At 44.2% G+C, this 144179-nt stretch overlaps 1 protein-coding gene and 2 long non-coding RNA genes across 10 annotated transcripts; all 3 read right to left on the bottom strand.

Moving 5' to 3' along the window:
* Positions 1–57682: 57682 nt before the first annotated feature.
* LOC123649873 lies at positions 57683–62941 on the bottom strand. The gene is made up of 2 exons (XR_006739167.1): positions 62364–62941; positions 57683–58146 (listed from the first exon to the last, which is right to left on the bottom strand). It is a non-coding gene; the product is annotated as an uncharacterized LOC123649873 (long non-coding RNA).
* A 7-nt stretch (positions 62942–62948) lies between these two features.
* On the bottom strand, positions 62949–67509 carry LOC123649872. Of its 2 annotated transcripts, none has more exons than XR_006739166.1 (3): positions 67417–67509; positions 64452–64819; positions 62949–64105 (listed from the first exon to the last, which is right to left on the bottom strand). It is a non-coding gene; the product is annotated as an uncharacterized LOC123649872 (long non-coding RNA). The 2 variants fall into 2 exon arrangements; XR_006739165.1 differs by having other exon boundaries at positions 64452–64537.
* A 5465-nt stretch (positions 67510–72974) lies between these two features.
* GPAM (glycerol-3-phosphate acyltransferase, mitochondrial) lies at positions 72975–132270 on the bottom strand. 7 transcript variants are annotated; one of them, XM_045568142.1, is made up of 23 exons: positions 112021–112093; positions 110738–110786; positions 104473–104572; positions 103057–103187; positions 101647–101769; positions 98499–98572; positions 96009–96122; positions 94934–95080; positions 94217–94313; positions 93500–93636; positions 90693–90792; positions 90174–90386; positions 88253–88366; positions 87010–87095; positions 86162–86277; positions 84134–84204; positions 83062–83326; positions 82379–82521; positions 81115–81192; positions 80356–80496; positions 78811–79000; positions 77676–77734; positions 72975–76773 (listed from the first exon to the last, which is right to left on the bottom strand). In XM_045568142.1, the coding sequence occupies exons 4-23, from the start codon at positions 103156–103158 to the stop codon at positions 76657–76659; spliced, it is 2487 nt and encodes an 828-aa protein (XP_045424098.1). In that variant the 5' UTR covers positions 103159–103187; positions 104473–104572; positions 110738–110786; positions 112021–112093; the 3' UTR covers positions 72975–76656. The 7 variants fall into 7 exon arrangements, with proteins under 7 accessions (XP_045424098.1, XP_045424096.1, XP_045424099.1 ...); XM_045568140.1 differs by lacking the exons at positions 110738–110786; positions 112021–112093 and adding an exon at positions 131939–132270; XM_045568143.1 differs by lacking the exons at positions 110738–110786; positions 112021–112093 and adding an exon at positions 131131–131282.
* Positions 132271–144179: the final 11909 nt, after the last annotated feature.

Raw genomic sequence — 144179 nt, 5'->3', positions numbered from 1 at the left:
TAGGGAGTGGGGGGGAGTCAGACAAGAGTTTCCAGAGGACATGGCTGAGCCAGGCCTGGAACACGCTCAGGCTTTCTCCTAGTAGAAGCGGCTGTTCCAGGCTAGCACGCAGGGCCTGCATCCAGGGAAGGGTGTGGCCCGGCATCACTGCAGCACAACAGATGGGCTAGACAGGTGGGCTTGAGCCAATTCCTAGACAGCAGGGGACCTGAGTGTCAGGTACTGGGTGGCATGAAGGACGCGAGGAGAGCAGCGTCGCAGCCACCTCCATCGCTCCCACTGCCTTCACCTGTATCATGTCACTGAGCCCTCACAGCAGCCCTCTGAGTGGATACTCTCTGTGTCCCCATTTCAAAGAAGAAAAACCTGAAACAAATTGTCTAAGTCACTTGCCTGAGGTCACACAACTAACGAGAGGCCAGGGTACAGTTTGAACTCACATCTCTGTAGCTCAAAGCCAAAGTTCTTAACCACGTGCCCATCCGGTGGCACGGGAGCAAGTCCACCAGCCAGGAGTGCAGGACGGGCTGGGCAGGAGACGCCAGGGTGAGGAGGCACATGGATTCGCTGCAGGGGTGCTCCAGGTGGGACTTAGGGCTTGAGCGAGAGCAGGAAAGAGCAGGACCAGGAGCCAGGCTGCAGCTGGGGTTGACAGAACCCAGGGCTGGGCCGGATATCCTGAGAGGGAAGCAGCAGAGGAAGGGAAAAGGGAGGGCCAGGCCTGCCCAGGAGCCAGTGGGAAAGCGTGGCTTGAAGGAGAAGAGTAGGCCATCCAGGAAGGGAAGTAGGGCAGTACCTACAGGTGAGTCTCTGTAATTGTCCCTTCTCCCCCATGGCGAGATTAACAATGGAAAGAGCACAGGCTCTGGGGTCCAAAGATTCTGGCTTGAACTTGAGTCTTGCCATCCACCAGCTATGTGACTCCAGGATCCTCACTCTTACCATCCTCTACAAACCAGGGTGGTGGCCCCACTCCCTACAGGACTTTTCCAAGGATGAAATAAAATGATGCATAAAAAGCACTAGCCCAGGGTCTGATTTTCATAAGTTCCCATGAAATATTCATTCCTTCCCCTCTTCCTCCTTAAATTAAGAAATCAGAATGTTTCAGTGAAGTAGAGGTGGCTACATGTTATTTTAAAAGCTGACAGCAAAGTTCCTCTTAGGGAAAACACTGTTATTTAGAAAAACATCTCGAATGATATTCTGGTTGTGAAAAGACAGGTTCTAGGCATGATATGGAAGACAGAGGAGACACAGAAATAAGTAGATCAGCAGGGTAAGATAAATTTTGTTTCGCATTCCAGAATGAAGGATATGGTAGGGGGCGTGTCCGGGACAGGTAGAAATTGACAGACACGACCTGGCAAAGGAGGGCACGGCAACATGGACAGAGGCCAGAGCCCGGGGAGAGAAGAGAGCCAGCAAGATGCTCGTGACAGCAAGAAAGGCCAAGGGAGCTGCACACGGGCCAGCAAAGCCCACTGGATGATTCCAGCTGTCTGGCAGAACTACTGTCAGTCCTCCTCAGTAAACGTCGGCTACATCAGCTGTCTTCACTTGGGGATGCTTTAAGAAGATTCTTAAAGAGTTTGTGGCACCTTTGGGTGAACATGGAATATAATGGAAAGACCAGACCTGGAAGGTGAACCCAGGTCAGGATCAAGACTTGCTCAGTGACGACAGTCAATTGGAGACAGAGGTGAGAAAGAAAATGTCAGCCTCCAGGTGTTCATGAAAATATTAAGACAGGAACTGGACTCCCACTGTATGTGACACCAGGAGCGCAAGCCTTTTGTTATTTGTTTTTAAATATTAAAGTAGAGGATGACCCCATAAGCCCTCAGGATGTAGATTCCTAGACAGCTAATACCTGAATTAGTTATGTAACCCAGATATCAACTGCAGCTCCTTGACCCTCAACAGTCAGGCTGAACTTGGCTAGAGCTCTACTTCCTTAAGTGTGAGAATCCAAATAGCACCACCAGCCACTCTCTGGGAATTCCCGGTCTCATTTCCGCATGGTGCCTCCATCCCTGTCCCTCTGCCGGCACCTCGCCTCTCCCTTCCACTCTCCATCAATTCCCACAAAAATGCCCACTTGAGCCAAGCACCTGTGAATCTAATAACTGTATTGCATAGTTGTCTGCCAAATGTTCCCTGTACTCAGTCTGCTGTGTACACACCCCCTCCACAGCCTCGGCCCTGAGATTGTGGCCGGCCCTCCCTGGGGAGCAGACCCCCAGGCCAGTCTGACTTACCCGGGCCGCCCACTCACGGCCTCAGTTATATGGGTTGCAGGGTTTTAATCCTTTTACTTGCAGAGTGTCTCAAAATTCAGTGCAATTTAAAGCAAACATTAAGTCTTTGGGGACACCCTGTATAAAATTTGTTTTAAGAATACGGTTTTATTGGACTTTTTTTTAGCTTGACACAGAGGTTAGATCCCACAGTAGAAAAGTAGAAAGTGCTAATAAGAAGTGGAATAACGAGAACAGTTTGCGTGGTTCCAAAAATTTCCTTCCAAGCCCATTTCAAATCCATCTGAGATTTCTCAGGGATGCTACCACACTTGTGTGTGTGCACTGTCTGTCTCTCTCTCACATACACACACACACACACACATACCAGCCAGCTCTGCCTGAGTCCCAGGACAGCCAGGGCTCCTGGAGGTGCATCACTCGGACCAATGGCACCAGCCTGAGCCCTGGTTTACTGGTGAGCAGCGATGACATTCAGGGCAAAGGCAAGACAAGAGAAGCAGAGGAAGCCAGGGTAACATCTCCACGTCTGCTTCTCAAGCTCAAGGTCATCTTCATCCCCTACATTCTGAGCTGATATGTGCTTGGCCAGCCCTTGTCCTGGCCCTCAAGGGCCCATATCCGTTGGCTATTGAGTCAGAAGGGCTGGAAGGGAACCTGCTGTCCTCCTCTTCCCAATTCTTCCCAAGCTGCTAGAATCTACAATCTGCCTCTGCCTCTTTCTGACCGTGCAGTCTTGGGCAAGCTTTGCTTTCTGGGCATGTTTGCTCATCTATAAAAGCCAGGGGTTGGTAGGAGACACTTGAGGGTCATCCCAGCTTTAACACCCTAGGACAATGACCTCAATGTTTACAGAACCGAAAACCGAGACTTCTTCGCTTCCAGGTGGGAGGATGCACTTCTCTTACGACTACAGCTATTCATTCATCTGGCTAGAAAGCTCTCGTATGAAGAAGGCATTAAATTCCTCTTTTATCAAATATTTTCAGTGTATGCACATGCAAGTGTGCATCCACATACACACACCTTCTTTTTAGGACTCAGTTTTATATTTAAAATATGTATACATTTAACGTTCTTAAGGTTTTGTCTTCTTCTTATGTATGTGAAATTCCTCAACCTCTGACAGAACAGCCCACACTTATGTAGCACTTCCTACTGGCCTGGCAGGTGTTGTCTGAAGTGCTTTTCATATATTAACTCAGCTATGCTCACAACAGCCCTACAAGGAGGCATCTCCACAAATGTACTCTGATAGCAGATTTGACAGGCAACCGTGATGGACAGAGATGCCCTGAGTCTGTTTTATCTCCCATATCCTGGGATTTATCTTCCATGTCTCTGGTCTTACCTGTCTGGTATGTTTCTTCTCTGGAAAAGGGAGGGAGAGTTGGGGAGCCTGGGGCTCTGCATTCTTGCAGCCTGCTGCTTCCCACCCTGACACCTGCATCTGCCCCAAACGGCCATCTCCTCAAGGTAGCATCGGGCTGTCGCATCCTCTTCCCACGCAATTGCAAAAGTACCTTCCTCTGACTCAATTTGTCCTCTGTGTGCATATAATTCAGTTACAAAGGGTGAGACCAGGGCTGAGGTGACTGCAAACAGAAAACTGGACCTCACGGGCTATACTAGAAAAAACATGCGGAGTTCGCGGCTGACATCAGAAGCAAAGGCTGGAAGAGACCGAAGCAATAAAACTGCCATTTAAAATCCCCACGGACTTCTCTAACAATGGCTCTTTCCACTCCTTTTCTTTATAAGCTTATTAAATATTTTATCTGTTTCCACTGCCTTCAATTCTTTTCATCTCATCTCTTCCATCTTACAAAACTTTCCTCAGGAAAGGGGTGTGTCTTCATTGCTTTTCTCAGAATGAATAAATCCTTCCCATCTGGGTCACTCATTCTCATCATTGTTAGAAGCATTTCTTAAGTGGCTAGCTCTTCGCAACCAGGGTTAAGAGGATTCCAGAACTGAGACTGCTGCCACCTGCAGCCTTCTGGCATTTACAGGTAGGATTAAATATTTATGTGTGTGTGTATGTGTGTGGGTATCCCTATCAATTTGTTAGGAAGACACAGTTACGCTCATTCCAGAGAGAAAGCAGAAGACATCTCATCTAGGAAGCTTTTTTCAAACTCCTCTCTCATTTTCCCCAGAAGATTTCTTCTCTGTTATACAAGCCCCATTAGACCAATTATTTTATGGTAAATGTGTATTTGCATGTCTGTCTCTCCTCTAGCTGCTGTTTTTCATAGCAGGGACTATTTCCAAGATACATCTTTGAATTCCTAGGCCCCACCATAGTTCTTGGCACTAGAATGTACTCAGCTTTGGAGTGAATGAATGAATGTCTATTCTTGACATAATCCTGAAAAGACATGTCATGTCAACAAGACTGTCTGAACTGATTCTGCCCTTCCAGCTGACACTAACGTGCCCGATCCTCTGTCTCCCAGATACAGGGAGATTTCTTTTTCTTCTCAGATCATGTTTTTTGTGCTGTGTCTTCATTTTTCATCGCAATTGTCAATGGTGTCTTTGCCATAGTGCACGTCTTGCTGATGGATGAAGTTATCAGCTGCCTGCACAGCGTAGCTTTAGAGATGGCACAAAGCTGTGCTTTCACCAAAGTATTGCCCCCTGCCCACCCTCAACCTGCCCGGACACCAAAATACCTCTCCAACCAAGCTGGAGCTGACATAAAAATTTCCACCATAACAGTTCCAGAGGGTCATTATTTTAATATTTGGATAGCAAGGTCAGAGGTCACTTGCATGAAAGAGTCACCCCTGCTTAGCATGGATTAAACGGGGGAATGGTTCATAGCCCCTTGGCAAACAGAGAAGCACTGTAGACGAACAATGAGCCCAAAGTGCCTTGTGCAGGGAGTAATGGCAATGGGGACACCTCTTGGAAGTGAACCTGGCCCAGGTGCATTTGGTCAGATCATGGGACCCAAATTATGCCTTGCAAAACTGCTCTCTGTGCCTAAGGCTCCCTGCCTGCAGAATTAGAGTTTTGCCGTGTCCTTGTTCCTCATGGCTCCTAACCCCCGCCTGGAACAATCTTTGCTGAATTGATTTTAAAGACATCAAAGTCTCTGTTGTTCCTCCTCCCATTTGTAATGAACGAGATTTCTTTATTCTGTGCATGATCAAGGAGAGCTTCCGGCTTTGCATCCCCAAGGTGAGGCAAATCTCACCTAAACAATGTTCAGCAGAGGTGCAAGCTCATTAGGAGTAGAAAGCAGGGACGCTTGTTTATCCTCTCTGTCCCATCTTTTATCCTTTCCCATCCTCCTTTTTTTCATTTCCACGTTTGCTCAGATTTTTAATATTTGTTTCTTAGCGTTCCTTTATTTGCCTCCAGAGTTTGAAATCAAATCTGCCTGCCGTACACGCAGCACACAGCTACCTCATGCTCTGATGTATGCAGCAAATCAAATCACAGTCACTTCAAAAATGGTCTGCCTGCCTTCTCAGAATAGGACACAGAATCTTCCTGCATTGGAAAAAAAAAAAAAAACATTTCAATTGGAAGCAAATGCTGTGCCTAAGGATCAAAATGATTTCACATGGCAAAAAGCAGCCTTCCTTTCTTCACATGCAAGTTACAGATTATTAGATGTCCAGGTGTCAAATGCCCAACTCAAGTCCTTTCTCTGCTTTCAAGGGCAGTCGATATGGGCCAAGTTCCTTCATGTTACGGATCACATTTCCTCTCCTGGGGCCCTCCTCCACATTCAGCCAGGCCCCTTCACAAAGATGGACATCTTGCATTCACTGTGTCAGACACATAAGACACACCCTATATTTTTAATGAACTGACATATTTATTTCTCAAAGTGCCCAAGAAGGTAAACGTTGTTCCCAATTTACAGATGAGAAAACTAAGTCGTTTATATCTCCCATGCTTCCAAGGTCCTGCAGGAAGCTAGGGGCAGAACCAGGTCTTGAACCCAGGCTTTGCATCAGTTATTTTTTCTTTCCATCGCTCCATGCCAGAGGTTTGATATCTGGGACTTTCCCTGAAGGTCGTGGCTGGTTCCCTGTGTTGGCATACTATCTCCTTAGTAGCAGGTGACACAAACAGAAAGTAGGATGTTGGGTCAGTTCTGACACGTTATTTCCCTTAGGAACATCAAACCTTAAGAATCCAGTTATTCATCGAGTGCCTAAGAAGGGCCAGGTATTGTTCCAGGCCCTGGGCATCCATCAAACAGAGAGACAAATTCCCTCCCTTTAATGGCGCTTCCATCCTAAGAAGCAAGTGAGGGATCAACCCCCTTTTCTGGTGGACCTGGTGGAGGAGAAGGTATGTAATGTCAAGACGAAACAGCACACCTATAATAGTTTTATTCATTTAATATACACTACCATATATAGTAATGTCTATGTGCTCCATGCTGTTATAAGCACTTTACAAATAATAATAGTCCATTTAATTATCCTATCAGGCAGATGTTGCTGTTATCTTCATCTTAGAAATGAGAGAACTGAGGAATTACAGAGAGGTGAAGCAACTTGCCTCAGTGGTGCAGCTTTAAGGGGCAGGGGCATGTGTCTACCCCAGGTGGTCTAGCTCTAGAAGCCAGGCTGCCTGCACAGACTTGGGGGCGACCAGAAAGCATACGGCACACCATGGCCTGAGAGTGACACTCCTGACAATCGTCGTGGTTACTACACTCACGGTTGGAATGTCTAGAGCACTCTACATCATCTGATGTGATGGGGAGCTGCGGCCATGGGTGACGCTTCACTGATGGAAAAGTTGCCCGTGCCTGTGGCCAACAGCTCATCTTCCTTAGTGCTCGCTAAGTGGCAGGTGCTATGCCAAGAACTCTCCAATGTAATAGTTACAACCGCCACCCTGTGAAGTAGACCAGTGTTATCCTTACTTGAAAGCTGGGGGCACTGAGATTTAGGGAGCTGGGGCAGAGACTGCCAGTTGCCCTCTCATCCTCCCACCCAACACACACACACACACCCAGATATGTTTTCTTCTTCTCTCAGAACATTTGTTCTCCTGGCCTCCCTTGCAACACTCATGACCATGTGAGTAGATTCTAAATGATGACAGAACTGATGATGTGACTTCCAGGTCATAAAATAAAGAAAGTGCACCCTTTTCCTCCTCTTCTCCTCTGCCTGTGGCTGAAATATGAACACAGAAGCTGTTGTCTTTAACCATGCAGATGAAGTCAGGGTTGACAGAGGAACGAGATGGAATGATCCTATTCTCCCATGCTGTCAAGCCCCCATACCAACTCTGGGCTCCCTACCTAGACTGTTATTCAAGGGATAATTATAACATCCACCTTGTTTGAGTTTGGGAACTCTAGTCCTAGCAGCCTACCTTGTGTTTCCAAAACTGTGCCCAATGTCACTCAGCTATGAGCAGTAAAGTGAGGATTTAGGCCATCTCGTATTTACCTTGACCTATTACTAGAAACCTTTCTGTCCCTTAACATTACATCACACTGAACAGTCAATCACAACAGCAGGGTCAAAGTCACAGCCATGGCATGAGTAATATCTTAGATGGCAGGGGCACACAGACTGCATGCTATGGTATCCTTCCTTTCTAGCTCAACTGCACTCACTCCTTCCATCCTTGCCTGCGTTGTGCCCTGCCTGTACCACCATGCCATGCTAGGGAAGAAGCAGCTCTCTAAGCTGAGCCGCATCTACGTAATGTCACTAGCAACTAAGAAGGGGTAAACACCTTGAAAAGTCTTGATTTCAAGCACCACTGCTACAATAAAAGCTTTCTGAAAGAACTTGAAATATCCCCAACTTTTGGTGAGACATTTTACATATATCTTCGTGACCTTTGCAGGCTTTGACTTTGAGTTCAAAAATCCCTTCTCGGTAACATGCATACAATACAAAATATAAATGCAATCATGTGCTGTATAACGATGCTTTGGTCAATGATGGATTGCATATGCGATGGGGGTCCCATAAGATTATGCTAGAGCTGAAAAACTATCACGTAGAGACATCACAGATGTCATGACCTCATAGCACAATCACTTTATGTTTTAATAAATATAACATAGCCTAAGTGTGCAGTGTTTATAAAGTCTACAGTAGTGTACGGTAATGTCCTAGGCCTTCACATTCACTCACCACTCACTCACTGACTCTTACACAAAGCAACTTCCAGCTCTGCAAGCCCCGTTTATGGTAAGCACCATATATAGGTATACCATTTTTTATTTTTTATACTGTATTTTTTTACTATACCTTCTCTATGTTTAGTTATGTTTAGATACACAAACACCACTGTGCTACAAATGTCTACAATATTCAGTACAATAACATGCTGTACAGATTTGTAGCCTAGAATCAATCTGCTATACCATATAGCCTAAGTGTGTACTACACACCACCTAGGTTTGTGTAAGTTCACTCTACAATGTTTACCACAATGACAAAATCACCTAGTAATACATTTCTCAGAATGTGTCCCCATCACTAAGCAATGCATGAATGACTATAACAGAATGCATGTAGCCACTGAAAAACATTATTCAAATGTTAACTTAAAAATTAAAGAAGAAAAAAGACCAATAAATGAATAAAATGCTTGGGATATGATGTGAAGAATACAAAGGGACACCGTGGCAATGGCATGGAAAACCCAATAGAACAGAATTCACATTAAGAATGAAGATTTAATTTCTGCTAAACATTGTCAAACATGTTAAATACAAATAAAGCTACAAACTAGAAAACATTCAAATTAATAGTAATACTTTAATGTGTAAATGCAAAGGGGTTTTATAGTTGTCTAGGAGCTATTAAAGCGTTTATACAAAATTTTATGTTTGCACATATTGAAGTAATTTTACAATAAAAGTAATTAAGTTAGCATTAGAAGTCATCAAGTTTGAGAAACCTGATATTTTAGGTAAACTCTGCAATGCAGCAGCTGCGAACAATTCCCAGGAAAGGTTTAAGCCCATTCTCAGCATCGCCTAGCAATTGTCTATATTGTACATCCTTACCTTGGCCTTGGAACATCGATAACCTCCCTCCGAGATATTAGGCAGATACACATCTGCCTCATTTCTAAGTAGGAGTGTTAAAGTCCCTGCTGCTGGATTACTTTCCCAAACTTGCTCATTCTAAATAATTTGCCATGAGAATCAACATCCTCTTTCATCCTTTTCAGTTAGGTATAAAATTGTTTCCTCAGATAATTAACATGTGGGATATCAAGGAAACTAACTGATGACTCTAAAACATCAGTTTACCACGTTAAATCAATCTTCCTACTGGAAGCAAGCCATTGCCATTAGTTTGGGACTCGTTTTTGCTGGCATTTGGTTACTAAGCTTGAATGTATTAGGCCAATTAAACGGATTCAAGGACACAATCCTACCAATCCTACAAATGGATGGTAATCAAATTTAAGTCACAGATCGGTTTTCTTGGCCTGGTACAAATAAGAAATAAGGCAGAGCAAGTACTGAAAATGATACAGAAGTGGCTAGAATCTCAGGTGAATCTGCAAGAGGCCTCTTGGGAGAATTTCTCTCTCGTGTATACCAAAGGCAAGCCCTCAAACCACACAACTCAACTTTCTAGATTTTCTTCATCTAACAGATCCAGCCATCCCTACTCTCCTCTGTCTACCCCTCTCAGCATCCCCACTTGCTTTTAAGAGAGCCTCCCCATGGCTGGCATTGCCCATGAGGGCTGATGCCAGCAAACCACCCCATCCGTAGCATCTTCCCACTGAGGCCACACCACCCCCCTCGGCTTACCTCACCAGTCCCAAAACCCCCATTCCTCCATCCTCCCCTAAACTGTACACCCCATGCAGTTCACCACCCTATACCAGCACAGTAGGTGGTTGTTAAATGCTGGCTGAGTTAATGCATGATCCCTCCACCTTGGAACCTGCTGCCAAAAGCGCCATCTCATGGCAGAACAGGGAACTATCTTTATGTCAGTGCGGGACCAAGGAAGGCAGAGTCCCTCCTGCCACTGTGCACAGACAGGTTGGCCTCTCCGTGGAAAGACTGCTTTAAACGACATTAAACTTGATAGTGCTATGCTTCAACTATATTAGGCACTAAATGTTTTTGTGGGCTCTATCTGGAATCTAACTGCTGTTTACAACATTCATTCCATGCTGAAATATGTTTTAAAAGGTGATCAGGTGAATATGTTAGTTTCCTGAGGCTGCCATAACAAAGTGCCACAAACCGCGTGGCTTAGATAAACAGAAATTTATTCTCTCATCATCATGGAGCCAAAATTCTGCAACTGAGGTGTCACACACCTCCACAGACACGAGGGGAGAATCTTTCTGTGCCTCTTCCAGGTCCTGGTGGCTCCTGACATTTCTTGGCTTACGGAAGTGTAATGCCAGCCTCTGCCCCTGTCTTCACATGACCTTCTTCTCTTTGTGTCTCTGCGTCCAAATTTCTTACAAAGACAAGTCGCTGCATCTAGAGCCCATGCTAATCCAATCCGACCTCATCTTAACTTGATGACATTTGCAAACACTCTTTGCCAAATAGGGTCACATTCACAGGTACTGGAGTTTAGAACTTGAACATATGTGCGGGGAGGAGGCAACAATTGAACCCACCACAATGTAATAGTACTAAAATCCTAGTTTAGTTACATTGAGTATTAAATTAACTGTTGTGGGCTAGGCTGGGAACCTAGCTACTGTTCCTAACACTGAAACTTGGAACACATTTTACCATTAATGTAAACCTGCTATCTGACTTTTAAAATATAACATGTCAAATAATTAAGGATATATAGGAAAAGATTCAACAGAGTATTGTTTCTAATAGTAAAATAAAGGAAAGATATCCAAACACCCAATAATATAAGGTTGGTTATACTATAGTTATATAATAAAATACTATGCAACCAATAAAATAATACGATAAAATGTATTTGATATGAGAATATGTTTGTGATATATTTCCCATAAAAAATCATATACATATGTATCTATGTTTTAAAACATACATATATACAAAGAAATATATAGCTATATAATCTTTCTATATATGTGTATATGTATGTGCATATATGTATCTATATATACACTGCCCTTACTACACTTCTAGTACAGACAGTATACAATTTGCAAGCATATTTCAATATATATTCTATAAAATTAGATATGTAATATTTTCTTGTTATAAAAGCAATATATGTTCATTACAAAGAAACAAGCAAAAACAGATAGGCAAAATATTAAAAATTTTAAGTGACCATGATTTTAACTGCCCAGAGAAAACAACTATAAGCACTTGCACTATATAATATATGCACAGAAAACTAGAAAATGGCCTGGAAAAACATACCCCAAACCAAGACACACCAGTTTATCTACTGGTACAGGAAGCCAGAGCATTAGCCATGGAGTTGCCCCAGAGACTCAGCTGTACTCAAGTCCCTAGGACTGGGAGATGTTCAGCAATTTAACTTAAAGCACGATGGGTATATTGAAACAAATGTAGGTTTATAAGACATGGAATTCGTTCCTAAGGGAATAAACTCATTCAGTAAGAATGAAAAGTTGGAGAATCACACACTAATGTCATAATGTGGGTAGAAGAATCATGAGTATTTTACATTTCCTTCTTTGGGCTCCTTTATGTTTGCTGATTTTTTTTTTTCATGAAATGAGTCACTACTGAAATTACAGAGGAAATAATATAATAATAACTATCAAGAAAGTAAAATAAATTACCCTTCCTCTCCCTCCCACCCATTTACAGATTGGGACTAGCTGACAATGGAGACTGTTACCAGCCCGGATTCATCGTGAACCTTATCCTAACCCCCCACAGCCCAGCTGCCGCCCCCAGGCACGATTTCTTGTACCTGTGTGTCTCCCTAAAGGTGAGTCTCCCTGGAAGGGCTGGGATGACCTCTGAGTCTCATCTGCCCAGATGCCATCAGCCTTGGCACATAGAATCCCATTAGACTGTGGCAGGAAATACAATACAACAGTGCCGTTCACCACATATAGCGTCACTTTAACTGCATTTTGGCTCCAAGTGATTGGCCAAGCTCCCAAGAAGGAAACAACACTTTATTGAATGTGCACTGTATGTTCTTTTCCTTTCTCATTTAATTCTCTTGACAACCCTGAGTGCGCTCGTTCCATTGTTCAGATGGGGAAATGGGAGCTCAGAGAGGTTAAGAAACTTGTCCACGGTCCCACAGCTAAAGTGCGGCAGGGACAAGATTCGCATGCAGGTGTGTCTGACTTCAGAGCTCTGTGGCCTCTTTGCTGCCTCCACTGGAGAAGTTTGTTCTAAAGATGAATATTTTCCAACCTGTATCTCCTTTCTCACATTTTTCCTCTCCCTCCCTCCCTCTCGCTCTCCTCCCCCCTTCTCTCCCTCTCTCCTATTCATTCTAAAAAGCAGTTTGATTTTCCCTTTTTTCCTAAGATGTTCTTTGCTAACATCTTTTAGTCAAGTGTGGCAGAGAATTCCTACCTCCATGCAGTGACGAGCCAACTCTAACCCTTGGCTTTCTGATTTCTAATTAATGCTCCCTGTCCATATAAAGACAGGACAAAAATAATGGACACCCATCTGCAAAGCACGGCCCTAAGACCTCAGCAGTTCAGCCCAGATAATCACCCCACTGTTGGGGGCTTTTCTGCACAACACTGACAAATTAACTTGCTTTTTAATTTTCAAATCCCATTTTATTCCGGCTTATTATTTTTCCTTTGCTTCCTTCCATTTCCAGAATTGGCCTCCCACCCATTTAATTGCTTTTAAAAAATGTTCATTTTTTATCTGCCCTGTTACCATCCCCTGAAGATAGCAACTAATAATTGCACTCTTTAGTCACATGAAATTTGCTATTTAAAATAAGCTTCTAATCGGACAGGGTCCTCAGAACATTATGACTAATCTACAGTAGATGTAATAGCCAAGACAGCAATGCTCTCATTTCTAAATGCTGTTTCATTAATAGGATTCATATCTTGAGTCTGTAATATTCTCAGCTCTACTTTACAGGCTGAACAAATACCATTCAAAATCATATGAAGGCAAATGGCAGCTTTGAAAATTAGAGTCTGTTGGAAATGGGAGACCCTCTTCAGGCAGCCCCAAGGTCCTGATGTGTGACATTTCACTTCTGAATGCACTTCAGAAGGTACCGGTTTGTGGTTTGAGGAAAAGCCCATGGGGTGTTTGTTTGTTCTTGCAGAAAAAAATAAAGCCAACCTCTTCTTCCTAACTTGATGCAGTGTGGGAATAGCAGAAAAATCAATATCAAGCCTGAAAAATAGCTCTTGTTTAAATAGAAAGCAAGATTTTTGTTCTAGCTATTTCTCAAATTAAAAAAAAAAAAATGAGAGGCAAAAGAGAAAAAACTACAAACGGGGAGGGTAGGAGGAGGGGAGATGGCCAGGAATCAGCCTGTATTTCCGAGGTAGAGAAAATCAATGCCAGCATCGGGGACACTGGCCCCACCCCTGGAAGTCACCTGTGGCCTTCATACTCTTCTCCCCTCCAGATGATGCTGTGGAGATGCCAACTCCACGAGCAGCTCAGTACACCTCTTCCAGGAGGGTACTAGAGCCGAGGTGTGCTGCAGCCACCTTGAACTGGCTCCCAAGAGCCTACTGTTAAATTTTTAGACATTCTGGGAATTGGTTGATATCACATTGGTAGCTTGAAATCAGCCATGGTGGGAGTATTTCCACCAAAGAAAGAAGAAAGTGCAAAAAATCAGGAATATCCCCACCCCCCACCCAGAGCCGGTTGTTAAACGCTCCCCAGCACACCACAGCTTTTCTCTGAGTCTTCCTCTGGGCTTCCCTTGGGAGTACATTCAAATGCAAAAAAAAAAAAGCAGTCTCCATTTTCCAGAAACTTTCCACTAATTGAGACACAAGACTATATAAACATCAGGGCCACATCTAAATGCTTCTGGAAGGGTCAGGATGAAGCAGACCCACTCAGAAAACTATCCCTGGACCCAGACATCTTAGCTCCCTCAGCCTTTGGAACACACTCTGCCCTGAGACACAAGGTGCTGACTCTCAACAGAGGCAGCATGTCCTGAGGTCCTGAGACGTGGCCCTCACCCACAGGCGGATCTCTCTCGGGCTCTGTGCCCCAGAGGCCTGGTGTTCCTGCCATGTCCCGCTCTCCTCTGCGTCCCTGGCGAGGCAGGCTCTTGCCTCCTCGGAGCACCGCATAAGCTGGCTCAGACCCACTCACGACACACCCAGAGGGGCAGCCCCAACCAAGTGAACAGCATACTCAATGCCTAGCACAGTGCCGGGTACACAATAGGCGCACACTACATACTTATTAAATGAATAAATGAATTCAATAAGCAAATCTCTACCAATTTACTCATTGCTGGCATCAGAGAATCTTTGTTAGGGTAGGCAATTTAAGACATTCAGGACAAGCCCTCAAGAAACCTGGTTGCTAGAGCAGCCCGAGCGCTTCCGACACAGAATGGGCACTCCACAAACTAGTCATAGCTTCTTCCCCTTCTCGAGTCTGGGCCAAACAGCTCATAATTCCACTAGACCCAGTCAAATATCTCTCTATGCATAGGAACAGGACATGTGCTGGTTTCCAAATGTTTCCCTGGAGGCTGGCTTAGGATAGGCTGACACGGGAAACTATTTTTTATTCCATTTCAAATAAAGCTGCACCAGTGAACAAATCATAAGGGTCTTCCTTTCTAAGCTTAAAGAGAAATTAAATTGAGGGTCAAATGCTAGATCCCCAGCTGACTGCTTCTCGTACCAGTCAGGATGCCTTCAGCTACAGATAACAGCCCAAATCGCCATTGCTAAAACAATAAAGGGATGTGCTAGCTCCCGTAATAGAGGTCAAGTGGGAGGCTGCCACAGAGGTGGCTACTGTAGCAAATGAGACCACCAGCAAGATCCCTGATCTCCTTCTACAGAATTTTCTGTTGGAGTGAATTTCAGACCTGTTCTCAAGATGACTCTGTGGTTTCATGCACCTGTGTGCGTATGATAACACCCGGCACAAGAAGAGTGACCACTTCTTCGTTATGCATCTCTTTTGAAGAGCAAAGAAACTTCCCCAAAAGTCTCCCAGCAAAATTCTGCTTATGTTACAGTGACCAGAACTGAGTCACAATGCCCATCCTTAAATGAATAATTGTCAAGAGAATGGGACCATTATGGGCTTAGACCCATCCAGATTTGTCCAAGTAACTTAGGGGAGGATGGGGCAAAACGGGAGCTCTGCCAGCATGGAATGTGGGAACAATGGGTGTGAGGCAGATGACCTGTGCCATCTGGGGGACCCTCCCCACTCCTGCGGACTCCCCACAACATACACACACATACACACATGCACACACATGCACACCCACACCCACACTGCTGCAGCACAAAGATCTGAATTATGTGATAGGCTGACCCCACAGCCTTCTGTTACCGACAAAGTAGAGGTGAAAGTAGCATTTGTCGAATACCTACTATGTGCTGACCAGTGTGCTAAAGCAACTTACAAACCTGATTCTCATGATAATGAGACAGGTTTTCATGCCCATTTATGGATGAAGAAACTAAGTCACACAGTGGCCAAAGCCGGCAACCAGTGAATGGCAGGACTGAATTGAAACTAATTTGGTTGACTCCAAATATCATAATCTCTCCACTCCACCGGGCTACCTTATGAATGAGCAACTATTACTGAGGAACATATTTTCCTTGGACTAAATTCTCTAGACAGGGTAAGTGCTCAGCTCCTAGGCTCACTCGCCCTAGGCTCTCTCTGAGTCCCACCAATAAGTTGAGCTATTTTTATGGTAAAGGATAAAGAGCCACATCTTGCTTCTGCACTTTATTCTCTGGTTGCTATTTTAGAATATTTTTTATCCATGCCATTTTTAATATATTCTTCTGTCTTGCTAATGATAGGAAACTTGCTGCTGCATGGTTCCATAAAACATTATCTCATTTTCTCTTTTGCCTCTCACTGTAAAGTACTTTGTAGCATTAAAAGTGATGCATGAAAAAATTAATTTCATTAAATTAATGGAGAGTGTCATGACTCCTCAGTTATGACTTGAATGCATTTGTAGGGGGGACTGACTGTGTACACATCAAAGCTTGTCTTTTATTTTGCCATTTTTCCTCCCATGTGCACCCCTACCAACTTCCCTAGGAAGGAAGAAATAATTCTAAATAGCATGCTTTCAAAAGACATTGTCACCAATGACCTGGAAAATCCCTAATGCAAAACATGATGCTATATGGCCAATAGAAAGAAATCGCAGGGCCAGTTCAGTTATCTCCGCCATCTTCCTAAGAGATACAAATGCTGTAGCTGAATAAATCATGTTGTAATTCACAGCAATTCACAAGACTGATCAGCTCTCTCCCAGTGCTTCAGTTTATGCAACAAAATATTTTCTAAAGTTTTGTTAACCATTCTGAGTGCTTCTTCCCCTTTCCTTACAAAGTCTACTCATTTTTCAAGCTCTTTCCCAAGTGTCACCTTTCACAAGTCGTCTTGCTTGACTCAAGTTCACAGAACTCTCCTAGCTCTGAGATCATTTTTGCAGTGGCTCACCAAATATTTACTAAGCAATGAGATGGGCACAGCTCTGATGTAGACACTGGAGATACGATGGTAAAAAAGACAGCCCGGTCCCTCCCCTCCTAGAGCATATTATATCTGTACCGCACATTTTACCCACCCAACTGAGAGGAAAACTGAGGCTCAGCAAATTGGGAACCTTATCCCCAGGTCAGCTTGTTCATAGGTGGCAGAACCAGGATTTGAACCTATGTCTGTGATGCTGGCGTTCCATTATGCCACATAACCTCAATCTCTACCTACTTCTTCACTTGCAAAATGAGAAAAGTAATCCCTACTAGAGCTTTCTCATCTGTTATGATTATCAAAGGAGATTGTTGAAGGTAAGGGATGCTAATAACTCATCTCTCCTGCCTGCTGGGTTCTAACTGTCAGAGATGAATATCAAAAGCTAAAGGAGATCAATGGGTAACTTTGTTAATCATCATCTGATAAGTAGAGTCCCCTAGTAAAAAGGCAGTGCAGAATGTTGCTTGGGCCCAAGACCAAAAGGGGACCTTCTTGCTACAGATATCCCTCCCCAAATCTAGACCAGGTATCTGCCTTTGGTAGAGTAAAGTCTGCAAATATATTCTGAGTACATATTGAAGGCCAGATCAGCCCGCCTCTAACACCTCAGCAGAGTAAGAACCCAGGAGAATCAGAGACGGGCCTTTGTTCCCTTTCAACACAGTAACCACACACACTGCAGGCAAAATACAGTCCAAAGGAATCAAGCTGTAGCAATCGATTGGGTGCTCATCCTGCCTTCAGGAAAGCCAGTAGGAAGTGGAGAAAGTGTCCCCTCCAACATTTTCCCATCACTTGGAAGGAAACAGAAACCCCTCCAGCAGGATCATGAGGAGGGAAAAAAACATAGTGGACCACAATAAAGATTTTATAATAAAGACATAGAGCACCACACAAATGTAAGTTGTCACTTTCATAATATCCTTTCATTACTATGCCTACTGTACTCTACACTTTTACATTATATTGGCAGACAATTAGTTATTTTTATATCTGACTCTCCTATCAGACTGAATTCCTTCATAGAAAAAGATCATTTTAAAATTTGTCCTTAAATACCTATGTTTAATACCTGTCTACCACATTAGTAAGCATGAAATAAACATTTCTTCAATCAATAAATAAATGGATTTAATTGGTATACAAGCACCAAGATGCCATGGAATGGATCTCCCGATTACAGAACATAGTCATATCTATACCATTTTGCATTTTTTATCTTCTCTGTTTACCTGTCTGCTAACATGTTGAACTAGATCCTCACTGGATTTTTTAAATCATTTTTTAAAGCATTGAAAATTCCCTATCAGTGCAATAGGTTTATGCTTCACAAAATTAGGTTCATAAATTTATCATTCATTTAAGTATACTCTTATTTGAAAAAGAAAAAGACAGCATACAATATAGAAAAATAAAAATCTATTTAAAAATAAGTAAGGAAAATGAGGCAAAGCCACTGGTAATTTTTTACCTTTCTTACAATGTTCCCTTTAGAAAGTGCTCATCTTTCTACCTTAGTGTCCTAAGATGACATGGTGAACAACTTCTCAAGAAAAACATTTCACAATTTGTTCATAAACAACCCCAACTTTCCAAAATAAGCCCAGACAATGTTAACAGAGGCTGGTAGTTAGCAAGGTAACATGATTCAGCCTTGATAGCTATTAGCAAGTCTAGCAGACTTTGCAGGGATTCTCTGAAGACACCAGACAGAGATGCACTTAAAAAATAAATCGACTTTTGGTCTGAAACCATTTTGAAAAAAAAATGAGGCAGGCAGAGCCAGAGGTCAAGGCTGAAGCAGGTCAATAAAGCACTGCTCCCTTGCAGATACCCTCTTCCCTCAAGGGGCACTTCCTGCTCCATACTCCCAGGGAAGAACCATTCTCTTGGCAGTTGATAATGGCCTAAGAGAATCTCTGTTCTTTTGTTTACAAGCCCAGAATTGGAACTCGTGGTGATGCTACTTAGATCACACCCCAGTGGGCAATCCCAGTTGAGAAACCCAGAAACACGAGAGAAGCTAGATGAGGCATTTGACTCAAAGACAGGCCTGAGCGTGTAGGTGGCTGGCATGCGCTGCAGATTGCTTTCATAGTAAATGAATCAGGGGGCAAAACAAACCAAATCAAAATGGAATTTTCTCAACTTTTTTTGTAACTTTCCAAGGGTTGACTGAGGACAAGGTATCATTCGGGCACAGAAAAATCTAGGGAAAAGTTTGGCTTCTGCTTGATCACACCAGGGTTTCCTTGGAAAATAAGAGAAGGCACTCCAACTGCAGCCAAGACGATGAAGTCAGCACACATAGGAGGCTCAGATCTGTGAAACTGCCCTTTGAAATGTTGAGCAACATCTTTCTGTTTGGGTTAGCAAGGGGGACAAAATTATACTTGGTATAGTATGTTCTCCGAACACTCTACCTTATCCAGCTGCAATACTTCCTTACGACAATCAGGCAGCCTCTAAAGCAGAGGTCCATTCAACTAATTGGATCAGTGGCTTTAACCAAAACAAATAACTCAAGCACTGAAATGGAAAATATACTGAATCTGGAGCCAAAAGTCCTGGGTTCCAGTCCCAGGTTCCCCACTTACTAATATTGCAACTCTTGGCATGTCACTTAATATCTTAGAATCCCAGTTTACTCATCTTTTAAATCAGTTAAACCTTTCTACCTATCTCTAAAACCACTGCAAAGATCAAATGAGATGGTATATGGCAGTGGTTCTAGCTGGAGCTATTTTGCCTCCTAGGGGATATTTGGCAATGTCTGGATGCATTTTTGGTGGTCACAACTGGTGGGTAGGGAGGGTGGGGAGGCTGCTAAACATCTACAATGCACAGAACAGCTCCCAACTGCAAAGAATTATTAAGTCCCAAATGTCAGTAAGTGTCACAACTAAAAAACCCTGATGTATGTTAAGTGCTATAAAAATATGATGATTTTATTGATTAGGATCACTATTACATAGGCCAGACATGGTGGTTTGTGTCTATAATCCCAGCATCTTGGGAGGCTAAGGCAGCAGGAGTATTGCTTGAGGCCAAGAGGTTGAGGTTGCAGTGAGCTATGATTGTGCCACTGCAGTCTAGCTTGGGTGATAGAGCAAGACCCTGTCTCTTAAAAAAAAAAAAAAAAAAAGAAAAGTGGATTAAATAGCGAAAGATTTGTTTTTTATCACATAATAAGAAGTTAGGATGTAGGCAGGCCAATATCCATGCAGCTGCTGAAGAGAGTTGTCAAAGATTCCAGTTACTTTATTTCTATATTCTTGCTTCATTATCTTAGCATGTGGCTTTTCCCGGACGGTTACAAAATGGCTATTGTACCTCAAACCACTGCATCCACATTCAAGTCAGGGATCGAACTGAAAGGATCTGTGCTTTACTGGAAAATCAGCAAGAACCAGCAGCTGGTGCCTCATTGACCAGAATTATATCACATGGCCACCCTTAGGTGCAAGGGAGTCTGGGTAAGTTTTTTAGCTGGGTGCATTGCATCTATTTCAGGTAGGTGACTAAAAATGTCAGCCACAGAAATCACAATCTCCATCTTCATCATTGCAATGGAGAAGCAGGATAATGAGGTGGTTAAACAAATAGAACCTGGTCAGGAAGATGTGGATTCATATTCCTAGTTCCTCCATTTCCTAGTGGTGTACTAGCAAGTTGCTTAATTTCCAAGCCCTAGTTGCCTCACCTGGAAAATAGAGGTAACAAAATGCCTGCATCAATAAAGTGCTCCAAAGATTCAATGATATAAAAATGTAAAGTGTTTTCATTCATTGAATGCTGAGCATTGAATAAATGGTATATATCGTCATTGTCATCATCATTATCATTTAAACACAGTGATTGGCTAACTCTGAGACAGCAAATCACTGTCTAATTTCCTAGGCCTCTCTATACTTTGATCTCAGGGACCCACCCTTGTATTCCCTCTGAATTATGGAGTCCCAGTCTGCAGGTGATAAAATGAATTTGAGGGCGGAGGCAATCCTTCAGTTCTTTATTCACAGAAATCAATACATAAATGATATCATCATTGCAGAGGTCAGACTTGGCAACCTGCCTGATATAACAGTCTGAACTATTGAATGTACTTTCTGTGTTTGCAAAAATATCAGTGCAGGAATATTGTTAGGGGGAATCACATTATCTAATGGTTTATCTAAGTAAAACAGCTTCATGCCTTATTGTTAGCATGTTAGTAACTCAACCCATTTACTAACTTATTGTTCATAGGAGCATTTGGATTGATTAACATTTACAATTTATTTGGAACTGCTCTTAACTAGCTGGAAGTAATTATCAAAAATTTCACAAACCAACCCCAGGCTGGGTCATCACAGTGAACTTGCAAGCTTCAGAAGACTCAAGTTTGAAAAGTGTGCAAAGAGGAGGCAGTATGCCTTCAATTCCTCAAACAAATGCTAGAAAAGCAATCTGTCCAAAATATGACTCCTTCTCTCAAGAACCTACAATAACTCCCTATTGCTCATAAGATCAAGCAACAGCTTCTCTGCCTGGCTCCATACACCCTGGTTTACCCCATCCACTATGAATACTCACAAAAGCTAGGGCCAAGTCACCAGAGCTCGGATTCCTTTTATTCTTTTGTGTTCTTGTGATCGTGTCCTGCAATTAAGGGCCATCTTCTGTGTACTGACGCCCCAGCTGAGCCCCCTGTGTCATTCTCATTACCCCACTCCCAGCATGCCCTCCCATCACTCCGATCCCTTTCCCCTCTCCTCTGCACAGCCATGGTGGTTCCCGCCTCCGTGTCTTTACCTCTAGAGCTGCCCCCACCTTGAAAGTCCTTCTCTCTCATTCTTTAATTCCTACCAATTCATCAAGATCCAGGAAAGGGACCACTTGGCTTCATGGATAACCCCCATTATTTCATTTCCCTCCTGTTAATAATCTCTTTCTTCTCTGAACTCTCACAGCACCAGTGGCTGTAATACATGATTTAGCACTTGATTACTTTCTGTCATAGGGTTGTCTAATTCTTCAGCACACATGTTCTGCCTGAGATTGGATTGTAAAGCCTTCAAGGGCAGGGCCCAGATAGTCTACATCTTTGCTATGTACCGGACAGAGGGGCATGGTCTACATCGCAGGCATGCAAATATTTCCTCACCCAGAACTCACCAAGCTGAGGAAATCAACAAGTATTCACTGTATACCCGCTGGCAGCCAGGCACTCTTCCCTGACCATTTCAGCCTCTGTGTTTACATAAAAACATCACAGGTGAAAATCTAAATGAGCCTAAGGTTAGGAAAATTTGGAAAATGTTAGTGCTCATGAATACTGATCAAGGGTTGCTCATTAACTGGGTTTAGGGAGGTCTCCCTTACAATCACCACGCTCTAATAACCATTGGCATTCAATTGTGCTCATCCAATAGTAACTAAGCTGCAGGAGGTTTTGAGCTGAGAAGTAAAATATGGTGTAGAGTGGTGGGATTTTGAGTTTTTTTGGTTTGTTTCTTTTTTTTCTTTTTTTAAGACAGAGTCTCACTCTGTTGCCCCAGGTAGAGTGCAATGGCATTATCATAACTCACTGCAACCTCAAACTCAATCCTCCTGTCTCGCCTCCCAAGTAGCTGGGACTACAGGCATGTGCCACCACGCCCAGCTAATTTTTTCTATTTTTGGTAGAGACAAGGTCTCCTCTTGCTCAGGCTGGTCTTGAATTCCTGGCCTCAAGCAATCCTCCTGCCTCAGCCTTCCAGAGTGCTAGAAGAGAGTAGTGGTTTTAAAACCAAGCCTCCCACAGTTCTTAGGTCTTTCCAAGGCAATTTGGCAGCTGCCTGCCAGACAAAAGGGACACTAGCAGGTGTCAGTCAGATCCTCTCCCCTCGGTTCACCCAGGGCAGCGTGCTTCGACAGCTTTATGTATTGGGCTTTGCTTGAGCAAAAGGTTCTGTTACTGAATGTTTTTTACAAAGAAAAGAAAATGACTGTAGACAGAGGACTGCTTGGAATCAGAAGACAAGGTATTTTCCATTCTCAGCCAATTATTACCTTTGGGAAATTAGACCCACAGTGTAATTTTTCTAAAATTTAGTTTTCTCCACTTCAGGTGTGAAGTGTGGCTTACACCAAACACACCGGGTTGCTGTGAGGACCAAATAAGGCAGCACAGCACTGAGCAGCCCTGGAAATGCCTTGCTGAGTATGTGGCTAAAAAATTCAAGGCAGGACATTTCCATGCTGGGCACTGGGAACACGAAGGAGTATAAAGAAGGATTCCTTGACATTAAGGGACTCTCCAGGTCCTGAGAATGACACAGATGGATGAAGATGGTTATTGTTATAATCTATCTCATCCAAAGGAATAAAATTAGATTTCTATCTATATCTACTACTACATCAAACAAAAAAAATGCTGGACTTATTCTCCAGTTTGGAGGATGTGTTTGGGACAGCCTAACTTAAAACTGAGATGCCGTAAAAGGACTTTTCATCAAGAAATACGATGCAATGTATTAAATAGCTGTGGAAAGGGAAATACCCTAAATAAAAGTTGCGTGGGTGATGACCCCAAATTGCAGACAGTGATCTACGATCAAGCTACTTCTCACAAGAGCAACTCTGTGTGCCAAATCAGGTTGCGTTCTATCAGGAATTGGCAATTTAATGATGGTTAATGCTTCTTAAGTGAGGCTAGGTATGTGAGCTAATTATTACGATTCTTACAGTGATAACTGAGCACCACCTACCTCTCATTCTCACAACACCCTTCCAGGCTAGTATTATTGTCCTTATTGTACAAATCGGGATCTGAGAGCTAATTGCTCGAAATGACAACTTGGGAGGTGGCCCAGCTGGGATTGGATCCCCAGACTGTCTGACTCCAAAGCCCACGGTCTTGGCACACAGTCGGCCTCGCTTCTGGGAGAGGGAGGGACTGGAACATGAGACCGCACAATCCTGCCCCAGACAAGCCCTGGGCACCAGAGCATCACCAACGAGATCTAGGGTTCGAGGCCTCAGAGTCCAGACCTGGTACTCAATAGAGTTAATTATTGTGTGTAAGGCAAGACTGATAAAACAAAAAGTGCCTCTCTTGGGAAAGCACGCCAGGGGTCGATCCATGAAGTCTTGAATGAGCTCAAGTCATTTTCTACAATAAGTAGGAAATGGATGTCTTCTAGGAGGAAAGGTTTGCCATCTCTGTAAAGCTCAACCTACCCGCCTCCTGCCAACACAGTCTTCTCTCCTTTCCTTCCAGAAGGAACCACCACCCTGAATTGAACACTAATCATTCCCTTGCTTTCCTTTTGAAATTTCACCACTTGGCAAAGTTTGTGCAAAAAAAAAAAAAAGAAAGAAAAAGCATGGTCCGGAAAGAGGCTTAAGAAGAGCGGCTGTAGCAGCCACAGTTAAAATACATATAAAATAATCAACCAGCCCCACCGAGGATCGGCAATCCTCTTCTAGCAAGTTCCTTCTGATTTTTTAGGGACTTAATGAACTTCTCCTTCTAGGGAAATACAAACAGAGGATACCTTTCTCCCAGGGTTATTTGTTTACATTTTATATTTAAAAGATGTTTCCATGTTTACATATTCATCATTCTTTCCCTAATACACCAGAAACATTTCTACCAATTCAAAATTCTTCATGTCTTCATGATTTGAAGACAAAACAGAATCCAGAAATGCATTCTTTTCCTCGCCTCGGTCCCTCCCTTCTTCGTCCACCAGGAGCTCAGCCCCGCTCTCCTCTGCCCAGAGAGTCCTCTCCCCCGAGGTCCTGCCTGCTCTTCCATGATCTTCGTTTCTTTACTCACATCCATGGCTGGCTTATTCTCTCTCCAGAGCCTCTGCTTTGTTCATTGCCGTGGACTCAGAAATCAGACAGCTCCTTTTCTTCTACTGAACTACTATTCCTTCTCTTCTCCTGCCCTAAATGTTCATAATGTTTTATCCGGAAGTTTGACTCATGTAAAATACTATCCACGATACCTGCGTGCAACCCCCTTCCATTTTCCTCCTCTGCAGTCTCAATTTTCTTTTTCTAGTAGCCACATTGCTCTAACCTATAAAATTTCATTTTATGGGTCTAAACTTCTTTTGACATTCCATAATTTCTCATGGTCACCAGAGGCACTGGCTCAATTTCCAAATGCATAGAGGAACAAACAAGTTCCATGATAAATCACAATTTACAGGATCAGTAAATCAAAGGGTGGTTGTTCTCTGTGGGAAATGTTATGTCAAGTTTCCTTTAAAACATTAGAACAAGTGCCTTCAGCAACTGGTAGAGTCATACACTCGGTCGGTGAGTCCCAGGCTAGGGCAGTCTCACCACGCGTGCACACACATGCGCGGGTGCCCACATGCACCCCCATAATCTCTCATAATTATTTTTCTTTCACAGCTAGTAATAAAGAAAATAATAATAGCTAAATTTAATCAAGAGCTTCCAAGGCGTCACTCATTGTGTTAAGTGCCTGCCATGCATGTCTCATTGAATCCTCATGTCTTATTAACACCATTTCACAGACTACGAATTTGAGCTTGGAGAGGCTTAATAATGTGAATGTGTCACCCAGCTGGTTGTTGAAATTCCACTGAGTGTGATTATTTGCTGCACACCTGTCTCCCCCACCAGATGATAAACTCTACGGGGGAAAGAATAATGTCTGTTGGACTCCTTGTGCCTGGAACACAGTGGGTGCTCAATAAAAGCTTGTTACGTGGATGAAATCAAGAACTATTTTGTTGGTGACAATCCTGGTGATGGCTCCACTAATGTCTTTCAAACAAGACTCACATTGTCATAGCAGACAGGCAAAGAGAACTGCTAAAATGATGATGGAGGGAGATTCCAGAATGATAGAACACACACATACAACATGTGTGTGTACGTGTGTGTACACATATGTGTACATAGATTTGTGCATATACATATATGAGCTGTCAGTTGTGACTCTGTGTGTTCACAATAAGAGAAACACTGGTCTCAAACTTTTTTTTTTTGAGACAGAGTCTTATTCATTTGGCCTGGGTAGAGTGCAGTGGTGTCATCACAGCTCACCAAAAACTCAAACTCCTGGGCTCAGGTGATCCTCCTGCCCCAGCCTCCTGAGTAGCTGGGACTACAGGCACAGGCCACCATGCCTGCCTAATTTTTTCTATTTTTGGTAAAGATAGGGTCTTGCTCTTGTTCAGGCTAACACTGGATTTTGAATTAAAAAGATATATTGCAAAATGGAGTAGAGAGGACATGGCTATCTTCTACAGTAGGAAGTCAATGGATAATATCTATGTCTAACACTGAAAAATCAAAATTCAAAATACACATGCAAAGTACTTAGAAATACGAAAGTAAATGGCAGAGAAACAGTGGAGGACTAAAGATAGTTAATTGCCTCTGGAATGAGGATCAGAGGTGAAGCAAAGTGTGATACTTTGCTTCCCGTCATAAATTTTACAGAGAAGTTTGAATGAGCTAATCTGCAGTTCCCTGAGTTTCTAATTGGATTTTAGGACATCTATTTTGTAAAATGAGTTACATTTGAATTCCAAAAGTCTTATGAATCCTTCTTGCTAGAATATAACCCCTTGTCTCATCCGTAATGGGAGAAACTGCTCGTTCTTCCGCATCGTGGCCAAGGCCGGGATTACACAGCCCCTCGCTGTGGGAGGCTGACCGGGCTCTGCACAGTGACGTGCATGTCAGCTTTCAGGATTCCTATTTGAGCTGAGGTTTGCAGTAGGTTTGTCTCAAAAGCAAGTAAAGCAGGTTTGTGAGGTGCTTAGTGAAGCAGACCTGGAAAAATTGAGAGTTAAACCACTTATTTAAAAACATCCTTTGCCATCTCCGTCAGCCCCCCATTCTCAAAGGGACCTTGTGGAATTTCCTTGACCATCACTAACTAGGAAGCATTTTCAGGACCAAAATAGGTCATGTCCTGGCTAATCCTATTTTAAATGGAAATTCTCTGTGGTGCACTGTTTAATGACGGAAAACAGAAACAATTGCATCTTGAAGCAGTGGGCCCTTGGCTCGGAGACATTAGAAATAACCTGTCTGGCCTTCCTAGTTGACAGCCTCACACCTGGGCCCCCGGCACACACGCCCCCAACCCCCACTTCCTCTTCCTCCTTCCTTCTCCCCACTGCAGGTGCACTGCCCTCCGGAGGAAGTAATTCACCTCTCTACATGTCTCTCGGTGGTCTCCACCTCACTTTCCAATGCGGGCAAGCCTCCAGAGCCCAACCTGGAAAGAAAACACAGAGATTCTCCCCTGCCCTGCAAATCACCCCCCCTGGGGGGCAGGTGGCTTGATGAGGATGTAGGACAGGCTCTGCGGAGGCAGGCAGGTGATGGATGTGAGCAGCAGGCATTCGTGCACTCACACGGTGCACAGCTTTTATCCTCATGGTGAAGACGCATGCAGTAGACAGGGAAATGTCTGTCTCACTAACGTGCCCTTTTGCAGCCGTGGGACATGTTCCAAATGCCAACCTCAAAGTCAAGGGGTCTAGAATAAATGGGAGTGTGGGCTGTCCCAGGCAGGAAGCCCCCAGCACAGCCCTGGGGGCTGAGACACTAGCTGTTTACACCCAACCCCCTTGCAAGACCAAAAGCAATGAATGCCACTCCACTGCATTTTAGGAAAATCAAGCCTCTGGTTTCGCCAATCTCATGGCCTAAATTCAAGGCAAATATAACTGCTTCTAGCACAGTCTGGGGTCAGATGGAGGAAAAGACACAGCACAAAAGCACCTTGAGCAGTGTGTCTGTTTTCTTTCTAAGGTCTATAATACAACCTCGTGCCTAGTCTTCTAACACAAATCACAGCTCACTCCACTCCACACCCCGACCCAGCTTTCTCCCCAAAAGATGAACTATGTGTCATCAGAATACATTTTATTAGTCTGTAAAGGCTAATTAAAGCACCAAATTTCAAGGCATTGTACTTTCCAAGGTTCAATGGATTTCAAAAATGTTATTGACTTGCAAAGGCTAAATGAACCAAAATATTAGCATTCTTAGAAGAGTTCATTCCGACCATGCTGTGCTTCAAAGAGGACTCTGTGGGAGACGCATTTAGCATCAGGATTTGGATGCTTTGAGAGGGACCACTGAGGAACGCCCTTGTACCACATCTTGGATTCTCCCAGCAATTATGTCCCGGGTGGGTGCACTGTGCCAGACGGAGACCTTGCCCTCTTCTCCTGCCTTAATCCCTCCTTGGCACTCCACACCCAAAGGACTGAAGCTCTATCCTACTCTCATCATTCCTGGCTCAGAGACAGATGTCTGCCTATTGACAGAGACCCTCATACCTTCACAGGCGCCATGTGCCTAGGTCTCCAAGCCTCACCTCCTCCTGAAACACCCTTCATGCTTCCTCCCACCCCCAACATTCTGAAATGCCCCTCCCTGGCACTGACCATCAGAGAGGCCACCTCTTAGTTACTGAAATTTCTTCCAGAAAATGCCTCTGGTACCTGTTGCCACTCAGGGGGCAGATCTTACCCAGTCCCAGCCTGACTCGCCCAGCTGTATTAAGCAATATGCGCTGTGACAGCTGTGACACTCAGTCAGCAGTCCCACAATCCCATCCCCTAGACCCAGCTTGCACACAGGTGAAGGCCGGAAGGACAGGAAAAACCCATGGCCCAATGACAGCCAGCCCAATGCTATAATTATGTTATACATCCCACATAAGCAACGTGAGATAAATTTATGCAACGCCAACAAATGGAGTCCATGTAGGAAAATAATTACGGCAATCTTGTTATACCAGCTAACATAAGCAATGAAGGATTGTTGATCAAGCCATTTGTGACTTCTATAAAATTGTTCTTGGAGCTAGAATATCCAAGGAAAATATGCTACTAAATTTGAGCTATCTTCAAAGTTCTTCTGGATATAAGGAAATGTCTTAGGCCCCTATGCAGTGTGATTATAAGCTCTCATCTTGCACTCTAAGACCCCAGAGCAGTGAATCTCAAAGTATGTTCTCTGGGACAGCAGCAACGTCACCTGAGAAACTGTTAGAAATGCATATTCTTATGCACTACCCAGCCCTGCAGAATCTAATACTCTGGGAATGGGGCCACTGAATCTGTGTTTAACAAGCTCTTGGGGGACACTAATGCCCATTAAGGTGACTATACTGGAAGCTTTAAAAAATTCATATGCTCACTCCCCACTCCAGAGATTCTGCTTGGGTCTGGTCTAGGTGTCGCCTGGGTGTCGTATTTAAGAAATTCCCAAAGTGATTCTAGCGGTCAGCTCCTAATAAGAAGCGCGGCTGGGGATGTGCAGTGTCCTTCAGTCTTGCTCCTAGATAAACCTGTACTCACTTTCCCCTCCCCACCTGTCTTGCTTCTCTGCACATAGGTGGCTCCATCTGCACTTAATCTCACGTTCAGCCCCCGCAGAATGGACTGGCTGGGTTTGGCAAAGGCACCATCTCATTGTCAAAAGCCCCATAAATGTCAGGCTTCTTGTTATTCAGATTGTTTTTGTGTTAGTTACAGTTGTTGATATTATCATCAAATCAAATCAAGAGATCTTACGGGCTTGCTGTGAGATTGTATCTGGGTGTCTGCAACTCTAACTGAAGTCCTACTTAGGTGACATCACATGTGTTATCTACAAGGAGTGTGGTTTGCAAGGAGAGGAAATGCCAGTGCTAACTAGAAAAGGAGAGGCAGTAGGAATCAAAGGAATAAGACATTAGAATCTTGGTTAAAGTCACCCACTATGCTGTTGTTCTTCCTGGAAGTCCACTTAAAGCCATCTGTTTGGGTTAGATCCAAATCTGTACTCAGGTGATCAGTCAGGGGCAGGTGGCATCATATGGGGCCACATCTCTCCAAAACAGTGATTCTCAACCTGTAAGTGTGAGGATATTTTTAATGACAAAATACTTCTCCGATCTCCACCTGATGGTAATCATGTTTTTAGCATTGCTGGAATGAGAAAATCTGCAAAAAGAACTACTCTTCTTTCATTCCATTTAGAAATGAGTCTGTCCGTATTGCGTTCATCATGTGCATTTCAAAATTCGTACTTGAGGACTAACGTTAGTTTGCTCAGCCTAGAGGCAACCAGGGCCCGCTGCATGCGCCCCACAACCCCGAGAGGAGCCACTGCCTTATAGGCTGGGACCACAGCTCAGGAGCAGGGGCAGTGGGAACTTAGTAGCTGTATTGTGCCAGCTTTTCTACACAGAAATACCACAATTCTCTTGTGTCCTCCCCCAGCCCAGGCTCTGGAGCTGCACGACCATCACCAGGTGTTGCATGGTGTCTAGAAAAGGACCATGATTCCTGCCCACATTTTTCTGAGCCACTGACTTTTGCAAATGAAATCTCGTCTATTTGAATTAATTGCAATTCTTTGGGAGAAAAGACCAAACAAATGAAGGTGGCTTCTTTCTGTCTTTGGAATAACTTGCAGCTCTCTCTCCAAGGCTAAGCCCCATCATCATTCTCTCTCCCAGTCTGTCACCAGCTTTCTGAGGACCTCTCTGCCTCCTAATACTTAACCATATCACATTGTATTTGCTCGTTTTCAGTGGATCCTCAAATATATCCCATATAATGAGAATATGGGAAAAATTGATTCAAGTGAGTTGTGCTCACATATGAGATGAAGAAACTGTAGCCCCTAAATAACATTCTCCTTCCTGGCTGGTTCCGTTGGATGAGTCCACGACAACACCCAAGGCTACTGGACACAGAAAGGCACTTTCCATCAATTTCCTTGGCCCACCCCAGATCCCATCCTGTTATTTGGACAATGACCAAGGGACCGTAGCTGTTCCCACTGTCAGGGAGAAGTTGAAGGAATGTTCAACAACATTTCTCCTTTAAGGGCTTGGGCCTGACAGGCCTCCATGGAGTCCTAGAACTTCCCACCAAGGCAGAAATTATATTTCTTCGAAGAATAATTCAGGTCTAGTATTTTCATGAAAGTAAAAAGGCAGAATCAATCTGTGTAATTGGTCCTGCCCAGGGTCTTTCCTGATATTAAAAAGGAACAGTTCTGTAGACAATACCACATCACACACAATGCAGAGAATCATCTTTCTTTGGCAATCTAAAGCCTTGGATAATTTCTTAATTTCTTCATTATATTTGGTTTGTAAGATTTGCATGCCATTTTCAAAACACAAATTCTGAACCAGCTAAGTAAATGTGCCCCTCTTTGTTTTTCAAAACAAAAATAAATCTATAGGATTTTTCCTACAAAATAAAATGTGCTGAGTATACATATTCACAAGGTACAGACATGCATTAAAAAGTAAACATAGCTCAAAACTGCAATACCCAAAGGTACCAGCGTTACTTTCTCTAAAAACTGCAAGCCAGACTGAGCTTCGTTCCATTCCTCCAGTCATGGCCTCTCTCCAGCCTTTCCACAAGCAGATCCCTTTGTCTCAAAGAATTTTCTCCTCCCTCCAAATACTTCAGCCTCCTTCCCTGGTCCTAGCTTAGATATTGTTATCATTATAATCATCATGTAATTAATGATGTCACATATGATTCGATGTGATGCAATACAACACAGTGAAGTGCACTGCAGCACAATACAATATCATAATTATTGGATGTGACTTCCTCCAGGAAGCCTTCCCTGACTCCCCAAGGCTAGTCTTCACATGTGCTCTCACAGCACCAACCACAGGACTTTTCCCTGTGTAACCCAATTGCTATTTCTTTTCTTTCTCTCACCACAAAGGCAGGCACCAGTACTGTCTAATCCACTGCTACAATAAGTGCCAAGCACACACCTTAGGGACGACTCTATGTGCTGTTCTGTACACTGCCTTGTTGTTCAACAAGAAAAAGAGGACATATTTCCATGTTACTCGAGGTAGAGCTGTATTATTATTTTAAATGACTGCCTTCCACTGTATGGAAACCATCATTTCTTAAACTAGGCGTGTATTGACTGCTGCTCTGACATTCTATGAGATCAGATAACCATTTCTTTTAGAACTCTGGGTACAACAGGAGTCACTGGGTTCTGAGTAAGAAGGTAAGGATCTCTGATATGAGAAAATTGAACTCAAGAGTTTTCTTATACGTCCCATGTGTGCAAAAGGCCTTTTGTTGCTCACCGCCTGTGTCTTTGCAATGCTGCATTTTGATGGCTGCTGTCGCTAGATTCATGAACTTCAGCTCATGATACGACATTGTTTTAAAACTAGTTAGCAGTTTCTGAGCATCTGTAAACTGGCATTTAGCGATGTCAGCCCAGGGAAAGATGCCATCCTGAGATAAATACTTTGCCTAGAAGAGACCCACACGTTGACAAAGTAAAATTGACTTTATTTGTACATTACCAAGAGTTCTCTTAGAATTCAGCACATTCCAGCCCTAGAAACAAAATAGTCCACCTATTTCCTATCCAATTGGATTTATAGAGTTCTTGTTGTAAATCTGGGACTGGGTTAGGTCCTATGGAGTAGATAAATCATACTTCTTTGCTCTGGGACAGTTAATAGTCTCTTCTAGTGACAAGATGTTTGTACCAAGAGCCATGGACCCCCCAAAATTCAGTTCCCAGCCCCATGGAGCCCCATGGAGGTACAGACACACACTTGCATTCATCGTCAAACCTGACCCACCTTCTGGAAAAACATGATGAGTCAGTATAATGGCTCTCTGAAAGTAATTCAAGGACTTAGGGGGAAATGACTAATTTTGTTGAGAAAGGGGTCTTTAGAGCTCCCCAGCCAAGGCGTGAGGAATCTGGGCAAAGCTGCAGAGCATCCTTTTTCCCTTTAAATGCAAGTATTATCACTTACTGCCATGTCAGGATGCAGATACACAGCTGAGTAATGACTGGAGCTTTCAGGGCCATCAAACAGCATGATAATGATACCAAATATTTACATATTTCCTGCCCCTGAGGTGCTCAGAGGCTCTTTACAATGTTTTCTAAAGCTATAAGCAAAAATCTCCCTAATGCATCAGTGCAAGTGGCGACCGGTATTTCCATCTCTGTAATAGAGACAATGGGAGTCCCATGAGATGGGAAGCAAGCTGGACATGCAACCAACCCGCACGTTCTGACCCAGCACCCATTTCCTCCCCTAAACTCAATCCACATTTTCTGCCTCTACTTCTTATTTAGTTGCCCGCCATGGCCAAGTGCTCATGAAATTCTCCGTGTGTCCACTACACTTCACAGTTTCCCTTGGAGTTAGGTCAGGGCCAGTTGACTAGTTCTGGACAATGAGCAGACACGTGAATCACTTCTGGGTGGAGGTAGTTAAAATAAATGCCTTCGCCGTTGTTCTCACCCTCTGTCACAGCAAGCTTAGAGGCCACATGGTGAAAGGGAGGCCTCACAAGATGGCAGGACAAAGGAGCATAGATCTAAGTCAGCAGATGAAGGACAGACTCCATCTAAACTACATCAGACTTTATGAGTACAAAGTAAACTTTTGTTGTGCTAAGCTACCGAGATGCTGCGATAGCCCAGCCTATCCTATCCTGCCAGATATAATCCATCAGCCGTTCCTACACCCACATTCCTTGCTGACAAAGTCCCAATATTGTCCGTCATTCATTCTCTGCTTGGCCACATGCTCAGGGTAAGTAACTGCCTCTCTAGCCCCAGGAGAGTGAGTCATGAATTGATCTCAGCCAATATTTGCTTTACCAGAGATTGATTTAAGCTTGGCCATGTGATATAATTCTGGACAAGGAGTTACAAGGAAAATTTCCTGGAGAACTTCTGGGAAAGGCTTTGTTCATCCCTTTTCTGTCTCAAGAGGCAACTGGTGAGGAAGTGATGCTTGGTACCACTGCAGCCATCTTGTGACCATGAGGCTGAGGACAAAAACCAACATGGTGAAGATGGCAGAGAAGACCTATGGAAAGAACATGAGTTCTTAAAATAATTGATCTGTAAATTAACTAACTCTGGAACCCCCCTACCTTTCTTATTATTTGAGATGTGAAAAGTATATGCCATTCAAGTCAGCAATTCTCAAACCCAGCTGCACATTAGGAAAAGCTGGGGAATATTTGAAACATACCAATGTCCCATTTCTACCCCCCAAGAGATGCTGGTTTAATCTGACTGCTCTGGAGCCCCGACATAACTTTTCATAAGCTCCCAGGTGATTCTAATATACAGAGTGGCAGAGCACTGCAGGAGTATAAGCTTCTTGAGGAGGGAACTGTGCCTTTCTGATATTTGATGTCTCTGTAAGCCAAACATACAGTGTGCACTAGTGTGCAAATAGCCTCTTCCATAATTGGCAGACAATAGTTCTATAAAGCAGATAACATGGGCTCATCTCTTTGGAGGTTTATTTCCTCATGGAGGGAAAACTGAGCCATATCTTGGAAGGAGATTAGCTGTGGCTGGCAGCAGGGACACAGCAGCCCTCTGCTAGATGTCCATGTGTCTTTTGATGCTTGGTGGGGCCCACCCTTCACTACCTGACACCGCCTCTCTTCTCTGTGCCTTCAGTGCCCAACCCCTCAGCCCTGCCCAGGCCCTGGGAAGTTCTAAGAGCTGAGTGTGGGAGATATTTTTCTGTGTCTGGGTCTGCTGAAGCCTGATAGAGTGCGATTTGCCAATACTGCCCCCACCTAACATAGAATAAACATCAATCTGATGTTCCTGTACTTTGAAGCAACCAATTCTGTAAAATAAATTATTGCTTTATTTTATCCAGAAAGCTCAGATTCTGCACAGCCAGTGGAAGCAGAGTCTGGCTGCACACAGCAAACAGCCTGAGTATGGACCCCTCCCTCTTCCCAGCCCTCTGGCTTAGGAGCCCCCCCCCCGTCTGGGCACTGAGGCAGACTTCCCTCCAAAGATAATACCTGCCTCTTTCCTTCTTCCTCCTTCCCTAGAACTGGGAGAAAAATCCCTAGCCTCCACCCACCTACCCATATTTCCTTGCCCTCCCAGAGCAGCACAGTGCCAGGCTGACGTGCCTGAGGGCTGTAAACCGCAAACCAGCACACTCCAGAATCATTATTGCCAATCTGTCCTGAGGCATAATGACTGATACCTGTTACCACGCACTGCACACAAGGTGCTGGGCTGACAGCGTCACAGGATGGCTCGGAGGGAAGATGATTACACCCATTTCACAATGGAGGGAACAGGTACAGAAGGGTTAAGCCACGTGTCCACAATCACATTACTGATATGTTGGTGAGCTATTGCTGAACTATGAACGTCCCAGAACTTCTTGGAAATGTAAGCTAGGCTCAGATACGGAGTTTTTCTGGTCTTGGCTGAGCTCCTTCTGCTTTTCCCATCAACCTCAGGTTGGCCAGGCACCTCCCATTCTGGTGGTTGATTCCTGTTGGCTGAGGTGCTTCATGACCCTCCCTGTGGTCTTTCGGACTCCAGCAGGCTCGTTCTGGCCCGTTCACAGAGAGAGAAGGCAGACGTATGTAAGAGCTCTTGAGCCCTAGCCTTGGAAATGACCCAATATCTCTCTGTCTGAATTCTGTTGACTGGAGCACGCTGCAAGGTTGGCCCAGATTCATGGGTTGGGGAAATAGACTCTACCCCTTAATGGGAGAAGCAAAGACACATTGCAAAGAGCATGGATTTGGGGAAGCTGTTAATCCACCAGAGCTAGTAAGGGGTGGAACCAGATAGGAGCCCAGGCAGTATGGGTTCGGGTCCTGAACTCTACCACTGCATACTTATGTAGCATCTCATACTCCCAGCTACACAGGTTCTGTGGTTCTGGCTTGAGTGCTCCAAGTACTTTCTTTTCTTTCTTTCTTTTTTTTTTTTTTTCTTTTTGAGACAGAGTCTCACTCTGTTGTCCAGGCTAGAGTGCCGTGGCATCAGCCTAGCTCACAGCAACCTCAAACTCCTGGGCTCAAGCGATCCTCCTGCCTCAGCCTCCCAAGTAGCTGGGACTACAGGCATGTGCCACCATGGCCGGCTAATATTTTCTATATATTTTTAGTTGTCCAGCTAATTTCTTTCTATTTTTTAGAGGAGACCAGGTCTCGCTCTTGCTCAGGCTAGTCTCAAACTCCTGAGTTCAAACAATCCTCCTGCCTTGCCCTCCCAGTGTGCTAGGATTACAGGTATGAGCCACTGCACCTGGCCTCCAAGTACTTTCCTTCCAAGTTAAACTTCCTAGGTGTTATGCAAACACATGTTCAATGCCACATCAACAGACAGTAACTGACACCTGAGTCAGCCATGCCCAATACTGAGGCTAACAGAAGGAAATATCTAAGTCTTTTTAAAGCCAATCTCAATATCTCAATACCACCCAACTAAATATCATCACTGCTGAAACCTCAAGCACCAACAATCTCATAAACAAAGTTCACAGGAATATGTGCTGTGGTCCAGTAACGTGCTAAGAAGTAAAGTGCCCATTTACATGGCACTGCAAGAAGCAATCTTTGAACAGTGAAGAATTTGTAGAATAGCTACTTTCCCCTTAGAGAGCTGAGAGCTCACCCCAAATGAAGGACCCAATCCCTAGACTGACAGCTCAGAACGCAGACTGTAATTTCCAAGAGAGCTTTCACCCAAAACTCCATCTCCTAAAGACTGTCTGATGTCCTTGAACTCCCAGCACAAGCACACTTCATTTCTCTTCAAATTACCTCCAAACAATTACATTTGTATTGCACTCATGTCCTGTAATCCAAATACCATCCCTCCAAATTGTCTGCAATATGAAACATGACTAACTCTTTCCCTGCGTCCCTATGAGAATATTTTTTTCAGAAGTGTGTAGTGACATCTTTTAAACAGATTCTTACAAATTGAACTTGTCACACAGTATGCAAGTGCTACTTGGAATGTGTGAAGAAATCTTTACTGCGTAAACCTGAGAGTTCACCGAGAACATGAGCTCTCACTCCCCCCCAACCACCACCTCTCCCCTCTTAGGACCGTGGGCAAAGCAGGACACACCCAGGGTACCTGTTCCCCTGTCCCCCACACCCACTACCACTGCCCCGAGTGGTCCAAATGCCAGTGGAGTGCTATTTGGTGTTTCCTAGACTTTTCGAAGTTTTCAAAGTAGAGAGAAATTTTCCCTGTAGCAAACACCTCACTCATCTTTCTCACATCTTCCTTCTCTTTGCCCCAAATAAAAATAATAAGAAAATACTGGAAGTATTAATTCATAGCACGAGAAGGAGAACAAGAGAGAGAATGAGAACCCTTCTTGGCAGAGACAAAAGAATTCAAATAGATTTGGTGATAAAGGGTTTGAGTTCCCTTATGCTATAAACACTGTCCCCAATCTGAACATTCTCTTCATTTCCCTGCACCAGGCAGGCCATCTGTTTCTAGTTCCAAAAACCCACCCCTCACTTCTTCTCCACACTGTCCTTCCTACCTCAATAAACTATCACTTTTTTACAGAGTGTTGGTCCATCCCACACCCCTCATACATACATGTGTACCCCAAACCCTGATTCTTCAGCATAGCACACCACACCTAATTTCTTACTGGTGCTAATTGGGTTAATTGCGCAAGGACAGACTACGGGTCTCCAGGAAGTGCCTGTGGTTCAGGTCAGTGTCTCTCAAACCTAGAGACCATCAGTGTTGCCGCTGGAGCCCCTGACAGTTCCAGATTCCTGTCCTGACCCATCAGGACCTCCACAGGAGAGGGCTGGGCCTTCTCCACCTTGAAAGGCTCTCCTTGCCATTTTGGTGATTGGACACGTCCAGTAGCAAGTGAGCAAAAAACCTTCGAGGAACCAGACATTACTAAAAAGAACCGGGGACTATGGCTTGGGAGGGCTCTGCGAGGTCACAGGAAGCCACTCTCTTCTGCTGCTGCCCGCAGATTTCATTCTGAAGACTCGGGTGGCCCACGAAACCAAGTCACTTTCAATTGCCACCAACCTTATTTTTTAAATCTTAAATCCTAAATTATCAGAGGCCTGTAGAAGAAAGTCCTTCAGATAGAACTGAACATACTCAAGTTTTTCTCTTTTTTTTCCAAGAATTAATCCATGGTGAGCAATGATGGGCTCCTTGTTCCGCAGCAGTTCAGACAAAGAGTAGCAGATCCCGCCACCATAGGTGGTCACATTAACTTCTCGTGCCCATCTCTCTGCCTGGGTCACCGACGACAACCCAGGTTGATTTTGACCCCGAGGAACATTTGGCAATGCCTGGAGACCGTTTTGTTTGTTATAACAGGGAGGAGAGGTTCTACAAGTACCTAGTGGGTAGAAGCCAGGAATACTGCCCAGTGTCTCACAATGCACAGGACAGCACCTCCCACAACGAAGAAGTACCCAACCCAAGCGTCCATAGTGCTAAGGTTGAGAAACCCTGGCTTACAATAATATTTTGGACAATATTTAATCAGCAGTTAATGAACTTGATTTAGTTCTAACTCAATGAAAATTCTTTTCTCTTCTGATGGTGGAGGAGTCAACGTGACAGATACAGAATACTGCAAACCTTTTATTCATTCACTCAACGACTCTTAAATACCAGGTACATGCAGGCATCGTGCTGGGAAAAAGCGTTCAGGGCAAAGAAGACTGGTCCCTGCCCTTGTGGAGCTTCCAGCATTGTTGGGGAGTTGGATACTAGGCAAAACGTCAGCTAACTCAAGGTGAAATGGCAACTGTAAGTGCTGTAAGGAAGCGTGAGAGCAAGTGATGGTGGATTTTACCGGAAAAGGGGCTCAGGGGAGGCTTCCTTAGGGAAACCATTGCTGAGTAAAGTTCTGAAGGATGCATGGGAGTCCACTTAGGAAAGAGAGGTGAAAAGAGCTTTCCAGGCAAAAGAAGCAGAACATCCAAAGGTCATGGAAGGAAGGAGGGAGGTACATAGGTGAGGCTAATATACATACAAAGTAAATGAGAGTGGCACCGGAAGACGCTTTGCTTCAGGGGGAACATTAAAAAGATTGGTCTTTATGGGAAATCATTCAGAGTCTTTTCACCTGAAGCTGGGGAGTCGTGAAAGATTTAGGTATCTCCTAGTCCACTCACTCCCAGCGCTGGTAGCATATGAGAATTGCCTGGGGAGCTTTTCAAAAATACACATAATCAGGCCCCATGCCAGACCAAACAAATCAGAGTACCTATGGGTGTTGCCCTGGCATCAGTAATTCTTTAAAAGGTTGAGAAACCATCACAAACCCCAAATTCATATACACCTCTATAACCTGTAATTTAGTCCGTAAAAATATGCCTGAGGATGAGTAAAGACTGAGAAAGCAGTTACCTAGCTACAGCCCGAACCTTCTATTGATGGAGAAGTGATTCCATGCTAAGGGTTGGGCCAGGCAGGCGCCTGCATTAGCAAAGGTCTTCTCTCTAGCACAGCAGCCTGCACGAGGCACAGCTCTAATTCTTGTCTTTGCAAAATGACAGATAACTTCAGGGCCTCTAGAAAATAGTCAATCCCATGAGTTTGGAAATCTGCAAATGCCAAGGGTCTCCCTACTGTGTTTAAAAGATAGACGCGCCAAGGCCGAAATCGGAATCGTATGCTGCAGCAAAGCAATGGGAAAAAGCGGAAAAAAGAAAATGGAACCAAACACCAACTTTCTCTCTGGGCATGCGGAGACATGTCAGATTTTTAGGTAGTTTCAAAGGAAATAGGACTAGAATTCATCTCTCAAATTTGTAGCTTCGACGTTGCCTGCAATTACAAACAATTTATAAAGTTATGCGAGATATCTTAACATAGGACTCTCTCAAGCAAAGGGACATTGTCTTCTGCTGACTTACCCCATTATGATACAGAAAAGACGATTAAACCAAAACAAACATGACAGAGATAATTGCATATCATATTAAAATCTATTCTAAGCACCAACAACAATAAAAAAAAAGATCCAAATCTTAAACTAATAAAGGCAGGCACAGAAGTGGGGAAGTATCTCAACACAACTTATTATGCCAAACAGTGCGGATAACTCAATAAAACAAAACTAACTCCATGTTGTCAGCTTTATACGGGCAGATAATTCATTGGCTTCAGTTCACCACACACAACAGAGCACTGTTCATTAAAGACACCTGAGAAATACAGCATGTCTCAGTAGGCTTCATTACTGTGGCTCCCGGTCAAGGCTCACTGGGAGGATTGAGCAAGAGGTGACCAATGATACCTTCGATGCTGCTTATGCAAGGGAGCGGGAGAGGGGCAAAGAATGCATTTGGCTACCTGGGACAAAGGTGGTCCATTAGGGCCAGGTACCTCCGATTTTGAACACAACAGACCAAAATAGACTGTGAATCTTTCCACAAGCTTCCATATGGGGATAATCTCAAAGTGCTCTGCTGAGCTAAAATTCTATAATCCTACAACACCAGCTCTCTAAGGTTAAGGGAAACAGGGCAAAAACCCAGACAATGAAGGTACTAAGAAATCAGGAATATTTTGATCAAAAAAGAGACTGCTTCTTGGTTTTTTTTTTTTAAATTCCAATTTTTTGTAAAATCAAAACAGTAGGAACTTGTTAGTAATTCAGTGATCTATAATCATTCATAAACCAAACTCCTCCAGTGAAATAAATGCCATTCAAATGACACACACCTGAGAGTTAAAAAGGGTCAAATCACTACTTGGTCATAGATTATATATCATAAGCTAAATAATAAATTTTCCTCCAGGAAAAGGAAAAACATGGTAAATATTTCCATGAGGATTGCTTCATTATTTTTTTTCACCAATCAATTGATTAATAGTGAGTGCTATACAAGGCATTTTGGATTTCTATGACAAATGGTGACTTAAAGTGTACATTAATCAGGAAAATCCCATTTAATTATGGTTTTCTGTAAGGCATGCATTTGTGTGCTCTACCTCCAAACTCAAAGATAGATGCAGATGACATTTACGGAAGGCATACACTATAATTTCCAGACAATGAAGTATTTTGTCTTTTTCTGATTAAATTTATAGCTCCATCTAAAAATGAATAGGTGGTGGAATCATTTTGTTTACATTTAATTTACACCCAAATTAAGCAGTTAACTGGTAACAGTCCTGGAAGGGGGCCCACTTTCAACTCCACTGGCCAATCTTCATTATATTTTGGAAAGTCTGTACTAGGGACAAGAAAGATTACCCTAATCAACAGCAAATTCAATAATGACCTTTTAATAAAACAATAGCCTATGTACTTTGTGTATATTTCTTAAACAATTTAATTTTTAAAATTTATAATTTCATTATTTGATACCTTTTCCCATAAGTCAGAAAAAACAAGATTACTTCCAGCATGTTGTCTTGAGGAACTGAGAAGCCAGGGTACACAGGACTCAGTGTGCTTTCATCTTCCTTTGTACTGACACCCAGATCCCCGCTTGGAAGATCTGCTCTTAATTATACCATCAATGGACTGCAGCTTAATTATTGGCCAAAAGTCACTGGGACACAATAGGAAGCCGTGAAATGATTAAGAATCTACTATTTCCCCAGCACTATTCTAGGAACTGAGGAAACAAAGACCAACCCGTCATCCTCAGGCTTACTCTAGTTGTGGATACACAAATGCAAATAAAGACACACAAAGGTGTTACCATCCTAGGGTGGAAACTTGCTCAGAATATCTTGGAGGTTCAAATCAGAGTGAACATTTACTGACAACTTCCCATGGGCCAAGCACCTTACGTGGATTATTTCAATTAATCCTGAGAAGCATCCTGTGAGCAAGGCACTATAACCTCCACCTTTCAAAGAGGGAGAAACTGAGGCCTCAAGAGGTTCAGTAACCTGCCCGGATCACGCAGAGCATAAGTGGTGGCACCAAGGTGCAGATTAGGATTATGCACCTCCAAACCCTCTGCTCTTGACTGTGCTGCACTCTAATCCCACAAAGGGGAAGCAGTGAGTTTCATCTTGGATGGGCACTGGGAGAAGAAAGCAGGGAAGGCTTCATAGAGGAGGTGACTGGTGAGCCAAGTCTAAAGAGGAGTGGTGCACACGAGGTAAGCAGTCCCAGAGAGGGCAGCATGGCCAAAGGAGGTGTACCCCTCCTTGCCGCCCATGGAAGCCCAGGTGAGGGCTGGAGGAGCAGTGAGCAGCGTGTGGAGATGTCCACAGGGCCAGGCCACCAGAGGGTTTTAAGATGCATTCAGTCTCTCTAATTGGTGGCACAGTGTAATAATGTTCCACCTGCAAGATGGTCCCAAGGGAGGCCCTATCCATTTTCCCTTTGTTCCTTCCACAAGGAGGTAGACTGGGATAAGAAGTTTTCCATTCAGTAAAGTAGTCCTGACCATCCAAGCCCTGGTGACAGCTAAGGAGACCTAGTTTCTCCTACATCTAAACACATCCCCTTATAGAGATCTAAAGTGTGCCAGAAGTAAAGGTCAGGGGGGTTTCATGTGGCCAGTCATCAATAATTCCACATGACCCTGCATATTTTTTCTTAATGTATTTTTTAGTTTATAATTGAATCTGTATGTAATTATTTGATTAACATTTCCTTTACTATTTCTGTAAGAGTCTGTGTCTGTTTGTGTTACCTACTACGTCCTAGTTGATATTTAAAATTCCAGAAAACAATATTAGAAACCCACTCTGTGTCAGCCTCAGTGCTGGGGCCTGGGAATGTCCACTTGGCTGGTCCAGCCTCTAACATCGTGTTACTTATAGCCCAGCACAGCGCAGCTGTTATCCTCTTGGTTAGCTAAGGACATTGATTCTGACTCTGTTTAAAAGAACCTCCCTCTGGTCTCCACACACCTACTCTGAAGTTCCCCACTAGGTCAGGCCCCCACATTGAAGCCAAAGACAACTCAGGGAGAAGAGAGCTCCCCAAGTCATCACAGGAGGCAAGACCTGAGATTCACAAAACATTTTGAATTGCTCGTACAAATGCTAACACTTTCGAGTCTTGAAACAGAAATTGTGCTTCCTTTAAGAGTCTCACTTTCCCCTTGCATTGGAGCTGTGAGATGCATCCCCATCGCTGCCTAATGAAAAGGCGCTGCCCATGTGCCACAGCGGGGAACAGCATGGGCAAAGTTAAGATTTACATATTTGTCTCTGAAGTTGAGTATATTAAATCTTTCTGCTTAATTACTAAAAATTTCATGAATTAGTGTGAAGAATCAAAGACCTAACACATGATCAAAATGATTAGCTTAGGAGGAAACAGGACATTCCACCACTATTATTTATGAAGTAACTTCAGCACTGAATTCTTTTTTCAGCTAATTTCTACACCCATCAGAGAATTCTGCAAATTGAACACCCTCAGCCTGAGATTCAGCCAGCCAGTTCCTTCGTCCCTCGCTCCCTCCCTCTCTCTCGCACACACACGAAATACACACCCCCCACACACACGTCCATTTTATTGAGATACAATTTGTGTACTATGCAATTCACCCATTCAATTTGTACAACTTGATGGTTTTTGGTATATTCACTGAGTGGTACACCCGTTGTCACTATCTAATTTCAGAGCATTTTCAACACCCCAGAAAGAACCCCTGTATATAAAGCAGTCACTTCTCATTCCCCCTCCTCCCCAGCCACTGGAAATGACTCATTTACTCCCCATCTCTATGGATTTGCCTATTCTGGACATTTCATAGAAATGGAATCATACGTGATCTTTTGTGGTGAGCTTTTTTTCACTTAACATAATGTCTTTAAGGTTCATCCAGGTTGTAGCATGGGTCAGTACTTCATTTGTTTCTATTGCTAAATAATTCTGTTGTATGGATAGACCACATTTTGTTTATCTATTCATAGCTGATAGACATTTGGGTTCTTTCCACTTTGGGGCTATTATGAATAAAGTTGCTATGAACCTTCACATGCAAGTGTTTGTGTGGACATGTCTTCATTTCTCTTCCATATACACCTACGAGTGGAATTGCAGGTCACATGGTAACTCTATGTTTAACCTTTTTTATTGTGTTTTTGTCTGGACATTAACCCCTTACCACGCATTTTCATTTGATATAATCCCACTTGAATATTTTTGCTTTTGTAGCCTGTGCTTTTGGTGTCATATACAGAAGATCATTACCCAGTCCAATGTCAAGCAGCTTTCCCCTATGTTTTCTTCTAGTAGTTATATGCTTTCAGATCTTTCTGTTATTTAAAAGTCTTTAATCTGTTTCAAATTGATTTTTGTAGATAGTGTGAAGTGGGGTCCAATTTTATTCTTCTGCCCGTGGATATCCAGTATCGAGTTTTCCCAGCACCATTTCATGAAGAGTCTACCCTTTCCTCATTGTGTGCCCTTGGCACCCCTGCTGAAGATCAATTGCCTGTAGATGCATGGATTTATTTGGGGGCTTTCTATTCTGTGCCATTGGTTTGTAGGTCTGTTTTTATGCCATTCCCATGCTGTTTTGATTACTGTTGTTTAACCTTTTGGGGAACTGCAAGACTCCAAAATACTGTACCATTCTGAATTCCTCCCAGCAGTGTATGAGGGTTCCACTTTCTCCACACCCTCATCAACACTTTTTATTATCCGTCTTTTCAATTATAGCCATCCTAGTGGGTATGAGGGGGTATCTCACTGTGGTTTTGATTTGCATTTCACTGATGATGCTCTTTAGGATTTTGAAGCCTAAAATTCTAGAATACGATTCAGATCTTTGTATTTTCCTATGTCAAAATGAAAAACAGTCTTCCAAGAACTTAAAAAACTGTAGGAAGCTATGGGATCCATTAGGTTCCTTTAATAGCAATAGAAACTGAAAGTGCCTCCAGCAGTTTCAGGAGAGACACTGGAAGATGCAGTCAAGATAAGCTGCGATGGAACATATGTTCTTGGGCCTCCAGAGAGAAAGGAATGAAGAGGAACATCAGAGATCCACCGAGGGTCCACCAGAGACCCCACTAAGCAGGCCCCACCCCCAGGCATGCCCTCATTGAATGATCTTACAAGGAAAGAAGTCATTCTCCAACAAGATACACAGGAACCCAGGGCCAGGAACATGTGGCTGTGTTGCACTGACTCAGAGGAATATCTAGGTTGGAGTTTAGGGAGAGCTTGCACAGTGGACCAATGTTTGGATCCTAAGAAGACAGTGCAAGGGTGTAAAACCAGAAGCAGCAGTTGTCCTCAGCCTGTTCAATCTGAAATTTCTGGAGTTGCCAACCAGTTTTCAACACAGATGTGGTCATGACCACTGTTAAATAAACAAAAAGTTTGTGTGCCCACTTCCCTGCGCCTTTTCAATCTGGTGGCCTTGCTGCAGGGAAGGAAGTGTGGCATCAGGGATGCAGGAGCGCCTATTCCTGAGATGTGTGGGAATCAGCTTGTGTCACAAGAAATTGCAGGAGCTGCTGGGTGTGTGACGGAAGACTTAGAAGAGACACTGAGACATGGCCTCCCTTTAAGAAACTTACACGTTAAAAAGGGGGGAAAGTGCTGTTTTATGTCTACTTTCATGATTTATTATATGGTATTTATCATTAAACCCAATCGTGGAGTTTACTTTTATAAAAAAATCCAAAATTGTCAAGTAGGATGTGACTATGGCTGAAATCAAATTACCAGTCCAAGCTTATTACAGAACAGAAGGGGAATTTGGGAGCTGGAACACGTTGTGTGGCCGTGTGATCGGCAAGCTCTTGGCTATGGAACACTGTGCAACACAGAGTGAGGAAGATCAAGTTGCCCATTGAAACCCACCGTGAGCCCGTGTGGTTTCTCCCCGCTGAGTGAGGCCCTTCCCTTACTCTCAGGACACGTAGTTTGGGTGGGCCTGACCTAAACCCCAACTTTGAGGGAAGCACAGAAGCCACGACTGGCCAAGGAGACTCCAACTAAGAACTTTAACTTGGGCCATTGAGCAAAAGAAGCCCTTCTCTTTCTACTGGACTTGAAGTTGGGTGTGCTTAGGGACCATCACACAAGAAAGCCCACCTGTGGGAATGGCCAACAGAAACAAGTGACAGAAGACCAGAAAAAAATAAAGGACTTTTGACATCATTTGAGTTTCCGCATACACCCATGCCTGAAACCGATTACCTCTGGAATTTTTTATTACGTGAATAAATGACCTTCCTCCCAAACACACACACATATAATCACACTTGTTTTTATTTGTTTTCTGGGGGTTTTTTTGTGTGCGCTTTTCTTAAATCAGTTTAAGCTGAGTTCCTGTCACTTGCAAATAAAAGTCCCAATGGACCACATTCCCCTTACCCACTGACAAGGAAAATCACTTCCACGTTCTGCTAAACATGCCAACTTTCTTTGCCACCGGCTTGTCCTAATGCCTCCTCCTTCTCTCATAGTGCTTTGTAGCCTGTCCCCAGCACCACCCAGGACCCGCTCAGCTCCCCATCCTGTTTCCCAACACTACCTGCATCTTCAGCCATGGGAAAATAAACCTGAGCTTCAACCCCAGTTTAGCAGCACTCTAACAAGTCACCTCCAGTTCACTGACGCTCCCCATCTCCTAGTTTTCTCCTGTTTCCAGTTTGCATATGAATTAAGGGATTTTTAACTACTATTGCAATGTGCTCATTAGCAGAAGCAATAACCATTCCAAATGATGCCTTCATTTTTCCCCTATTTGCTAATCTCTGGGGAATAAAGCCAAGCACAACGGGGCTCTTCACAGCACCAATCCAGCCCAAAGTTCCTATTAGCCCACAGGGGTTTTCTGGTGGTTTCTATAAAAATTCACAGCTAAAGAACCTCGCCTAAAACCTCCCAGTGGGGGTGGCAGATGTATGCAAATATCCAAAACCCCACTCGATGTCCTCTTGCAAGCCACCTCTCCTCCCAAAACTCCAAAACTTTTCCAACAGGCAGGAACATGGACAAAATGAGGTGTCTTGGCACTCACACAGGGCGAGACCTCATTCCTCTGCTGCTCCAGCTCATGTGTTCTGGTCTCCAGTAAGGGACGTTTAGTTCAAAAAAGCATCCCTCAATTTTTATTATAACATGTTTTCACCTAAAATCATATTTCCCTGGTGTTTGGGCAAGACTGCAGCATATTTGTCAGGAAATGGGAAGAGACATGCATATGTATACAGCACAGTGATTTACAGCGTGGTTTCTGGAGTTAGATTGTCCGAGTTTAAATCCCAGGTCAACCATTCAGAAACATTATTTAACTCACTGCTCTCATTTGTTTAATAGGGATAATAATAGAAGCCACATTATATAGTTGCTGGGAAGATCAAGAACGGTAATGTACGCAAAGCACTCAGCTTTGCGTAAAGCAAGGCATAAAGAAAGTGCTCGATAAACACTGGGCATTGTGATGATTACCTTCCACTGTGACAAAGGAGTTCATCATGTCCAAATGGTTGCTCAGAGGTGGGAGAAGTTGGCGGCCCTCCCTGCCCTGCATCTGTGCGAGTTTAATGGTGCTATGAGGGGTCCCACCAGAGGGATTCTCCAGAGGACACCCATCTCCCTTCCACAGGCTGTCACCAGGATCAAAAGACATGCCCAGCACATGGGTTGCAGCTTCCAGCACAGCTCAGCGGCTAGCAGCCTGTCTGTGTTGACCAAAATGTGTGACTGCAGGTCCCAAGTATTACAGAAGCACCATCTGTGGCAATGGTTCTCAACCAAGGGCGATTTTGTCCTCCAATTGACAATGTCTGGAGACATTTTTGATCGTTAACAAAATCTAACTGGGAGAAGGAGGAGGTGCTACTGCATCTAGTGGATGGAGGCCAGGGAGGGTGCTAAACACCCTGTAGTGCACAGGACAGCCCCTGACAACTAAGAATTGTCCAGCCCGAGTGTCAATGGTACTGATGTTGAGTAACCCTGGTCTATGGCTATGTCTCTTGAAGCTTGGTTCTTGCGCTACCTCCATCAGAATTAGCTTGGGATAGATATGGTTAGAGATGCACATTTTGGAGCAGAACCCCAGATCAACTAAGTTAGACTCCCTGGGGCTTCTTGCTGATTCTCAGGAGGACCAGGGTCCAATAGGATTCCCTCCACATTTCCCAGATGCCCAAGAACTCAATCTGTCCTTTGGAAAGTGGTGGCTTTCATGGGACTCCCTACCCCCAGACCCATGTCTTGTTTCCTCTTGCTGTTTCCCTGACTGAGCTGTAAGACTGCAGAGGGTTAACACTGGAAGCTGCTTTAGGCACTGACACATCCCTTTGCCAAGTTCCAGAAATGCACGCAGGAGACTGGGGGTGAGGAGGGCAGGGGGATGTAATCAATGCCAAAGCCAGAAGGGCTCTGTAACCACCCAGTCCAGCCCCTTCTTTTTGCAAAGGAGGAAATTGGTAACACTAAGAGGAAAAAAATTCATACTTGGCAAAATTCCAGAGTCAGTTACTATTGTGTTTTGCTTTTTCACTTTTTTGCTATCTTAATCAAAAGCACACAAAGAGAGAAGTGGGAGGAAAGCTGTATGGAAGGAGGGGAAGGAGAAGGCCCCGGTAGCTGGGCAGGTGAGGCTAATATGCCTTCTTCCATCACTGAGGGGAAGTGGCAAGAGGAGAAATTTTAGGCTCTGAGCTCCCAGCAGTGAACGACAGACAAGCCTTTGACCCCTTCCTGCGTGGTCTCAAAGCACCCGTGGCTCCTGCATAGTTCACTGGCCTGAGGGGACTGCAGCTGGCAGGGCCACCAGTCATGAGCAAACAGGAAAATGTCATTGGCTATATTCTACCCTTCATTTTAAAAAGGAAAAACAAAAGTGTTATTTGCTTGGATTATTGCATGAAAGGGCAGATATATTTTATATGTCTTTTACTCAGCAAGACCACCACCCAGGCAAAAGAACACATGTTCCAGACATACACACAGAGACACACAGAAGTTCACACACACAGAGGCATGCAGACACACACATATATATACATACACACTAGCACACACATACGTGCACACAATCACACATGCACACACACACACATACACGTGCAGCCCTGCTGAAGACATGGAAAGGGCCAGACGTGGCATCTCTAACACAACCGATAAGGCTGGCTGGAAATAGAAATCACAGTCTCTGCCCTCAAGAGATTTTAGATCTGGGAAGAGAGGAGTGCAGTCTCCATGAGGAAGACATATGTGTCTTGTAAACATAAGGACAAAGCCACACGAAACAAAGTTGGACAAGATGCTATGTGCGTTGGGGATCTGTGTAAGCAGGGCCACCCTTTATTTCTGTTCCCCTTTCCAGCCTTCCTGACCCACTGGGGCTTTAAGCGAGTCCCAGAGCTCCCACCCCAGAGAGACAGTGACACGCTGTCAACTTTAAGGAACCCAGAAAGATTCATTCCCTCTTCCCGTGCCCACTTCTCCACACCAATGCCCCAGATGCCTTCGACAGGGGGACACTGTCCTTGCAAGCCACAGCCAGAGCCTGGATCAGACTGTAATCATCCCTGGGAAAGGGAAACTTTGAATTGAAATTTGCTCTTCTTAAGAAGGTGGCAGCATATTTCACGCCACGTGAGTGCTCTGCCAAAGTGGAACAGGTCCATGGGGGAGGGTGGAGTAATTTCCCTGTCACCAGAGGGACTCCGGGTCCACCAGATTGACCGCGTGCCCGGAAGACATATGGCAGAAGTATTCACACGGTGCTAGAGCAGCAACCGGGAGAACCATGAGCTTTGGAGTCAATTAGAATCTGGTTCAAATTCTGTCACTGCCACTTAACAGTTGTAAGAAGTTCCCATTATTTAAGGTCACTGAAGTAGATACCTGCTTTCTTGGTTTCTTGGTCTATGCAGCATCCTTTTTCTTTTCTCCAGGTAACAACAGAATGATGATTTTCCTTCGGGCTGAGTGTACCCAACTGCACACCCCTGCTCTAGAGGTGGCATGTGGCCCAAGAGGGCCATCAGCACCTTCCATCCCCTCAACCACAGCAGCTAATCAGCATGGCCCGTGACTCACATTAGACCAAAGAGATTCAATCCTGGGATTTGAGCTGGGAGCCCCAAGAAGGAAAAGCTCTCTAGTGCACTTGAAACTGAGAAGGTATAAACCTGAAACTGGTGGAGCTTCTTACACCAAGAAAGTTCCACAACACAGTGAAAAACAGAATCAAGGGAATCTTGATGACATCATTAAGACCCCAGATCCAGCTGTTCCCGAAGCCCTAAAATTTCTATTTACGTGTCTCAATTCCCCTTTTTTGAATTTGTGATTCTTTTCTTAATTTCATTTTTATGGATATATAATAATGTACCTATTTTCAGAGCCCATGTAATAATTTAATACATTCATGTAATTTGTAAAGATCAAATCAGTGTAACTAGGATATCCATACCTTAAATATTTGTCTTTTCTTCATGGTAGAAACATTCAAATTATTCTCTTCTAGCTATTTTTAAATATACAATAGATTATTGTAAACTGTAGCCACCCTACCGATCTGTCAAAGACTAAGGCCTGAATTCTGTTTTTTTGTTTTTTTTTTTTTTTGAGACAGAGTCTCACTGTGTTGCCCAGGCTAGAGTGAGTGCCGTGGCGTCAGCCCAGCTCACAGCAACCTCAAACTCCTGGTCTTAAGCGATCTTACTGCCTCAGCCTCCTGAGTAGCTGGGACTACAGGCATGTGCCACCATGCCCGGCTAATTTTTTCTATATATACTTTTAGTTGTCCAGATAATTTATTTCTATTTTTAGTAGAGACGGGGTTTTGCTCAGGCTGGTCTCGAACTCCTGACCTCGAGCGATCCACCCGCCTCGGCCTCCCAGAGGGCTAGGATTACAGGTGTGAGCCACTGCGCCTGGCCAAGGCCTGAATTCTTAACACTTGCAACCACAAGTCCCAAATCACATGTTCTCTGAGTCTCTGTTTCTTCAGAGTAAATGGAGATAATATTAGTATTTATCTCCTAAAGTTATGGAAAAGCTTAACCAAGATAGGGAGACAAGCATAAAGTGCTGGCTTTAATGCCAGTTTCTCTTAAGGTAAGCTATTGGACTAGAATTCAGAAATAATGGATAACAGATGTGGCAGACACCATGCTCACCAGATATTCCATGAGCTCACCTACATTTCCCAGCCCTCTCCCATTTAAGTAAGGCTGAGTGACCAGTCCTGGCCAAAGGCCTGTGCCCAGCCAATGTGGAAGTGTGGAGCTTTGTCCTCCATCTGGTTCATCTCTTGCCACAGTGACCCAGGAGCCTCAGGAAGAAATGGTGGCACCGTGAGATCAACGCAGCCGTAACTGCTGAGTCACTGCATGGAGGACACCTGCCCTGGAACACTGCGAGACTCCTCTGCTGGGTAAATCCGCTGAGATTCAGAGGTTGTTAGTGGCTACGGCATGGTTTATCCCATACTGGCTAATACAGATGTTTTGCCAAGAACGGCTTCCCCAGCCAGGCCGATGAGTGCAGTGAGCATTTGCGCCCCCATGGGGGGCAGCTCATCCAAGGGGGTAGAAGCTCCACCCCCCAAGACAGATTTAACCCATGTCCTGACTTCTCAGAGCCATCCCGGCTCCCAAAGCTCTACCTCAAATTTCTGAAGCGCTAGGGCAGGCCAGGCTGGGATGGCACCCAGAGAGAAGGCATGACCAGGAGGAAGGCCCAGCGCGGGCCATGCTCTGCCAGTGCTCCTGGTGTTAAATGTCAGGCACGCCGGGAAGCCCACTGTGACCTGGCTCCTGTCGACTCTGCGCTACGTCCCCCACCCAGCCCCCCAGCCACCACAACCCCACCCCGCTGGCCTCCAACAGTTCCTGGAGCACGCCTACCTCATTGCTTCCTCCAGGGTCATGCACGTGCCGCTCCCTCTGTTTAATGCTCTCTTCAAACGGTCGGCTCCTTTTCGGTTTTCAGCTCTCAGCTTTCACGGCAGGTCCTTAGAGGGGCCTTCTTGACCTCTGTCAAAAGCAAGTCCCCTCACTACTGTCCCTCTCCACTTCCTACCTGTTTGCTCCTCCTCCTTCCCTCCCCCATACCATCTTCCTCTTCCTCCTCCTCCTCCACCTCCTCTTCCTCCTTATTCGTCTCAACGTTAACACAGCTGACCCTGATCTCTTGTTCCCCATGTGTTGGGTGGAACTCTCAGCTTCCTACGTGGATTATCTTATTTAGTCTGTCAAGAACCCAATTGTCTGATATGCACCAATCAGAATTCTTGATTTCACACAACAGAAATCAAGACTGCTTAAGCAGAAAGTACATTTATTGGAAGGCTATTGAGTAGCTCCCAAAATCGTTGGAACAGCTAAAACCAATCAAGACTGGATGTCCCGAATCTCAGCAGGTCGAACCATAGGCAGGACCTGGCTAAGAACAGCTGCCACCCTGGACATGGGTCACCACTATTTTCACCACCAGCCCTAAGTGTCCCTGCACCTCTGAACAGATACTTAAAGACCGTGCATTCGAAGAGGGGCCAGATTGTCAGGCTGCCTAGAGCACTGACACGTCCCAGTGTCATTCTGCTGATGGCACTGGGCCCGGAAGTTTCCCGAAGGAGGTCTGCAGCCGGAGTGTCTCTCGGACTTGCAGTTTGTGACTGCAGAGCCAGACGCCTGAGCCTCCCAAGTCCCGCTGCACAGCGTGGGCTGGGGGCCAGCAGCGGCTGCACCTGGGGGAGTTTGTCAGACATGCTGAGTCTCGGGCCCGACTGCTGCCCTCCCGAACCCGAATCTGCATTTTCACAAGATCCCCAGTGCTTTCTGTGCTGTGGAAACTCGAGACGTGATGTTCTAGAGCTGTCATTCTCCACCTCCTCTGCACAATGAAATCACATGGGCAGCGTTTACAAAGCATTGATGCTTCAGCCCACTCCCAGAAAGTCTGCTGCAGTTGTGCCTAGGTGTGGCCTGGGCATCAAAATTTTGAAAAGCTCCCCAGACAGCTCTAATGAGAAGCCAAGGTCTTACGCAGAAAGACGTGATTCCATGCAGTCTAGAACATCCTTGGAATGAACGAATATTCCTATAAAAACTGTCAACCCAGGGAGTCATTTCTCAACACTGTCCCTCCTAAAGGGTCACAGAGCTCTGTCACTCACTCAAGGTCTATTTCCAGAGAAGTAATTTTAAAAACCAAAGGACATTGATTGGTCACCACCATTCTGAGCTGCTTACCATAGATCTTGGTTGTTTTATTTTTTTCCTACAAGCATTCAAGTCCGATAAAGCAACAAAAGGGGTCCCGGAGGTCGTAGGGTCTAATCCTCTCATTTTACAGATGAGGAAACTGAGGCAGAGAGGAGCTGAGTTTTCAAGCATAATCAAGGACCTGAACGCCAACCTGTCGGTCCTGCGCAGACGAAGAGCGCTCGCGAGGAAAGCATGCTGGGTGAGTGCGTGGTCAAAAGCCCATCACCAAAATGTTTATTATTAAGAATGAGCTTAAGGCTTCAAAGCCAACCCAGCCGTGCCAGTGGCTCCCATGAAAGCCATTTTTTCAGTTTGTTCTCATCTAATTACGGGTAGGTACAGTAATTGGAAACAGGCTATCTCCGACGGGCAGGGTTTCAGGAAGTGGAAACCTCTAATACAATTCTGCCGGGGTAGAGTCAGCTCCACCACGGGCAGCTGGGAGGAGGGAAAGGGAGCACATTCCAGGAGAAGTGGGAAAAAGAGGCTTAAAAGACAAGATCACCGAGGCTTGGGAGAGTTATGGCCCCACCTGGGTAGCCAAGCACTGGTCCCTCTGTGACGCGCCAGTGCTCCAAGGGCTCTTGCTATGACAGGGGTTGTTATGCAAGACCCACATCAGCATGGTAGTCTTGAAGTTACCTCCCTGAGTAGGTACCGGGTACTAGGTGTCAGGTACTGCACTAAGTACTCTGTTTACATTATCCTATTTAATCCTTAAAACCATTCTATGAAGTGGGTACCCCCATTTGACAGAGTAGGAAGCTGAGGCTTAAAGTGGTTTGAGTTACTTGCAGAGTTATAGGGGTGATAGGGGTGGGGCCAGCAGTGGGGTGCAAGACCATCTGAGCCCAGAGCTCTCCTAACCACGATGCTATACTGTCTACCCCTTCCCACTGCAACAGCCTCAGTTCCTAATAAGGACCAGCCCCATCCTGGCAGATGGAAGTAAGCAGAATACCAGGCCCCATTGCAGAAGGGCGGATGCTGGTCAGAGGAAGGTGGATGCCGGAAGGAAGGAAAGGGACACACAGAATGAGCAGATGCCACTCTTGACTGCTCAGGGAATGTCAGCAACAGGAGTTCAGCTGCCCCCGGAGCTGCAAACCCAGGCATCTGCTGCAACGCATGTTCCCTGGGATGGGGCCCTGGGCCCATCACCGCTATTTGCACCATCTGGCCTTCCAGTTGCAGAGATTCCACCACCACGTGCACCACTTGCAGATGAGCATGAGCTGAGCCAGTCTCCAGCGGCTACCATTTAACAAGTTCATGGCTCAGTGGCTCCCGAGATGGATTACTCGAAGCCTCAGGCTCTGGTGCCAGATTTTCTGCAAAGTCGGCTGCAGGTGGCTCCTCATGGTTGGCATCAGCCTTGTTAATAGAACCTGATCTATAGATCATCGTTTTCCTGTCTGAGCCCACCAGCTGGGCTGCTGGAGGTTGGGGGATCGATTTCTCTCTCTCTCTCTGCCCCTCCTTCTCTCTCTTCCCCTCCCTCTCTAGCTCCTTCTCCACTTCTGCATGTTTATTCTGAAGCAACTTTCTCATCAGTTCAATATTCCCTTTGTCCCCATTTTTAAGCCCAACCTCACGTTTGCTCTGCTGTCTACCACATACAAACGACATTAACCAAGGGTGAATGTTCTCTTCGTTGTCTGATCAGAGTGGGGGAGCTACATCAGCCAATTCAGGTCCACCCTCCTTTTCCGCTGAAGTTGCCTAGAAGGTTCGGGAAGGCCAATGCCATGCTGGGGTTTGGTGGGGGCAGGGAGATGACAAGGCCATCTGGATTCTGATGCCCTGTGCCCATGCAGGTCACTGGACTCTAAGCCAGCCCCATTCCTATTCTTGAGGCCCCCTGTGGCCTCACAGCCTTTTGGGAGTCACCTGGCGTGCCTTTTTCACGTTGGGTAAACTGAGGCTGTCCAGGAAATTCTTTACCAGGACTCACTAGGAAGCCGTTCCTTCCCTGAGGTCCTGCTGGAACTGGTCCTGTCTGGACACAGGCACAGTTTCCTCTGCCCTCAGCTCCCATAGACATGTCTGGGGGTGTCGCTGCTTCTCAGGGCTTAGCCCGGGGAGTGGGGAGCCAAGCTGCTCCTGGGGTCTCTCCGTGTCTTCATCTTCCCTGCTTTCCTCAGATGCATATCCCTGCCTGCAGCCCTGAGAATAATGTTCTGGTCAAAGAGAGGGATGCCAGTCCTTCTGTCCTCCTGAGAATCTAAGCTATGGAAACTCCAAAGCCAACAGGAGAGTTCCTTTTGCACTCCTTTCTGCTATCACAGGGAGGGACTGGGAGAGAGGCCAGGCTCTCACCAATGAATGGAAAGAAGGGCTCTAAGAGGGAAAAAGAAATAGTGAGAATATCAGCTAATATTTTAAAAGTATGATTCTGCCATGGTTAGGAGGCTGGGGCTCAGAGACGTGAGGCATCCTGCCCAAAGACACAGAGCAAATGCTTGTGGAAGAACTTGAACCAGACTCAGCCTCAGGGATGGGAGACATGGGAGAGAATTTAGTTGGGTGGGTCCAGTGTGCATTAGAATCACCTAGTCTCAAATGGGGGCTCTGACTTTAACAAGAGCCCCAGGAAATTATACTTTCTAGAAAGCACAGATGAAGAAGCTGGGGCCAGAGAGGGTGAGCTCTCACAGTTAGTTATAATTTAGAATCCACCTACTTCCAGAAATTGAGGCCATCGTAACAAGTCCGTGGTGTCAAGACTAGAACAGATGCCCGGCTCAGGGTTCCTTCTTCCAGAGACCAGACTGATGTCCATTCTCCACCAAGGAAAGGTTTTATCCATTTTTTATCATTTGTAACCAATTCATTCATGCTCCAAAATCTATCCAGGAGGCCAGTGTGGTTGGGAGAGAAATAGATGAAGAACCTGTGCCCAGGTGAGACTGCATGAGCAGGAAGTGATATAAACACACGATGGACACTCATCCGTCTGGCCCAGGCTATGTGTACACGTGTTTGGGAAAACAGGCCAAGCAAGGATAACCCCAAAATGCCAATCTGGCCAGTAATTACTCCATTAGTCCTAGGAAAGTATTGGACACAACATCATGATTTTTTTTTTAATCAACACCTAGAGACTGGAGATACAGTTGAGGATGTCATAGAAGGCCATACCCTCAGGAATTTACATTTTCACGGGAAGACATGCAAAAAAAAAAAAAGAAAATATATAAAATAATTACATGTGAAAAATGGCATTAAGAAAGCAAACAAGAGGCTGGGCTAGGACAGAGGTTGGCAAACTTTTTCTAAGAAGGGCCAAATAGTAAATATTTCAGGCTCTGTCAACCATACGGTCTCTGTCGCAATTACTCAGCTCTGCCAGCGTCACCCAACAGCAGCCAAAGTCCACAGGTAAAGGAATGAGTGCCGCCATGTTCCAACAGCTTTCTTTACAAAATCAGGCTGCAGCCAGATTTGGCCTGCAGTTTGCCGGAATTCAGAGCTACAGTATAACATGTGGGCAGTGGGCGGGTGACCTGTGTTACAGGGGTGGCCACAGAGCACATCCCTGAGGAGCTGCCATGCCAGCTGAGTCTGGAAGGGTGAGGAGATGCACTATGAGAATCCAGGGTGAGAGCCTCCCGGCCCAGGGAGCATCCAAGGCGGGGACAAGCTTAGCCAGGCAGGACACCTGGCGGCAAGACAGAGGGCAGGGCTGAGTGAGCAAGGGGGTACTCACCATCGTGGGTATTCATTGCATCAATCAGCCTTAATTAATTAAGCACCAAGTTGGTGCCCAGCACAAAGCAGGGTTGCAAGGCCCGGCTTGGATGGCATGGACAGTCTCATGAGGAGTCCCGACAGGTAAAGGAGGTCACAGGCCTCCTCTCCCTCCTCACCGCTATTCCCCACCCCACCCCCAGGCTGTCGCAGGTTCCCAGACACCACAGAATCCGGAGGGCGGCGAGGGCAGCAGTGAGGCTGCAGAGACAGCGGTGACTTATCCTGCACTGTCGGAGTTGTTGAAAAAGCTGGAAAGTTTTCAAAAGTTTAACTTTTCAATAAAGTAGAACTGTCACCTTTATGAGCTTTGAGTAAAAGCTGAGCCAGATGACATTATTGAAGTGTCAGCCAGCCGCCAGCCCGGAGGGGAGGGGAGGTTCTCTGCTCAGTTTCTGCTGCTTTTCTGGAGGAAAAGCCTTGGGGGAGGTGAGAACAACCCAAGGATTCGGGTCCTGCACGGGAAGGACCCCGCGGTGCCCCTGGGCAAGTCTCGTGCCCCCAGGGCCCCAGTGGGCCCACCTGTAAGCTCAGAGCCGCAGCACCTGCTGCCCAAGGCCTTTCTCACCACCGGTTGCCTCTGGGTGATAAATTCGCACTGTTGGGTGACGTCAGTCACCATAATTGTGGCCCGGAGGGTCTGTGGCCCTTGTAAATCATGCTCAGCTGCCCTCTGTTTGGGAACCATGAATCACAGCCCGGAGAGCGCAAAGGCCTTTCCTGCTCAAATTCAGGGCCTCTTTTCCAGCAAGCACAGCCACATTCTGCCCGTTTGGCAGAGGAATCTGGCACATGGTGACAGCAGTCAGCACCCCCAAGTTTACAAAGAGACATAGGGAGCTGGCACTGACCCCCAGGGACGTGGATGGCATCATTTCTGATCTCCCCTCTTCTCTGTGTCCCACCAACCCTGCATGGGACCCTCTATGCCGCCTCAACCCAGGAAATATTTTCACTTGCGTATATGTTGAGTTCCTTTATTCTGCACCTACCATGTGCCAGACATGGCATGAAGAGCTGCGGATACAAGACGAGCAAGACAGAGACACACGTGCCCGCAAAAAGCCCATGATCTGGAAAGAGGCCTCACGATTTATTAAAAATGATAACTTGTAAGAAGTGCTATACAGGAAGTTAAAAACAGATCGATGGGAGGGAGAATCCAGGGGAACCTGGTTTTGATTGGAGCGGGGTCAGGGAAGGCCTCACTGGGGGACCCGCAGGGGCAGTAGGAGGACAGATGGGGACGTGAGCACAAGGGGAGGAGAATGCTGCCTCTTAAGGGTCCCAACAGCAAAGACCCCAAACTCAAAATGTGAGCAACAGAAGGAGGCAGCAGGAGGAAACCAAAGTGCAGACATCTACAGGAACTTTGTCCCCGCTGAAGGCTTCTTTAAGGCAGTATCCCCGTGTACTAGGTTGACAGCAGGGACACTTTCTATGTGCTCCTTGCATGCTCTCTGACACATAGCCTTGAAGCAGTTTTGTAACCTTGAGAGTCGCCTGTGGCCACTGGGGAGTGGACAGCAGTGGCTTCTGGAAAGTGGCCAAAGGGAAAAGAGAACAGACCCTAGGCACATGTACATGCGTGTGTGCACACATGGTGCACACGTACACATAACACACACACACACACCACTCGGCAGGCTGCCTTTAGATTTGTGCTTCAAGAATTCTGGCACTGCAAAAACTCAAACCTGAGTGTGCTCAAGCCTCCAGATTCAAGTTCCAGGTTACAGGAAGTACAGGGGACAGAGGAACATGTTAAACAGGACCCCAGAACTGCAATCAGCAAGCGCCAGGCGTGGGAAACCACAGAAGAGATGACCAGATGTCTTAAACAAATACATCTCAGGGGGAAAAAAAAGGAGAAAGAGATTGCATCTCAAAGGAAACTTAAAAGACTTAACTACATGCAACGTGTGGATCTTATTTGGATCCTGACTTGAACAAACCAACTGTCAAAAAAAAAAAAATTGAGGCAATTGAACATAGAACACTGACTAGAACTACTGCTGAGGTTTTTAGGTGTGATAATGAGATTGTGATTATGTTTTTTTAAAAAGAGTCATTATCCTTTAGAGCTGCCTGCTGAAATATTTATGCAGGAAATGATGTGATGTCAGAGATTTTCTCTGAATTAATCCAGTGGTGGGGGAGTGGAGGGGGTGTAGATGGAACGACATTGGCCTTGGGTTGGCAATTGCTGAAGCTGGGTGATGACAGTGTGGGATTCTGCTGTGCTGTTCTCTCCACTTTTGTACCTGTTTGGAATTTTCCATGATGAACAGGAATCAAAAAAACAAAAAACACCTCTGCCCAGCAGACTCCCAGCTCTACCCCTGCCCGGCTGGGGCCCCCGGGACATTCCTGACTCTGCTCAGGGATAAAGGTCGCGAGGACTAGTGTCTAGGAAGAGCCCCATCACTGTTTGTTATTTCTGTCATTTATTTGTTTGCTTATTAGTGTTTACTGTTTCTCTTGGGACATTCTCAGTGGGGCATCAAATGGATGGGTTATCCTCCAACAAGACTCGACTATTTTATGCTTCCTCTGGGAAGGCTTGCTTGGTAGCCCCCCTCGGCTGAAATGGGACCCCTCTGGGTCGCCCTGAACACTGGCTGGGCACCCTGCAGTAGACGCCGAGCTGTCCTCAGCACCTCACATGCAGTAAGCACTCAGTAAATGTATTTGACCCACCAAAGGAATGAACTCTGGACTCCAGGCTTTTCAGGGTCCCATTTTGCAGAAAGAACCCAGAAAAGGTGATGCAGAAATTTGCCTTCTGAGCTTCAGTATGTCTCAGCTTTGCTGTGTGGCCCTGGGCAAGAATCTCAACCTCTCTGAGCCTCTCCTCCTCTCTAAATCATACGACTTATGGTCATGCTGCAACAAAGACTAGATGGAAGTCTGGCCTTGCCCACTGCTCCCCAGTTTCAGGTGAACCTGCCTTTGTGACACGATCCCATCTACCTTCCCTGTTTGGGGCTGATGCCAGTACTGACGGGACCCACCCAAACACCAGCCCAAAGCAGCCCCCACCGCCTGAGCTTCAGAGGCGCCCACGCCCAGCCGCCAGTCCTGCCTCCCTGGGAGATCCCGCCAAGTCCCACACGGATGCTGCACAAAGTCCCAGGCTCTGGACAGCTCTCATCACAAAGGCTCTCGTCATGGTAGAAATCAGCCACCAGTGGCACTTAGGAACAAATATATTAACATATCAGGTAAGCCCATGACGCAACTAACCCAATGTCATATTCAGACCAGAGAACTGGCTGCCAGAGACCGGCAGGTAAGCAGTGTCCTCTGCCAGCCGGAATAGCGGCTTTAGCCACTGGGAGAAGAAAATGTTTTGGATGCCTGTAACCCATGTTAGTAACGCTGAAAACCCACAGGCAAATTTTGGGCAGCCCCATAGCCAGGTGCGCAATGTTCAGAGACCTTGGCAGTGACAATCACAGCAACAGCGAGCTCTGCAGAACCTGACACCTGCACCTGCGGCTGTCAAGACCTTCGTGGAGCCCGTAGGGCACAAAAGCCCCAGCAGCTCTGGTCCTTGGCCCAGGACCCAGAGGAAAGGCCCGGCCCAAGGCTGTGGCTGAACAGCGTGTGGACAGAGGGTCACAGCTGTTGGGGAATTTGACAGTCACTGGTCCCCCGGCTCCTCCAGAGAGCTTGGTAGGTGACACGACAGCTGAAAGTCAGGATGGGATACAGGAAACATTCCCCCTTGGTTCCCTGGCCCAGCACAGCTCAGAGGAGAGGACTTCAGAAGCCAGGAGTAGAGCTGGCCACGTGGGTGGTTTCCTGGTTCTGGGACAGTGCAGCCCAGGTGACCCGCAGGCCAAACCCTCGTCTAATGCGACTCCTCTCTGCCTGTCTGAATCCTCCCCCATGCTGCCAAGAACTACCTGCTGTTCACCCTTCCTCCTCCTCCTCTCCTTCCTCTCCCTTCCCCCCTCCCCTGCACCCCAGCCTTCCAGTCCATTCCTGGCTGCCTTCTGCATCCCAGCTGAGTTCATTGTCTCCAAGGTGTCCCCCCATCACCATGCCAGCCAGCAGCTGGACAGAGCCAACACCCAGCAGGCACAAAGGCCCGGTGGATTTGGGGAGCTCCTACCGAGCACAGGATCCAGCTAGGACTAAGGGGACAGGGAAAGGAAGAAATTATGCAAAGACAAGTTCTCTTCCCCTGGGAAACTCCCCCTCTAGGGGGGAGGCCACAGGGACCCACAGGCTCCTGGGCAGGCAGACCTGGCTACACACATTGGGACCAGCTTTCGGGGTCCCTCTGGAGTACATCACAGCTGCCCAAAGCCCCCAGACCCTAGCCAGATGTCCCACACCCCACCCAGAGCTCATGCTGGCAATGTGGGTCCTGAGCTAGTCTGTAAGATGCCCGAGGAAATAGCAGCCACATAGGAGCGGCAGAGGGCAAAGGGGGGTGCAGGGGGTGCAAGGCAGGAGTTGCAGGCATATGTTACTGCTGAGGTCCCTGAGACACCCCAAACCTCTCCCACTCTCAGCTGCCTTTGGAGCCAGAGCCAACCACTCCAGGTTGCATTGCGGGGTGCGGGCGCCCTCTCCTGGACACGGCTGCTCATGTCCACGGCTACTCTTCTGCACAGAGCGGAGTGTTCAAGTTCCCCACCAGGTGCCAGCTCAGAGCAAAACCGTACAGTGCAGGACACTTGCCTCCAGCCCCAGCATCCCTCCCCTTGTCCCTCCTCGCATTCGCCCCCTTCCCACAGATCCCAGACACGAAGTTACACGTTCTCCCTCCCGCCCTTCCCCAGCTTGCACCGTTGGTCTCATGCCCAGCAAAGTGCAAAATGTACACTGTAAATGAAAAACACGACTTAACGTGGTAGCCTTATCCGGAGGAAGTCAGCTTATAGCTGGCAATGACTTTACTAGAAGTGAAGTTCTGATGTGGTGATTTGGGCATCTCGGGGCATTTCTGGGTGGCACGGGAGGCACCGACTCTCCCCTTGTGCCAGGAAGAAGGGCTGTGTACCGTACGAAGTGAACTCAGCAGTCCACTTCTCAGAGGGAAAGAGGCATCCGGTGCACCCGGGAAGCCAGAGGGAGCCTGAGCTCACTGCCTGGCAACAGCTGTGAGGACCCCGAGGGTCGAGTCCCCTGGACACAGAGCAGCGGAGGGCGGAGGAGAAGAGCAATGACCACCAGCATTCCCAAGCGTGTCCCTCCTGGGCACACACTAGAGCTGGCTGCTCAGTGGCATCTCTCTGCCTTGCACATGGCCCCAGAGCCCCTCCCTCCCATGCCCCAGGACGCAGCGCCCCCGCCCCACGCCACTGGCATTTGCCTTGACAGTCCCCCTCACTCCCGGACGACGACGGGGAAGACCTGCCCGTCAGAACACCCAGATCTGCCCGCGACTCCGTCTCCCCACCCAAGCATCTCTTTCCGAACTGTGATTTCCTTTCTTCCCCTTCCCCCAGGCGGTTGTGCACAGATCAGCAAAAATACTCCTTAGAAAGCTTAAACCTCGATGCCTTCCCTTCCGCGGCCTCCCGGCCTGGTGCCCTGGCTCCCCTCTCGGTCCCAGCCCGGCCTCCGCCCGCCGTGGCCCACTCGTGCCGATGCCTCCCCAGGAACTGCCCGCGCCCGCCCCGCGCTCCGCACGGCGGGCTCTTTCTCAGCCTTGAGGCCCAGCTTCGATGTCGCCTTGCCCAGAGCAGCTTCCCCAGCCCGCGGCCCCGACGACGCCCTCCACCCGCCGCACTTACCGCAGCCTGCGGTTCTGTTGTAGCGCCTGCTTCCTTTTAGGCCCCCCTCAGCGGCGGCACCTTCGCTCCAGCAGGGCCGAGATGCCGGTGCCGACCACCAGCGTGTGCCCAGCACCTTGCGCACATAGTAGGTGCTCAGTGAACACCGGGATGGGTGAATAAAGGGAAGGGCCAGGCCACAGGGGGGTGCGGTAGGTTCAGAAGAGGAAGCGATCGCTTCCAGGTGACCTGGGGGAATAAGGTTTGCACATGCAGAGGTGACGGGACCCGAACCGCAGAAACAAAGCCTCAGAGCAGGAGGGACGCTGAGTGCAGCGGGCAGCGAGGGCCCGGGCAAGGGAGGTGGCCCTGAGGCTGTAAGGGCAAGTGGGTCGCAGAGGAGCTGGAAGGCTCATGGAGATGCAAGGCCAGGGAGGAGGGAGACCCAAGAGGAGCTAATAAAATCGTGCAGGAGAGAGTGACTCAGAGTGCCCAGAGCCCGGACCGGCACAGGGCGATGCCAAGGAGCGTCCCAGGAGGCACCTCCCTGGTGCCCTGGCACTCTTTCCCCGGCCCTGGGCCAAGCACCCCCGATGAGGGCCCAGCGCCACCTAGTGGGCAGAGCTGGTGTGCGCGGCGCGGCTGCACGCTGCGTTCTGGTCCAGGTGGGGCCTGGTTCAAGCAAATTAGCACCTAAAAATTCACGACCATCAGGATGGCCCAGGAGGCGGGTGAACCCCAAAGCACTAGTCCTGTTCGCGATGCCCCTGTTCCCCCGGGGGCTTGAATACGCCGGCCGAGGGAGCCAGTGGGTGGTCGTAGAGAACACAGAGGCTCTTGCAGAAAGTTTGCTGAATCATCTGGAAAGGGGCAGAGCCCTTAGCAGACCTAACGTTTAAGAAGCATTTACTGTGTGCCAGGCTGGTGCTCAATGCTTCAAGCACGTGCATCACTCCATTTTATCCCCTGTCAGGTGGAGGGAGTTAACCAAGAACCAGGCGCAAGGCCCGCGTGGCGGGTAAGTGCAGAGCCAGGATTCGAACCCAGGCAGCCTTGACCAGATTCCGGACGCCGAGTCATAAAGCTATAAACGCCTGGGCAGCAGTCACAGCCCAACAGTTCAGCCAGAGCCTCTTTGGACACAAAGCTGCTCCCACACCGTGCGCTTGTTCAGAACTCTAGTTTGTTGGCAGCTCCCGACTCCGGACGGGAAGAAAGCAGTGAAAAGACTCGCGTCGCCTCCAAGTCGGGGCCTTCTTATCTCGAGGCCCCAGCGTGACATTGGCCCACCCATCAAACTCCAGAGCAGTGTGGACTTATACCCACCCCCTCACCGCCACAGCTGCAGCCCCTTTGTCCTGGAGTGGGTGGGAGGGTTCAACTCCTGAGGCAAACACTCGAGTCCTGGGCTTTACATTTTCTTGGCAATAATAAAGTCCCACTTCCCACTACCTTCTCCCTCCCCTACTGTTGCCATCCCTGTCCCACACCCAAATGTGGTGACAGGGGACTCAGCACACCCACGGCATGAAATCCAACATCCAGGAAGGTTTTGAAAGTCAAGCAAACCCAGGTGCAGTGGGAAAAGCCAGCATTTGAGGCCCATAGACCACGCTTTTCTGAGGACCTCGAGGAGTTCCCCACGACTTTCTCATTTCTCTTCTTCCTCTGTAGAGTGGGAAGCGGCTGGCCGGGCCTGTGAAGCCGTTAGCGCCATGACTGGCCATGGGTTCCGGCTCAATATGTCATACTCTTCTTCTCCCCTAAAAAGAAATCATATTGCCCATCTGCAGACCCAAATGGCTTTTTCCCATTTTAAAGAAAGACACACATTTAGAGACATTTCTATTTTGGAAGAACAAAACTGTGTAAGTCCAGTGAGTAAATGACCCCTGACCCGTGGCCTCAGAGCCCAGTGGGAGTGTGGCCGGTGAAAAGGCAGATGCCCATCCACATGGACTCCGCTCATTTCCAACCCCTCACTCCGTGCGGAAAGGCAGACCCGGGGCTGCCGGATCTTCTCATAGCCTTAACAAAAGCTAGAATTTTACAGAAAAATCTTCTGACATCTGAAACATGGACTCCATTAATTTCAAAATTCAGACTTACCTAAGTAGGCTGGTTTGCCTGCAGCCTACCAGTCACCAGTGTGTGTGGCCATCGCAGGGCCCGCTGGAGGGGCCATGGAAGGTTCCCTGAAAAATGAACTCACAAGACGCAGGTTAGTTGGAGAAAAGGCGGGCACATTTATTTAACATGTATACACCACGGGAGCCTTCAGACAAAGACCACTGATACAGGGAAATTGTCTATTTTTATGCTGACATCCAGCAAAGTGTGGACAGCCATGTAGAAATATGACTGGGCAAGAAGGGTATGACCTACTGCTAGCAGACTGAGTGCAGAAGCCCAGCAAGGCCTGTCTGTCTAGATTCTTCCTTCCGGCTCTGCGCTCTCTGGAATGGGAGTCTTGTGACCTACAGGCAAACAAGGTAGGTCAGATAATTTCTTTATTGCCAGTCCCTACACAGAAAGGTGGAGGGAAAGTTAAGAGTAATATTTTTAGGCTTTATGGCTGGCTTTGGAGAAAAAGGGTTCTGGTTTCTATGACCTGCCTTGGGGAAAAGGGATTCTAGTTCCTGTGCTAACCTCAGGGGAGAATGGGACCAAGAGACAGGACAGGAGAAGGTCAGAGGAAAACTTTTACTTCCTTCATTTTGGGGTATTGCTTTCTTTTTTTTTTGTTAAGACAGAGTCTTGCTCTGTCACCTGAGCTAGAGTGCCATGGGGTCAGCCTAGCTCACAGCAACCTCAAACTCCTGGGCTCAAGCGATCCTCCTGCCTCAGCCTCCCGAGTAGCTGAGACTACAGGCACGTGCCACCATGCCCGGCTAATTTTTAGTAGAGACATAGTTTCGCTATTGCTGAGACTGGTCTTGAACTCATGACCTCAAGTGATCCTCCGGCCTCGGCCTCCCAGAGTACTCGGATTACAGGCGTGAGCCACCACGCCCGACCTTGGATATTTCTTCTGAACCCCAACACCATGCACGGGGCTTGCATGTGAGCAATTAATAGTTTTGTTAAATTTAACTGCCAGGTGAGCTTTCGAAGACAGTCCTGTTCCCACTATCTGGTTCTTGCCCTTCCTTCAAGGATCAACTAAGGCTGACTCTGCCATGAGACCCCGTCAGCCACCACCCGGATCTCCGGCAGCAGGCTCTGTATCGGCCCAACCCGTTACGATACTGCAGGTAACTTTTCTTGGAAACGGTCCTGTGTTGCCTAAGAGACAAAGGGCTGCTCCAGGTGAGGGACACCTTTTGTACCCTCTCCCCTGCCTACTCTAGGCTCTGTCAATACTGGTTATTGATAGTAATAACACTCCCTGAACATTTACCACCCTGGATTCTAAATTCTCTAGCCACAGATGTCAATGATCCTTTTTACTGGCAACCGGCAAAGGAGCCAGGACAATGTTTACAGATCATTCCTCATCACCATCTTCTAACAGATCGCAAACTGGGAATTATAAATGTCAGGTTCTCTCTATCTAACTGTTCTGCAACCTGGTGTGACACTGCATTGGTGAGTCCAACCGAACAGTCTTTGGAAACACTAGCTGTTGACGTGGCTTTGCAGCTCAGGGTCTAATGAGTGGTCATGAGGACTGTCTTAGTTTGGGTTTTCCTAAAAGCAGCTTCAGAGAACAGAGTTTGGCTACAAGTCATTTACATGTGAGTTGTTGCCAGGAAGGCCCAGGAAGGGACAGGCAAAGGCAGAGAGAGAAGGGAAGGGCCTAGAAAGGGGTGTTGATGAGGGTCACTGCTGTGGGCAACTGGAGCATAACCCCTGGGACCCTCCACATTGTTCCACTTGGGGCAAAGAAGATGGGCTATTGATCCCCCCTGTTCCCACTCTGGGGTGTTGGCTCCAGAACAATCTCCACAGAGAGATCCAGGAAGAGAAGGGAAGCAGGAACATCCACAGGTGACGTCCAGGGTGGCCCAGGGCGTACAGGTAGGGCCCGACAGAACCTGCTGCGGAACACTGCCTTGAGAAAATGCAACACAAAGGCGGAAGCCCATCTTTGCACTTAACCACACTTCCAAGCACTTCCCACTGGCTCAGTTGGTTTTCCCACCCCTCCCATGAGAGACGTGGAGTCATTATTATTGGCCCTGATTTACAAAAGGGAGAAAGCGAGTGTGTCCCAAGTCATGTAGCCAATGACTAACTCTCACTTTCAGACCTGAAGAACTTCATGTTGTTAAAGACCTTGCCGGGGGGCTACTTTAAATAGCAAATCATTTAATCCTTTAAAATTATTTTGTAACTTTTGAAGTTGATTTTTCTTACAGCTTTTGGGGAATTCATCTGAGGTGTGGCATCTCCTGTCTTTGCTTGCTTGGCTTGGCTACAGAAACCCCACACTCAGCATCCACCACGTTTCTGACAATTACTCTTTCAACCTCCACATTTCACTTTTACATGAAATAATTTCCTGGGCACTGACAAGATTTTATTGTTAACAACAATGAACAAAAGCAGCAAACAATCCCCAGTTACTGGAAAGGCTGGGGTGGGAGGATCACTTGAGCCCAGCCTGGGCAAAATAGCAAGACCCTATCTCTTAAAAAATAAAATAAAATAAACATTTCTTTAAAAAGATGACCAAAAAAAAAAAAAACCCCAGCAACCACAGACACTTCATTTAAGTTGACCCTCCTGGCTCAATAGCTCAGAGAGGTACAATGAATTTCCATAGAGAAAGACCTCAATGCAAGGTTGTTGCCAATAAAAATTAAGTTTCATCCTGACCAAAAAGAAAGATTGTGTTCCATTGCCCACTTTAGATATACTTTCCAAATTAATTCTCCTGCTTTGTGCCTGCAGTGAGAGGGAACATCTACAGGGGAAAGTTAAGGAGGCTGGACGGCTCCTACAAAACAGTTTCTGTAAAAATTCCCAAACTGGAGGTGGAAACAAACTTTCTGTAAAAAATGGCTTGCCGTTTAGAGCCTTAGAGTGTTATGTAGCTGTGGCCCTGTGAATACCATTGTTACAGCCTTACCAAGTTCACTGCCTGCTGCTCAAGAGGAAGCCAATGCTCTGGGTTACGGTGGACAAAGAGTTTAACATCCCAGGAGCCATTTGAGGAGACAGGAGGAAGTTCTCGAATCTGTCTCCCTGAGAATTTGGGAGAAAGGGTTTTTAAAGATAGTTTGGCAGGCAAAGGGCCAGGCAATTGGGTCTGCTAATTGGCTGGGTTCAGGGTGGAACCATGGAGGTGTAGAAATTGTCTTCTTTCTGAGTTACTTCTTGGATGGGGTAGCAAGACCAGTTGAGCCAGTTCCTTGGTATGGGCCACCGGTCTGGGTGGGCTGGTCATTCCACTGGAACGCAGAGCCTGGAAAATATCTCAAAAACTAGCCTTAGGTTTCACAAGGGTGACATTATCTACGGGAGCAATGGAGAAAGCTAAGAATCTTTATGACCATCAGCTACACGACTCCTGAGTAGTGAGCAATTATAGGAAAGCAAGGGAACAAGGGCTGGTTATATTAATATATATATTTCCCCTACCATCATTCCCACCTTGTGGCCCTTTATTAATTTCACCATTACTGTCCCAGGACTACAGGTTGGGAGGTGATTCATTCAGTGCCTTGGAGGGGAGGGGTCACTCCTGACTGCAGACAGAGGGGCCGGGATTGCAGCCTGCATGGTGTGGGAGAAAGGGGTGGAACTGCCACCTCTTCCCTTAACTACAAGAGACAAGTGAATTTTCCAGCCCAGTGAGCACAGTGGGAGACTTCAAAGTGAGCCCAGCTCAAGCCTGCCTTGTGCTCAGAACACCTCCCAAATGAATGCCCTCTCCAGATTCTGTTCCCATGTTAATGTTCTCCCTTCCAGACACAGACCCACCAGGGATGACGAGTGACTCCACTGAGCCTTTGCTGAACACAATGTTGAAGACCAGGTCAGCATGACCTTGAGTAATTGCTCACATTCCGTTTCCTCCCAGGGTTGTATAGCACCATCATCAAGTCATCAGCATGGTGCCTGGCACCTAGGATAATAAAAATATGATCCTGTGCTAATTGTTGTTGAGTTTGGCTCTGTGCCATCACAAGCACGCAATAAATGGTAGCATGTTCTAGCCCTTTTCAACCTCAGACTCTCCTCCTGCTCAACTCTGCAAGGAGCACAGTCTAAGAGAGCCTCTGCTTTCCACCCTCATGCTCACTGTGCTTTGGGCAGTTGCTCCAAGATGAAGGCAGAGTTTGCAAACCCCAGGAAACAGCATGTCACGGTGATGGGGAGCAAATCTGAACTGTGCCTTACCAGCCTTCAGCAAACTACTCACCCCTGAGCCTCAGTTGCATCACTTTAAGATGGGGCTAACGGTACCCACCCCAGGGGCTTGAGATGAAACCTATGGAGAGCTTAGCACAGTGCTGGCTACAGAAGCACAAGTTAAGTCCTAGATAGGAGTATGTCTGGCACATTGTTTTGCTGGAGCCAATTAACTTACTTCCAGTTCCACATTGTTATGTAATTTGGCTAGCTCTGCATCAAACTCATGAGCCATCTTGCCTTCGCTGCATAAGACCTTGATCATTTTGCTTACTTGTTCACGTTCTGTTTGGGTGGTGTTCGTTAAACTGAGTCAAATGATGCTGCTTCTGGCCTAGATTCTATTAATTCACTGTGTGACCATGGCAATTTTCTCTTCTGTAAAACTTGGGGGCTGAATACTAGGTGAGGTGACCCCTAATTTCTCTTTCCAAGCTGAATTTTTCTGTCCCATGATTCTTTGGCATCTTAAAAAGGCTTTCTGCCTGGAGAGGGACTGTCCTTCTCAGCCCTAGCCAATTCTTAGGGACAGACAAGGGCTCAGCCCGGAGTGTGCCTTTGGTACACACACTAACCAGTCTAGGGCCACATCCTCCATCTGCCCTGTGCACCCCAGAACGCAATATATCTCTGCCATAATCATCCCAGGGACCTGTACCAGACAACTTGGGACCTTCCCTATAGCTACGGCCCAGTGAAGTTACTCAGCCTAGGTGGTCCTAAACTGTTCACCCTGCCCTGCCTTCTTTTCCCATGGAAGCCCCTCTAAAGGCTCTGACCTAAACCTACCCCTCGCTCCTGTCTTCTGCCTCCCGGCTACCCCTGTGTCTTTCCCATGTGGCCTGTGTGGTGTGCCCATGCCTCCTATCTCTCTGATCTGTGAGTATAAAAAGCCATGTCTCTTCTGTGGCCACACCTGACTGACCACCACGTAAAAGGATACAAAGCAAGCACCTGGTTGTGTAACACTTTCAAGCCTACAGAACACTTCCACTCTCATTACCCCTAATTTCATCTTCAAAGCCCCATTGTGAGGTTGTCCCTGTGCCATATAAAGAACCACGCTCACTGAAGTGTCGCAACCAGTTCAAACTCTTCTGCATGTGCACGACAAAGCCAGACTCAATCTAGGGATCATCGACCCCCAAAGGAATCAGTGAAGGTTCTTTCTGCTGTATTCCTTTTATTAGAAATAAAAACTGATTTGAAGGACTATGTAAACTCACACACAGAACTAAACCTGGGCAAGCCTTCTTTTGCATAGATTGAGGGCTGAGAAGTAGCCAGATGACAAGCTTTGTGCTATAAGTTGCCCCCAAATACAGGAGCTTTGCAGTCATCTACAGAGATGTCTAAGCAATGACAAGGCTCACGGCCACCACTGCCCATTGTAGAAACATCTCAATGTGCGTAGAAGGTCCAAGCAGTTCCCTGAAAGCCCAGTTCTGTCGAGTTTCTTGGCAGCAGTAATATTTCCTAGAGGAGAAGCCACTTTGGAAAGAAGCAGCAGTTAGATGTTTATAGTTTATAAACATTCCTTATGAGTAAACTTACAGATTGCTAAAATTCTCAGGTGATAAAAAAAAGTTTGAGTATATTTTTTGAAACTAGCTTTCTCAATTACAGTCCAATCCCCCGTCACTGGCAGCTCCATGTCCAATGGATACAGCTGCCATATAACCTGCTATGCACACTATACTCTTCCAAGACTCTTGCAAGGGGGCATTGTTAATAATTACAAAGGGGCTGCTGCCAGCAAAGGGTACGGGTATAGAATCGGCCCGTAAGAACCAAGGAGCAAGGGGACACCCTGGTATGCCTCACTGCTCTCGCCTTATGTAGCCACCTCACTTCTAGTAAGTCCTGTATCTTGGCCATGTAAGTTGAGAACTTTCGGCAGGTATTTGAGGGTGTGTCTGTTTTCTTTCCCTTCTAATCTTTAACTAACCTGCAAGATGAAGGTGGCAAGATGTTTTCCCAGAAGGCTGGGAGTTGAGCTTGTTCACTAGCTTACTCTAATCCCTTCATGTCATAGTAATAGGTAGCTTTTACACTCGTACCAAGCCCACTGCCAGCGGCCAACACTAGCTTGTTTCCACACGTACTTTCTCTGACATGGGCAAAGCAGTGAGTCAGACATCAACGGCTGACTCAGATGCCCATTGACTGGTTAAACATCACCAGTGTCATCAAAGATTTGCCTCAAGCCTCCATTCCTGCCTAAGTCAGATGATCGAAGCTAACCTCCCCCCGTCGATTGCCTTCTGGCTCTTGGAAGGGGTACCTTGGACTGGTCCATTCCTGCCTTTTTCCCAGGCCAAAAAATGTAAACCAGCAGCTGGCAAGATAGAAATGCCTCAGAAAGGCAATTTATTATATTTGATCCCTAGGTGTTGTTGGACCAATATGTAAAAATTGAGTATTTTCACATAAAAAATACAAATCTCAGATAAAATTGTAATTTTTTTTTTTTTTAAATCAGAGAAACTGGAACCACCACCAGAACTGTCTTGTCAAGGACAGGAAACAAGGAAGAGCTGGAGAAGGGAGTCGTGGAAATAGACAGGAAACTGACGGAGCAAGCAGGGTCTCGGTGAGAGAGGCCAGGCAGCGGTGCTGACGCCAGGGACGCCGTGGAGGGCTTAAGAAAATGCCTTTTATTTGTCAATGAGGGGTGTTAGAATTTTACTAGCTAGGTGTGTAGAACGCAGCAAGGGGTTAAAAGGGAATGAACAGGACTAAAATTAGTGACTACACTAAACATCAAGAGATTAGGCTTCAAAATTATCGTCCACTTACCGAGTGGCTGTAAAAGTTAGAATTCAGCTACGATAAAGGGAAGGTAACGTGTGGCTGCAGCAAGAGAGCTGCTGGTGCAAAGGAAAAAAATGAATGTGCCACAGAGTGGGGACATCGTCACAGCAACAACATCCCAGATATCAGAAAGATTCAAGTAGAAAGCTCAGATCGAGGGGCTGGCTGGACAGCGATGGGATGGTCGTGGGGATCAGTTCCTCTCGCAGCCACGTCAAGCATCCAAAGGGCACAGATGTCATCAGCTGGCGCACGTTTGCCACCATTTCAGGGGGCACACTCCTGAGATCAGGCTGTATTTGAGGTTTTCAACGGATCCACAAAATTGCCTGTGCTCTGATAAAATATTAATATTTACTTGTCAAAAAAGTAAACTAATATTGTTTGAGCATTTATAATAAACTACTAGAGAAAACCTAACACTTCAGTGCACACTTTTTATGAACTTAAATATATGAAAATAAGGTCAGGCACAGTGGCTCATGCCTGTAATTCTAGCACACTGGGAGGCCAAGGCAGGAGGACCACTTGAGGCCAAGAGTTCAAAACCAGCCTAAGCAAGAGCAAGACCTGGTCTCTACAAAAAAATAGAAAAAATTAGCTGGATGTGGTAGCTCAAGCCTATAATCCCAGCTACTGGGGAGGGTAGGCAGGAGGATCCCTTGAGCCCAGGAGTTTGCGGTTGCAGTGAGCTGTGATGAGGCCACTGCACTCTAGCCTAGGCAACAGAGTGAGACCCGATCTCAAAACAACAACAAAATATAAATATGACAAAGCACCAAGCTTAAAGGAACGTTTACAGAAACCAAAGAATATCCCTGTGATGTGAATATTCACTAAATAAAAGCAATTGCTAACATGTAGATCCACATCTTAAAATGCTTGATCAAATTTGAAGAGATGTGGGTCAGTAAAAAATCATGAACCGTAGGTTCATAAATTTATGAAAGATTGTATCTTTAACCATTGAAGTAAGGTCCTATGTAAAATCAAACAATTGTTTGCATAAAGAATTATGTAGATGTGGTATATGTATACCATGGAGTACTACTCAGCTATAAGAAACAATGGTGATATAGCACCTCTTGTATTTTCCTGGATAGAGCTGGAACCCATTCTACTAAGCAAAGTATCCCAAGAATAGAAAAACAAGCACCACATGTACTCACCATCAAATTGGTTTCACTGATCATCACCTAAGAGCACATTTAGGAATAACATTGATCGGGTGTCAGGCAGATGTGGGTGGGGGAGGGGATGGGTGTATACATACATAATGAGTGCGATGCGCACTGTCTAGGGGATGGACATGTTTGAAGCTCTGACACAGGGGGGTGGGAGGGCAAGGGCAATATATGTAACCTAAACTTTTGTACCCCCAAAATATGCTGAGATAATAATAATAATAAAAAAAGAATTATGTAGGAAAACTTAACTACAAATCCAAGACAAAAAGAATATGTTCATTTTTTGGTTTATTAAAACGAAACTACATTTCTGTGCTTCCTGCAATACATTAACAGGCATAAAAATCCATCAGCATTTCCATGTAAGTTTCAGTCACAAAATCACACAGTGTTATTTTACAGTACTTTATAGTAATTCTTTTTACAACAATCTTAACATTTCTCTGTACCACAGACAAATAGTTTAACACTTCCCATCAAGACATCTCAGAGCTTTAGATGTTTAGAAATAAGGTCAAGAGTCTCTTTCAAATGCAATCATTAGTTTGTATTAAACTAAAATGCCAGGTGGCAAGTCTCAGATTCCTAAAAAGAGTATTTTAAAAAAGAGATTTACATCCCATAGTAAGTCTTATAAACCTCAGTGATAGGTCCTATCATTTCTAAACACTAGTGCTATCTATGGATAAAAATTTGCACACAATTGTGCAATGTTTCCTTCTAGATTTGAATAAAGACCCTATTTACCCCAATTAATCTTGGTATGAATTCTGCTACTTTCAGTGAAGAAGCCAGGATTATTGACAACTGAGCTTTCCATCAGAGGATGGAAGTGCTCCGACCACCTCTATTACAGTTTTCTGTGTTTATTGTCCCCGGGGATGAAATATACATCTATTCAATGCAATATGTGATAGTACAAAATGCATGCACTGCCATCTGTTCCTTACTGTTTTGTCTCCTCAAAGAACTACCTAACAGCGTTTCCCAAAATGTTTCCCCTGGGACACTAGTGAGAGATACATAGGTGTCCCAAGGGGGGAAAAGGTCCTGGAGTCAAAATAGTGTGGGCAACGCTGAGTTAAACAGGTTTTCACTGCCAGACACTGAGCCCTTACCGCGCTACAGTGCCCTGTAAGTTTCCACGTGCAAACTTCATCTGTCAGCAACGCTTTTTCTACAACATACCGCTGAGCACCTCACAGAGCACTCCTAGTACATGGAGCACTATGGGAAATGCTTTTTCCCCTCCAGGTTACCGAAAATTCCAGAATCTGAGCTTACATTCATTGTAATCCCGGAAATAGTTTCTCCACTTACCCTCATGACTTCATGAGACTTAATTAATCTGAAAAGGAAGACTCAATGCTTTCTCAGTTCTATAGACGTCACACTAGCTTTTGCCTTTATTTTTCTTGAAACTTTAAGAGAGCAAAAAATTCCTTCCTCTCTTCTGAATTACTTAGCACATTATTTTAAAAAAGAGTGCAGTTTTATATTGCTTATTGTTTTTTTGTTTTTTTTTTAACGTGACTCACAGTCTTCCCCTGGAGGGCATGCATTTCATTTTATAGAAATGCAATAGAGTAAACTGTAATAAATTATTTACAAGCACCTAGTTTCTTTCACCTTACATGGAAGCCATGGCTGTTGGAAAACAATGAGAATATATCTTTTAGCAAAATAGCGCTATCTGGAAGCCTTATTGTGATGATGCATTTTCAGTCATGAGGCACTGAAGAATGAGTTGTGCTGAAATTAACTCAAAGGTCAGCTTGTCTGGATGAGCGTAACTTTGGTTGAGATTTTTCTTCCTTAAAAAAGATTTTCAAAGCACCAGTTAATTACAAAAAGCATGCATATTTATACTCACAGTGAGTTAAGTGGCGAGAGAGCCAGCAAATCATACATTGCATTCCCCAAAGCATCTGATTGAATGTCTGGAAAGCAAACCAACCAAGATGGAAAATAAAGCAAGAGAAGCTATAGCGTCTCTGCCCAGGCTGGCAAAGCAGCAGCTCTTTGCAGGGTGGCAGGCAGGGCAGCAGTGTCCACTGGGAAGTTGGTGCCAACCTTGACTTTCCAGCTAACTGAGACTTTGAGTAATCCTTAAACTACAATTTAGAGGATGAAAAAAAACGAGATTAGTGAAATGTTTGATCCCCAATAAGGAACACCCGAGTGAATAAATAAGACTCTCTGGGTACTTCCCAAATGCAGCCAAGAAGTATTCTTCTACCCTAGTTAGTAAAATGGAATGCTAGAAAGTGACATCTCATTCCACACCAGAGCCCCTACAACTGACAACGACTTAATGGTATGTGAGTTCCTACAAAGACAAAGAAAAAATATATTTTAAATGCAGAATTTGAAAAGAGTGAGCATAGCATTATTGCTATGAGTTTCAAACAAGATATTTCATACAACATGAAATACCAATCAGTAACCCTCCCTCTCCCAAAACACATATATTATTCACGAGACTCTAGTAGTGTTTAAAATCCAAGTTTATGAAAGTACAAACTTAATTCTCAGTAGTTCTATACTAAATTCAAAAAATCTACGCAATACTCATCTGGAAAAATTCCTGATTCCACAATATCATGGAGATAAGGGACAGTTAATTGTTAGAAAATATTTTAACTACATGATTTTTCAGAAATCACCATAATTACCACAATTAACTAACAACTATGCTCCCTGCTCACAAAAAGGCACCTACCCATGACAAACAGACAATTCTTCATAATTATTTGCCACTATGTGGCATCAGGGTTTAGGTATATAACCCATGAAAATTTTTAAAGAACCGTGGTTTTTCCTCAAAGCTAAATATCCATAAATGCCTCTGACCACTTACCAGTCAGTAGGGCCACCACGTATATTGCACAGGTTGTACACGGCACAACTCCAGTGGGTGGGTACCTGTCACACAGACAAGGGGTCTGGCGTGCAACCTGTGTGCAGTACATGAAAGCCCTGGGCCCGCGGTCTGCAGCCAGAGCACCGTGTGAGCCTATCAGGACAAGCTAATCAAGTGAGGACAGTTGCTAATGGGTTCGAGGATTTCCAAGAAACAGCCGTACCTGTGAGAGGCAGGTCCCACCTGAGGGGCAAGAAGGGATAGAGACATAAAACAGGAGGAGTTTCTAAATACTTGCTGGTCATTTAAAACTCAATGGCACTTTTTTTATACGAGCATAAGTTTTCAATGCCAAGTTTTCTTGGCAGTCTACCTCGAATTTTGCCAGCCAAATGAACTTCCTGATGTTAGCTCTTTGATCGCAAAGTCTCAATGTCTGACCTAAACTAATATTGTGTGTTTTCATGTAGCTCTCAAAAATATTTTTTAAATCTGACTGTGAAGGACAGCACAGTGATACCTGGGTATGATGTATATCGGCCCATTCATCTGTAAAGCACTTTGGGGTGAAAGGTGCTCCCATTTAAAATGTAGCTACTATTGACAAAGATAAAACTGAAAGAGAGAGAATAGATGACTCAATGACTTTTAAAGAAAGGATTACCCATGAATCAGAAAATATACCATTGAATTACCTGACAGCATTAAGTATAGCATACAAGATTCAGTTCTAGAATATAACTACGTTTCTGTGCCTATCACAGTAGTTAGTCCTTAAAAGTTGTACTTAAAATGTAAATCTTTAATAAACTGCAAAATAATTTATTGAGATTCATCTTGTAACCTACTGATTATGAATTGCAAATAGAGGCTGAGGTCCCCCCAAGTGTTTTCTGTAGGCCGCTGTGTCGTCTCAGAGTCGGGAAAACCACAGCTACACGGAGGGGAGAAGGCACTTGTCTTCCGGGAGATCAACTCGGGACAGGGCAGGCCTGACCACGCGACGGCACCTTCAACTCTCGAGCCAGAGCCTGGAGCCCAGGAGGGACTCGTCCCATGCCCTTCACTTGCCAGAGGTGCCAATCGTGACCTACAGCACCACAAAACTCAGAATATATTCTAGGAGTTTTTGCCGGTTGCCTTGAGGTAGAAAAGTGCTGCTCAGTTCTAAGATGGACACTCTCTTTTGTTTGGTCTCTTTGAAAACCTGAAGAGAAAGTTTAGGTGAAATTAAATGCAAAAAAAAAAAAAAAAACCCAAAAAGACATTTCTGTCAACCCTGACGTGTGTCCTAGACCCTAAAAGGCAGTAAAGGCACGTAGAACCATACCCTGGCGTTAAGCAAATGCACACATGGGTGTGTGTGAGGTGGGACGTCAAGGGTGCCAGCATGGTGTTTTGGGGGAGGAAGTCCAACCAGTGCACTATGCTTTAAAACTTGTGTTAGAATGAAGTCACAGATAGTCCCTCACGAAAGGCCACTAGTATCTCCATGGAACTCAAGTTCCACGTGACATGTGAAGGTAAAGGACACCTGAGGACATTTCTAGCAATACTGGTAAAAATACAAGAAAATAACTGAAAATCGTATGGAATTATTAACAGCCAAGACTGTGGTACAAGATGAGCATCCCTAATCCAAAAATCCAAAATCCAAAATGCTCCAAAATCTAAAATTTTTTGAATGCTGACATGAAGCTCAAACGAAAGGTTCATTAGAGTATTTAGGATTTTAGATTTCAAATTTTCCTATTAGGCATACTCAACCGGTGAGTATAATATAAATACTCCAAAAATCTGAAAAAATCTTGAAATCCAAAATATTTCTGGTCCCAACATTTCAGATAAGAGATACTCAACCTGTAGTATTTTAAAACATACTGATGCCTGTTATATAAAAGCAGTTTGGGAATGAATGCGAAACGAGCAAAATTCTGGAACATTCAAATAAATCTACTGATGGGCCTCACCTTCAGCATATCCCTGCCCACTCCTACCCCCATTCCCAGAAACTCCTTCTCTGGGGTCCACTCCACCACAAAGGTTGTCTAGATCTAAAGAGAAGAGAAGTTGACACAAGTTTTTATATCATAAATGGTAGATACTTACTCCAATATCCTTAAACATTTTCACAGCATTCCTCACAAGACAATATGTGGCACTCTCAGCTGTAGAGAAAGAATAAAACCCTGTCAAATGTTCATGCCCAGCAAAACATGCACACCCCAGCATCCACAGTAAGAAAGTATGGGAACTAGAAAGAGGGCTTGGGTGAGTCAGCAGACTGGGGCAGGCTCCATTTCTGCCACTGGCAACCTGCAAGGTCTCAAATGATTTGCTTTAACCCTATTTTGTCATCTGTTAAGGGAGCAGGGAGAGAAAGGGGGATAGAGAGAGAAATAAAGGAGGAGGGAAGAAGGGAGGAAGGGAACGAAAGAGAGAAGGGACGGGAAATACCCCAAACACCCATCTTGCAGGATTTCTGTGAGAATCAAACAGGACAGTGTGCAAATATTCCTTTAAACTACACATGATGCACAGATGATTCCTACATCCCTGGAACCAGAAAAAGCACAATCCTAGAGGTCACAAAACAAGCATTCTAAACCCAGGTTGACCCATTAACTAGCTGCGTTATCTTGGGTAGTTTCCTCAGCTATAAGGGAGGTGATTGGATCAGATTATCTCTAGATCCCTCTGGCTCTAAAAATTGATTCAAAGCAGTTTCAGTTCCAAACCATAACTGTGTAAAATGCTACTCCCACCCCAATCACATCTCTTATAAAAAGATGACACAGCAAACAATACCAAGTGCTAGCCAGGGTGTGGAGCAACTGAACACACTGTTGGTGGGAGTGTGAGTTGGCACAACCACTCAGAAATTGTTTGGCAGTACTGACTAAAGCTGAACATACGCAGAGACTGAACTGCGAATAACCCAAATATCCATCAACAGCAGAACGAATAAATAAAATGTAGTAAATAGTTATACAATGGAACACTACACAACAAAAACTACTACATGCAACACATATGAATCTCACAAATGTTAAGTGAAAAAAGCCTGCCATAAGAACATAGAATTGTAACATTCAATGTATATAACATACCAAAGCAGTTAATAGTAGTACTTTATAGAGGTCAGGATAAATTTGCATTTTTCCAATTTTCTACAATTAGCAGACTTCTTAATCCAAAAAAACATACTTTTTAAAAGAAAGCCAAATAGTAAAACTAAACATACCATATACTGCAACATTTCTTTCTGTTCTGGTTATTAGGTATTTGTGCAACTTTTGCAGGTATTCAGGCTCTGGAATAGGACCGCTGAAGTTGTGAACGAAGATGGCGGCAGAGCTATAGGCCTCCAGCAAAGGCCCAAGGAGTCTCTGTAAGAAGGTGATGAACTGCTGATGCTCCTTGGATTGGCTCACCTGAGAGTGCAAGAGACGAAGCCATGGGGAAGGGACAAGAGACACAAGGCAAGCACACAGAACTTTCTTTGAAGAACCAGTAACTTAAGAAGATGGCCACTCACACTAACATGACATGAAAGCAGCCCACTGCGCTCCTCAGGCAGAGAATCCCTGCTGGAAGCAACTGCTGGTTTTGAAACGCATTCTTTATTGTAATCACTCACTTTTACAGTATTTGAGGCTTGTGTTTATTGAACAGCAGCCTAGGAGAAACTTTCATAATTATGACATATTGTCATCACTGAAAATGGCTGGTCCTGAGGCTGGGCCCTCCAGGGTCTGAAGCCTGAGTTCAACAGTTATTCAAGGGCAAAAAAGGCTATAATGCGAGACCACCAAGATTGTCGCAGTCCTTCCTTGGCCCCCTACTTCCTGCATCCCCGACATGGCCTTCACCCACACTCAGCACCGTGGGAAGCGCTGGCCATGGCGAAGGGTGCTTCGTAGCAAGGAAGGCTCTCCCTATATCGACCAAAAACACACAGGTTTAGTTGAACCCCTCTGGAGTATGAAAGCAAGATCACTGCCCAATCTTGAAACTACCATCAAAAAAGAGAAGATTTTTGAATGTCATTTGAAATCTTCAGAAGCTACACCTCTTAAATGACTCTGTGTGTGTGTGTGTGTGTGTGTGTGTGTGTGTGTGTGTGTGTGTGTGTGTGTGTGTACTAAGAGTGCTATCCCACTGCAAAGAGAATAATCCACTTAGGGTATTCAGAAAAGATAGGTCATCATTACTAATTTCTAAAATTATAAATCAGACAAAATTGATTTTTCTAAATCAGGAATAATCTTTTAAAAATCCAAATTTTCTCCTTTTATAGGATTTCTCTGACCTGAAGACAAAGAGTTGAATGCATGAAATTTTGGGAGGGATGCAAGAGTGACTCTCAAAAATAAAAACCAGGCCAACGACATCTCAGAATTAACTTCCCTACCATACCTGCCACATACTGCCTTGCTTTGGTGATGGCTGAACAAAAACACTACCTTATGAGAAGTAGGTGCCCATGTGGGCAAACAGGTATGTGCCTGTGTATGTCCTGAGGGTAGCAAAAGGTATCACCTATCATGTCCATCTTCCTAACTTTTCACATTCTTGTTTCCTTTTCCACTTACCCATGCCCAAACTAAACAACTTCACATATTAACTCAACTCGAACAGTTTGAGTATCTTTAATATGTAGAAGGTACCAGAGCTAGTTAGTGGGTGCTTCAGATACAAGTAAGTCATCAGAGTCCCAGTTTATCTAGTTGCAACCTAACCCTTAACATATCACTGTAACGTCCACCAGAATCCTCCACCGAAGTACCTTCAGGTAGCAGTCTCGCTGCTCCTCACCAAAATCACTGTCTTCATCTTCCTCGTCACTTCTCCAGGATAAAGGTTCAGGAAGCTTCTTATCCCACTGCTGCTCAGCAAGACCTGGACTTATATCTTCCTGGTCATCTTGCTAGGCCAAAAAGACAACCAACGGTGAGTAAGTATGCACAGGCACACGAACAACCGCCCGGCTGCAGCCCAGATGGAACAGTCCTCTTCAAAGTCCCTTCCCCACTCTTTGTTCAGCCATTCATCACGTCGATCCACTTCCCTTCCAAACTCAATTCACTCAGGAGACACCAGAGGAGAAAAGAAAGGGTGGATGGGAGGCGAGAGCTACCACACAGATCAAATAAAAACATCTTCACGTGGTCTAAATGGATATCTACTTTCCCAAGCCATACTCATTACACTAAATCTACCAAAATTAAAACAAAATCTCCAAAAAGAAAAATTCAGTGTAAACTATAAGCACACTGATACATACAACATCACTTCTCAGAATCAAACTTCTGGACATCACAGAATCAAGTGAAGGTGTGTTTTAGGCAACGCCACTTACACAAAAGGAGCCAAAATAGTAAATAATCCCAAAACACATTTATTCTTCCCTTTCTTATTTTTCTCTTCATCTGAATGTGACTATATAGCAAATGTAATTATTGGTTTAAATAACTGGCAGAAAAGATAAGGAAATAAAGAGCAAGTAACTAAATAAAGACAAATCCAGGAAAACTTTTCCTCTTACCTCTGCCACTGTAAGAATGCCATACTCGATAAACTTTCCTACAGTTTCATGGCAAACTTGGTAAAATGTCTGGCAGGGCTGAAAAGAAAAGTCATTCAATTGTAAATGTCACTGTCTTATACTTCTTTTTTTAAAGACAAAAAACGCTATACAAGGTAGCTGCCAGACTACCATTCTTTCACCTACCTCCCAGGCAACTGATCAAAGGACTACTGCTCCTTTGATCTCTGACGCCCACCCCCTGATAAACGCAAGATCCTGGACAAAGTCCAAGAAGAGGCCTCTTGCACCTGACTGCCAGGGCACCCAAAGTGGCACTGCCCGCAAAGGGCGCTCCTGAGCTCAATTCTCAGCCCAGCGGAGCAAGCCCGAGGAAGGGCTGCTTGCCAGGCCCCTATCCCTGCTCCTCTTTCTTCATAAGACAATTTCTCTGCAGAAGCTATCTTACAATAAAAATTGTACCCAAAGTGGTGAATGAGGAGACACAACATACGAATAAGTCAAGAAAGCCCCAGGAATGAACAAGGTCAATCTTAGGAGCCTTATCTGCCCCCACCCCTCCCCTCCCGCCCCCCAAAGTTCATGCAAAACAGATCCCCCAGTAGCGCCACTGATGCACCCCACACAAAGAATGACACGCACGAGGGCTGTACTCAGAACACACGTACTCATAAATGTCTCAAGACACAGCCAGTAAAAGAGAATATCCGAATTCAAATAAAATATGAATTCTATTTGTTTATGATTTCAAGGGGGGAAATGCCTTTATTGCTTAATATACGTGCCTCATTATAAATGTCTAAAAGTGCTTAGATATAATATACATGCTCATTAGTACTGCTGGGCCTTAATTGCCTCCTTTGTAAATCGAGAGGGTTGAGCAGATGATTTTTAAGGCTGTTTCTGACTCTTATCATCTGTGGTTCCTTCATCTGCGGGTGGGTGCGTTAATTATTTACGAACCGCTGACCCAGCGCCTTATGCACTATAGTGCCGAGCGGCTTCGGATCTGACAGTTTGAGAACACCAAGCAGTCTGTCCCATCACGCCCCGTAGCTGCACGAAGGATTCGCCAGAGCAGCGAGCCAGAGAGCAAACCGATAGTAAACAACATATTGGTTTGGCAGTCACTAAAACCCAAGAGTGGGATATAAAGCATCAGTGATAGGCCAAAAATTCTCTAAGAGAAAAACATAAGTGGTTTATGTCGTCATGAAAATGCTCAAGAAAAAGAGAACAGGAACACGGAAGAGTCTTCACTCACCAGCGAGATGGTGCCTTCGTTGGAGAGCAGGTAGCATAGGCTGGCCGCCTTCCGCACCAGCTGCTCCTGGCTGATCAAGCTGGGGGAGCTGCCGGCCGGGCCCCCCGAGCCCCTCTTGTTCAGAACTGCATAAAGGCTGCAGGCTGAGAAAGGAAAGCAACAGTGAAGTTGCCAGCTCTAAGTCTCCAAGAAAAACTTCACGTAGCTTGGATAATTTGGATTACCTTAAGAGATTGTTAATATATCAAAAATAATAGCCTGTATTTGCTGAAGAAATTGAAGTAAATCCCACAAGTTTCAATTTTTAGGATTCCATGCAACCCCGACTCTATCAAAAGCCTTCGTTCCCTTTCCTTACTGTTTTCTCTACTCACAAATGAGGCCCTCCCCTCACTTTACTGCCCTGGGTGTCGTCTCATTAAATATTCAGCTCCTGGCTAGCAAGAGACCTCATCTCTCCTTAGTAACAAGCGTAATACAATGCAGACGGTAATTCAGTAACTACTCATTGTAGTTATAAATAGTGATATAACAGCAGATTACATTTTCCTTTGAAAACTATAAACATAGCCATGCATTCCCTCAAACGGGGGACTATCACCCAAATTAGGTACCACTAATGTGTTCTAGGCCCTTTTTACTTTCCATGAAAATCTTGGAAAATATTTCAGGCTCTGACATACCTATGATGGCCTCCATGATGAAGACGTGGAGGACCCCATTGCTGTAGAAGTTGAGTTCAAAGACTGACGGGACAGTTGTGCTGGGAGTAATAAAAAACTCATCGTTCCTGCTGGTGTGGGTGATCGTGACGCAATTTCCCAGCAGCTGTATGGCATGCATGACTACATCTTCTGAATTCCCCGAGAACCCCAGGTCAAAATCACGAGCCAGGACTTCCTCCTTCATCACAAAGAAGTCTTCCACCAATGTGGAGAGATCAATTCCCTAAAAAAAGAGACAGAAATGGTCTCATGATAGACGAAAACCTTTCCAAAAGGCCGCGAGAGGCCACTAGTCCAAGATTTTCTCCTTGCTTTGGCTTTGCTGCAGCTCACTGTTGGCACAGACAGAAACGGAGCCAGGACAGCAATGCAGGGCAAGTCAGACAGCAGCTTAAAAAGCTGGTCCCCGGGAATGTCAAGGTATTCCACAGGCCAGAGAACACTCAAACCACGACACGTGATACGAGCGTGTAAGATCACAAAGGCAAAGCAAAGCCACCTGAAAGTAAGAAGTGCTTCTTTTTCAGCAAGAATTTCCTGCATTTTAAATATTTCCCTGACAAATATTAATACTTGCTTGGTGCCTATATATTGGCACGTCTGGTTTGAGAACACAGCTGTGAACAAGACAGACATGGTCTCTCCCATCCTAGAGCTTAGATAGGTATATTGTGAGAGGGTAGAGGGTGTGTTCTCAGATACAAATCAATTCCCTCAGAAAGTGTTCACTGCCTGCATACATACTGCAAGTCAATGAAGTATACCTTATTTATATTAACAATATTAATCAAAGAATGTCTTATTGCTACATATATATATTAAGCAGTCTGAGCAGTCTGGTGGGTTTTCATGCAAATTTTTCCCCCATGAGGCTGATAAGCTCCTTTGGACAGGGTCCTCAGCCAATTTTACTGCTTACCTCACAGTACTAGCCAGGAGTAGGCCAAATCTATCCCTGAACAAGTATTTAAGCAGCTGACAAGACATTCCCCTGCTTCCTATTTCACTGCAGGTGACACTGCAGACATACCTGCCTGTGTCTGTAGAGGAGCAGGCAGGCCACAATGTGTGTTGACATAATGGCACAGGACTTGCTAGCAGCTGGAAGGCAAACACAAAACCTTAGTTGCACTTTTCTTCAACACAGCTGAAACTTTTTAAAAGTACCTAAATGTTAAACAAGAATATTTAAAACCACAAAAGTCCTCTATCACATTCCCATAAGTGTGATTTACCAAAAATAACATTACATGATGTTCTCTACACTGGTACAATGGAACTTCATTAGAAATCACTATTAATCATATAACAGGCTAAGACAGGTCCATCTTCAATCCAAGCCAATGGAACTGAGTTAATGAATGAACAAAAAACACCTTTATTAAAACACCAAGACTCAAAATACAAGCCTGTTTTAGTTCCACAGGATATGTCATTTTCATATTCCTGGACTTGTTCCTGGCTGCAGTCTTCTCTAACTACAACTCTACTTCACTCTTCTTAAAGGTTTACCATGTTAAAATGAAGGCAGAGTTGGGGCGGGCGGGGGCGGAAATGGGTTTGAAGCCAGAAAAATCTGGGTTCAAATCCTAACTTCTTTACTAAATTCATGACTTGGGGAAATTACTTAAATCCCTGAGCCTCAGTGTCCTCATTGGTAAAATAAAAATACTACCTAGCTCACTAGGCTTTGTGAGCCTAACATGATTGGGCAGACACAAGGCCCATGGTAATGGACACTCAATATACTTGCATTTCCTCTTCCAATCTGGCCAGAGCGGGGAGAAAGGGCACAGAAATACATTAGAGAATGACTGTCATGCATAACCTAACACTTTGAATTTGCAGAAAATTATATAAATCGAATCTAAGAATATTCGTGGAATGATCTGAAATAAAGATAACATTTCTGAGTTTTCTGAGATGATAATGAACTCATGAATACTTCATAATTCACAACTGAAGTTGTCTCCAGTGTTTACAAAAAAAGTACTCAGTACTATATAGCCATTTAAAAGGATATTTATAGAGAGTTTTTAAAAACATGAATAAATGTTTCGGTTATAAGGGGAGAACAGCACAAAACTGTAAAAAAATAATTTTAGAGCCTACACAGTAACACCACTGGTTATTTGGGTCATGGGTTTTTGCTATCTGTGTTATCTTTATTTTCCAACTTTTCGATAATAAGAATGTATTATATTTTGTATCCAGAGTTGAAGCAAGGGAGAGACACAATCAAATATGCTTAAGAAAGAATCCTCTGGCCTAAAGTCAAGTAGGAATGGGAGTGGCCAGAGTGGAAGGAGCAAGATGAGGGGAGAAATCCTCCCCACAGCACAGGCAGAAAGTGCTGAGAAGCTGACCAGGATCCTGGCCCAGAGAACAGTGACAAGGAAATCCCAACAGGGCTAAGCACCAAGGGACCATGGTGCTGCCTCAGGATTTTAAAGCAGCCTCTGCAAAAGTACACAACTCTGCAACCTGTAACTTAAGGAAGGCCAGTTCTGCAGTCAACTCACACTCTGCTCTGGGTTCGCTCCGACTTGACTTATTTGTGTACAACTATCCCACTGAGAAGAGCATAAGCTCTTTGAGTACAGAACCATTAATTATTCAATTTTTATTCTCCACAGCCAAAACAAAGCTTTGTACATAATGGCCACTCAATATTGGCTGAATTAAAAAAACTCATGGGGTCCAAGGAGAAAGGGACATGCAACTATAAACCTAGACGTCATATCACAAATTAGTTTAAAAAAAAACACATTCATAAGCAAAAGAGGCAACAAATCATTTTAACAATACTATTTTTTAAAAAGCACAAGAACTACCACATGAACACTTACTAATTACCAGACACTATAGGTGAGCTGTTTTACTGATATTATCTCAAGTCCCCACAGTATTCCTTCCTTTCTAATAACTTACCCACAACCACCTGTGAATTAGAACCAGAAGTGGAAACTAACCTCAGTAGATTCTAAAACCTGTATGGTTTGCCCCGCACCATGCTGAATCTAAATTGTAGAATTAAAGAGTTTGGCATTTTACTTACTGAATAGAATATGCTCAGCCAGATTTGCAATCAGTCTTCTTCGCAGGGATTCATCTGTTGCATTTCTGGACTCATTAATGGACGTGTCTCTACCTTCGTCAGCAGCATCACTAGGTCTGAAAAGTTTTTTGAAAATCAACCTACAACCCTACTCTTTTACAAGGCAAACTATATGGGACTAATCTATAAATGAATTAGATACTTGAAATTACTATCTATTTGAAATTTAAACCACAAATAGAGTATTTCTCTGGGGTTTTTTTCCTAACGTACTTTATATTTAATACACTCCCTTGGCCAAAACATGTTATTTAGTTATGACTAAATAATCTGTTGGTACATCACTTCCAAAACCCACTGGCAAAAAGAATGCATAAAGCAAGATGCCTCATATTAAAACATTTCTGAAAATTCAACACTTCCACATACTAAAGGAAGGGCTTCATATTCAATTTCTCTAAGTTACAGTTCAATTTGAATTCTACAAAATAAAAAATAGAAAAACTTTTTTATACATTTCACTTACGTACAATATGCATAACCTAATCTACTACCAAAACAAGATTCAGCTCAAACATTCAAAAACCACAAATCAGATAAGAACTCCTACATGATTCACAAAATCAAAAAGATTTTATATGCAAATAATCAAAAACCACCAAACTAATATGAAAACATGCCATTTCAATATCCTTTATTAGACCAAGAGAAAAGTTACTGGAGTGAGGAAATGAAAACTGGAAGCTGGACATTCTTAATAAAGTCAACCTACTTTTCTATGCAATATAAGAAATAACAGATATTTGATAGTTTAGTTAGTTAGTATAAAAAATTTCCACAAATCTTACCTTGAAGGAAGTATAGCTGGTAACAATGCTTGCTCCAGAGAAAGTGGAGCGGACACAGGTTTCTGACTTTGGCTTTCTAAATATTCCTGGGGGTGGGAGAAAGAAACAACAGGATCATTTACTCTCACTTTCACATCAACATATAAAATATAATTTGATCTTCCAAAGGTTAAGAGGGAGGTGTTTATAAAATGGGCCCCCTATGGAGCATGGGAAATACTTCCTACATCCTAAACTATCTTCAGAAGTTCAGAATGTTCCTGGGGACAGGCAAAGGGAAAAACAGAGAAGTTCAGAATGGTTCATAGAATGTTATTAAGCATGAAATTTAAGAACTAAAGATGCAAAGAACAGAATCGATGCTTAAACAAAATCATTTAAAAATTAAGGGAAAAATTTTAACTCTTCTCACATCTTCATAAAATTATTTGACATTCCCAATACTAATAGTGATACCTGATACAATCATACTTTTTAAAGAAATCTGGCAACCCAAGGGTCACATAATGTTCAAAAGAACCTCAATCCAAAAGCAAATCATAGCAAGATAGAGAAGCTGTGCAGCAGTTTAAAAATAAAGTGAAAGAAAAGTGGTAAGAAATGATGAGGTTCCCAAAAGCTGAAAGCCAGAAAGCATCTAGCACAGCAGTTAGAATCTTTTAAAGTTAAGCCAAGAAGTGAAACATAAGAAGCAGCAGGACTTCTGGTCCTTATCCCTGGGTTCCCTACTTCCTCACCCAACCTTCTCTTTCTCCTTTACTAATTTGAAAATCTCAAGCATTTAAAACAGCAAAAAACTCGAGGACCTGCCAGTCCCAGACTTTCGATGAAGATGGTGCTATCCCTTGGCACGTGTGGGTGCTGGACTCCACTCGACAGGACACAGCATCATCCTGTCAATTTTACCCAGTTTTTAGGGGAGATGTTTTGAAAAATTTCCCCTAATGGCAATTTTAAAACAAAATATAAAATACCAATATATATTATAAAGCACCATGTAAGATTCCAATTAATTTTTAAAAAAATAGCAATAAATATTGAACCTGATATCTCCCCAAAATAGATACTCATTCTGCTTTGTCAATAGGAAAACTTGGTATGAAAAATTTAGGAAACACTACTCTTGTCATAGTCCTCATTTTATAAGAGAGGAAACTGTGGCCCCACACAGAGAGGTGCCACGAGAGCCAGCACTAGAGCCCAAATCTTCTGACTCCAGGTCAATGATTTATTTCACACTCACCTTTAAGGAAAACGGCTGTGCAAAATCCACTCTGACACACCCATAGTTTTTTCGTAACATTCTAATAACGCCTCTTGCTATACCCCAAAGGCTCTCATTCTTCTTAGGTTTGCCCTAAATTACAATAGTGAGAACAACATGGTAAGAAATAAAGCTAACACATACATAGACATTCTGTTACCCAAAGAATAATTTTTTTTAATGGAAACTCGAGGTTCATCTTGAAATAGACAACATTGAATGAAGAAGGAAAGTAAGTATTCATCAACTGAGACCTGTCAAAAAATGTTTAGTATTCAAAGATGTTAAAAGATATAATCACATCATTAGGAGAGGTAATTCAGTCAATGGAAAAAAAAACACAACACTGTTTCATTTAGTACAATATTCATATGATTCACAAAAACACAACTGCAAACTAGTGAAGGATAAAAGGGCATAACAGCCTGAAAAACAGTTGCGTGGTTCTCAGATAAAATTAAGACATCAAAGGAGCCACTCACTGAGGTCTGCTGATCACCAGAGTCTAAATACCGAACATTAGGCAACTGAATGCCAAATCCTGCCTCATGGTGGCCTTTGAGCTGATTATTCATTTGGTAAGCACTACTATTTATTATACACGAGGCACAATGACAAGCCTAATGGACACAAGGACTCAGATATGACCTTGGAGACACAGGATGAGTAGGATACACGTAGAGGACAGACTCACAGCACAAGGAGAAGAGTGCCATGCAGATAAGAATCCAACACTTAATTCTAAAGCCTTTAGATGTCAAGTGTCTTTGACCTTCTGACATGTTTGGAGGCGTAAACTTGAAACAAGTTTCTTGCCCAAGACTTCCACCCTAAATAAGAACAAAACTAAATTCCTCTGGAACTCTCAGACTGCTGATAGGAGCTACGGTAGGTTGGTAAAACCATTTTGATAAGTTGTCTGTCAGTATCAACTAAAGCTTAACATACATTTTCTTTATGACCCATCAGTTCCACTCCTAGGTACATACACAACAAAATGAATACATATGGTCATTAAGAGAAACATACAAGAATGATCATAGCCAAACTTTGTTTCAACAATAAATTGTGGTATATTCATACACTAGAATGCTACACAGCCTTGAGAATGAACCAACTATAACATAACTACACGTAATAACATGGATGAATCTCGCAAACCACTGCTTGAACAAAGGAAACCAGATGCAAAAAGACCACATACTATATTATTGCATTTACATAAAGTTCAAAAACAAGCAAGACTAATCTGTTCTGTAAAAAGTCAAGATAAGTGGCTATCCTTGAGGAGACAGTGGTAGGGGAGACTAAAGGGGGTTTCTAGGGTCCTGGTAATGTTATTCCCTGATCTGGGTGCTGGTTACTTATGTTCACTTTGTGATAATTTAAGATGCATGCTTATGATTTATGCACTCTTTTGTAGGTATTACACTTGTATAAAAAGTTTTCTGAAAAAATTACCACCACTTCTCAAATTAATTTGCAGTTGCTTGCCAACATGACCTTACCTGTTCTTCAGACCTAACTTAAAATCTGCACAGAAGCAGTAAACCCTGGAGAAAACCAATCACAGATAACCTCCCACAGTAGAAATGGCAACTCAGGAGCAAGTGTTCTCTCATTTCCCAATCCCAGGACCAAGGTCTGCACTGATAAATCTAACCATATCATTTCCATCAAGCACAGGAAAACAGCTATGTGAACTACCAATCAAGTTGACATAGAATACGAAAGCTACTCACTTTGCCTACCCAGCCATGTTTCATACAGTGCTCTAAAATTAGGAAGTATCAAAAAAATATTCTTCATTAACTCTAAATGCAAGTCTAAATTCTAAAGGTTAAATCAAAAAGCAAGATTTGAAAAGTGAAGACAACTTTTGTGAAGGCAGTTCCCTTACCAGTTGTTCGTCATTGTAGTGACCCTCGATAATCCGATCATAGGAGATTCCAATAGGTATTATCAAGATGTCGGGGATGGTATTGGTAGACAGGGTATCTACCACAACTGACAAAAGTCCCGCCCGAGCACAGGAGGTTCTTCCACTCCTAGAGCGTGTGCCTTCCAGAAAAATCTCCAAGAATTGCTGCTGGCGAAGTAGTTCGACTATATGCTGGGATATAAAGGAAAGTAACACATGAATTCAAGACTACCCAACTTAGAATGAGCTTAGAAAAACTAAATCTTACAAAACAAAAACTATAACTTCACTATTGACAAAATATTTTATTCACACCAATAACAGCAAAACAGCTCCTCCAAGGCAACATTTTGGTGATTAAAAAAAAATCATCAAATTCATACCCAAGCAATAACCACTCAGCAACTCTTTAGAAATGTCAGCTCAATCAAGTATCTTTTTCCTTCCACTTTGATAACTGACGTAATGGCTTTAAGGATAGTTAGAGATCACACATACCCCATTAAGCAAAGCTCTATAGAGAATATCTTTCCGTCCATCTGGTGTTTCATCTAGCCTCCGTCGTATGAAAAAGCCCCCAAGATTATGGATCAGGGTACTATAAATTCAAGAATGCATGAATTATTTACAAAGAAAAATGTAAAAAGAATATTCAAATTCCAAGTTACTTAAAAACATTTGCCAAGTGGATGTAAGCCGCATGTGCTGTTTGAGCCACTAACAATAAAAATGCAGACATTTTTTCATTTTCCATGGTATTGTCATATTTTAGTCATTTACATTATTCATCAGCCTTTGGAATATCACTGTATATGATGAAGCTCTATTACAGCTGTTCTAAGCCAAAGAAGTTTGTGTGATATATACTCTGTAAAAGTGATAGTATAGATTTTAAGAGGATTACGGAACACTTTTAAATTTTAAAACCCTGTACAGAGTCTCGAGACACTGACCCTTAGACATCCTGAAATTTGCCCATGGCGTGTTTACTACAAAATGAATGTGATGTTACAAAAGCTTCTTAGGGGAAATTTTCTTAAATAACTATTTCTTAGAGAGGGTCCCTGTGAGACAAAGATAATTTTATCCAACTAAACCCAAGCATAACCATTTTTCCAAAACATGAAACAAAAATTTGCAATACTTGCACATACAAAGGCATAAAACAATTCTTTCCCCAATCTCATGTCTCTTTCTATAACACTAATGAATTCTGATACGAAGTTGAAATTTTCTAGGTCAACCTTTCCAAACTCACAGCCTCTTCCTGTTCTTTTCCAATAGAATGATACTGACATTAATACATATTTTTGGTATCCTCTAGTCAGTACAAGGAGGCCACAGGAAGATGTTGCCAAAGCTTACTATCACTCTCTCAGAGTAAAACTCTGCAGAATAAATTCATGAGTGAGATGAGCCTTCTGCAAAAATAACACACCCTGAGAAGTGGTGTACGAATGTGTAGGCTGGGATGTAACAAAAGAAAGCTACAAATAAATAAGTGAGGTTATCTACAGTCTGCTGCATCTGAAGGAAAGATGAGCTATGCAATAACTGGCATAGAGCTCATGAAAAGGAAAGTTGGATTATTGGAAATTATCAGTGTGTATTAAGCGCTTCCAAGAAATCCTAGTTGAGGACCAGACATGGAAGGAATGAGTACATGAGTTATTTTGATTATAAGAAAGGCAAACTATTCAGGTTACAAGAGGCAAGCTTTCTCTAGAGCCCCAGTGGAATGAATGGTCCTCCTCGCTCTAAGTCTATCCTCACCAGAAACTTTCCCATGACTTTCTAATTCAGCTTCCAAGGTTCTTCTCGATTCCTAGAGAGTAAACATAGTCTAATCCCTAGGAAAGCATGTCTACCCTGTAGGGTCATATCACACTGTATTACAGCTAGCTCTCTGTCTACCTTCCCCATTAGATCATAAGCTACTTGAAGGCAAGGACTATGTATCTTGTTCACTCTTGTCTAAAGCATAGCTGGGTAAATATCACTGACTACATGAATGAATGGCTTTTCTGCAGTTGGCCACATGAGTCTAGTTAGCTATAGAACTCTGAGCCGAGAGAACAGGAAAGAGCTCCTTGGGTCGTGAGGCTAAAGAGCAGACTTCACAGGACACAAAGGTGATGAATGCCATCTTGCGAGACTCTACCTGCACAAGCTGCCAGCCCAATTCCCTTCCAGTCTCTTTCCAAATTCATCCTCCTCTTATCCACTCACAGAGCTGACCTCAGAGATGCTTTGTGCTTTGAAATTTGAAACTTCAATTTCCCAAAGCAACTCAACCGACTCCTCACCAATTCCTTGTTATTGATCAGATCCACCATCTACCCAGTTTTTTAGGTGGTGAACACCTGAGAGTCTTCCTCCCTCCTCCCCTCTCTGTTGAGCCTTATTAAGCTGGACTAGCACTGGGTCTTGTAAGTTCAACCTACTAAATAGTTTTCAAATCTATACCCTCCTCTCCAAGAGCACTACTACACTTTTAATTTAAGCCTTCATTAACTTTTGCCTGAACTATTGTAATAGAATCAGAATTGATCTAACTCTTTCTAACCTGGAATAACCTTTCAAAATACAAATCCAAACATGTCATTTCTCAAGTACAGGATAGATTATAAACTATCAGCTTAGAAATTGTTTTCATCTAACTCTCACTACCTATGCAGCTACCATCTCCAGTCTCTGACCCTTCCTAATGTATCCTATATTCTAACCTCACCTAATTGTCTACCACTTCCTGACCATACCATGCTGTTGAATCTCTTTGCCTTTGTACATACTGTTTCCTCTGAACGGAATGCACTGCATTCCCCTGAAAACCTCCAAAAGATACCTTTCACATTATATTGTACTTCTTACATGGGTCTGGCTCCACTAAATCATGAGGTCAAAGTAACAGGTATGGTTATTCGTATTTACCTTTATACCATACCACAACCACCATGCCCACCTCACTCCCTAACAAATACAACTCCCTACTGCTGAGCCTGGTAAGATAATTTGCTATCTTGCCTTTCTAATTGCCTTTTATCCATTTGATAAACATTGCTCATAAAGTATAGGTATTCACAGTTCACCAAGTATTCCATATAAAATACATACACAATAGCAATAGTCTCAATGCTTGTTTGTACTCTCCAAATTTTAAACAATAAACATGTATTACTTTTATGATAAAAGAAAAAAGCTAATGTCATTTTACAATGACATGTATCAAAAGATATAATAAAAAAACCAAAAATTGAAAACACAATCTTTTTAATACCTTAAATGTCAAAATAAGCTGATCTTACCTGAAGATTGGGATGTTGAGATTATTGCCTGAAGCAATGTATGGCGCTTTGATGTTATGGCAGAAGAGAATGAAAGTGAGCAGCAGATAGTCAATATGGGATCTATGAACTGGTAGAAATATAAGCGGCAAATTCGTCTAGTAAAGGGAAAAATGCCAAATTTAAAATCCGAATGTAAAGTTCAATCACACTTTGTAACTGCATGTTTGGTTAGAGTCACTCAAACACTGGCTAATCATTGACTTGATCTTTAAAAACATTTTCCAATAGTATGTATGAACTTCTTTCAATTTAACACTTAGAGAGCTAAAAACAAGAACAACTGTAACAACAGAAATGAGTTGGGGGAAAAGAATAATCCATAGTAATCAGGTTGACTATATATATATATATATCCCTTCCATGAGGCAGACCTACTCTCATAAAAAGAGCATAGGTTTTGGAGTGAAGCTTGGTTTGGTTTGAAATCTGGGGCAAGTTACTTCTCTGGGACCAGACAATTTATTTCTCTACCTGTACCTCTATTTCCTCATCTATCAAATAAAGATTATTCTACCAAATTTTCAGGGTTGCTGCAGGTAACTTACAAAGGAATCCTGTTTATTGCTGGCAGATCCTCCCTTACTCCACTTCTCCCCAAATACACAGTTACCCAAGTTATAAAATCACTCTACAAATGTGAGAAAAATGAAAGGACAGATTCAGAGAAATTCTTGCCTCAGTTGCCGCTTTAACCATCTCAAGTTGACCCTTGTGAATTTGAATGTTCCAAAAGAAGCTGTTGAACAGTTTTAGCAGCACCCACCCAGTCAGTCTGAAAGTAAAAAGAAAAAAAATTTTGATGTACATACATATATTTACATATACAAATATATATATAGTTGACTTTTGTCTACTTAAGTTTCTGAACAACCTAAGAGTACTTATAAACTACTTTGTGTGTGCATGCATGTACTCATGTATCTAAAGTGCAGAATTAGAAAACTTTATATATGTGCTACTTACAGAAGTATCCATTTATTATGGATTAAAATCACATTTCACGCTAATAACACTTTATACTTCAAAGGTGAATGACCAAGACGAATGAGTATTTAGTGAGCAGAATGACCCCTCTAATGCACACAAACCACTCCCTTTAGGACATGGATGCGTGAAACTCGATTCACAGCTGTCTAGGAGAGCAGATGTCAGCAGTAATACACTGGCTGCTATCAACTGGCAGAGAGGAAGACACTTTCAAGCCTACACAGTGCTACTTCACATGGAAGTTGAGTAAGAACATAAAGAAGAGTTGAATTCAACCTCGGAATATATTAAAACATCTTTTGGACAAAGAGCACTGTGCTAGGAGAGGAAAATCCAATGATTCAGTCCTATTTGTTCAAAATCGGATGACTCTTATTGAAAGCTTCATGCCTCGCCTTTTAATACCTGAGCACTGATGGTGAGACAGTGGCAACCATTTCTTGAAGGATCCTTTTGGCTTTCTTTTTCACTTTATTGATGGCTTTTGACTGCTGCTGGGGAGAACCATCAGGGTTTAATTCAGCAGCCACTTCTGCAATTGCCTCTTGTACTCTGGTTTGAAAAGGTAAAGACAGACAATGTGACTGGCTCTATGCTACGGTCTGTATTCAGCATTTTCCAAACCACAGCTGTGAATCACAAAACAAAATGCGCATTCTCTTTAATATGTGATAAAATGAGAGAATAAGCTCAAGTTGGAAGTGCTCTTTCTGGCTGTCTATTAAATATTAAGGACATTATATTCCTAAATCAATGAATCTCTGAGGAATCTGGACAGCAGACTCAAGAATTTAATTCAAATTCACTGGGTGACAACTATGTGAATTTCTATGTTTCAGTTATGCTGTGAGGGACACAAAGTTGAACTGTAGCAGAAGAAAGAAAAATAAGGTTATCCCCTTAGGCATATAATTCAGAAGTATCAAAAAGCCCACTGCCAAAGTAATGTGTGATTTTTTTTTTGAAGACCTAATTTATTATTAATTTTATTGTGACCCCATTAGTAGAATTATATATAAAATTCTCTGGGAGGGATCAAAGAGAGACATAAATATTTACAAATTTTTTTCAACTCAAACCAGTAATTTTCAAAAGGCACAGTTCAAGATTAAAACATCACAGCATAGAGCAAAAAGCAGTGAGGTAAAAGGAAAATTTTAATCCAGTTTCATAAATCTTCCACTCAATTTATGGGAGAAAGGATGAGGTTAAACCTCCTTAAACCACTCATGTTTTAGAAACTCATTCAATATTAATCCATAAAACAAGACTGCTATTCCCACAGGGCACAGTTCACCAAAACCATCTGTTCCCCTGCCTTTCCTTGGTTTCCTTTGGAGCTTTAATGTGTGGAAATGCAAACACTGACTGAGACAGGGTCCCAGGCAAACTACAAGTTACTAAAGAGAATTACTTCCCCTTCCACTCCCGCCACCCACCCCTGCCTCTGCCCACCTTCACCCCAGTGCCCAGCCCTCACCTACTGCTGTTCAGCACGTTTTCAGCCACATTGGTGGCAAACATGCCCTTATGGACATCTCGCTCTTGAACAAAAAGAACATACGAAAGGCGTCTTGCAAGCCACCCCCGGTGCCTGCAACGTGAAAACGAGTTAGCAGAGAAGTACCCCAGGCACACCTAAAACAGGTTGCTTAAATTAAACACTGGTTTTCTGCCCATAAAAACAAAGCTTAATGTCATCTATTCCTGAGATTTAGGGTTCTATAGCATATCATCCTTAGTAGTTCAGGGTGCTGTGCAGCCAATTTTATTCATAATTTCTTACATGTACTCTCAGCTAAAAGTAAAACTTGGAATTTGTATATTAATGCTTAAATAGTGCTAACTGTGCTGAAGAATAACCCTACTATAAAAACAAAAGAAACAAAACACCTGACTTTATTAATATCATTAAAAAGGCAAATATGTTGAATGCTATATATATATGTGTATATATATATATTAGATACAGATAAGCTATATAGCTTAGAGTTATAGCTATGGGCTATAAAAAGATAAATTTGGAAGTCTTTCCTTACCATGAAGGACTAATTATTTTATTATTATAGTTTTTTTCCTAGATAATCACTCTCCAATTGAACTGACAAGGCTGATCATCTGAGAGAAGTCAAGCATAATTGGTCTATGATCTAAATATTTGCACTTTGGGCTCACAAAGCCAGAAGTTCTTTTTTTTTTTCTTCACATTTTTAATATGCCTAAGGGATAAGATGTACTCCTGTCAGTGAGAGTGACTACGTGGTGTCTACATGAGGGGATGGAGAGATGGAGTTCAGAATAAGAAATAAGAATGCTACAAGCCTTCATTACGTAATGATTTGAAACCATTTGTAATGCTTACATAATGCTGCATTGTCATTTCTTCCATAATGATATAGACAGTAGCAGATTTCATTTTTTTCTTCCCCCCTCCCCCGTAGCAGATTTCAAATATAAATCTCCTAACTCTGAAAAGATCCAAAAAGCCCTCAACTGACAAAAACTAATTTGAGAGAGAGCTGTTTATGAATCACCTATTCCTTCATCTCTCCTTCCTGCCATTTTCTTTTTCTTGCTCCTTTCTTTTATCTCAATCTTCTAAAAATGTGCCGAATATGTTGTGTTAATTCTAAACTCTTCCTTCAGCAAACATTTTCAGAAGTATTACTGGAATGTACAAAGTCCAAGTTCTCTGTGAAATCCCTTTGCAATCGACTGAAAGCATTGTTTTTATGAGTGTGTGTATGTGTGAGCATGAGTGAGTAGAAATATTTAGGCTTTGCTTCATATATCACGTAGGAGGGCTAGACAGCTAAAGAGGAAGCTTATTTCATGGAATAGTGTCACATGGCCTAGTCAATACAGCAAATGCTCTTTCTCTTAACTGCCTCTAACTGACAGGAACAAACAAACCTCGTGGCTTTGTACATAAAATGTCTACTTACGCAAAGAAGAGACTCTAGGAGACCCCTTTTCTTAGCATCTTAATCACATCAACCAAGAAAAGGAAAAAAAAAAAAAATCAATGGACCAGTCTCATCTCTCTCCTTTAAAATGAAAAGAGAGAGAGAACAGTAGCCTGGGATTGAGAAAAATATGTTTCATGTCTTTGACTTTAGTTCTTTATTAAAAAAATTTACCACATATGTATTATCATTCTCATATGTGATCTCATCATCAAATTATGAGAAGTAACATCAGAAAAGTTTCAACTTTAAGTATCTGACTTCTTAGATCAATTTTTCATAGAATTTCAAGTATTTCTCATCAGCTGAGCCTACCCGTTTACCCACTCCAGGCATCTACTCTCCGAATTACAAGGACTGGCAGCATTTTTGGCTACTGCTTCTCCTGCCTCACAGACATTCCCACAGCCTTACAACCCTCCTTTCTTGTCCCCTAGCCTGGATTCAGATAAAACAAAGGCCCTTTTCTCTCACTCTGGTACCTACTAGTCCATCCTCATATGCCTGGAATTTGGAAGTAAGAATTCTAAGAAAAGCCTTGGCTGAATAATAAATCAAAGAACATTTGCTCAATAGAGAAAAATATCTTCTAATACCCTTAGGTATTAGATTTTAGGCAGATTTTAATCACGTATACTTTTTTCAAGTATAAAATAGTCATAATAGATCCTAAGACATTCAAACCTGCATGTCCCTTCAGACAAATATTTTCCACGTTTTGACACACTTCATACGCAAAATCAGTATATGAATAAGTCAAAGAGCACTACAAGTGATATCTACACTCCCATGAAAATATTTATAATTACAGCTGTGGTAACAGTAATAATAGGTCTCTCTGGTGGCTGTACTGCTTCCAATTTTTAGATAAAGCCTCTTATGTCAGAAGCTCATATTCTATTAACTATCAAAAACATAAAGAAATTCATCTTAAAGTGTGTTAATTGATTATTATGGAGTCTTCCTTTTTAGATTTATTAGAAGCAGAAGAAATTTCTTTTTACCTTGTGTGAGTTTCATTGATATAAATAACATTCCGCAAACCCAGAGACGGAATACTGGGGTTGAAAAATTTATCCTATATAAAACAAAGCAAATGTAGACATAAATACACAACTGGATTGATGGTGAAGATCTCACATTATTAGTTCTCAACGACTTTTAAAATTCAAGCATAAAGTTAGGCGTTGCTTCAAAAATCTAAGTGATGAAGAAAAAATACACTTTGTTGAAAAGTACTTGTCAGCCTTCAAAGAAAGTTACAAACTCAGAATTCATCCTTAAAACCTTAAAATCAAAGGAAATATATGAAGGAAATTGAGGAGGAAAGAGATTTAAAAAAAAAAAAAAAATCAGAGGAAATAGTGCTTCTCCCCTTCCTGCACCACTCCTCATCTCCACAGTGAAGGAGCTAAAGCTATGGACTGTCAGAGATTTCCGTATTCCCAAAATACAAAAAGACTATGCTAAGTACCATGTAATTATTGTTAATTACTAAATCTTCCAATAATTCTGACACATAAGAATTATTATCCTCATTCTATAGGTGAGAAAATTGAGGCTGACAGGGGTTTAGGAGTCCATCTCAGATCTTGCTCCAACGAGTATGGTCTTTCTATTCCCCTAAAATAACTGTCCACTTAATGAGAAAAGGTACAGGTCCCCCTCTTTATAGGTGATCTTGAAGGATAATGCAGAGAACAGAGAAAATCTATAGCTTTATCCATGTGGGCAAAAGGTAACTGTTCCACAAATACATGCTGGAAAAAATATAATGTATCCTCAACAAAAGATGTAAAAATCCTTTTCTTTTTTCTGGAGACAGAGTCTCACTCCGTTGCCCTGAGTAGAGTGCCGTGGTGTCAGCCTAGCTCACAGCAACCTCAAACTCCTGGGGTCAAGCAATCCTCCTGTCTCAGCCTGCTGAGTAGCTGGGACTACAGGCGCTCACCACCGCACCTGGCTAATTTTTTGTTTCTATTTTTAGTTGCTTGGCTAATTTTTCTGTTTTGGGTACATTCAGGGTCTCGCTCTTGCACTCCTGAGCTCAAGCAATCCTCCCAACTTGTCCCCCCAGAGTGCTAAGATTACAGGTATGAGCCACCGTGCCCAGCCTGACATAAAAATACTTCAGTGAAATATCCTTAAAGAAAAGGAAAATAGGATTTCAGAGAAAGGGTAACAAATATCAGAAAGTTACCATGAAACTATTTTTAAACAAATTTTTTTTTGGTAGCAAAAGGATTGCTTTGGCTGGTCTCAAATTTCTAGTCTCAAGTGATTCTCCAGCCTCAGTGCTCTCCCAAAGTGCTGGGATTACAGGCATGAGCCATCATACCCAGTCGAAACAAATTATTTTAATGAATATGCCATGGAAGAAATTCAAGATCAAGTTCAACTTCATGAGGTACTATATTTAAGCAAAAATCAATTATCTGTTACTCTATCACCACTCCAAACCATCACAATCACCACATAATTTTCTATATGTCCTCTGACTTAAGAATACATTGTAGTTAAGATATTATTTTGAATAAGCATGCAAAAATTAGAATTAGATGAGATGCCAGATCTAAAAAGAAAAGCCACGTGACCTTCTAATTAAATCTTTATTTCTGCTGACCTATTAATCTGAACTGGCCTTACTCCCAGACTAGAAATTTCCACAATCCTTCAATTTTATTAATACCAAATTCTTGCAACAAGGCACTTGTGGTTTAAGAGAAGCAGTATTCATGACAAAACGTTCTTGAGCAGACCTGAACATTTAACATGAACTGCTTGGATTCCACTATATTTTCTCCCATGTTAAAAAATCCCTTTGTATCAGACTCAGAATTCTACTTCCTGCCAAGCCAACCATGAGTAAAAAATTCACACAGTACAGTTAACTATTCACACGGGTTTTAAGCAACCTCTATAAATGGCAGGCACTTAAATGTCAGAATTTCTACATCCTAGTAACTAGTCCATTCCAGGGAGAGTTTAACATCCAGATATACCTTTTAAAAGGTAACTCTACTGCCTTAGGACACAGCCACATGAAATTTGACATTCCTGTGCTCATTCATCCCTCACTCCCATGGCCGTCAGAACCATACCTCTCAGCTAATCAACTCTCTTCTTAAATACTAACTACACCATAATGTGGACGATATTGCAAGGCTTGTGTTTCTTCACCAAAATACAAATAACAAACCCATACACTCTCATTCTTAAATCCTCATTTAACATGGACATTTCAGTGACCATCCTTCACTATCACAAAGTCCAAACGCCCTAGGAACAGAAATTTAGCAAAAGCTAAGAATAAAGTCACAGCTTTCACTTCTTATTTTGAACTATTATCTCCCTCCCTCCCTCCCTCTCTCTCTCTCTCTCTCTCTCTCTCTCATCTTGCTAGGATTTTAATTTTAAGTACTAAACTTCAACACCCAGAAGGTACATGAAAGTTCCCACCAACTCTTTGGAAGAGTTAACTGAAAGTAAGATCTACTATCCCCCTAAAATCATATTAAAACTACAAAAGAACTATCAATTGATACTAAGAAAGTATCCATTGTGGGACCAATATTTACTGAATAAATGAATGAAAAGAAAAATTGAGTTGACATCTTTATTTGGAATATTTGGTTTATAAACATGGGCCTCGGTTCTAAAAGTGAATTAAGTCCATTAAGACTACCTGCTCTGGGCATGGTGACTCACTCCTGTAATCCTAGCACTATGGGAGGCCGAGGTGGGAGGATTGCGTGAGCTCAGGAGTTCGAGACCAGCCTGAACAACAGCCAGACCCTGTCTCCACTAAAAACAGAAAAATTAGCCAAGCAACTAAAAGTAGAAACAAAAAAATTAGCCGGGCATGGCGGCTTGCACCTGTAGTCCCAGCTACTCGGGAGGCTGTGGGAGGAGGATCACTTGACCATAGGAGTTTGAGGTTGCTGTGAACTAGGCTGACAACATGGCACTCTACTCTGGGCCATGGAGTGAAACTGTCTCAAAAAATAAAAAAAAGACTACCTGCTACATTCTTTCAGAGTAAAGGAGGAGAAAGGGGGAACAAAGCTACATACTACAAATTCACACAAAGTTGGAAATCTATGTCACATATTTCACTGTTTATGAAAGGTCAACAAGCAGTAATGTTCTCACCCAGCTCTGGGGAGTGCAGGAATAACAACATCTTCCAACAAATGGCCTTTTCCTGCTCATTAGGCTTTCTTTCCATTTTAAAGTGGCAGATCTGAAGACAGTAGGTCCAAAACCACACTCACCCTAATAAATGGTAAGGAAAAACAGTGTCTAAATGGCAAGAGAATCAGACTTGTCTACTTGATCTCTAAAACTAAGATATTTCATATAGAAGAGAAACCTATGGCATATTTTTCTTTTGGAAGTATATCTATGTGTGTCTCACATAGTGGTTTTTGTTTAAGTGCTCCCTCCATGGTTAACACTTGGAAAAAAGCTTGGCACCTTAGCAAAAGTTGAGCACTTAAGAATAGTAATAGCCAATAATGATTGCTACATAATCAAGGCAGCAAAGGTTTAAAAACTAAGTTGTAGAAGGTCAAAGGTCAAATGGACTTCTGACAGAGCAAGAGGATTAAGTTCAGACTTCTGGATCCCTGTGCTAACAATTTACTCCCTTTTAAATCACACACTTCCACAATAGAACTCTAGAGGCCTTATATAGTGAGCAAGTTGTTACACTACAGCTTAAAATATTTTACTTTAAATAAAAATAAGATAAACATACAAAATCCCTTTATCTTATCAAGACAGTTTAAAGCCTGGAATTTAAATTATAGCCAGACTGTTCAAGTAGGATCAAACCTTGCTCTTCGTTCTAAAAATTTTTTTCTTAACTTTGACCTCATCAGTTGCTCAAATTTCACAGATATAATGTCCTCAAAACTAAGTACAATAATACCATTTTTATATAAAGCAGACAGTGTTTGAGATAACTTTTTTTGTCTTTTTTACAGAGAAGAGCATTTCATCTTTTTCTCTTCTTTTTTTTATTTCAGAATATTACAGGGGTACAAACATTTTAGTTACACAATTTACTTTTGTACAGTTTAACATTTAAAACATGCCATGTTATATTGAAACAGGGAAAACAACACAAGAAAAATGCATGTTATTTGGATTGAATTTATACTATAATTTCCTACTTTAATTTTTTAAAAGTTTACTTCCATTATAAAATTCATGCTCTTTAATTACAGGAAATGCATACCAAGAGAAAGGAAAACACAATCTCTTACACCACCCAAAACAACTACTAGGGTTTTTTTCCTATGCAAAAATGTCTTTGCTTTTTAACATAATCACTGTAACTATATTTTCTACCCTCTTTTTTTCTTCCTAATCAAAATAATACCATAAAATGTTTAAAAATATTATTAGACTTAAGAAACATATCTTCTAACAGAAGCAGTTTCTGCAGCTATTAGCCTCTAGTTGGCATTATGTTGCTGCCAGCAATTCCACCTTCATAAACAACACTGAAATGAATATTTTTAGGTTGAAGGCTTTTAACACTTATCTTAAACTTACCCATTCCTCACTTGTGTGCTTACATCGACCAACACTGTATTCTGATGAATTTGGCAGACAAGAAACATCTATCGTGCCAAGGGTCAGCGCAGATTCATCCATGTCACAAAGTGTAACTCCCAAATCATGTGCTATAAAAAACATATATCATTTCAGTTCACGAGGAATCCAGAGAGTAAATATCAAAACTTAAAATTCTGACTTCTACATAATTTTGCTCTATAATGGAATATCAAAGGAACTACTGGTAGACTTCTACCCTGTTGAGTCACAGTGTAAAAAGTGGCTTTGATGTATTTATATGAACTCAGGCTGCCTTGATGGGAAAAAAACAAACAAAAAACCCAACATTTGTATCCTAAGACTTCCTAAATATATAAGAATACAACATTTGTATCCTTAGACTTTCCAAACAAAACAGGTATGAATAGTCATTTGCAAGTGTAAATAAGAGCTTATTTCAGGTATTTTTGTTAATAATTGAACAGCTTGAAAATGATGGCATGCATTTAATGAAATATATGCTATATGGAAGCATATACATAGATAATTTCTTAAATAATATACTGGAAATATTTGTTCATACATACTTATGCAATGTAAAATGGAGAAAGGCAACTAGGGTACCTCTAAAGTTTCACACTTAAACTGAATTAAGCATTTAATTTTCTTGTGATGCCCTAAATGATATTTGCACTTTTAATACATCTACAATGCTCTAAAAGAAAAGTACCCTACTTTGAAATATCTGTTATGTTTTCATCCTTTTCAATAAGCCTTTTTCAGGCTGGGTGTGGTGGCTAACACCTGTAATCCTAGCGCTCTGGGAGGCCAAGGTGGGAGGATCACTTGAGCTCAGGAGTTGCGATCAGCCTGAGGAAGAGCCAGGGATCCTGTCTCTACAAAAAAAAAAAAAAAAATTAGCTGGGTATGGTGGCTCGTGCCTGTAGTCCCAGCTACTCGGGAGGCTGAGGCAAGAGCATCGCTTGAACCCGGGAGTTTGAGGTTGCTGTGAGCTAGGCTGACACCACAACACTCTAGCCTGGGCAACAGAGCAAGACTCTGTCTCAAAATAATAATAATAATACTTTTTCTACCCTAAGGGAAAATAAGAGTGAACTCCTATAATAGATATTAATCTAAACTATAAAGACCTTCTAACATAATCTCTAGTCTCAAATTATTTTTGCTTTTGGCTATGTCTCACTTGGCCTTAAATTATTCCTTTAAAATCCTGAAAGGTCATGTCCAAATTAACAGTGTTCCTTGGAGGGTATACTGTGATTTCTTTACAATCTCCATATGGGTTTCCTGCAGTAACTGCTACCCTCAGCATAACTACGTAAGTCCTTAACAATTTCACATAAGTAACAATCTAACATAAAGGCCAGAGGAGAGAATAGTAAAGCAATGCACCTGGGATGAAAGTCCTTCCGTGTTACAAAATAAAACTTCAGCACTCAGCTGTCAGTTTCGGGTGTAGAATGTCCACACAACAGGGGGAGCCCGCTGCCGCCTGAGAAAACGAAGGGGATTAGGGGATGAAAAGAGGAAAAAGAGAACTCGTGCCAATGCGAAGTCCACGTTTTGGTCCTCCCTCCTCCCCATAGAGTTTGCCCAAGGTCAAGAAGTGTTCTTTTTTAAAAAAAGAAAAGAAAGAAAGAAAGATTCCCGAAGGCACCGGGCAGCACCAGCTGAGGGTAGCGGACTGTGGGACCTGAAACGGACAGAGCCAGGAGGGCCAGCTTTGAGATTTAAATCCTCCACTGCTTACCATGTCTTTTTACAAACTAGTGAACTTCTATGCCTCAGTTTCCCCATCTGAAAAATGAGCATCACATGATAGCTCTTACTCGCTGGGTTGCTGGGGAGGGCTTAATAATAAATACAAAGCGTCTAGCACAATGTGTGACACACAGTGAGTGCTCAGTCCAGTCAATGGTGGCTGCTGTCATTGGATTATCCCCAGCACCTGCTGCTCTCAGCGCACACCTGCTGCCTCGATACCCCCCATGCACCTGGGCGGGAGGGCTAGTGGCGCCCCCGCCCCGCCAGGTGCTTAGAGAACTGAGTCCATCAGGGCTCCCTCCTCCCCGGAGGAACCCCTGCGGCAGCCTGATCTCCCCCGGAGAGACCCATCCCGACCCCCACCCCTGCACGAGCCTGGCCCCTTACTCAGGGGAAACCCCCGAGCTCGGGGAAGGGGAAAAGGGGAACACGATGGCCCCAGCAACTTGCAGGAGTCGCTCCCGGTCCACGCACCTGTCCCGGCGCTCCCGGCCGGAGCAGCCTCCCGCAGCCCACACCCGCCCTTGCGGCTCGCACCCCTGCAGCTCCGGCTCGGGCTGCGGCTGCTGCCGGCACTTCAAGTCCCGGTCCGTGCCTACCGCAGTGGCGCGCCCTGATGACGCAGCCGGCGCGCGGGAGTGACGTGCCCGGGCCGTCCCGGAGCTACTCCGGGGGCGGGGGGGGGCGCGTGGTGCTGGCCTGGTGGCCTTGTGCCACGTGCGTGGACCTAGAGTGTGTGCACGAGACTGTGGGTGGGGGGAGCTAAGGACGGTATGTGAGTGCCTAAACGAATGGCTGCGCCGCCTGGGGCAGGCGATGCACGTGTGAGACCATGTGTACACCTAAATCCGCATTGTGCGAACTCACTTAATCTGGGAGCTTGTATCTCTGCAGGCTCTGTTGGGACTGTGTGTGTGGGGGTGTCTTTTTATTAGATTTTTAAGACTATGCAGAACTTATTAAGGGTGGACGAGACAGGGATTGCAAATGGGCATGTTGTGTAATTTCTGTAACAATGGCTGAGTGCCTGTCCTTTAAGGAGGAAAATGAGGAATGAAAAGAGAAGCAAATAGGGCTTGGAGGATACAAAGCCTCAATTAGACAGGAGAAATAAGGGAGTTTTTTTTTTTCTTTGAAATATATTGCATAGCATCGTGAATATAGTATAATAATGTGTGCATTCCAAAATTGCTAAGAGTACATTTCAAATGTTCCCACCACAAGAAATGATAAGTATTTGAGGCGGTGGATATGTTAATTAGCTTGATTTAATTATTCCACATTGTATTCATAAATCACAATATCGTTTGAGTATATACAACTATGATTTTTCAATTTACAATTTAAAAAATTAAAATTAAAAAAAAAGGCTTGAAGGAGTCCAAAAAGGCTTGAAGGTAGGCTAAAGTTGTCTACTTGTAGCCCTTCAAACAAGATAACACTGGGCATAAAGAGATTCTTTCACAATATTTGTCATGCCATTGACAAGGCCAATGGTTATCAAGAGCATTAGCAATTTAGAAGGAAAAAGATAACCTTTTATATGCATTCAAGCAACAAGCATTAAGTATAATGAACTAGGATCTGGGAACACAAATATGACTAAGACATAACCTCTGCCCTCAAGCCTCTGTCACCAGTCCTTGTCCCTTCTGCACATACTAACCCTAATCCCCTATTCAAAACAAATCTTCATGCATGTCCACCCTCAATAAAAACCTTCATAGGCCAAATGTTTGTGCCTGGCACGTACAGCCTCCACAGAGAGGCCTCTACCATTTCCACTCTTCTCCAGCAGGAGACCCTTACTTCTCTGATTGTCTCCAGACAAGCCATGGGTACTCGTCGTCCTAATTCTGCTATGGTACTCCCTGAAATTCTATAGTTCTTTCCTGAAATAGTTCTCCAAGCCACCCCTAATCTCTCTGTCTCTTGATAATCACACTCTACTGTGAAATCTCACAGATTTACTATAGTACCACACCTTGGGTCTTTCTCAATTGTATCAGTCTTCTACAAGTTTACACACTCATCATGTCAGTCACTTGTCTCAGTCTCTTAGTTAACACCACAGTGTCTTGTTACAGTAAGCCCTCAGTAAATACTTATTGAAGGTGAGAAACAGTAAGAAAAACAAGAATTCTTTCTCTTGAACTTTCTACTTCTGTTTATAAATCCATCCCAAAATGCAAATGTTCTCCTCTTTTGAAACAATCCAGTTGTACAGATTGGCCCTGATAAAGGGGGGGGGGGGGGGAAACAGGGGTGAGAGTCTTGGGGCTTGAAGTCACAGCTAAAGAGAAAGTAACAACAAATGAACTAAAGCATATCACAGGAATTTTAAAATGTAAACTAGAGGGAAAGGTTCCATTGTCTTACATAAAGTTCATTCATAGGCAATTCTTCTGTAACACCCATTGATTGCAGGAGATGTGGATTACAATGCCAGCTGTTTCAGGTTACTTAATGAGAATTGTTTTGGAAACAGGTGACACCCTTGACAATCTGTTTTATCAACAGAACCACAATAATTTATGGTAATCCCATCTAGCCAGCCAAGGTGGAGCAACAGGACTGAATTTACTCCCCTGACTAAAACAACTAAGAACAAAAACAAACAGGCAAACAATGGCTTTCAAACATTGGACATTGTGTAGCAGTGCTAGACAGTGGTCCATGAGAGAGTAAAACCAAATGAGTGAGCCCTATGATTGCCTCAGTTTGCAGCCTAGAAAGAGTTAGCAGGCTTCAGCACTAAGAGGGGGAATCCAGGAAGAGCTAGTCAGACTCCCTGAATTGAGGAGATATTAACAGAAGTGGGAGACCAGGGAGGCCAAAGAATTTGGAGCTGGAGAAGAATACCAGAGAGGAGAAAGCTACACAGGGAAAGAAGGAGCTTTGGAAATCTGCAGAAGATCTCACTCCAGTATTCATGTATGTGAGTAAGCTACCCAAGGATAAGGAGGAACCACATATAGAGAGAAGAGAGAACAATAACAAAAGATTTCACAGGGCAGGGAATTATTCCTGTTCCCACAAGGCAGAGTGGAAAGGTACCCAGTGATCATACAGCACCAGGAATAGTGTCTGATCCTGGTACCCAGATTGGAAAACCTCATAATTCATGGCTCAAATGGTCTTGCCACAGTAGCGGGAGCAAAATTCACCCTAGGGTAAATGCTACTCTGGTCTTACCTAACAAATCTTAAAAGCCAGCCCCAAAAGGACTAAACTATTTTTAAGAACAAAGTGTCCCAGGACAAAGTACAAGAATATTTAGAGGAAATCAAAAATATCCAGCACCATCAAGGTAAAATTTACAATGTTTGGCATCCAATCAATATTATCAGACATGCAAAAAGAAACAGGAAAGTAAGGAGGAAAAAAATCAATCTGTAGATTGATTTCTTTCAATCAAAAGAATCCTAGAAATGATAGATGATAAAATTAGAGGATAAGGACATTAAGAAAGTAATTATAACTATATTTAATGTGTTCAAAAAAATAAAAGAGATTGAGCATGTTAGAGATGTGGAAAATCTGTTAAAAAAAATAAAGTCCAAACCAAACATCTAGAGATTATAAAACCATTTAAGATTTTTAACACACACACACATAGAATTAACAGCAAATTAAACATTACTAAAAAAAAGTAAAGAACTTGAAAACATTGAGATAGAAACTATCCAAAATGAAACACTGTTGGAAGAAAAAGACTAAAAATAAAAATGAAAAGAGTACCAGTGAATTTGGTACACATGCAATTGGAGTCACTGAAAAGAAGGAGAAATCTGAGGTGAGAACATATCAGGGGGACAGAAAAAATAATATTTGAAGAAATAATGGATGGAAACTTTCCAAATTTGATAAAAACTATAAACACACAAATCCATAAAGCTCAACAGACTAAGTAGAAACATGAAGAAAACTATACCAAGGAACATCGCAATCAAAATGCCTAAAACCAGTGATAAAGAGAAACTTTCAAAAGCTGTCAGAGAGAAAAGACATTACTGTAAAAGAACAAAGATAAGAATGACAGCAGACTTCTCATCAGAAATATGTAAACCAGAAGATGGTGGAGCAGCATCTAAAGTACTGAATGGAAAAACTGGTAATCTAGGATTCTTATATATATGTACATGTATTTCAAAACAAGACAAAATAAAGACAGAATTCTGACACATAAACTCTGAAAGACTTCACCACCAGCAGACTGACACTATAAGAAATGTTAAAGTCCTTCAAGCAAAAGGAAAATGCTACCAGATGGAAATCTGAATTAGCACAATGGAATTGAGAGCTTAAGAAACCACAAATAGGCAGGTAAATAATGTTTTTGTTATTTTTAAAATTCTTGTTAAAGGTAATTGGTTGCTTAGTGTAAAAACAGAAGTAATATTTTGTGGGGTTTATAACATAGAAATAAAATGTATGACAACAACAGCACAAAGTCCAGGAAGGGAGAAGTATTGTGTTGCAAGATTCTTCTGCTAAGCATAAAGTGGTGTAATATACTTGAAAGTAAACTGTAATAAGTCAAAGATATGTACTTTTACTTCTAAAGCAATTGTTATAAAAGCAAAACAAAGAGTTATAGTTAATTTACATCAACAAAGAAGATTAAGTAGAGTCATTTAAAAAATGCTCAGTGAGTCCAAAAGAAGGAATTAAATGAGGTAAAGAAGGAAAAAATAGATGGTATAAAGAGAAAATACATAGTGGCCGGACATGGTCATTCACACCTGTAATCCTAGCACTCTGGGAGGCTAAGGTGGGAGGATCACTTGAGTTCAGGAGTTCAAGACCAGCCTGAGCAAGAGGGAGACCCTGTCTCTACTGAAAATAGAAAAGTTACCCAGGTATGGTGGCTCATGCCTGTAGTCCCAGCTACTGGTGAGATTGAGGTAGGAGGATCCCTTGAGCCTGGGAGTTGGAGGTTGCAGTGAGCTATGATGATGCCACTGCACTCTACCCGGGGTGACAGAGCAAGACTCTGTCTCAAAAAAAAGAAAGAAAAGAAAATACATAGCAAGATGGTAGACTTAAATCCAACCATGTAAGTAATCATCCTAATTAAAAGGCAAAGATTATCATATTGGAGAAAAAAGCAAGAATCAACTACATACCACCTACAAAAAACCCACTTTAAAAACAAGTTAAAAGTAAATGGTTGGAAAACAAAATGCTATGCAAATGTTAATCAAAAGAAACATAGGTGGCTGTATTCATATCAGACAAAGTAGATTGTAATACAAAGAATATCACCAGAAATATAGAGGATCATTTCATAATAATAAAGAGGTCAATCCATCAAGAGGATAAAACAGTTCTAAATCTTTATGCATCTAATACAGTTTCAAAATATATTAATAAAAAACTAACAGAATTGCAGGAAGAAATATAAAATCTACAATTATAGTCAGCAATTTCAAGACCCTTCTGTCATAACTGATGGAACAAGTAGGTAGAAAATCAGTAGAGACATACAAAGCTTGTACCGTACTATCAACCAACTTTTCCTAATTGATATTGACAGAACACTCTACCCAATAACAGGAGAATACAGTCTTTTCAAGTGCACGCAGAACATGTGCCAAAACAGACCCTATTCTGGACCATAAAACAAGTCAATGCATTTATAAGGATTCAAATCATATAAAACATATACTCTGACTACAGTGGAAATTAGAAATCACTAACTTAAAGGTAGCTATAAAATCCTTAAATATTTGGAAACTAACACACTTCTAAAAAACCATGGTGTAAATAAGAAATAAAAACGAAAATTAGAAAGTACTTTAAACTGAACAATAATGAGAACACAACATATCGTAATTTGAGGAATGCAACTGGAACAGTACTTGGAAAGAAATGTATAGCACCAAAGCACCTGTATCCGAAAAGAAGAAAGGTCTCACATCAGGGATCTCAGCTTCAGCCTTAAGGAAGAAGAACAAATTAAAACCAACGTAAGCAAAACAAAAACAGGAAATAATAAAGGGCAGAAATCAATGAAAACAAAATTTTAAAAACGGAAAAATAATAAAGAAAATCATTGAAACTGAAAGTTGATTCTTTGAGAAAATCAATAAAATGGATAAAGCTCCAACCAGACTGATAAGGAAAAAAGAGAGGGACGATATGTATTACCAATATCAGGAATGAGAAAAGCAGCATCACTACAGATTCTGCATAAATAGTAATCCACCCTTCCCATTGCCCAGACTAGTTGCCTTTTGCTTTCAGGATGATATTTCAAGATGTCAGATCCCCTACCTTCACAAGGGGTGTCTGATTAGATCCTATAGAAAACTGGTCCCATCCATTGTACCCGCAGAGAAGCTCTTCCTTTTCTAGCTCTATTATTAGATAGGGACTAGATATCTTTTCCCTCCCTCTCATTTTGTTTAGGGAGGAAATAGATAGGGATCTCTTGCCCAGCTCTGAAAGAAGAATGAATCACTGCCTCTGTGCACATCGCATTTTGCTTTCTTTTTCCATTTTCCAATTTTAAATCTTTTTTTCTGCCATCCTACGTATTGGCATACCTGCTAATATTTTAACATGGCTCATCCCCCTTATGATCCTACAAGATATTATAATCTTCAATTTGCAGAAAAGAAAAATGAGGCTCAGAGAAATTAAATACATTGCCAAAATCATCCAAACAGAAGGTAGCAGAGAAGGGATTTAAACTTAAGCCTTTCTCACACTATACCCCATATTCTTGCCACTAACTCATGCTTCTTGCTCAACAGGCTTCCCTCCAGACTGATGCAGATTCATTGATCAAAACTTACTTGGATGCATTTGTTCAAGTTGCTACAGACCCACCTACGTATAATATTAATAGCATTTCTCTGCTATTGTGAGGACACTGTCTTCTGACTTACCAAATTCAATGAATGATAAAGTATCTATGCCATTCCCTGATCTAAAATATAACAATCACTCTATTAAAAACTTTTAAAGGAAATAGTTTGGTATGATTTATTCTTACTGGAGCCATGCTTTTCTGATCATCTACTTTTCTTCAGGCTCCTTCTGTGTATTCATTTATGCAGCAAATATTTACAAACATCTGCTTCATGCCAGGCACCCTGCTGTAGATACAGCATTGAACAAGACAGCACAATTCCTGCTCCCTTCAAGCTTACAGTCTAGAATACTTACAATACTCCTGTTTAATCGCTGTTTCCAAAAGGCCTCAAAAGTCAGCATCAAGTTCATTGACCTGTGGCTTCCAGAATTCACTTCCCCAATTCTGGTTGATTTGGGGCAGTCACTGAGATCTGCCTGTCCCTATACCTATTCCCTCCCTCTGATTTTATTCAGGGTGATCTCTTATCCAACTCTTAAGAAGAGAATGAATCAAGGTAGCTAAGCCAATTATAATCGTGTTCCCTAATATTGCAACTGTCCCTGCAGCCAACATGGTCACATGATCCAGTTCTGGGCAATGCAAACTGAGTGAAAGGCAAACTTGAAGATTTCTGAAGCTTTCTTTTCCTAGTAAAAGGGAACAGACAGCTGGCACTGCTTCTTTTTCACTTTTTCCCCCATTTGCTGTGTCATTTAATATCCAAACCCAACCACAACCTCTGGATTTGCCAAATCTCTACCTACATAAGCCACTAGAATCTTGTCTCTTGTTACTCTCAGGTAAATGCATTCCTGTTTCATATTTAATTTTGAGCATGGATCTCATTGCTCAAACATATGAAAAATAAAATAAAAGAGAGAGTGAGTCTAGAAATAGTCTCTGCCTGTGTTTCATGCTGATGGATGGCCGTGGAAGTGACCTTAGACTCTGCCTTTTAGAAAGGACCTTAGGCCAGAAGAGAATGGAACCCCTCTGACTCCCTTTTACCACATTTGTGACATCATAAGGACTTCATTTTGACTGAAACCTGCTTCATCAGGAAGTTAATCAATAGATTAAGCTTCAAATAAGAGACATCAAAGGTGAGCAGAATAGTAAGGGTGGTGCTGGCTGGAAATGTCTATAACTGCGCCCCACATTTGGACTGCTAATTGCGTTACCCATCATATGGAATATTGGCTTCTGGAATCATAATTCAAAGTTGAACAATTCAGAGCAGTAAATAATGAACATTCTGCCTTCTTTTAGAAAAAGCAGAATGCACTGAGAAAAGTGGGCCCAGCCTACAGGTACAGACAACTATTTCCTTAGTTCTAAGCTGTTGCTCCCAAGCTAAAATATTTGGGATATTTTCTCTTACATAGACACTTGCTTCCAAGTCTTAAAGAAGACCAAACTATGGCCAAGCTCCATGGCTTATAATGGTGTAAACTTCCTGGGCTCAGGCATAACGCATGCGGGGACCTCATCTAAGGGGGCAGAGTGAGGAGGGCAGAACCAAGAGAATGGAAGATGAAGAAATTTCTCCAGATACCAAAACCAGGTATAGCAAGATGTTGTGTCCAAAGAACGCACCAAGCCCAGATCTGACTTGGATAGCCACTGGGATGGTAAAGGTCCGTATGACAAGGCAGGGTAGAGGGACAGGCTCTCAAGATGGTCATCAGATACACCTGAGCCAAGCAGGAAGCAATCAGGCTTCTGGAAGGTCTCTCCCAGCATCTCCTACCAAACAGGGTACATGATAAGACTCAAGCCCCCAGGGAAGAAGCTGGGTGGGAGCTAGGCAGGAGTCCAAGCTTCCAGCTGTGCCTGTGGGCAGGGCACAAATTCTAGAGAGAAACTAGGGCACTGGATGGGAAAACTAGCAGAGCAGGATAATTAAGAAATTAGCTTGTATTTTTTTTTTTTAACAACTGTTACCTCACTCTTAAGGAATGGAAGGTATTTTTCCTTTCTCTCAGGAGTGTAGCCAGGTTCTGTGATTTAAGTTCTGAGGTTCCCTAAGCCCTTGAGGGAGGCTGAGTCATGGCAAGTGGGTAAAGAAATGTGATCCTACCACGTGTCCCAAACCCGATAACTAAACCTTTATGAACAGCCCTAAGGACCATCAGAAGCACCTCAGTGACACCTCTCGTTTGGCTGAGATAAAGCAAAGGTCCTAACGTGGCATGAAGAGATGTAGATTTCAGAGCTTCTAACAAGCCAGGCCACCCTATACAAAGTCATCAAAGCTTGTCTTTGTTGTGCTCAGAATTGCACATCTGAGGATAATACATCTTTTAGGAAAACCTTCTGTTCCTAAAATTCACTGTTGATTCTTGGGAGATATTGTCCAAGATGGCTTGTGGAGCTGAGATGCTGGTAGGGATGGTATGAAAACAAGGTGTCTCATGCTCTGGAAGAGGGATCCTACCATGAACTAGGTTATGCGTGCCCAGACCCATCCAGAGCTTCTCTAGTGTTACATAACCTGATGTCAGATCACTGGGGACTGACAGCTTGTTGAGCAAGTCCTAGCTGAAGGTGTAAGGAACAAGGCCTTTCCTCAGCTTTCACAACCCCACGCTCACCTGCATTTCTTTCTCCCTTCCTCAATGTTGTCTCTTGGCATCTTTTGCTGGCTCGAGTCCCTCCTTCCTTCTCACCCCACATGGTCTCCTTAGCAGACCAGGGGCCTAGGAATCATACCTGACTTCTTCCCACATTCCATCTGACACTCCCTCCTAGCAACTTCACCTTCTAAGTAGCTTTAAACCCATCAGCCATTATCTCCCTGTCTGCCTGTGCTACCCTAATCCAGACCGGCACCATCTTCCCTGGGAGGCATGACGACTTACCACCTGGACTCCACATGGCTACATCTGCCACCTGCTACCCTTTCAAACATTCTCCATGTGTCAGCCAGAATGAACGTTTAAAAATGCAACACTGACCATGACAAATACCCCCATCTCTCTCCTCATCATCCCACTCCAGCTGATTAAAATCTTTCCAATTATTCCTTACAGATTTTAGAACAAAAACTTAAGTCTTTAACATAGCCTCTAATGCCTGGCGCAGTCTGCCCTCACTCATCTCACTACTCTCATCACATTCCACGTGCCCATTTTCTCTCCAACTCCAGCCACCCTGGCTTCTTTCATGTCCTCAAGAAAGCCAGGCTCTGGCCTCCCTTGCATGTGCTCCAGCTGCACTGGTCTCCCCAAGCCCCCTTCTCCCCAACTCACGCTTCATAACACAGCTCAAGTCTCACTTCCTCAGGAAAATATTTATTGACTCTCAGACTAAGTTGGGCCCTATGCTTATGTTTCTCCCTGTGAGACTTCCCACAATTATAACAAAGTGATTGTTTGTAGAAGTCGTGTTTTAATAGCTGCCTCTCCCTCTTCAGTGTTATTCTTGACCTTTCCCCTGCGTTCCCAGCACCTAACAAACAGCCCCTTGCACAAAGCAGATGCCCAGTATCCATTTGCTGAATGTCTAAATACGAGACATGATTAACTACTTATAAAAGGAAAGTGTGCATGGCTGTGACAACTGTCAGTAGTCCTGGAACCAGGATAGGCCTGGGAAGAGAAGTATTCAAGGAGGGATGTGCGAACCACAGAGGTTTGCAGGCTGGGGACGCTGTGGGTCTTGGGCAGGCATGTTTATAGGCTTGATAGAAAGGCAGGCAGCAGATTTCCCATCTCCCCACCCCTACTCCACTCTCTGGGTCAGAGTAGAGGGAACAACATAGCTACAAAGAAGAATAGGGGCCCAGGTCTCCGGTGGTGACCAGCAACACAGCAGGCGCTGCTCCACCACGGAATGGACACAACAGGCCAGAACTAGGCCGAGCAGAGGCCAGGCAGCGAACACAACATGCGCAGTGTACTTGAAGAAAGGAATCTGAAAATACTTGAAAGGGAAAGCTAGACCAGGCTAGAAACAGACTTATTTTTATCTTTCCTCCCTCAGAACCAATCTTTGTCAAAAAAAAAAAAAAAAGAATTGCCATGAAGAGGAGCAGCAGAACTACTTTACATTTAGATTATTCTCTAATGAGTTCAAAGTAAACTAGAACTTCACTCATTAAGTCTAATTGGGAGGAAGATCACTCTAAGTTCAACTTAAGCTCATTTCCAGAAGACTTATAAAGAAACTTAGTTTTATTACTTCTAAGGACAAATAAAAGCTCAAAGATTTTCTTTTGGAAAATTTATGCTCTTGGGTGTTCTAAACATACCCTGTGTGACTGTCTTTAGCTTTTAACTTACAGGATTCCCACAAGAAAATGTTTCCAAATTAAAGAGCGTTATCAACCCAGTTTCCAGTTATCTAAATTACGTTATATAAAGCAAAACTTGAGTAAGCGTAACAGGCTCCACTGTGGTTCTAACTACATCTTTTCTAACTGGCAGTCATCGTCCTATTACTCCATAAAATGTTTGAATTTTATTGCAAAGATGATCTCCAACATGAAAGTGAGATAGCAGAGGGTAGGCTTTTCATAATCCAGGGTCACAAGGTAGAATTTCCTCGTCTAGCCCCATACTGCTGGTTGAATGGCTCATGGACCCCAAAACTTCACTCCTCAGAGTAAATTATACATCACCCCATTCTTGTTGCACAACCAATTCTGCTTATGAGATGGAAGAACATTTTCCCCTTTTATCAGTTATGTTATGGTTACTTTTTCCAGAGGCTCTCACTTTTGGTCAAGAGTTCCTACTTTTTACCTCCATAAATCATCAGAAACATATGTAAATTAAGCATACTTAGGTGAATTGTAGAATTCCTAGTAAAATGGGTTAAATAAATCTTAATATTGATACTGTTGGCTTTTCTCTAGGTTATTTATAAGTCATACTCTTAGAGGACAGCTCATCTAGATTTCTAGGTTACCTGCTCATTAACTGTTAAATAAATACAATCTAGGTAAAGGGTGAATTATATTTAAAGCATCATCAGTTGATCAAATTCTGGAATGAATAAAATTTTAACCTCCCAGACATAAAGTTAAGTTGACTTTAAGCTCCAGAGAATTGTGGCATGCCTTACATACACGGTGTGAATTTGTTTTTCATACTGGTAATAGTTACAAAAATAAAGTTACCTATTTGGTTAGTAAGCCCTTTTTTTTTTTTTTTTTTTTGAGACAGAGTCTCGCTCTGTTGCCTGGGCTAGAGTGAGTGCCGTGGCATCAGCCTAGCTCACAGCAACCTCAAACTCCTGGGCTTAAGCAATCCTACTGCCTCAGCCTCCCGAGTAGCTGGGACTATAGGCATGCGCCACCATGCCTGGCTAATTTTTTCTATATATATTTAGTTGTCCATATAATTTCTTTCTATTTTTTTTAGTAGAGACGGGGTCTCACTCTTGCTCAGGCTGGTCTCGAACTCCTGAGCTCAAATGATCCACCCGCCTCGGCCTCCCAAGTGCTAGGATTACAAGCGTGAGCCACCGCGCCCAGCCAGTAAGCCCATTTTATAAACCATAGTGATGCTTAGCCAAATTCTAATTAAGCAAAGCAGTCAACTGGTTCTCTCCTGCATGTGACCTGGTAAACTATTCTTATTCACAAGACCAGAGATGGCACATATAGGAATCCTGCTATTAATTAGGCATGTACTTCAAGATTACACCATGGCTGCTGTTTAGACATGTCCAAAATGGTCATTATTCTGAACCATTAATTACATCTCAGCAAACTACATTATCCACAATTGTGAAGGGTCTTGGAATGTTGAAAGTAAACTCAATTTGTGGTTTTTATCTCTCTCTGCTTAATTTTCCTCATCTGTAAAACAAAGCTAATAATAGTCCCTACTTTATAGTGTTGTAAGGATCAAAGGTTAAAATATGCAAGGCACTGAGACAGTGCCTGGCACACAGTGGGTCCTCTGTAATGTCTGTGGTTATCTTAAGTGTTCCTAGGAAAATGTCTGATCCTTTCAAAGGAAGGTTCCATTGGATCCGGGTATCAGTCCCATTTGCTTTCACAGATCATAACTGATAAAGGGGGGAGTGTTTCAGAATTATAGGCTTCCCCAGCTGCAACTCCAGCACATTTTCCTCTGACACCTGTACCACTGACTGAGTCACTAACGTCTTAAAGCAGGAGTTCCTCACTTTTTAGCATCTAGAAACATTTGAGAATCTGATGAAACTACAGACTCTCCCAGGAAAAATGTACATGTTAAAGTTTGCATTCCGTTTCAGTGGGCTCATAATCCCTCTCCAAGGTCATCCATGGACCTCAGATTAAGAATTTGAGTAGCAGTTTGTGGTGTAGCCATTATGGAAAACACTATGACGGTTCCTCAAAAAACTAAAACTAGAACTGCCATATGATCCAGCAAGCCCACTTCTGGGTTCATCTCCAAAGGAATTGAAATCTCTATCAAAGAGCTACCTGCGCTTCCCTGTTCATTGCAGCATTATTGCTCTTCTCCAAGATATGGAAGCAAACTTAGTGTCCATTGATAGATGAATGGATAAAGAACATGTGGTATGTACACACAATGGAATCCTATTCAGCCTTAAAGAGGAAGGAAACCCAGTCATTTGCAAGAACAAGGGTGAACCAAGAGGATATTACTATGTTAAGTGAAAAAAAGCCAGATGCAGAAAGACAAATACCAAATAATTTTGCTTATATGTGGAATCTAAAAATGTTGAACTCATGAAGCGGAGAGTAGAATGGCAGTTGCCAGTAGCTGAGGGAGGGGGTGGGAAATGGGGAGATGTTGGTCAAAGGGTTCCAAGTTTCAGTGAGGCACGAGGCATAAGTTCCTGGAGCTCTACTGCACAGCATGGGACCTACAGTTAAGAATAATGTATTGTGGCTGGTACGGTGGGTCACGCCTGTAATCTTAGCACTCTGGGAGGCCAAGGCGGGCGGATCGTTTGAGCTCAGGAGTTCGAGACCAGCCTGAGCAAGAGCGAGACCCCATCTCTACTAAATAGAAAGAAATTACATGGACAGCTACAAATATATATAGAAAAATTAGCCGGGTATGGTGGCACATGCCTGTAGTCCCAGCTACTCGGCAGGCTGAGGCAGGAGGATCACCTGAGCCCAGGAGTTTGAGGTTTCTGTGAGTTAGGCTGATGCCACAGCACTCTAGCCTGGGCAACAGAGTGACACTCTGTCTCAAAAAAAAAAAAAAAAAAAGAATAATGTATTTTATACTAGAAAGTACATTTTTAAATGTTCTCACCACAAAAAAATGTCAAGTATGTGAGGTGATGGATATGTTAATTAGCTTGATTTAGTCATTTCACAATGTATACATATATCAAAACATCACATTGTATACCATAAATATATACAGTTTTTGTCAAATAAAAAAAAAAAAGAATCAATGTTTGAAAGCCTGGCTTAGAAGATAGCCACATTTGGATCTTGTTCTTTTAACAATGTCTAAAACAAGATGAGAGACAGAAACGCATATTTGTATATTGCAAGGAAAGTATTAAATATATTGGTGAGCTAAGTACTTTCAATAAAAGTTTTTGGGGGGTTTTGTTTGTTTGTTTGTTTTTGAGACAGAGTCTCACTCTGTTGCCCGGGCTAGAGTGCCATGGCATCAGCCTAGCTCACAGCTCAACCTCAAACTCCTGGGCTCAAGTGATCCTCCTGCCTCAGCCTCCTGAGTAGCTGGAACTATAGGCACACACCACCACACCCAGCTAATATTTGTTTCTATTTTTAGTTGCCCTGTTAATTTTTCTATTTTTAGTAGAAACAGGGTCTCACTCTTGCTTAGGCTGGTCTCAAACTCCTGAGCTCAAGAATCCTCCCATCTCAGCCTCCCAGAGTTCTAGGATTACAGGCATGACCCACTGTGCCTGGCCCCAGTAAAAGCTTTTGATGATGATAAAGATGATGAAGAAGGAGAATGAAGAAGAGAACAAAAAGAGAAGGAGGAGTTATCCAAAATGGGTAAAGGTAGGTAAACCACAGGTATACTCTTACCTCTGAGTGAGCGGAGTATGCGGTAGTGCTTTGCTCCTGTGAGTACTGCATGGCTATTATTAGCAACTCTGGAGGCAGGTTGAGTAACTGATTATATCTAAAGCCTTCTTTTAAACCTCCAACAGGTAAAATATTATCACTGGGGCTCTTCATGCCTGTTTGATGATTTAGGCATAAAAGAAATGCTAATTACGGGACCTGAGCTGTGAATTCTGAGTGACCCTGGGGACAAAATGCTTATCTGGTGGTCTTATGTTGCTGGAAATTTATTAGCGTTTTGAGATTACATTAACTGATTTTCACCTTAAGTGCTCTACCTGGAGAAGCATTAAAAGCTTCTGATAAGGAATGATTCCAAAGAGCTCCGGCATTCGCCAGATCTGTGTGGTGAGTCAGGGGCACCATGAGGAGAAAAGCCCAAGTGAGACGTGATGGGCTTATCACATCCAACACCTGCCACTGGGACCCTACTCATTCCTGCTTCCAACAGGCACCAATGCCACAGACGAAAGAGGGAGAATAATACTGACAACAAAGATTGCACAATGAGGCCAAGGACCTGGTTACACTTCTGCCCCATCATAGTCTCAGATTTCACCTCTGTCTCTGAGCCAAATGTCTTCCCTGGGCCTACAAGCTGTGACACGGCCTCACCCCGGCCCGCCTCTCCTCCCTCGTCCTCTACGACTCTCCACTCCCCCACCCTGCCCTGATCCCCAAGGCCACCTCTCTGTTCGTGGACCATCCCAAGCTCATCCTAGGCTCAGTGCCTATGGTCCCTTCTGCCAGGAACATTCCTTCTCTACATATTTCCATGGCTAATTCTTATTTTTAGATTTTGGCTCCATTAGCAACTGTCCCTTGCCTTGTCACTTTCTCCCATATCATCCTATTTTATTTTATTTATAGCACTTACTACTCTCTAAAAATAACCTGTTGGTTTATTTTCTTGATCATTGTCTGTCTTCCCCATTGGAGAGTGAGGAAGTTAGTTCCATGAGAGCAGGGACTCCCTATGTCTTGATCACTGCTGTATCCCCCAGGCCTAGCACAGAGAAAGCACTGAACGCATGTTTGTTGGATAAAAGCATGAATGACCATCATCATAGCTACCATTTATTGGGCATTTACTCTGGGCCAGGCACAGGGCTATAGGTTTGTACAAATACTGTCTCTCTGAATTGTCACAGCAATGCTCCAAGATGGGAATTTATCTATTATGCCCATAACATATTCTAGATTTCACAGAGAGGTTATGCCACTTTCCCAGTGTCACAGTGAGCAAGGAACCAAGACCTGATTTGAACCCAGACATGTCTGACTCCAACACTCGTATTCTAAGTTAGGAATCGGCACATTTTTTTCTATAAAAGGACAGATAGTAAATTATTTTTTAGGCTTTGTGGGTCATGTGGTCTCTGTCACAATTCCTCACTCCTGTTGTAGTGTAAGAGCAGCCACAGACAATACATAAGCAAACTGATGTGACCCTGCACCAGTAAAATTTTATTTTCCAAGCAGGTGGTAGGTAGGGGGCCATAGTTTGCCAAACTCTCCTTTAAGTCATCATTCTATACATGCTATGCTAGAAAAGGATTAAAAGGTGGTGGGGGGGTGAAGTAAAAGAAAAGCATTAAAATGTGTGCTTGGTACATGGCCAAACCTCTTCAAATAAGGAAGACAGCAGGTGGATAAACTGTTAAGTTTAAAAAGTCAAAATAGGAGATGGAGTTGTGATAGGAATTGTGACTCTACTGATTCAACCTTTTGACTGAATTATAACCATCACTTAAGACCACAATAGAGTTTAATCCAAATAATTTATTCCATTTTAAACCAAGTTCCATTCCTATTGTAATCACACATGGTTTCACATGCCGACACGCTAACAACCCTACATAAATTTTCATTCCAAGCAGGTATAAAATAGTCAATATTGAAGGGAAAAGTCCTGAGTCACTCTATTCAACTCTTTCCTCTTTCAACCAGTGAGCCTGAACACTTCAGTCTTTCCTCCTCAAGCAAATTTATGAGTTATAGGCCAGAGGTGAAAGATAAGATACGAATCACAGGTCTGAGCCAGCGCAGAGAAATCTCTTCAGATCTCACTGGGAAGGTGACCATTATTTGTGCTCCATTGTTTAGTGATTCGGTGTGGCTCTTGAGGCTGAATATCAGCATTAAAGCAAATGTCAGTTCACCAGTCCCTTGGGTCTGGGCTGGGAGGCAAGGGCTGAACTTTGAGAAGGTAGGAGGCCAAAGGACAAAGGGGATAGTTTCAGCGATGCTCGGTTGTACATTAGCAATGGGCTAGTGTGGGCTGGAACGGGGAGGATGGGGCCTCCTCTCAGCACTCTGCTCTGAAAGAGACACTGAACTTCCTCTGTGTGTGTGTGTGTGTGTGTGTGTGTGTGTGTGTGTCTGAGAGAGAGAGAGAGAGAGAGAAAGAGAGAGAGAGAGAAAGAGAGAGAGAGAGAGAGAGAGAGTGAAACACTCAGTGTACCCTTCCTGCTCCATGTAGCTAAGATAGAAATTGAAACTCCCTCCTCTAGGGTAGCTCTAGGTAATTAGAAACATATTAGACAAAATATTCATTTCCCTCCTACCCTGAAGAAAGAGTCCCTCAAGAAACAGCCTAACAGCCTACAAGAAAGATCCCGTCTGCAAAAAGCACGTGATTTTTTTTTTTTTTTTTTTTTGAGACAGAATCTCACTCCATTACCCTGGGCTACAGTGCAGTGACGTCATCATAGCTCACTGCAATCTCAAACTCCTGGGCTCAAGCAATCCTCTTGCCTCAGTTTCCCTAGTAGCTGGGACTGCAGGCATGAGCCACCATGCCTGGCTAAGTTTTCTATTTTTAGTAGAGACAGGGTCTCAAACACCTGAGGTCAAGAATCCTCCCACCTCAGCCTCCCAGAGTGCTAGGATTACAGGTGTCAGCCACTGTGCCCAGCCCTCTTAAACCTTATTTTCCTCAATTTTTGTGCAATTTTCTAAGCACAGGCTTTAAATGTTTGAGCAGGAAACTGGTCCCCAGCAAGGTGGAACTGGCATCTGCAGGGAACTTGAGATGTGGCACGTGCCCCAGCTCTGCCATGAGCCAGCACCGGGGGCCTGGCTACCCCTCCCACTCCCTGTGCCTTTTTGAGCCTATTTTCTTATCAGTAACAGAATGAATCAGCCTCAAGCCTTTTCATTCACCCAGACTTCCACTTTTCGTTGTCTATTTCACATCTATTATATTTATTATTGTTTATAGTTACCATTCAAGATGATACATAGTATCTATAATCATGGCCTTCTATTGAACACTTAGTATTTGTCAGAATGTGCCACATGCTTCCCATGAATTCTGTGATTTAATTCTCACAGCTGCCCCGTGAGGGAAGGACCCTCGTGATGACAGACTTCTCAGGCATGACAGAAAGCTGGAGTTCAGGAAGGAGACATTTCCCAAGGTCACACAGGGAGTTGGTGGCAGAGTTGGGATTTGAGCCTGAGCCTACGTTTTCAAGAACTACACTTTCTCCATATTCCCTGTAGGCCCGGACCAGAGTCTGACCAGGAGGAGGATGCAGCTTCAAGCTCCCTCACCTGAACTCCCGACCACTGCGCCACGGTGCCTCTCCCCCTGCCAGGCTACCAGGTACCAAGACGTTTTCCCTGGAGATGTCCAAGTGTCCTCAAGACACTGAGACCCCAGGGGAGGTGATAAGACCCCAATCAGCACCCCGGGTGGAGCAGTGCTGGTAACACACATAGGATTTCCCTTGTCCTTGATTCCTATTGTCATTGTCCCGCACAAGCAAACAAATGATAATGGTGTTTGCAAATTTCTGGTTATTGAAGAATCTTTTTTTTTTTTTTGGATAAAGAGAGGTAACCCCTGCAAAGGTGGCCCAAATCAACAATCTGGTGATATAACAGATTGGGGGACTCTTCATGAAACAAACTTTTGGGGATTTTTAAAATGACATACCATGATGGCCTGACCAGGGAGGGGGCTGGGGGACAGGTGGGGAGCAAACGGTACATTTGTGGAAATAGCAGAGCAACGCTGGCAAAGTTAATGGCTTTTGCAGATCTGACCCCCTCAGAGATAGGAGAGCCGAAGGGGAGCAAGTTTAATTACTGCATGTGAGCCACAATCTAGTTGCTTTCCTACACACTGAGCATTGCGTCCTGACAGCAATGTGAAAAGCTAGTGTTTTACAGATGAGAAAACTGAGGCTACATGGCTAGTGAGACCCTCAACAGGAATTCTATCTCTTTGTTCCACTCTACTTCCATGCCTGTGCAAATGCCACCTTAGCTCTAATTCAGATTTTCATGAAGTAGATGGACTTTCTCAATAGAATATCTGGAAACAGATGTTTAAGCAGCAAAGCCTACTACGGTGCCTAGCACTTAGACGCTCAGTGAAATAGGGTACATTCCCAACTCTTAATGTGGCTTCTCAAACTCAGGTAGATAGTATCTCATCCAGTGGTTCTCAACTGGGAGTGACTGTGCCCCCCAGGGGACATTTGGAAATGTCTGGAGATATTTTTGGTTGTCACAGATGAAGGGAGGGGTCATATTGGCATCTAGTGGATCGAGACCAGAACACCGCTCAACATCCTACAATGCACAGGACAGTCCCCACAGTAAAGAATTATCTAACCCATAACAACCATATTGCTGAGGTGGAGAAATTCTGATCTAATACAACACATTCTACAGATAAGGAAAGCAAACCCGGAGAGATAAAGAGAGTTTCCCAGGGCCAAACAGCTGGCAGAGCCTTGATGAGAAACATCCCCTGAAACCTTCTACACTGTTCTCACCATGACCTCAAGCTGATGACCTGCCTACTGCAAGAGGAGTGTGTTCAGTAGGAAAGATTGCGTTGGCAGGAGAGCCCAGGCAAACCAAGCACAATTATGTAAGTTCAAGTGGACCACACCTGTTGCTCTTCAACCTGGAGCAGCCCCTGAATAAGCAGCCAGCGCCAAGTTCCAGAGGATTCGGAGACAGAGACCGGGAACACAGAATGCTCCCCTGGAGGCCTTTGCTGCTCATGTTCCCGCTCCTTCCTTTTCTAAGAAATGCAAACCAAACACAATGATCTAGCCAAAGAAAGGTTTCTTGTAATAACTAAATAGGCAAGGTAAAAATATTAATAACTAAGGTCAAGGTGGAAACGGATTCTCTCTAAAATGTATTAATTATTTGAATTCTCATTGTCACCAGCAACCATTTTTTCGCCTCCTATGTGCCAGGAGATGTGTTGGGTCCCAAGGGAGAGACAGGCAGAGGGAAAAGGGGGTGTCCACCAATATCACACACAAAGCATGTCCCTGACCTCAGGAAGCACTCCGTCCAAGCACCAGAGTCCTTTGCAGTTGCTGTCACAGAATGAAACAACATTGCAAACAGATATAAAGCAAACCCCCCCTTGTGGCTGAATATCTAAGCTTAGCATGACTTGCTTATTTTAAACAACTTTTAACACAGAAACATTCAAATATAGCCCAAGAACTTGGACTTCACCACTTGCATTCTTGGGATTTGGCTTGTTTAGTAGACATTTTCTTCTATCCATCAAGCTTTCTGGGAAACTTCCAATGCCCGGGACCATATCTAAAATGTCAGGATAGCCAGATGCATTAGGGGATTCATTTAACCAAAGCAGATCTGATGACCCTGAGATCCTCTAACCTAAGCAGGTGAATAAAGGACCCCTAAAATTTGGCTACCCCAAGCCAGGGTTACTGGCATCTTTTGCAGCAGTCTCTAAGCTGCATCTAAGTGGAAGCTGGTGACCTGAGTTCACGCAACTCTGAAGATCAACTTTTATCTTGAAATATCAATGAAAAATTAAACATCCTGATAACAGTGAGTACCGATGGCTTTTATTTCCATTACAACTGCTTTCTGAGACGGATAATTCCCCTTTATATTTTCATGAGTTTGGCCCAGAAAGCAGATACTTGGGGCATTAAACATACAAGAGCCTTGGACGCCAAGGAAACAGTAGTTTCTATTTAAGGATTTGGCTGCCACGGTTAGCTAAGTGTCTTGGGGAGGCGAGTGGAATTTGAATATATCAACTCTGCCACTTTGCTACACACTGGGAAATCGGAAACCAAGAAGGACACACCAAGGGCTCCTGCTTGGGTTTGGCCTTGGGTGTTAGAGCAGCTTGTTGGACAGTGCTTCCCAGACTGGGAGCTATCACAGTGCAGTAAACAAAGGGATACTAACTTCTTTGTTCTGCCCAGTCACAACACAGAAATTAGACTAAACATAAATTGTCAATCAACCAACACCATTGCTTGATCATCCCAGCAAGCGGGAAGGATAGACTCTCAGAACAAAGGGAATTTTCTCAAATTGAATACGTATATCTGTATTAAAGACTTGCTACTTTGTCCTTAGTTCTTATGTCACTCTAGACTAGAAAAAACCTAGACCAGCACCCATCTACAGTGTGGAATGTGGGTACCGTGAGTGTTAAGGAACCAGTGGAGTTGGCTGGAGAAGAACTAGGCTGGAGAGGCAGCTTGAAGGGGACAGGTGTTCCAGGGTGAGGGCAGGGAGGGGTGTAGGGAGAACTCGGGAGACACGATTACACTGTGAACACAGTGCATGCACCGCTCTATGGTGGGGTCCCATTTTCCACTCTGCAAACTACACTGAACTGCCTGTTAATCACCCGTCTCTTCCACTGGGTTGTGAGCTCCTTGAGAGCAGCCACTATGCCTTGTTGCCCTGAGTCAAGAAGCTGGTGTGACACAGGGCAGTGATGGCGACATAGCAAGGCATTGAAGGAATGATGGCAACACCCCAGGGAGGCACTGTGCTGCCTCACAGACCCATGCAATCTGAGGATCGCAGGGAGCCCTTTCTGTTATCCTACAGTGTGGTGGAAGGGGCCCCCCCTCACCTAGCAGGCTCACCCTGAGCTGCATCCCACAAGATCCTTAAAATGTGCCCCCAAGAGGTGCTCAGTGGGGGTTAGGAGTGCTGCAGCTCCCGCAGCGCTCCTGGGCACCTCGGAGCAAAGGCAGCTCCTCTCCGGTGGGAGCTGGGCTGGGGGTGGGGAGAAGCCAACCCCCTGCCTGCTGCAGCCACTCACTTGGTCCCCTGGCTTCCCATTGCCAAGTCCTAGAGAGCTCTCAGGCCCAAGGTTTTCAATTTTCCCAGGCCCTTGTTCCTCATAGTCACTTTCTGGAATTGACTCAAAAAAAAAAGAAGAAAAAAAAAATCTACGCTGTGACCAGCAGCCCTCAGGGTTAAGTTCCACAGCAACCATCTCTTCCCTTCAGAGAAAGTCCAGCCCACAGGGAAACGGATGTCACTTTCTTTCAAGACTCATTTTGGGTGTTTTTATGGCCAGCCTGATTTCTGGCAGGATGCTGAAGCCCAGCACCCAGCTACATGGCCCGCCAGCCCCAGGGGGCACTGGGTGGGGGGTGGGGGCTGATTGTGAGGCTCTCTAAGCAATTGCACCACTGAGGAGGAGGAGGACAGCAGCAGCGGGCGGGAAAAGGCTTCTGCTGGCCTGTGGCTGGGCAGCCTGTAATGGAGTGTTTTAATTAGCGCCAGCTCAGCACGACACCCAGGATCCTCAATGTGCCTCTGACATGCTGCTAGCAGTTGGAGTTAGCAGCACTGGTCCCAACATGGGGAGTGCGGAGTGGTGGGGTAGGAGTGGGGGGGAGGGGTGAGCAAGGCTGTGAGTTCTGGAAACTGAACGAAGGTAAACTTTCCATTGCAAACACATTGTCATTTTCCTCTTAGGACCTGTTGGGGGTAATCTACCTTGGGGCACAAGCTGCTATTCAAAGTCACTTTGGAAACGCTCCTGGTCCAGTGTTTGATTGCATAGCATCTCTGTTCCCTTCTCAACGAATCCCCCCCATACAGGGAGTTTTCACATCCTGAACTCATGTGAAGAGGAGTTGTGTGCCTTGGAGTTTCCGCTCCTACCCTTCTTCCCACCATCATAGCGCAGGCATCCCTGGCCAAGACACCGGTGCCCCTGGGAGGTCCCAGTAAGCCCTGTGGCCAGCAAGCAATGGGCCAGGATTGACTAACAGACAGCTGGGGCAAGAGCGAGGCCCCAGGTAGGGACCAGGAGATGGAGAGAGAATTGATGTGCTTCTGGAGGCCAAGGGGGCAGCCCCCACCCCCAGGAAAGGTGGGAGAGGATTGAAGATGGTGACGTTACCATTGTTTCAGGAGCCTGGGGCTAACCATTTCCTTTCATCACTCTCTGCAGGCTTAGCCTTCCCACCACCTCCCAGAGCTTCTGGCTTCGTCTGGAAAAAATGCTAACTAGCTCTTTGCAAGAGCCCCACTCTCGCCCGGGCCAGAGAGCTCACAATAGACACTGTGTAAGTGCAAAAGGAACACGGTGCTCCTGGGGGGAGGCTGAGCGGGCAGCCTTGGGAGCACTCATGGGCAGCATGGAACAGACGCGGGCCCATCCCCAAATCCTCAACCCCCACCCTCCTCCCGGCCTTCCTGTTCTCAGAACTCCACCAAGGGAGAACACCAGCCAGGTGGGTTAATGCCCCGGCAGGGCTAGACATGTGGCTACTTGAGGAGGAAGGACATAGGGAACTGCATCCACAGGAAGGACACGGTTCCTTGGAAGGGACTTAGGCGTTTTCTTCTGAAAGCAGTGACCCCAGGGGAGGGAGCGTTCTGGATTCTAGCTGGGGGGAGAGGGGGGTGGCGGCCGAAGGAGATGCTGGTAGAAAGGAGATTCTAGGAGGCAGGATTGGGCACTTCTCCCTCCTGCCTTGGCCTGGCCTGTCTCCATCAGCAGACACAGCTGGGGAACAAGAGCCCTGGACGGGGAGTCCGAGGCCCCCGTTTCATCTGGCTCTATCCTGCCAACGAATCGTAACATGCCAGAGATGCCACTCAGTCTTAGGAAGCATTCAGTCCAGCTCCCGTTTGATTCTCAGAGACTCTGAGCCGCAGACAGAAGCAGGTCCTTGGCCAGGGAGGCGAGTGCTGAGCACCTACTGCATCCTGGTAGAGGCGGGTATTAACGCTCAAACGCTATGGGTTCATCACAGACCCTTTCCAACTTGTTCCCACCCCATCTAAATTAGGTCCTTTGTCCTTTTTCTCATCACAGATGGATTTTGCGATATTTTTCTAATACCTGTCACCCCCATTTGACTGTAACTTCCACGAGGGCAGCGGCTTTCTCTGCCTCAATCTGCCCTGCACCCCCCGGGTCACACGCAGTGAGCTCGCAGCTGGCACCGTTGGGCATGGAATCTCTATTTGCAAAGTAACCCCCTGGGGAAAGTATTGTACTCATTTGAAAAATGAGGAAATGAGAGCTTAGACAATTTAAATAAGAAGTGGAGGAAACAAGATTCAGCTGTGGCTACAAATGACACTTTTGTTTAACTGTGCTTTTCCAGCAAAACATTAACAGACTTACGAGAGTCCCTTAAGCTGGAGGCCTTGGTTTAGGCTTTTTCCAGCAAGATGTTCTAGGACCAGGTGCCCCAGAGCAACTCCGTGAGAGAGGAGGAGTGGGGAAGGGGCCACTTTAGGACCGAGGGCAGCTCAAAGCTGGGGTCCCCGGGCAGCTGCCTATCTTGCCAAGTCGGGCACAAGTGTGGGGCCACAAGCTCCAGTGCTCAGAGCCGGTGCCAGGGCAGGGGTCCAGGCAAGGAAGAGGGGGCTGAGGACCCAAAGCAGGGAGGGAGTCCTCACCCAGCAAGCAGGGAGGCAGGTAGAGAGACAAGAGTGTTCAAGGGAACCAGACACCAGGATGTGGTGAGCCCAGCGCCGAGGGTCTAGGGAAAGCCCCTAGTACATGATACTGAAGCTCTCTCAGCCTTGGTTTGTTCATCTGAAACACAGGGTGGTGCTAACCCCTCTACCTCATACGGAGGCTAAACGAGCCCAGCACGGTGCCTGAAATACAGTGAGCACCCAGGCGCTGGCTTCCCCAAGCGCATCCTTCAGGCCTGGACCAAATTCCGGGTCCCTCCAGGTCTGTAGAAGGGAGCCCATACGTGGTGACACCCGGCTACCAAGGCAGGGAAGAGGCTGACAGGACAGCAGATCCCAATAAAGACGACAGAACAGAGCTTGGAACAGAAAGCATCTCAGAGTTCAGGGTCTGTGCCACTAATCACCATGTCCTCAAAGACCTGCTCCCAGCCTGGACGTGGCCGGAGCTCGGTGGGCGCAGCTGAGTGAACAGGTCCCACCGAGCATGTGAAAGAGTCGCCGCGTTCCCACAGATAGCCTGCTATCACTCGTTCATTCTTGTTTTTTTTTTATTTCAGCATATTATGTTTTTTAATCATTCATTCTTCACTGGCTCATTTAGCACAGGAGTGAAAAATAAAAGCATGGCTCCAAAGTCTGCGATTTACTGTTCTAACTTGGATATTTTCCCTAACTCACAGTCTGCTCATCTGTTAAATGGGTTGACACCCACCTCGCTGGCTTGTGGAGATAAGTTAACAGACATAAAGCACCTGGAGGAGTGCTGGGCAGAGAGAAGGCGCTCTGTCAACGTTAGCTGTTAGTGCCAGTGAGCACCTACTGGGTGCCAGACGTTGCCGGACTCTGGGGGCCTGGCCGGGAGCAAGACAGGCACAGACCCTGCCTTCACACAGCTGTCAGTCTGGGGGCAGCAACGCATCAGGAACAAGCAGTCGTAGGACAGTACAGTTAGCCGGCCAGGAAGGAGAAGTTCAGGGAACCCTAACCTCCCAGCAGAGGAGGCAGCTGACTCAGAGGGAGCCCTGACTCATCTGTTCGCTTGGCCAGACCTGAGGGCAGGGTAGAGTGGAGAAGGCTGCAAGCAGAAAAGATAAAATGTGATAAGCCTTGACCGAGGTGGGTGTGAAGGACTGAAAGAGCATCCACAGGGCAAGACAGAGACCGAGAAGGGTAGGAAAAGAGGCCAAGAGGCACGTAGGACACAGAGCATCCAGACGATGGCAAAGAGAGGACATGTTCCCAACAGAGCAAAGAAGAATCAGGTCCAGGAAGCATGAACCCCTGCACTGGGCTCGTCCTCCACCTCTTGGCATTTCCTTTAAGATTATGAAGAGGAGCAGGATTCGCTATGACAAACTTCTCGGACCTATGGCTCTGGATAGCCTCAGGAAATCCAGTGATCCAGTGGGCCCCAGCAGAGAAAGCTCCAGAGGGGACCACAGCAGTCAGCAGGGAGAATGTCCTGCATCCTGTGGAACACAGCCATGGTGTCATTCCACCACAGCTAACAAAGTAGGACACCCTGGATACAAACACTTGAGAGTTAAGACAACACAGATGGAAACACGTGGGAAGAAAGACAGCCACCCAGACTGGAGAAGGGAAATGCAGTTGGCAAGGTTATTTCTTAACCTACAATGCACATGGGGAGAAATCAGTTTCAGGAATCCCTACGTACCCCAAGAGTATCGGTTTTGCATCACATCCTGTCCTCTTTGGCCACCTCCAGCCAAACCTGACAATTAAAGAAGATGAAGTCTGTCCTTCCCTCTGTCTTTCATCTTCGTTCCAGGTGGTTCAATCCCTGTCGGCCCCACACGGAACCCAGCTTTCATCTGCAGTGAGGGAGTCCTTTGATGCAAAGCTCCGTCCGCCCAACCCAGTCTCAGAAAACACCACTGAGATGTGACCACGGTGTGGATAAGAATGGACGTAGCACGTCCCGCACGGATCTCAGACAAGGTGGGAAACGAACTCTCATAAATGGGGCGCTCGGCCCCACTCATCTTCCCTCTGCTGCCCACATCACAAGGATTGGTGCAAGGATTTGCACCACCAAGCAGAGCCTTGGAAGGCCACGTCCCGTTTGCAAATCAGATTTGACGATGTCCCAAGCTAGAGCAATTGTATTTTTCATAAAATGTCCGAAACCCTCTCAGGACTTTGGGGTTCTGAGCCAGGGTGAGGGATTACACGGAGGCCAAGGGGGTGGCTAGACCTCAGGAAGGAGTCCCCGGGGAGCAAACTCCCGCAGGTGTGGATGCTACATCAGAAACGTGCTCGCACCCAGGAGCCTCACTCCGCCTTTGCACAGCATCCCGAGATCCCGAGTTCGCTTTTCTTCCACCTCCTTCTTTCCGCTGTTTGCCTCTCACGTGTCCCACTTTGCTGCCCCAGCCCCCATCCCACCCCTGCGTCTCCTGGCATGACATCCCAAGAAATCCCACCCACCCCCCACCACCCTCCACCCCTAAGTGTGTAAATACCTGCATCCTTGACTCTGGGGTGTCTGAGGAATTGTTTCCAACCAGTTGATTCGCAGAGCTGACCAGGACCCTGGAGAAGGCAGCCCCAGGCCGTGGCTGAATAAAAAGGGAGGTCTGGCTGCTCTGGGTGCCTGTTTGACCAGCTGAAGGACTTTGGGTGCTCGGCAGTAACCTCAGGAAAAGTCCCCCTGGCAGCAGCAAACTCTCCCAGTGCAGTTTTGAAACCTGCAGGAGGAGGAAGGCTCTTTAATCAAATAATAACCAGGCAGAGATAAGGCCTGCTAGGCCGAGCTTGGCCAGCCAATCACACGCTTCCTTCCGACTGCAAGGACAAACAGACCCGGGTTTCTGGAGTGAGTTTCAGAGCTTGTTATAATTTAATGACGCAGTGGGTGGCATCTGCTTCGTGTTGCCTGGTGGGGATTTTCTACCTGGGGAGGGGAGCCCTGAACTCAGTAACGTTCTCAGTGGAGGCTGCAGCTCAGCGTTCTGAGTAGTCACGTGGAGCCCCCGGGCTCCAGGCCTGGCTGCTTCTAACTTGCCAAGAGGGGAGGTGACACTTGAGTGGGGCTGAGCAGGGCTGGGGTCACCAGCGGGGGAGCCTATTTGATACCAGCTGTGCAGCTCACTATGACCCTGGGGAGGTGGTAGGAACCCGGGTGACTCACTCTCCCATGTTGGAGATGCTTTATGTGCATTTCCTGTCTTTCGGTGATTTGTCATGACTTTGGGCTTCTCCATGTTTTCATCTTTTGCACCTGCTGCCGACCTCCCCTTCCAAAGCTCTCCCTGTTCTGCTAGGCTACAAGAGGCCTTGTAAGGAGGGAGGGCTCTGGGGGCTAAGCAGGCCTGGGGGTGACTAATGGCCTCTGTCCTGTTAGGCCTATGATGTGACTTTGAACGTGGCAGTCAGTCCCTTCCCAGCCGAGTTCCTGGAAAGACTAAATTTTACATGAGAACCCCCTTTGCTCCCTGTAAGGCTCCTACAGGCCCTGAGATAGAAACAAACCCTTAGGTGGTCTTCATATATTAGAGCTCAACACTTAAAGGAACTTAAGGGGAACGCTTTTCTTATGTGAATAATCAATCATTCAACAAGTATTCATTTTGCATCTACTATACTGGAGACATGACAATGACAGGAGGGCACCAAGATGAACCAGACCCTTCACAGGTCCCTGCCCTCATGAAACGATGTCACAGCACAGGAAGTAGACACTTGTGAGAGAAGTCCTTGGTGCAATGGAACCAATGACAGGGGCCAGCCAAGGGGGCTTGTCCCAAAGCACATGGGCCTGTCCAAAGAGCACAAGGAGAAAACCACCCATGGTGGACAGGAAGTCAAGGGGTCAAGTGCAGCCAAACAGCCTCCAAGGGGATCCCCTGCAGGGCTCCTCTTAGGTGGAAAAAGGTGAAAATCAAAGTTGTATCTCCACTTCTTTTTTGGTTTTTTTAGAGACAAGGTCTCACCCTGTCACCCAGGCTGGAGTGCAGTGGTGTGATCATAGATCACTGCAGCCTCAAACTCCTGGGCTCAAGTGATCCTCCTGCCTCAGCCTCCTGAGTAGCTGGGACTACAGGTGTGCACTACCACCCCTGAGTAGCTGGGACTACAGGTGTGCGCTACCACCCCTGGCTAATTTTTCTATTGTTTTATAGAGGCGGGATCTCACTATGTTGCCCAGGCTGGTCTCTAACTCCTCGCCTCAAGCAATCCTCCCACCTCAGCCTCCAAAAGTGCTGGGATTACAGGCATGAGCCAACCTACCTGGTCTCTACTCCTTTTTTAAAATATATAACAGCCTCATTGAAATACAACTCACACACCATATAATTTACCCATTTAAAGTGTATAATTCAATGATTTCTACTATATTCACAGAATTGTAATCAGCAGAATCAATTTTAGAACATTCCATCACCCCCCAAAGAAACCCCTTCCCATCGGCAGTCACTCCCCAAGCCCCACAAAACCTCCACTGGCTCTAGGCAACTACCAATCTACTTTGTATCTCCTGTGGATTTGCCTGTTCTGGACATTTCGTACAAATGGAATCTTACAAGATGTGACCTTTATCACTGGATTCTTTCATTTAGCATAAAGTTTTCAAGGTTTGTTTCATTCCTTTATGTTGTTGAATAATATTCCATTGTATGAATATACCTCAATTTATGTATCCATTCATCTGTTGATGGACACTTGGGTTGTTGCCACTGTTTTTGGCTATTGTGAATAATGCTGCTATAGACATCCACGTACAGGTCTTCACTCCCTTTTATCCACATATCCACAACCCCAGGGAAACAGGAAGGAAACAAAGCATGTGCAAGAACTAGTCATTAGAGGGCTTCTCTCCAGCCAGAGGTTGTAATATAGCAGTAGCCAAGTCCAACATTTGCACAAATTTTCACAGTGCATAGATCACAATCGCACCTTCTCTCTCCTGTAATCCTCCCCAAACCCTAAGCTTGAGGAAGGTAGTATTTTTATTGCCATTGTAATGATGAGGTCATGGAGAATCAGAAAGTTTGAATAACTTGCTGAAAGCTACCCAGCCAGGAATTGAAGCCAGAATTATTTAAGTCCTGTATTCTTTCTACTCCAGCTCTTCATACACAAAACAGGTCTTTATGCCTCTCCTACATATTCAGTCTCGGCTTCCAGGATGTTTAGTTCAAGGAGAAAAAAGAGGAAGAAATCAAAAAGGGCTTTGTCATTATTTGTGAAGGAACTGGCAATTAGGCCAACAAATAGTTGTTACTGTTGCGTTTAGAAAACGTTTTACCTAAGCTATCTTATCTAAAGGCACAGAGCTAGCAAGCCAGCCGCAGATGATGCAAAGGCAGATAGGGATCTGATTCCCAGACGGGGCTAGACCAACCCGCTTTCTTCCTGGTAGTTGAGTGAGAGCAGAGCGTCTGCAGCTGTCTTGGCTCAAGTGAGAGGACGGGAACTTCAAATGGAGACAGTGCAGGGGGGGTGGGCCTGGGAGAGGAGGACGCCACCCATAGCAGGGCTGTGCAGAAGGGATGAGGGACTGTGAAAGTCTCAAGATGCAGGCGAAGATGGCTGTGAAGGAGAGAAAACAGGCCATGGGGAATGCTCCACCGAAGCCCAACCAAATTCTCAGTTTGACCCATGGCCAGGAACGTTTACTTGAAACCCTTGAGGTCACTTGATAAACAGTCTGAGCAGATGTGCTGGGCGGAATTGGTGGGGCGGGAGGAGGAAGAAAAATCAGCCAGGGACAGCAAGCCTGGTGACTGAGCGCTAGGGTACCCGCCCAGATTCTCAGCACCTGTAAGTCCCAACCAAAGTCTACAGCCCTGGCAGAGCACCACCAGACAGCAGGGCAAAGCTGTCCAAGGAGGCAGAGAAGAGTCTGAGCAGGCCAGGTGAGCACAGGTGACAGGGCATGTCTACAGGTCCCCTCTGAGTTGGGGATTCCAGTGCAAAATGCTTCTCACCTGGGAGTAGAGGTGACGAGATAAACAGCAGGGGTGTGGGAGTATGGGAGGTCTGGAACCAGCCTCTCATGGCCCCTGGATCTTGATTCAGTGCACCAAGATCATGCCAACTTCATTTGATTTCGCTTCTATTAGTTTGGGCCCATTACTTGCAGAACTCAGTACACATCAGGAAAGCCACTGTCAGACCGACTCCAAAGCCCATGATCTTTCTATTGTTTCATGCTACTACTAATAAGAGAGTTCTTAGATTCATTTTCTTTCAGTCTCTCACAAGCTGTCACTTATTCCCATTGAATGATTTTTCTACCGCTACCAAAATCATGTGTGTGTTTGTTAATATAAAGCATATATGTATTTAATGCTCATTTGGGCCTATGAGAATATGTTGCTCTGTGCACATATATTCGTGTGTGTGTCTCTTTGCTTTTAGCTATGTGTGCTTTGTAGCCTTCAGAGAAGGGTATGAGTAGCCTTCATTTTAATTTCCTCAAGGCTGGGTAAAAGTCTGTCCTGGGGTGGGTGGTTTGTGGAGGTCTTCCTAATGTACATCATCACCTGAGTAGAGAAATGGACTGCTGTGACCAGGGTAGTTGCCTCACTGCACGCATCTTCTGAGTACCTTTTTCTGGGATGGGTCTTTTATCCCAGATGATATTTGTAGAAACTTCCATTAATGGGAGTACCCATGATGGGTACCATTGATATACGTGTCATGACCAAATTAAACCCTTCTTTGATTTGGCCTTAATCTGCACTGCCAAGGACAGATCACACACACACACACACACACACACACACACACACACACCTCAACTGAATGAGGAGATCATGTCACAAACTCAAAAGCATCTTAGCACCAGGCAGCCAATGTAAATGAGAAAAACAGGTTAGATGTGATTAATGGGAAGTATTGGGAACTAGGGTCAAATTGAGGACATATATCCCACCCAAGGACATCTTCCACCATCAGCCTAATACTGCCATGGGAAAATGGAGGCCCAGTGTGATCAGATCTTTTTATCTTTTAAGGAGACTGAAAAATACAGATTTTAATGTGAAATCGTAAATTTTTTAAATTTGGCAGCCGTTCAAAGAAATTGAATACCGTGTAGGCCAAAAAGCCCACACAGATTTGCAAGATTAATTCTGCCTGTGGCTGCCAGTTTTTGCCCCCTGGTGTGGACAAAAGTCTGCATTTGCATACAGGTACTTAACTAACTTTTGCACAGTGACCCAAAGTTCTAAATAGACTATGAGAACCAGTCTTCCAGGGGCAGCTCTGGGTCTCTCTCTCTCTTTCTCTCTCTCTGTCTCTATCTCGTACTCCCCTAATCTAAAGTCATCAAAGTGTGGTCCTGGTATCAGAAGTCTCCAGGAACTTAATAAACACACAGATTCCTAGGCACCACCCTGGAAGCTCTAGGTACAGAACCTGGGAGTGGGCATTTTAACAGGTTGCCCAAGTAATTCTGATGCACACTACAATTGAGAATCACTGGCTCTAGGTCCTGAAGAGCCTTGGGTATTAAGATAAGGCATTTGAATGTGTCCCGAAAGCTCTGGTTTTCACCTGGTTTTCACCACTGAAAATGACATGATCCAATTTATGTTTTAAAAAGATGGCTCCAATTAATCATTGTATACCCCAGAACAGTGTGTCTCAACACATGGTCGTGGCCACAGCTGCATCAGAACCACTTTGATATCATGTTGTAATGCAGATTTCTAGGCCCTTCTGATTCACAATTTCTCATATGTGTTACAATCACAGTAGCAACATGACTCTGGCAGGGCGCTGGGATAAGCACTTTGTATGAAATGTAGCTAATAACCCTGAAGAATAGATCACATTATGTCCATTTTATAAATAAGAAAACGAAGCTCAGGAAGGTGGAATACGTGTAGCAGTATTAGGGAAATGTTTTAAAAGAAAAACAGCTTCCCTACCCTTCAGAGAAATGTACCAAAATATTAATCAGTGAAATTATGTCTGGGGATTTGCTTCAAAATAATACAAGAAGAGGGGTATGTGGGTGAGGCTAAAGATGAAACAAAAGTTGCCATGAGTTAATAATTATTGAAACTGGGTGATGGGTATATTTGGGCCCTTCATATGATTTGTTATTCCATGTTTTTAGTATTCTTCTATATGTAGTTTTCTAGTGTTTTCATAATGAACAGAAATAAGACTTCCTGCCACTGCATCAAGCATTATAGAGCTTGACAAACATATGGTTGCGATGGCTTTGCCCATTGTTTGCACCTCACCTGAATATTAGCAGGCGTCTAGTCATTAAGAGCCCCACACAAACCCATGTGTATTTCTATAAATTTGTATTTTTTTAATGATTCATCATTGTCTATAGCCCCCTGAATAGCATAAGCTTGTGTATAGCCAGGGGCCTACGTAATCACAGTACCTGGCATGGAGCCTTTGGACTTGCTCAGTATTCAAGGAATGCCAAGTACATGGCAGCAATCTGTGGGCGTGGAGAGGCTGAAATGATCCAAAACACTGGGCACACATATCTGTCATTATGCCAAATGGGAACACCCCAAGCTTTCCTCCCGGGGTCCCTCTTTGAACCACCAGCACACGCTGTTCCCGACGATCTCAGACCATGGCGTCACACACCCCTTTATTACTACCTTGGCCATAATTTCAGTGCATATTTGCTTGATCAGGTGTGCATGTCTGGTCCTCCCAGCTAGACCATGAGCTCCTTGGTGATGGGAATAATGTTCCTCAGATCTCTGTCGCCTCCAGGCCTAGCGTGGAGCCTGTCCCAGGGTGCGTGGGCAAATACTGCGTGTGGTACCAGCCACAGAGGAGCCGGGCTCAGATTTCCCCTTGACAAGAACCTGCTGCAGGTGCACAGTTGACTGCCAGCTTCTCGATTGATGATGCTGCCCCTTTGGATCCACCACGGCATTCCTGCCAAGGCCATGCCACCACCAGGCCAACGCCTGGCCAATGGCTGAACACAATGGGGGCATGAGAGCCAGTCTCCCCCGCCCCACATGGCATTCTGTCACCAGGCTGGCAGACACTTTCTCGGAGCTGCCCTGTGGTCTGAGGCTCCTCCAACATAGTCCTTCCTTTGCTCACTCGTTTCCCAGGGCTCGGACCTGCACCACAGCCCAGGGCCTGCCTGATCCTTTTCCTTCCCCTTTATTCCTAACCAGCATCCCCCCTCCCCCCACCCCATAAGTCTCTTTCACATCTACTCCTGTTTTGGCATCTGCTTCTCAGAGGACCCAAACTGTTGAACATGTGAGGTCCCTGAGCTCCGCTAGTAAGCAAGGATTCCGAGCTCCCTTTCTCGTATATCTCTCACTTTACATCTGAAGACTTGGTGGGAGATTCTTATCCTAAAACAAATTCATTCAATTCTTCTGCACCAAACTAGAACATTCTATTCTGAAGTCACATGCTGCAGTGGAATGAATGAGGGGCCTTGGGGCACCTATTCAGCAACACCTGCCATTGTGACCTTGAGCAAAGCTCTTCTCCTGAGGAGGTTCACGTTCTTTATTAGTAAAATGAGGCTACTAAGATCTTCCTTCCTCCTTCATGGAGATAATGGACGTATATTTGTAAAAAATGGGAGGGGGGCCTAAACTGCCCTAAAACAGAGTTGGCAAACTCTTCCTTGTGAAGGGCCCAATAGTACATAGTTCAGGCTTTGTGGGCCATACGGTCTCTGTCACAACTACTGGGTTCTGCCCTGTAGCACAAAAGCTACCAAAAATAGCACATAAACAAGAGTGTGATTGTGTTTCAACAAAACCCTATTTAAATAAAAACTGGTGGTGGGCTGAATTTGGTCTGAGGGCTGTCATTTGCTGACTCTTACCCTGGAGTCATGGAATCTTATGGTTGGAAACGATAACAGGTATCACAAGGTTCCAAGTAACCAGATCCTTCCTCCTCATTCCTGGCAGACAGGACTAATCCATCAGGAAGCAGCTTCCTGCACAGCTCAGAAGTAGCCTCAGAATCCTTCTTAACACAGAGATATAGGCCAGGCTGAGCCAGCATGTGTAGTGATGTTCATCATTTTCCCTGATCTTATCCCATACCCACAATTCCCAACTGAGAAAACTGAGGCCAGTGATTCAGTAACAATGAATATAAAAGTATTTTGAAAGGTATAAAGCACTTCTTTAATGTAAAATATGCCGATCTGGAGCTAAAAACCAGCCATTTAAACTAAAATTTAAATAATAAGTTAAATTATTTCATACAAAGTAATCGTGCTTATTTTCTACAACAGGAACAATTAGGCCCAAAGTGCCTTTTCCCATCTCCTGGAAGGTAGGCATTCATTCTTCTAGTATGAACAGACAAATGTCTGCTCTGTTTCCCTACTGGCTGAAAAAGGGCTGGGCTTCCTGGCCCTGGGCTGGAGGCCAGGAGGCCAGGTCGACCCTTCCTCCCCTGCAGGACAACACAGGGGCCGAGAGAGGGTCGCAGGCTATCTTAGGTTCCCTCCAAGCAAGCGTCTGTGTCAAAGCAAAGCCCTCCACAGACAGGACACACAGCTCTCTCCTGGCCTCTCTCCCCCTTAAAGCCATTTGTCATTGCAATTTGAGAGGGCAACCTTGACATTTCCTTTTTCTTCTTAACTTGTTCATCAGAAAGAGCAACGTCTTCTGTAAAATATGCAAGTACTCGGGACTGAAAACGTACTTTCCTACCCCTAAGAAGCCAAGTTCCCTCACAAATACTAAATAGATGAATCATTGCCATTTGCAGGTCAACCACCCCTTTTGGAATCTGATGATAGCCAGGGAGCATCTTTGCAGGAAAGGCACATGTACCACAGTCACCCCAAGTTCTCCAGCCTCCAGGATCACGTCTTTATTTATGTCCAAACAACAGTGATCCCAAACCCGCTGATATAATCATTTCTATATGCATATAGCCCTTCTCATTATTAGGCAGAACATCTCGGCTTGAAGCACATGTCTTAGGATGACTTTGCGTGGTTAGGGCCTCCCGGTGATCCTGCGTGGGCAACAGCATCGCTGCCTGACTAGGAAGTCTCCCAGGAACGGGGTGGATGCTGCCCCAGAACGGATTCTGGCTTCCAGCCTAGAAGGCAGCACGTGCTGTATTGTCACAATATGGCACTATCCAGGTTCCCCCGCCACACACACAGGAACACGTTTCCTCACAATGTCGTAATCCCAGAGGGGAGCCCAGCATTGGATAAGCCCTTCTACCAACCTTGCCCGAGAGCCATCGGCTCCTGGGGAGAAGAGTCCTGAGGGTGCGGACTGCTGGGTCAAGTCCTGGAAAGCCAGGGACTGAAGTTCAAAGCTTCAGGGTACCGGGCACCTGGCCCAGGTATGACCGCCACACCTTTCCAGCCCACAGTTCCACCCTGCCACCTGTGCAAGCCAGCCAGCCAGCCAGCCAGCCAGCCTGATTTCACTACCAGGATGTGTATGTGGGGAAGCAAAAGGAAAACAATGTTCTGGAGCGTGAGAGTAGTAGGTTGAGGGAGGGGGGCCTGAGTGGGATCCCCTGGCACTGTGATCTGTTATCAAGCAGGTCACAGTGCCCTTTCCATAAGCAAAGCCCTTCTGACCTCCCCACATAAAAGGCCAGCTTCCTCCCCAGTCCTCACCGCCACCCAGCACCTCCCATCTTCCTTCATTTTCCTCCATTGCTGAATCACCATAACCCTAGACAGTTCATTGCCTGATACCTGTCCCCCTCCACCAGATGTCGGCTTCTTAATGGCAAGGATTTTTCACTTTGTTTTGCTCGCTGAGGTGTCCCCATCATCTAGAAGAATGCCTGGCACCATAAATATTTATTAAATCAATTTCATGAATAAGCAAAGGAATCAGAAGTACCCATGTTTCTAAAGCCTAGCTCAGGCTTCACCTCCTCCGGGAGCCTCCGCCAGCTGCTCTAAGGATCACACCATTTCTCCCGTGGTGCTAGTTCCTTGTTTTCAACAAGCTTGTGTTGAGCACCTACCATGTGCCAGATCCCATGCTAGGCCCTGGGTTTATGGCAGGGACTATGTGAAGTCCTTGCCCCCAACTAGCTTGCAGTATCGTTTAGCACATAAAAAGAAAAAGCATCCAGTTGGGGTTTCCAGTTACTTCCTGGTGATAGATTTTTCTCTCCAAGGAGCAAGGAGATGCTGAAGAAGGGAAAAGGCCAGCAATGTCCGAGCACCTCTCAGTTCCCAGCAGGGTGTGTGTGATCTTCGGGACCTGGGTGGCTTCCCCCCGGAAGGAGGGTCCTCAGTGGCAGAGGGTGGGAGGGGAAGGACAGGGAACTTGCAGAGCATGGGGGGGGGGTGGAACACAGAGGCTGAGACATTCCTTAACGGGCACAGAGTACGTCACTCCAGTGATGGACACTAAAAGTCACCCTAAAAGCTCTGACTTCACTACACGATCTATCCATGTAACTAAATTACACCTGTACCCTGTAAATTTATACAAATAAAAAAGAGAACACAGAGGCTGAGGGGAGTGGAGCCATTTCCCGCTGGCAATATGAAAGGTGGCTCAGACAGCCGTGGGGAGACCTGGCGTGAAGCCACCCAGGCACACCCTGAACCCGGGTGACCTTGGGCACACCATGATCTCTCTCTTGGGTGTTCCTACATCAGTAAAGGACGATTGGTGGCCTAAGTGGCCTCTAAGGCTCGTTACGTGCAAATATCTGAGACCCTTTCTAGTCCACACAGCATCTTTCTCCGTTACTGCCTGTGGACCCTGTCCCAAAACCTCCGCGTAGAAAATGACTAATGGTGTTTGATGTCGTCTTTCCACAACGGAGGGTCCATTAAACCTGAACCTTGACTTCTTGGGCAAAGTAGTATGGGGGATAAAGGAGCATAAAAGAGATTTCTCTGTTCCATTCTTTCCAACTGACCTTAGAGCCCTCTCTCCTCCCCTGAGACCTCCCCAACCTGGAGCCCAGCCATAGGCTGTCCTGGTTCTTCTCTTGCTCAAGTGACTCCCCTGATGGGCTGCAAGGTCCAAAGCCCATTAGGCCTTGACTTCTGGAGGCCTTGGCTTCTGGCCTCCAGCCTCCCACAGGACAGGAGCCACTGGCTCCTCATCATGCCAGTTGCCACCACTAAAAGAGATGGATTGAGCCAGGCAGAAGAACACACAAGCCGAAGGCACACATTGAGCAGTTGGCTCTCATCTTGCTGCTGTGAGTGGACAGGCAGAGGTCAAGGTTCCCTGCCCCAACCTCTGACCATTGCCCAACTGCACACAAGGAAAACCACATGGCAAGGACCTGATGGAAACTCAAACACGCCGGATCAATTTGTTCCAAAGGCTCATTGGGCAACCACACTGCCCTCTTCTCTCTTTGTCTGCCTGGCCATGAGGCTCCCTGCTGACCCACAGCCTACCCGGACGGGCAAGAACACCAGCCCCTCAATTACAACGGTCTGGGATGCACTAATTGACCACATCCCACTGGCAATCACAAAAAACATCACGAGCAGAATCCTAGTCTCCTCACTAATCATTTCTAGGTCTTTCCAAACACAACCCTTCTTTCAGAAGTGTTACCTAACCACCAGACAGAGACATGTTGCTAGTGACAATAATTAAGTGATGGATGACAGGAAGCTAAAAATATTCTTTAAACCAAAGAATATGACAGTTAATATCATTTTTGACAGCTCTATTTAGCACTGTGAAAAACAAGTAACATTCGTGTTTGTGGGTTCTGTAAAGATATCTAAATCAATAGTCTCAGAAATCTTCCCCAAAGTTTTTTGTTTGTTTTTTTTTTGAGACAGAGTCTCACTCTGTTGCTCAGGCTAGAGTGCCGTGGCGTCAGCTTAGCTCACAGCAACCTCAAACTCCTGGGCTCCAGCAATCCTCCTGCCTCAGCCTCCCGAGTAGCTGGGACTACAGGCATGCGCCACCATGCCTGGCTAATTTTCTCTATATATTTTTAGCCGTCCAGATCATTTCTTTCTATTTTTAGTAGAGATGGGGTCTTGCTCTTGCTCAGGCTGGTCTCAAACTCCTGACCTCGAACAATCCACCCACCTCGGCCTCCCAGAGTGCTAGGATTACAGGCATCAGCCACCGCGCCCGGCCAATAGTCTCAGAAATCTTTACACATTCTGTAATTAAGAAACCAGAGAGTTAAAAATCAAACAATTAAGCCACTAATATTTATTGAGCATCTGCCATTCACAAGGCACTGTGCTTCTGTGACACACAGAAATATAAAGCTCAGTCCTTGACTTGGAGCTGGTGAGTTGGTCACTCAAGGGGGTTTGAGGACAGAAAAGTTTAAAACCTACATAAATATGACTGAGTAAAAACTCAGCCAGATATCTCACACTCAGACTGAAATGAATACCTGAAACAGGCTGGATTAGCCATATCATTGTGAACATGGCCTTTCCAAGTTCTAATTTAAGAGTTGATAATTCAGCATGCAGCATGGAGAGATAAAAGACATACATGAGTAATGCTAGATTTGATCAAATGTCATGCATCTTGAAACAGTTTAGAGAATATTCAATTGCAAGTAACAGCAAACCCACATGTAGTGGCTTAAACAAGTATAGAACATATTTTTCCCATTCACCAAGAATTCCCGAGGTTGAAAGCTCATAGCTGGAGAATTTTCCATGAAAATTACTAATAGTTTCTATTATTTTCCTGTTACATGTCTTCTGCTTGTGAGTTTTGTCCTCATGTTTTCTAAATGGCTGCAGCATTCCAGGCATCGTATCCACATTCCAAAAAGGAAAAA

Source organism: Lemur catta, chromosome 14 (genome assembly GCF_020740605.2).
Source record: "Lemur catta isolate mLemCat1 chromosome 14, mLemCat1.pri, whole genome shotgun sequence".
Taxonomy (NCBI): Eukaryota; Metazoa; Chordata; class Mammalia; order Primates; family Lemuridae; genus Lemur; species Lemur catta.
Note: the sequence above shows the minus strand (reverse complement) of the source record. Positions and strands in the feature narration are given on the sequence as shown.

Bases quoted from the DNA above. Each gene is read 5' to 3' on its own strand.
- GPAM (XM_045568138.1), bottom strand. From the start codon at position 103,200: ATGTTTTTTATAGCACATGATTTGGGAGTTACACTTTGTGACATGGAT. The intron at 96,123-98,498 runs GTAAAAAGAAAT...TTCACGTTGCAG, and splicing joins ATCAATGAAACTCACACAAG to GCACCGGGGGTGGCTTGCAA. The intron at 86,278-87,009 runs GTAAGATTTGTG...AAAACTTTTCAG, and splicing joins CCAGCTATACTTCCTTCAAG to ACCTAGTGATGCTGCTGACG.